This window comes from Chiroxiphia lanceolata, chromosome 5 (genome assembly GCF_009829145.1).
Source record: "Chiroxiphia lanceolata isolate bChiLan1 chromosome 5, bChiLan1.pri, whole genome shotgun sequence".
Classification (NCBI taxonomy): domain Eukaryota; kingdom Metazoa; phylum Chordata; class Aves; order Passeriformes; family Pipridae; genus Chiroxiphia; species Chiroxiphia lanceolata.
In genome coordinates, this window is record NC_045641.1 from 67,981,203 (window position 1) to 68,120,629 (window position 139,427).

At 45.6% G+C, this 139,427-nt stretch overlaps 8 protein-coding genes and 1 pseudogene across 21 annotated transcripts in view; 5 read left to right on the forward strand and 4 right to left on the reverse strand.

The window, feature by feature from the left end:
* Positions 1 to 7,877: 7,877 nt before the first annotated feature.
* Positions 7,878 to 45,959, reverse strand: BPGM (bisphosphoglycerate mutase). 3 transcript variants are annotated; one of them, XM_032687577.1, is made up of 4 exons: positions 45,786 to 45,959; positions 22,149 to 22,241; positions 19,141 to 19,797; positions 7,878 to 11,132 (listed from the first exon to the last, which is right to left on the reverse strand). In XM_032687577.1, the coding sequence occupies exons 3-4, from the start codon at positions 19,739 to 19,741 to the stop codon at positions 10,954 to 10,956; spliced, it is 780 nt and encodes a 259-aa protein (XP_032543468.1). In that variant the 5' UTR covers positions 19,742 to 19,797; positions 22,149 to 22,241; positions 45,786 to 45,959; the 3' UTR covers positions 7,878 to 10,953. The 3 variants fall into 3 exon arrangements, with proteins under 3 accessions (XP_032543468.1, XP_032543467.1, XP_032543469.1); XM_032687576.1 differs by lacking the exon at positions 45,786 to 45,959 and adding an exon at positions 23,153 to 23,285; XM_032687578.1 differs by lacking the exons at positions 22,149 to 22,241; positions 45,786 to 45,959 and adding an exon at positions 20,134 to 20,242.
* Positions 35,836 to 43,160, forward strand: LOC116786695 (aldo-keto reductase family 1 member B10-like). 2 transcript variants are annotated; one of them, XM_032687573.1, is made up of 10 exons: positions 35,836 to 36,154; positions 36,512 to 36,679; positions 37,759 to 37,875; positions 39,177 to 39,254; positions 39,917 to 40,039; positions 40,500 to 40,606; positions 40,768 to 40,849; positions 41,644 to 41,727; positions 42,203 to 42,285; positions 42,744 to 43,160. In XM_032687573.1, the coding sequence occupies exons 1-10, from the start codon at positions 36,089 to 36,091 to the stop codon at positions 42,784 to 42,786; spliced, it is 951 nt and encodes a 316-aa protein (XP_032543464.1). In that variant the 5' UTR covers positions 35,836 to 36,088; the 3' UTR covers positions 42,787 to 43,160. The 2 variants fall into 2 exon arrangements, with proteins under 2 accessions (XP_032543464.1, XP_032543465.1); XM_032687574.1 differs by lacking the exon at positions 35,836 to 36,154 and adding an exon at positions 36,362 to 36,368.
* A 45-nt stretch (positions 45,960 to 46,004) lies between the features above and the next one.
* LOC116786696 (aldo-keto reductase family 1 member B1-like) lies at positions 46,005 to 54,621 on the forward strand. Its single transcript, XM_032687575.1, has 10 exons — positions 46,005 to 46,591; positions 46,694 to 46,861; positions 47,586 to 47,702; positions 48,932 to 49,000; positions 49,242 to 49,364; positions 49,864 to 49,964; positions 50,171 to 50,252; positions 50,779 to 50,862; positions 51,628 to 51,710; positions 52,427 to 54,621. Exons 1-10 carry the CDS (start codon positions 46,529 to 46,531, stop codon positions 52,467 to 52,469), a joined length of 933 nt encoding a protein of 310 aa, XP_032543466.1. The 5' UTR covers positions 46,005 to 46,528; the 3' UTR covers positions 52,470 to 54,621.
* Positions 54,622 to 55,821: 1,200 nt separating this feature from the next.
* On the forward strand, positions 55,822 to 64,771 carry LOC116786692 (aldo-keto reductase family 1 member B10-like). 3 transcript variants are annotated; one of them, XM_032687567.1, is made up of 10 exons: positions 55,822 to 56,490; positions 58,201 to 58,368; positions 58,980 to 59,096; positions 60,336 to 60,413; positions 60,972 to 61,094; positions 62,232 to 62,338; positions 62,410 to 62,491; positions 62,967 to 63,050; positions 64,178 to 64,260; positions 64,554 to 64,770. In XM_032687567.1, the coding sequence occupies exons 1-10, from the start codon at positions 56,389 to 56,391 to the stop codon at positions 64,594 to 64,596; spliced, it is 987 nt and encodes a 328-aa protein (XP_032543458.1). In that variant the 5' UTR covers positions 55,822 to 56,388; the 3' UTR covers positions 64,597 to 64,770. The 3 variants fall into 3 exon arrangements, with proteins under 3 accessions (XP_032543458.1, XP_032543459.1, XP_032543460.1); XM_032687568.1 differs by lacking the exon at positions 64,554 to 64,770 and adding an exon at positions 63,559 to 63,676; XM_032687569.1 differs by lacking the exons at positions 55,822 to 56,490; positions 58,201 to 58,368; positions 58,980 to 59,096 and adding an exon at positions 59,482 to 59,592 and having other exon boundaries at positions 64,554 to 64,771.
* Positions 64,772 to 70,089: 5,318 nt separating this feature from the next.
* On the forward strand, positions 70,090 to 79,834 carry LOC116786694 (aldo-keto reductase family 1 member B1-like). Its single transcript, XM_032687572.1, has 10 exons — positions 70,090 to 70,230; positions 70,488 to 70,655; positions 71,170 to 71,286; positions 72,585 to 72,662; positions 72,991 to 73,113; positions 76,571 to 76,677; positions 76,826 to 76,907; positions 77,445 to 77,528; positions 78,389 to 78,471; positions 79,212 to 79,834. Exons 1-10 carry the CDS (start codon positions 70,165 to 70,167, stop codon positions 79,252 to 79,254), a joined length of 951 nt encoding a protein of 316 aa, XP_032543463.1. The 5' UTR covers positions 70,090 to 70,164; the 3' UTR covers positions 79,255 to 79,834.
* A 7,431-nt stretch (positions 79,835 to 87,265) lies between these two features.
* Positions 87,266 to 96,943, reverse strand: LOC116787401 (annotated as a pseudogene).
* Positions 96,944 to 103,012: 6,069 nt separating this feature from the next.
* LOC116787700 (ubl carboxyl-terminal hydrolase 18-like) lies at positions 103,013 to 117,193 on the reverse strand. Its single transcript, XM_032689526.1, has 11 exons — positions 117,074 to 117,193; positions 114,032 to 114,208; positions 112,562 to 112,658; positions 111,155 to 111,297; positions 108,114 to 108,193; positions 107,163 to 107,309; positions 106,241 to 106,336; positions 105,073 to 105,243; positions 104,214 to 104,345; positions 103,759 to 103,808; positions 103,013 to 103,252 (listed from the first exon to the last, which is right to left on the reverse strand). Exons 2-11 carry the CDS (start codon positions 114,198 to 114,200, stop codon positions 103,165 to 103,167), a joined length of 1,173 nt encoding a protein of 390 aa, XP_032545417.1. The 5' UTR covers positions 114,201 to 114,208; positions 117,074 to 117,193; the 3' UTR covers positions 103,013 to 103,164.
* Positions 117,194 to 131,599: 14,406 nt separating this feature from the next.
* LOC116787402 lies at positions 131,600 to 134,370 on the forward strand. Its single transcript, XM_032688967.1, has 2 exons — positions 131,600 to 131,662; positions 131,789 to 134,370. The coding sequence occupies exons 1-2, from the start codon at positions 131,600 to 131,602 to the stop codon at positions 133,649 to 133,651; spliced, it is 1,926 nt and encodes a 641-aa protein (XP_032544858.1). The 3' UTR covers positions 133,652 to 134,370.
* A 2,743-nt stretch (positions 134,371 to 137,113) lies between these two features.
* LOC116787646 (maestro heat-like repeat-containing protein family member 6) overlaps positions 137,114 to 139,427 on the reverse strand; it is an 8,990-nt gene continuing 6,676 nt past the window's right edge. For all 9 annotated transcript variants that reach the window (XM_032689436.1, XM_032689435.1, XM_032689437.1 and 6 more), the window contains 6 exons: positions 139,082 to 139,294; positions 138,795 to 138,950; positions 138,535 to 138,636; positions 138,041 to 138,143; positions 137,717 to 137,773; positions 137,114 to 137,428 (listed from right to left, as the gene is read on the reverse strand). In XM_032689436.1, coding sequence (XP_032545327.1) covers positions 137,232 to 137,428; positions 137,717 to 137,773; positions 138,041 to 138,143; positions 138,535 to 138,636; positions 138,795 to 138,950; positions 139,082 to 139,294 — 828 coding nt within the window. In that variant the 3' untranslated portion in view covers positions 137,114 to 137,231. The remainder of the gene's footprint in view (positions 137,429 to 137,716; positions 137,774 to 138,040; positions 138,144 to 138,534; positions 138,637 to 138,794; positions 138,951 to 139,081; positions 139,295 to 139,427) is intronic.

Genomic DNA, 139,427 nt, shown 5'->3' on the forward strand with positions numbered 1-139,427 from the left:
CCAGGTCCTTCCTGTGCTGGGGACCCCAGAGCTGGATGCAGTACTCCAGGTGGGGTCTCATAAGAGTACAAACACAGAAAATCAGGCAATTTTTGTGGAGTAACAGTAGTGTATTCAGGATGTACAATCCTACATTACAGTTACTGTTATATATAAGACAAAGTGCATATTTATATAAATGTATTTGCACTCACATACTATAGCCTAGAATTTTAATTTCAAAAATTTTCTAGTATTGAATCTAGAAATATTAACTCTACAAGGAAGCACAAATAGAGAGTAAGCTTGCAATGGTATTTTTTCTCTCAGGCTTGCAAACAGAGGTCATTTTAATTTTCTCTTTCCATTGTATTTTTAGGTCACCAGTGTCATTATTTAGTGGTGCTGTGCATGTGGCAACATTGCCATACATGTTTTATGAACCTTAAAGATCCAGAGTATTAGTGACCCAACGCTGAAGACTCATCTCCAGTTTGTAAGAAGTTACTTGTACAGTCATGTCACAGATTGACACAGGGCAGCTTGTGAATGTTTGTTCATTAGTGTCATCAATCCACTGTCTCCCAAAAACAAAATCACCAAAAAGACCACTGAGACACTGCTGTCAGGAAGACTTGAGCTTTCATCATTTGAAATCTTTTTTACCTGTACATACACACCAAACACAAACAGCTGCTGTAGTCTCAGCTGCATAAAGGAAGCAGTTCTGAAGGGATCAGTGGGGTCACAACTGAGCTCTTAATTATCAGATGCATTCCATTAAACTGTCTGCAAAGTACTGATTGGATGCTGACATTCATACCATGAAGTATGTTTTACAGTTACAATTGCATCAATAAAACCGTAATACACTAATTTCCTGAGTCCATTTTATTTACTTCAAGTGATTTGAGCTTGAGAAACATAGCTGGAAAAGCATAACAAAAACATATTTCTTGGTGGTTTGCCTAGGTTTGCTATGAAGCTGAAATCTAGACACTGGTCAAATGACTTTTTTATGTGTATTGGTCATAGGTCTTTCCTTTTTACTTTAATTTCCTGTTACATTTCTATTTAGAATTTGAAATTGTCTGTCCTGAGAATTTCCCTTGTGGTTGCTCCACTTCAATAAGAGAAATTCATGTGGGCATTTTCTGGAAGCTAAGTATGCGGGTCTGAACTTTTCGACAACTGTTCAGATTGCAGATTTCAACACCATAATTCTGTAAAATATTTAACACTCCAATAATAAAAGAGTCCAGTTCCCTCCGCCTTGACCCATCGCTCCAGCACAACTTGCTGGAGACTGCAGCAAATGAAAACCAAAATCTTGTAAAGCGTTTGACTTTCTAAGAAAAAATGTGAATCTGTTTCTTTCCTGAGTCACACTGTATTTACTCTAATATAATTGTTCTCACTTGTGCAATCGTGGCCTGGAACCAGGAGGAGGGTCATATGGGGCATATGAAGCTGCAGGGCATACTCAAAGCTGGCCCCATGGCCCTGGATGGGATGGAAGAGAAGCCAAAGTCATACAGGACACAAAGTTTGCTGGGTCATCATCTTTACTGACAGCAAAATCCAGCTTTGGGGCAAATGACAAAACAGAGCATAAATGTAGCCATCCATGGGTTTGTTTGCAAGCTGTGTGTATCACCTATCAAAATCAACTCTGAAATTCAGAAACTAGGTCTAATCAGGCATGGTGATGCTTCTTTGCAGATACAGGCTTCTGTAAAGTACATCATAAATCAGACTGGAATTCGCACTGGAGTCACACTGGAGCTCCCTGAGTCACTGGAGAGAAGCAAATAGTGGGAAGCCACCATTAATCTCACCTAAATGAAATGTCTAAAACAAGTCTGATGACTCACATCCTAAAAAGGATGGTTAGTCCCTCTTGTCAATAAAAGGAGCAAAGGGAGGGCCTTGCTCAAATGGGGATATTGTACTGCAGAGATGCACAAAGAGGTGAGTTAAAGCCTGTTCCATCAGTTCCCCTCAGTGAGGAAAACAGCATCATCAGGAACATGCCCTGAAGTGCTGCATCAAAAAAGGCAGAAGATCTTCCTCCAGTTCCAAATTTGTATCATGGTTGTTTAAATTGAGCTTGAAATAGTTCCTGGCCATTTGCAACAGCATTACAAAGATTTGTGAGAATGATCTTCATGACTGTTGCACAGCTGGAAACGGTCAGACTGGCCAGTTGCGGGCTGTTTTCGGACACACATTTATTTTTATGAGTGAACTCTGGAAGAGACAGCAGCTGGCACCTACAGCTTGATTCTACCAGTGCAAGGTAAATTGCCACTGAAGACTTCTGAGCTTCATCTCTACAATTTTTACATTTTAAAAAATTATTACTGCAGTTCCTGTGGTAAGTATATATGGATTTCTTCATCATGGCTGCAGGGATCTCTGACTCCAAGGGGCAGTGGGCAACACACACTTCTGCCTCAGCAGAAGTCCTCCTGGAAAGGATCACTGCACAAACAAACATTGCACCACACCAGAGTGGGCTGTCTCTGGTCTGCCCACAGGGATCTCTACTGCCAGAACTGGGGCCCACACTGCTGCAACAGGGAGACTGATTTTGATATCAAGAGGTGAGAAACATGGATGTGGATTCTGTCCACTCTTCTATCATGCTCATTACACCCCAAAGTGTTTCCTGTGCTATTCACTCATCTACAGGGGCCCATACAAAACCTCTTTTTGCTCACTGAGCAGCAGTACATCTGCAGACTGGGTGACTGTTGACATGATCATGACACATCCTCTCACAAAGCAAGCAAAGGCTACAGTGGCAATTGGGGTGCTGGGGCCACATGTGAACAGGTGAAGGGACAAGAAACTCCATTTTAAAACCAATGAATCTTTTAAGTACATTGCAAAATTAAAAAGCACAAAACTTTTGTAAACAGAAGGTGAGGCAGAAATCTCAAGCTTTCTCAGAAACCTCATTTTATTACTCAGAGCTCCATTAGGTTGATGACGAGGATAGAATTCAGGATTATTCAGGCTTTGCAACGTCTGGCCCTCTTCCTGTCTGTCCATCCAGGCTGCTGTCTTTAAGGGCCCTCCCAGGAACCTAGCAAGAAACATGTTGACAAGATACGAAGGTTGCATTTCAAAGCCTGCTCTTTATTTCTGCATCCAGGGGGAAAAAAAGAGTTTGTGGAAAGCCTGACCCTCTCCCTCTGCAGTCAGCAGGACTCACACTGTCTGCTGCCAGGAAAACAAGGATCAGGATCCCAGGCTATAATAACCAAGGTGAACACAGTGAGTGTTAAGAGTTAGATCCACTATTGTGCTTTCAGTCAGGAGTTCTGCAGTCATCAGTGGACATGTTGAACACAACGAGGGCTAAGCAACTTGTCTAGCAACTGGAACTCCCTCATCCTTTTCCCCCACTGTCCTGAAGAGCTGGACAAGATCACATATTCCCACTCTCAACATGCAGTAGGCAGCTCTTCAAGTGACCTGGTTTTACAAAAATGCTGAGTTCAGTGGAAATTACTGTGCGTAACACACTCAAAAACAGGGACGTTGGAGGCAAACCTATTAAGCACCTTTTGAACCAAGACCAAATAACCAGGCTTTATGAACCAGCCTTTTTTCTCATCTCCCTTGAAAACCAAATCAAAGTTACATAAAACTGCAAAATAGATTGCACAGTGTTTTGACAGCTCTCAGCTTATCCTTTTCAGAGTACAGGCATATGTAATATAGCACCCCTAATATTTCTGTAATGGATTTTTCCATTTGTTAGCTCAACCAATTCTTCTTCAATCCTGGCACACTACCCTTGGGCCCTGAAAGAATTAACATCAAGTAGCGCCTGTATGATGCTTTTTTTTTTAGGTATATCATTAACAAAAGACCTGATCCATGACATGGTGAACAACCACAAATCTCACCAGCAGTGGCGGAGGCACTGGTCTTTGGCAAGCCACAGCAGTAAAAGTCATTGGTTGGGTAGCACTGCTGGGCCCAAGCACAACAGAAACCCACTGCAACAACCCATCAAGTCATAGCACCCTCCTACTACCTCCAATAGATCTGCCATGGAAGTAGCTCCATCGTTGTCAGCTGCAAAAAAATGCTGTGCATGAGCAGCCACTGGTGGGAGAGAGTTTCACTGGAATAACAGAAAGAACAGAACAAGGAAATAAAAATTATTAAGAGGAACACAGGTCACAATATTTCTCTGACGTGGGTGGCTTTCTCCAGCTAAAATATAAAAATCCTCATTTTCCCCTGTGCATCACAGGAATACAGACAGGACTGTAAAACATAAAATGTGATCCAGCTGGAAATCCATACCTCAGCACAACACTTCTCAGGTTTTTTCAGATGTATCTCCCTCTTCGACCTATTCCACACTTGACCCTGTTTCCTCCTACCTATGCACCTCTTATAAGCAGCTCTGGAGCTGGCAGGGCACACCACTGAAGAAGGTGTCATGGAAGAATGCTGCATGGGAGCTGCTGGATGAGGAACTTTGTGGTTGGTTGTAGAAATTTAGGGGAGGGTCACATCAGGGGACAGCATAAAACCACAAACTTGGGAAGACGTGAGAAATACAGTAGCCAATGGGACCATTGAGAGCCAGGTGGTGACTCCTCAAACAAACATGAAGGACCATGTGAGTCTTCAGATAACTGGCATTTGTTTATTACATAGACAGCAGCTTTCTATGGAAAATGTTTTGGCACTTGCTGCTGTTCACTTATTGTTTTTTAATTTATGTCCTGTTCTGAACAAAGATGCCAGTATTTCAGGTGGATTCTGACCAAATCTTGATTAACGTTTTCCAAGCTGAGAAAACAGTCCCAAAATCCAAGCTGCTGTGGAATTTGAGTTACTAAGGTAGCAGAAGGGAAGGACACAGTAGCTAACAAGGAACGAGAGGAAAATAGGATATAGAGCACTTTGAGGGTATCTCCTCATCTGGAAAACCCTAACAGATGAGAGAGAAGAACGCACCATCCTTTGAAAAAACGTGTACAAGAGTATCTGAAGTCAGATTCCTGAAATTCAAGGCCCCTTCCAAGTTCTGGGTTGTTTTTTTTTTTTATTATTTATTTGGCATGTGCTCCTTCTCTCATGCAACACTGACTATTCTAGTGAAGCTGCTGATGCAATACAAAAGCAGGACTAATTGACAGTCTGTACAAGCAACCCTAGATGATGATTGCAATTTATTCCACACCAGAACTAAGTCATCTTCGCACCATTTGTTAAACTATAGGGTGGCATTGGCAGAGATAAAATGTGTTGTCTTTCAGAAGAGGCTGATTAAAGCTTGCTGTCCCCATATGCACACATGAGTGTAAAATTGGTCCCGTTTTCCTGCATTCACTTACCACAATGCACTTGCCCCCCCTGCTGTCCACTTGCATTTCTACAGTTGCAATTTGTGCAAGAGCGATTGCTTTGCCTTTAGGGACAGTTATGAATATTTATGCTTGCTTTCTCACTGCTATCATAGCCAGTATCACTGCCTTCCAGAGCGATCTCAGAAAAAAAAAAAAAACAAACCAATCTGTGGAGTTCAGGAACAAAGAGCCACAGATGCAACCTAGAGAACTAGCTCAGCTTTATTTACAGTACATTAGAGTTACTGGGAGCTGGATAAGTGTCTGTCAGGAAAGCAGGATTCACTAGGTGGTTAACTCCTCAGCAAAGCATCCTAAATTTAGGTTATGGGATTCACTGCACGTGCATATTCCTACTTCCCAGCACTTCTGCTAGATTATCACTGGGAACAAGGAGAAAAAAAATGTCCTTTGTTAAAAGAAACAGGCACTTCCACTAAACAGCTCTGGCAGCAGCAGGGTGCTTCATGTATATTCAGTTTTTTTGCTTGCTCCAAATGCCTAGAGATGTGGAAAGCAGCAGCAGCAGCAAAAGCAGCAGCAAAGTCCTGCCTGGCTTCTCTGAGGCCAACAGCAACCAAAATGTAAGCATGTGCTGTCACTGGACTTATGCTGCTTTTCTAGAAGAGAGAGCAAGAATTTCTTCCACCTAATTAACATGTACTAATACTTTCAAGCAAGTGCCAGACAGAAGGTGAGGAAATACATGCCATGCTGAGGGGGAGCTGAAGGAGACCCAAGACAAAACATGGCTATTGTAAATGAAGCATATGCTTGCCAGGGGTCCTGTTAGGACTGCCTTCTGAAGCCTGATAGGGTAACATTTCCATCTCCAGCTGAGCTGTGGGAGCCCAGTCCTTTCAAAACAGCCATCAGACACCTTCAGGCCTCTTCATTGCACTGGGTGGGACTTCACAGCACAGCAACATCCACAGTCTGGTATCTGCTGCCCTCCCCTGATCTGTGAGGGTAACAGGAAGAACCAGAGCAGGGAGCCTCTCCACCTTCCTTCTGTGGAGTGGGGGCACAACATGGCTGCTAAATTCTGCTAGAATAGCCCCAGGAAGGCCTGGGTATTGACTAACAAGCTCATAGGGCAGCAGGAGGGAGGAGTGCCATGTCACAGCCATTCTGCTCTCTGTGGGATGCTGAATCCCTTTTGTATTTACCCACCTCCAGAACCGTTGGCCACCATAATACAAGGAAGAGGCAGAAACACCTGTTTGGCACAGCTCTCAAAGGGAGATGCCTTCTTTCCAAATCCTTCTGCAGTTCTTCATTTGAATCACTAGGCTGTTCCTACCCAGCTCTGAAATTTCTTGAGCAGCTGAGTTGTCAACTTCCTTTCCTTCCCATGGGAATTTAAGACTGAGGAGATGGTAGCAGCAGCACAGAAGACAGACAAGGGAAGTATCATTTATTATGGACTTTGAGAACTAGCAGCTCTGAAACAGGGTGATCATAAACTCACGGAGGCAGAGTCAGATTAGTTTAATATTCAGCTGGCATTCAGACACTTTCCACAGACTTACCACAGACTAAAATTTCCATTAAAAAAAAACACAAACCAAAGTGTGAATTTTGAAAGTGTGACTAGGTAGAAACAGTCTCTCCTCAGGCTGTGTAGAGCAAGTTCAAAGCAAATTCCTTGGTACAAAAGTATGGTGGACTGAAACCAAGCCAGTCTTCGGATGGTTTTCTCCCAGCACAGGAAACAGTGGACACAACTCTGGAACAATCTGAGGTGTTACAAAGGCAGAGAAAAGTACAAAAGGTGACTGGGGGAGAGGGTGGAATACACCTTAAAACACCAATAGAATTCTGAATTGGCTGGCAGCCACATTAACTGCAAAGTGTTAAATATCAGTACACAAATGGCTCAGAAAGATCTGCTCCGTTCCCCACTCACTCTCAACACAATCACAAGACCAGGATCTGTTTCTTCAGTATGCATTCATTTTGAGCCACACTGCTTTGTCTTCCCACTTCTATCTGAATATTCAACTTTTAGGACCTTCACACTGCTTCCCATTATCCCAGCACCCAAGGCCTTCTGTGGGAAGGTCAGTAACAAAAGACAGCCCTCAGCAGGCTTGTAGTTCCTTGTGCTTGTCATTCGAGTTACAACTCTGCTTGGCACCAGAGTACTTTGGAAAGTGAAGGGGCTGACTTGGTCTCCAGAGGCCAGAGTTTGAAATGCTTCTTATTAAAATGAAAAGCAAGCATGGGGAACAGCAAGCATTTGTTTAGATTCACTGCTCCTGAACTAAATGTTCATTATTCCCAAGCAAATGTCCCCATGCTTTGGAACAGGTATGTATTCCCTCCAGCCCAATTATTTACATGCAAACATGAGGTATGTTGGCTCTAACACTATTTTAGCCCAGTTGAAGGGTGATGTGCAATCAATGACAGTTTCAGGAGTTTTGGAACCCTGAAGGTCACTTTTATTTAGTTATCAGCCCTGAAAAGGAGACAAAGGGGATGGGAGTAGAAGGAAAAAAAAGACAAGTCAAGTTGAATTCTATTTCAGGTGAATTTATTGTGCTAGAAAGAACTTGCCAGATCCTCCCTATTTACAAAGGTTTTCAAGAGGATCTAGATCTATTACTGCTATGAGCCACAAGTTAAAAATACATAAACAAACCAAATTAACCACATCCATTATGTTAACTGTAAAAACACCAGTTACCTTATAGGACTTTGAGGCATACTTAAATATGGGGAAAATGCTTCCCAACCACTCATCTCTAAAGTCACCAGCAAGACTCTCATGTCTCCCTCTCATGTAGCTTTGCCTGAAGATCAGCAATCTTTATGCCACTGTTGATGGAAGGTGGTTTCTGTTCTTCAATATACATGTTTTATGAATCAGGATTTTAATTAAAAGGCTATTCAGAAGGAAGCATTGCAAGGTGTTAAAATAATCTTAAGGAGAACAATGAAATCCCCAGTTGGTTCCATCTGATACTTTCGTGAGGTGTTATTGCTGCCAGATGTGCATGTAAAATTCTGTCATCGCTCTGGAGTCACAATCAAACTTCCCAGGGCACTGTCACTGTTCACATCTCAAGCAGCACTATAAAAACAGCATCACCTGAAAACATCACACTAGTGTTCTCTTCTTACTGTCCACGACTCTTCTGAAAGGATGTTTTGATCAATTTTACCCATTCAGCTGCAAGAAGAAGCAATAATGCTCTCCAAATTTACTTGTCTACCCTACCTTTCCATTGCTCAGAAGAGAGTATGGGTTCTCTAAGAGGAGGGGAAGAGAGAGCATATCTCCCAGTTCAGCTGGTTTCCATTTCCACATATATTCCAGCTGCACATCAAGTCCTGAAGAAGTTCTACACTGCGATACCACAATGCCAAAGGGATGTGGACATGGCCTGTACACTCATATCTGGATGCAGGCAGTTCCCACTGACAACAGGTGGCTCTGCTAGTCTTGTTTACAAGCCTACAGTAACTTTCACTTGATACTAAACTTGACACATTACATAATGTTGGGGGAAGAATTTAATCACTTGAGTGCCAGAGGCCCTTCTCAGGGCATTCACAGGTGAACATTGGCTGATGAACAATCTAAGTCTGTCACACTGACTTGTAAAGTATCAACTAAGATTCAGAGTTACTCTACACATAGAAAACTAAAAACCCATAAAGGAGTAAGTCAGTATCAAATAAAGGAGTAGAGAAGCTGCTAACAATATTTCAGAGAAAAAAAACAAACAAACAAACAAAAAACAACAAAAAAGGCCGCAAAACAAACACTGAAAAACCCTTTCTTGTACAAAGAAAGAGGAAACCTACCAGCTTTATGTTCAAAAGAGAAACATGTAACTTTGTTCCTACTGCAGGGGCTACAAAAACAAAACCAAAGAGAAGCCCAAGCATAATTCATGCAAGAGAAACTGCCCCCTAGCAAGAAGTCTTTTATGAATTTTGTGCTACACTACTCTGACCTGGCATCAGACCCGGAAAGCCTTGCTCCACGCATCAGGAAGACTGTCAGAGGCACACCACACTGCCACACTGCTTTCCTCAGAACAAAACAACATCCTCTCACAAAGTGAGTTTACAGAGCTGCTCACTGCAAAGCAGCAGCTGCCCTAGGACTGTAAAAGTTTATACCATCATCATATGAAGGAAATTCTCGTTAACAGCAGTATTTGTACCTGGGCCATGCTGAGAACACATTCAGCTCTAACAGCACACACACAAATGACACCCATGACAGTGTGTGAGGTCAGAATCAAGATGCTCAGGTGTTGTGATAGTGGGCCAGATATAAATTTTAGTAACAGTATCATATTTGCAGGTAAGATTAAGAGCAAGTCTTCAAAAGTGGAATTACCCTGATGCTTGTGTACATGAAGAGAACATCAGAGTGCCATCCATACATGCTACACTACATCCAACCACAGTGTGAACTGGTCAAAATCAGTGCCTAACAACAGCAAGGCCACACTGAGCAGGAATCAAGCTATGATTGTGAGGAGAGGTTTATTGGAGAACACTTTCAGGCTTGGCAGAATATCCTTCCCTACCAGCACAATGGCTGAATGAGCTGCACCCAGTAACACTTCTTACCTGCCTCATACATCTCTTCCAGCCCTTCAGAGAATTTGATACAGATAATGTCACAGTAATATTACTGCAGAACATATTTATCAGGATATCTTTGCAACTCAGGAAAGCTTGGGGGGGGGGGGGAGGAGTTCCTATATCCAGTTTTATTGAGTTAAATGTTACAGAAGTGTTTCAAAGGTATTCAGGTCCCTGAGAGCTCCATTATAATTTAAACACTAAGCAGGAAACCTCTGTGCTTCTTTTGTGTACTTAAGTCTGAGTTAGATGCTATTACTGCAAGCCAGCAAAATGCAGTCATGCTAGGCTTTGCAAAGGTGGTGGAGGAAAAGCAATTCCATCTAGATTCCTTTGAAAAAACAAAGTATAGTGTAACAAAAGACAACTAGGATAACTAACAGTCAGAACATCTCTACAAAATTCTCTGGATCGTGAACTGGCCATGGAAGATTCAAAATAACAAAGGCAGAGAGTTGTCCAGCTGGAAGTGTTCAGAAAGACTGAGGGAAATCCATTCACAACAAATTGTCATGGCCACTAACACAGAGGAATCACAGTTGATAACAGAGTTATCTGGTGCCACTTTGTCAGTGAGAAAGTTTTAGCACCTATAACAACCTGGACTTAACTAGTACAGTAAGCTGGTGCTTTTCTCCTTAACAGATTAGGACTGATTGTTGGTAGACAACACTAACACATCCCTTTTTTTCTGTACTGGGCCATCCTCAGTCCCAGATCTGGGGCAGACTGCTTTACAAGTTTCCATTACCTGAATCATCTCTTCATTTCTTTTTTCCAGTATTGATAACCTCACGTTGTGATCTAAAGTCCAGTTTTTGAAAAGGCAAAGGGTTAAGCTATCAACCTGAGACTCAACAATTGTCCCTCCCAATTATTTAGTGCCTGAAATTGAGACATTCACACAGTACAACCTAGCAGTCATACATACATTGTCACTTACTACCACACTTTGAACACAGCTTCATTAGTCAGTGACATTTTACTTCTCAACAGATTTTACTTTCCCTTGATCTTCCACTTTTTTGATGGCAGCTTGGATAGCTTCTTGATCACCCAGAAACTGGTGAGGGCCCAGAGGGTGCAAATTCTCATCAAGTTCAAGAAGTATGGGCACACCAGTGGGGAGAGTAACATTGATGATGTCCTCATCGGAGATGCCTGCCAAAGGAAAAACACAGAGTTACACCTACAGCTTCCTAGTCACCTATTGCCTTATTTCTGAGATTATCTGATCTTAAAACAGCCAAGGACACATTCCAGACTCCACCAACACCATCAGCTACTCAACTGTCAATTCCCAGCCTAGGCCATAGATTGGTTTGTGCTTTAGGAACAGCTAAAGGAGAGAATTCTCATGGAGGTGACGAGAGTTTCTTCATTTTTTTCAGCCTACGCATGTGAAAAAAAAAAAAAAAAAAAACAGAAAGAGACTGTTCTGGAGACTACACTGTTCCTTTAACACAGGACATGGAGGACAATAGGTTCTCCTCCACAGTTTCCCAACTCATGCATCATAAAGGATGATTAGAGTCCACATGTGCTACTCCAACATGAAACAACCTCTGTAAACAACCAATACACACAGCCTCTTTAAAAAGGCAGAACACCAAGGTTAATTTTTCTCTTCAATTTTGTACGCGAAGCTTCTCACACAAGTTGTCTTAAAAGACAGTATTTAATTCTTCTACTGTCAGGATCACTCAGATCTCATAAACAAGTTTACAGTTTCTCATAAACAAGTTTACAGCAGTGTCAACAGTACTCCTGTCAGGATTAGTACATACAGGATATTCATTTGCACTTTCAAATGAGGGAATGGGGAAGAAAAAGGAGGGAAGAAGTCAACTTTACAGCTTAGAGTATTTACCACTTCACTAAAAGAACGTGTACCTGGAGAGAAATTTCATTTTATTCAGATGTCCTTAATTAAAATATTCTGAAGGCTCTGATCTCAATGGAATGGCTGGTTATTTTTACATCAAACACACAAGTCTCCAGAGACTCCAAGTGAATTTTGAGACCAAACATCCTAATAAAGTGTTCACACAAGGTCTAAATAGTCGCATTAAGAAGCAGTGACTGCAAAGACATTCTCTCAGAAAATCGGGCAAAAGAAAGCTAGTGCCACTGGGAATGTCAATATTTCTTTTTTCCTCCCCTTTTTAGAAGTACTGAGGTCACAGCAGCAGCCTGCTGTTGTACAGCAGGACAGCTTTGAGCAACCCACACTTAGAAAATGCACCCAATCAAGCTTCTAAGGTGATGACACCATATAAACTAGACCAAGGTGCACCAAGAAAACATCCTCTTGAGCAGCTGACAAAACAGATGGTTCTCAGAATACAGGGGTGCAAATTTACCAGTGATTTTCACATTAAGCAGAAAAGCCAGCACATTAACAGGAAAACCCACACCAGTGAAGCCACTCAGCCACAGTAGGATGACAACAGGTCAGAAAAACCAGAACTAACCATGAGGTAGAAAAGACTACACAAGCATGCAACTTTTGCAGTGACCTACTCTTGCTTAGATCAGCCCAAGCACTTAGGTTAGCCCTGAGTTTCCAAGGGCATGGAGCATCAGAAACAAACCCTTTTGAGAAACTTATACTTTGTTACAATACTGAACATCAGTCCTTAAAAAAAAATTCACACTGTGACAGTTTAAGCAATCCTTGCACACAAGGGATACTCAGCTGTCGTAGGCCAAAGAATCAGACCTACAGCAAAGAACTCAAGGAGCATCTAAAATTTTAAACCAGCACAGAAATCAATGGGAAAAATACTGAGTCTGCTTACCAGGCATAAGTACAATTCTCAAAGACTTTGGTTTGCAAAACAAGCAGTCAAGCTGCCTGAGCTCTTATTTCAAGGATTCTCAAACATCAGATTTTAACAACATACATGTCCCAGACTCTCTAGGAAGTGTTCTGCCCACCTCTCAGTCTCCCAGATGAAACCACTCATATATACACAAAGGAGATGAAGTCACACAGGATAGTTAAGGCAAACCATATAATGTGGTCATGACCCATGATATTTAAAAGGTTTTTCCTCTGGAGAGGAATAAACAAAACTAGCTGTAGCTACACAGATTCAGAAATGCATTTTATTGGTTTTTACAGAACACAAAGTGACCACAAATGTCAACTAGTATTGATTTACAAAGCAAAATGGTGCAGTCTAGAATAAACATGCTGCAACAAGCAGGATGGCTTTCTCCTCAGGATTTTTCCTCCTACAGAAGTGTTGCCTCACAGCCAGAAGCATGGAAACACAAGCTGAAGTCAGAAGAAAATTCTAAAGAAACAACAGTGTCCTGTGGCTTTATCTCAGCACTGGTAGAGTATCTGTGAAGTATTTCTGTTCCTCAGGAAGGAAGAAGCTGAGCAGGATTGTCACATAAACTCTTTGGTTGCAGGGAAAGTTCATCAGAACACTTCCCCGACCCAGCAGGCCAGGAGGCCAGGGAAGGGTTTACATCTCACACTCCAGCCACTGCAACTGGATATCTGCTATCCAGCAACTGCTATCCAGTTACTTCACGTGCTGTAACTCAAACCAGCTGACCTTTTCTTGCACTTCATCTGAGCTGGCCTGTGTCACAACCTGTCGTACCTCACAGGGAAGAAGGGTGAAATCAGAGCAAGGTCTCAACTGCTGACTACAAGGTGCAATGGGAAGTAAGATCACCGAAGAATCAACACTCTTCCCTCCCCACTTTAATCCCAAAGCCTGGGTCTCAGCACTGCTAAAGGGTTGCTGGAAGCAGTCTTTACCCAAGAAGGTTTAAAACCCAGGTCCTACCTACTTACAGCCATGAGAACCCACAGGCATTACTGAAATACTTGAGATGACTTCCTCAGGACCCCAAACAAAATGCTGACTGAGCAACTACATTCCTCAAGTGGACATCTCCAATGTTCTCTCACAATCATATGTTAAACACTATCCCTTAACACCAGCTGTACAGCAGGAAGCAGTTCAGTACATGAACATTGTAATAATTTGGTACAGCAATTATTACAAAAAAGACCTTTGAAAAATCACATTCAGAATTTTTTCCCAGCTCCATTTAACTGAACTGTGGGTGATCAAACCCACAGAGACCAGGAATTTATCAGTGTAAGTTTAAGAATTCACCTTTATGTGGTGGCCCATGAAGTGCTCTGAAATATTCATAAACTGGAAAGTCCTACAGAGACAAACCCCACTGATTTTGAGCACCTGCAGCCAGCTTCTACAAAGGCCAGTTCAGCTTCTCCTTCCCTCTCACCTGCTCTTACCAAGTTCCTTCCTTCTATTCTTCTGGTTGGAGCAACACAAAAACCACAACAGCTACTGAGAATAACTACACCCCTCTTCCCCTGCATGCCAACTACACTTGAGGCCAGATGATTCATCCAATAAAACACACAAGATCATATGCATAAATTCAGCCACAATGGACTTGAGCAAGAACTGGTGCTCTGTAACTGAGATCCAAATCAGGTCATAACATCCTTCCCAGATGCTTAACGAAAATACTGAAGCTTTACCCTAGTAAGTTAAATATTCAGAGCCAATTTCTGTCCTCCCTGTACACTAAGGAGGACCTAACTTCAACAGGGAAGAGGAGGGAAGTAAGCAGTGCTAGAATCTGGCTTTTGGTCTTTACAGAATGTTAGTTTGTTGTGCAGATTTTAAGGAAAGAAAGAAAACGGAGGGCTACAACCATGGCAGCAGCATATCATCTATATTTGTTTCATCCTTATGTCTGCCAAGATTTGCTATGTCTGTATCAGGTTTGTATGGCAAGGTTTCAGTAGCAGGGGGCTCCAGTAGGGCACCAAAAAGAATTATGGGGGGTTGACCCTGGCTGGACACCAGGTACCCACAAAGCTATTCTATCACTCCCCTCCCCAGCATGATGGGAAGGGAGAAGAAATAGGAAAAAAAAACTTGTGGGTCAAGAGAAAGGCAGTTTACTAAAGCATAAGCAAAGGCCAAGCACAGAAGTGAAGAAAAACCAAGGATTTATTCCCTACTTCCCATCAGCAGGTGATGTCCAATCTATTCCCACTAATTAGGGCTTCAGCATGCACAGCAGTTGCTCCAGTGCCATTACAAATGCCCCTCTTCCTTTTTCTTAGCTGTTACTGCTGAGCACATCCTATGGTTAGGAATACCCAAAGTTCAGATTGGGTCAGTTCTCCTGGCTACATCCCCTCCCAAAAACTTGCCCAGCCCCAGCCTAGTGAGGGACAATGTTGGAGAGACAGCCTTGATGCTCTGGGAGCACTGCTCAGCAGTGGCCAAAATACAGGCCAAGTTAACTTGCAATAAGGTTCAACAAGCTCATGAGAAATAAGCAGCAGAAGCACAGCAAAGACTGGGGTGAATGACAGGGAGAGCAAAACCATCTCATTTCAACAGCACTGAACTGTTAGATCTCAAGCTGTTTTCTGTAGCTGCACTCAGACACCACAGGCACATAAGTAGTATTTCCTTAAGAAGGTCAAGCAGCAGTAATCTTGTTAAGAAGCCCTCAACACACAATCCACACCAGGTCACACCATGTGTAGCTCCAGCACGTAAACTACTAGAATACTGTGACTGCAAAAGTATCACACTTAGAGTAGTGCAAGAAAGTAAAACCCTGAGGGCACTGCTCTCCCTGCTCACAGACTGGCAAAACCAGCATGAGGCCTTCACAGTCACCACATTCTACCTGCAAGCCCAGTTCCAGAGATCTGTCCCAGCTCTGTGACAACCAGTCAAGCCCAGTGGTTGCAACATCTGCATCATCAAGAGACCAGGTAACTCCTCTCCTCTGTTTTTAGCCCTGAGCATGACAAGGCTCAGTGACCATCACACCATATCTAAGAGATGACAACCTTTCAACAGGTTGGACACTCGAGAATCAGGTCTTCCACAGGACCATGTCTTGCAGTACTTGAGACCAGTCCTCAGGGATAAATGGTTGGGAAGAAAGAAAGAAGTTGAGACAGCTCACTAATCCTTCTGCAAGTCACCTGATAAATCAGTCCATTGGACTTGGTCTCCCAATAAATACTTCAATACAAACAGGGCAAGGTGGTCAAAAGTATTACACTGATGTCTTCACAATGGGACACTGCTAAAAGGTTTCCAATCTGAAACACGAGTTATTAGATAAAGAGAAAACTATTCCTCCACCAAAGAATTGAGCAAATCAGCTGTAAATATATCCTGTGCATCTAGGGTGAGTATTTAGCATGGCAAATCCTACAGGCATTTCATACACCTTAATGATGTCCCCTCCTCTGTGCACTGAGAAAATAAGACCAAAATCCAAACCCATTGTTAGCACAATACTCTGTTCTGATGACTGCATGCAAGCAGAACTACATTTACAGCTCTTCACCAGTTTTGGAGAATCGCAGGCCTGTTCCACAACAATACCTCCTTGAAATAACAACTTCAAGGATACTCTTAAGTCTTTTAGAAAAAAAAATAAAATTCAGAGTGAAACACAGAATTGTTTCATCAGACCAAACCGAATGAAAACATTCGTATTTACTGCCATTTAATCTTGGAAGATGTAGCTTAGAAACTTAAAATTAACTCTATGACTAAGCCATTCAAGTAGTCATGTAGTCTTGAAGGATTGCTGCTTGAGGCATTTGGAGCCCAATTTTCAAAATGCCAAAAAAAAAAAAAAAGAGAGGAAAAAAAATTGTTCCAACTAAGCTAGAGAGGCCTAGAAAATGTACTGAAGTACAGGATACACTAAGTTTATCAAAAAAATTCATAAAAACAAAGTCCCTCTCACATTGGGTGCTATAAATACAGCAGATTGCAAAACTTCAAGCAGTCTTGAATCAGGTCCAACTCCAGCAAGACTCCAAAGCAACTCACAACCTTTCAGGAGGCAAAGGGAGAGCAAGTCAGCAATGCAGAGAAGGAGCTCTCAGACCTAGCTAAGGAGTTCTTAAATAAAAATTAAAAATAATAATAATTAAAAAATAAGCAGGTTGAAACAACAGGGGTCTCTGTTCATGCTACCCTTCAGGCCAGTTCTTCAGCAATCCAATCTCCACTACATAAACAGCAGGAGAGCCAGCAGGTATCTGGCAATTGCTTCTGTGGGGCAGCTGATGGACAGTCCTTAGTCAAGAGAAGATCCTCTGCCAAGGATTCCTCACATTTCCCTGTATAAGCATATGCTGGGAGGGTCAAGCACTGTAAGACAGACAAAACACAGCTTTTTTTACTTTGGCTGAGTGTGGGCAGTCCTGGAAAAGGTTGAGTTAACAACTGTCCCAAAGAAAAGTTCTGCATCATTGTTTCTCTCTGACCTTAATGCAGCAAAGAGTCCATACTAACTACAAAGGAACCTTTACCAGTCCCTGGTGTCATCAGCTTCAGCCTCAGTGCATGCCTGCACAGAATGTGGCCCAGGGGCTCTGCTGAAGCCATGGTCACCTGTCAGCACTTCACCCCCAAAGGGCCTGTCCATTATGGTTTCATGGAACTGGTTCAGTTCTTGGGGTGCAGGGGACACACTGTGGTTGCAGTTCCCCCTCCCCCTTCCTCCTTTGTGATTTTTATCATTTCACACAGTGTGGACAACCACCTCTGAGAACATCAGTGGAACCAACTGAACCAGTTTTCCTCCTCCATCCTGGACCCCAGGACTCACAGCCTTTCTAGTTCCAGAAGCCACTTGTACATCCTCATTTCTCAGGTGTCTGGTTTCTGCTAAAGCATCAGCTGTCTTCACTGTTTCAACATGGTCAAATGCAAAAGGTACTCAGCAGTCAGAGCCACAGGGGCACATAACAAAAGATTTCATAACTAAAAGAAAAAAATTGAGTGGACACAATCCAGTCTGTGCATACTTGCAACTACAACTCCAGTAGGCTGCATTAACACATATATAATCACTAAACTCAAATTAAATAAATTAATCTACTCTTCCCACAAAGAAATTAATATATTCCATCTTCCAGTTTAGGATGACCTGGAAGCCATGAGATGAAAGAGGAAGGAGGGGGGAAGAATCTAACAATGCAAAGGATGTGATTTATCTTTAAGTCAAGTCCCAGATAAATCCTTTCCAAGCCCAGCTCTGGGATCTTCAGCACAAGAAAGACATGGATCTGTTGGAGCAGGACCAGAGGTGGGCCACAAGGATGATCAGAGGCATGGAGCACATCTCCTGTGTGGAAAGGCTGAGAGACTTGGGGTTGTTAAGCTTGAAGAAGAGAAGGCTCCCAAGGGCATCTAAGAAAGATGGGTACAGACTTTTTAGCAGGGCCTGTTGCAATAGGACAAGGGGTAACAATTTTAAAATAAAAGGGGGTAGATTCAGACTAGATATAAGGAAGAAAAATTGTATGATGAGGCTCGTAAAGCACTGGAACATGTTCACCAGAGAGGTAGTAGATGTTCCATCCCTGTGGAAACATTCAAGCCCAGTTTGGACAGGGCTCTGACCAACTTGATCTAGTCAAAGATGTCCCTGCTTATTGCAAGGGGGTTGGAGCAGATGGCCTTTAACGGTACCTCCCAAAGCAAACAAAAATAAGCAACCTTACACTAAGCTACCAACTTGGCTGTTTACCAGAATGCATTTTCTATATTGGGAAAAAACACAGTATTTGCATAAGCTTTAGCAAGTGCCTACTCTCTGCAGAACTCTCTGGCATACAGCTTTTAAGTAAAAAATTATGAAGAATGAAGCCTCAAAGTGACCCAACCACAGTAATACTAAAGAACATCTTCCACAACCCAAGTCAAGCACTTTTATTCTACTGTGTTACAGCAATGCTTGTTTAATGAACAGATGATGATTTCAAACCTGACAAAACAGCTGAATAAATCCAAAAATAATTGAGCCTGAAGAGTTTTTGTCTATCTGGACCAACTGCAAAATTAGTTTGAATACAGTAGTTTTAAATGAACAATGAGAAACAAGAAGAAAGCATCTGGCCCTTTTCTTAAATACATTAACCTAACTAACTCTCCCTGCTTCCACGTGCCTCAGTTTGACTCCTGATCAACTTTTTATTTTCTCCTTGGAGATTAGAAACATTACATCCTGGCCCAGATAAGTAACATACATTACAGAACAAGATACAAAACTCCAAGCCATTGAGTAAGGAGGAGAGAGGAAGACCAAAAAAAAGAAAAAAGACCCTTACCTTCAACATGTTTCAGCAATGCCCTGCTGCTGTTACCATGAGCAGAGATCAGAATCATTTTGCCACTTTTTAGTTCTGGCACAATCTTTTCATTCCAATAGGGAAGCAGTCTATCAAGCACATCTTTTAGACTTTCAGCTTTCGGGAGGTTTTCCTGAGAGACATCACTGCATTTATAGCGGCGATCGTTGTAGATCTCTTCGTAGTAAGGGTGAGACTCAGATATGGGAGGCGGGGTGACATCGTAGCTTCTCCTCCATATTTTCACTTGCTCCTCCCCGTGATTCAGAGCCATCTCTGCTCTGTTGAGCCCGATCAGTGCACCATAGTGACGCTCGTTCAGCCGCCAGGAGCTCTGAATGGGGACCCACTCTTGGCCCATCTCTTCCAGGATCAGCCATGCAGTCTGGATGGAGCGGCTCAGCACAGAGGTGAAGACGAGGTCAAACTCAAAGCCCAGCGCTTTCAGGTGTTTGCCACAGTTCTGAGCTTCCTTTATCCCATCACTGCTCAGCTTCTGGTCCACCCAGCTGCAGAAGCGATTCTCCTTGGTCCAGGCTCCTTCCCCATGTCTTAAGAGAACAAGCCTATACTTAGACATTTTGATTGCAGCTTAGCACAGCTGGCCACTCGATCTGGCATCTAATAACGATGCATCTGGACAAAAACATGAGATAGATGCATCAAACATCCCACAGATAATGCACAATGTGTCAGCAAAAAGTAAACAACTATCAGAATCAGAACAACCAAAGAGACAAGTGTCTGCTGAGTATGTTTTTACGTTTGAGGTCTCCTGGTTTTGAATTCCTCCCACTCTCGTGTAGGAAGAGAAACACCATCCTCCACCCAACTTGTTGCAACTAGCCCACTTAACCAATTAATTAAGAGCAGATTTGTACAAGCTGTTCCAGTCTACAGGTTTCCCTCAAGTGCTTTAACAGAGCCTGACTCAGTATCACAGGCTCTCAGAGAAGCAGATCTCACTCTCACCGCTGAACTCAGAAGTAACACATGGAGCTCAAGCACACAAGGGCTTCCCAGATCCACACTGGTTCTGAGGGAATGCAGGCACAGACAGCAGCTGTGGCCCTCAGCCAGAGGAGCTGGAGAGTAGGACCACAGAACTGGAACTGGCAACATACAGACCCTTATCAGCTTTTCTCAAAGGAGATGTCACCATAATTATGCTCTGCATAATATGTTTCCTCATGACCCCATCCTGTCCTGCTAATTATTCCAGTCTCTGGTTGATTTTTCTGCAGGCAACCTCCTCCATCATTCCTCCACTCTCACACACACTCTGGGATGCAATGCACAGCTAGCAAGTCCTCAATACACTGAATCCAGCAGTGACCTCACAAATTATTCCATCCCCTTCCTGACTTTCAAATATATTATTCCTCTTCTGCCTGTGATGTACAATGCCAGTTTCTCAGGCACCAGGATTAATGTTTTTACTTTTGTAGTGGGCACAAAAGGCCTGTTTGTTGTCCTCATTAAATAAGAGCTACACATTCATAAGGTCAAACAGTACCTTTCTCTGCTCTTGCTGACCAAGCAACACTACCCCTGGATTATCTTCAATGGGAGATACATTTTGACCACTGGTCAAAAGGGTCTGCAAGGTGGTCAAAGATCTTCTAAGTAGATTATGCAATGCCAAAAAGGTCCATCTAACACAGCACTGCAACTCTGAAAGCCCCACCTGATCACTCTGACCTGAGAAACAGGCTAGATTATAATGGACAAAGCAGGGGGGAAAAATATAAAAATACAACTCTACACACTGGGAGCACCGCTGTATACTCAGATGAATATTAAGAGCTCTCAAAACCATGGGCAATGGGAGACTGAGGTCTGCACATCCAACCTTGGACTAGATATCCGTAAGAGACACACTTAAGGGATCTCCCATCATCTCAAATTAGCTGCTTCAGTTACACTCCAAGTGTCTCAAATCCAGGCCCACTGCGACCCTGAATTAGGTCAGCAGGACGGGATAGGCCCATGCACACTGGGTTTTGGGAAACATCCAGCACAATATTAGAGCTCATTGTTACCAGACTTTCAAAAAGTGTCTAGGAAAGCTGAATTCATTAACAGACTCGGTAATTTAATCTCAACTGTAACCTTAGTTGTCCTTTAATCTCACACAAGGACACTATGCAAAATCTCCCCAGCTTTAACTTCTGCCTAATGGTACATCTTCAGGATTAAAAAGCTTTTGAGGACTGAGATTTTTGCAGAATATCAGGACATATTGTCTGACACACAATAGACAGTTGATAAATACAAAGAAAAGTCTTATTTCATGCAAAGGGGAGGGGGCACAATCTGTGTATGGCACAGAACACCTCAGACAAAACCCCCTGCACGCCCCATTTTTTCCACTCACAACAATCAATTGCACGTTAAGCAAAGAAATCAGCTATTGCTAGGATTCAGGTGTCATGTCACATCACACACAACACTAAACTACACCCTTTAAGATCCCAGGTTTATAACAAAAACAAGTGTCAGATAGACCACTTTGCCTTTAGATGCAAATGCTTTCTCCAACATCCCTGAGATACGATTAAAAAATTGCAGGTGTCCAAAGCATGAACTACTACACATAAGTAGCCCCAGAGAAAACTCCATCTCTGCAGATACAATCAATTAGTCTGAACAATGAAGTATTATCTACAGGAACAGACTGCATATTTTACAAAATCAAATTAAGACCCAACCAAAAGATCAAGACTCAACATTAGAGGAGGTGCACGAGTCTGGTTGGTACTTTTGGCCAAAACAATAAAAAATTTAACGAATATTAAAAAAAACCAGTTATACAAAGACCTAATATCATCTGGGGACCATGAACTTCAGTTCAGCTACATAAAACATATCATCAAACAAATTTAGAAAGGACTGGCAATCACAAAGTTGTTTTAAATATCAGTCTGCTCATGGAAGCATTTAAGCTAGAAAGCCTTAGAGCAACACATGGAAACAATCCTACTCACCTTTCCTATGGCAAAGGAATAGCCTACAAAAATCCCACCACAGACTCGAGAGCTGCTTTATATAGAGGCCACCACAAACTCCTGTCTCATTACCTGCAGAGAAAGAACAAACACCGAGCACTCACAGAAAGGGATCACAACTGCAAATGGCTATGCCAACCATCATAGAACACACAACTCTTGCATGTGCTGGGAAAGCTACCAACCCTCTTCTCCCAAAAAGATGTGAACCTACAGTTCCTGCATTGCCAACAAGGGAAGGTTTCTTGCCTGTCAGATGCCCCGGGATACCATTTCCTCCCCCAGATTTGTTTAGACTGCAATTACCACAGCTCTAGTGTGCAGAAATCTACCGAAATCCCTGAGATAGCAAGGAGGACACAGAAAACAGACCTGGACCCAGCACAGAGGCACTGGAACAGGTTGCTCAGAGAAGCTGTGGTTGCCTCACCCCTGGAGATGTTCAAGACCAGGCTGGTTGGAGCTCTGAGCAACCTGGTCTAGTTGGAGGGGGACTGGAACAAGATGATCTTTAAGGCCCCTTCCAACGCAAACCATTCCATGACAGAACAGAGACATGAGCACAGGACAGCAGCGCACCTTACACCAGCAGAGCTTTTGGCCAGGCGCAGTTTTAAGGTTTAACTACCAGAACTTCCAGGGCTCCTGCTCCAGCCCTCTTACACGGTACACCTGCGTCCCTCGGCCTTCCCCGAGCACGGAGAGGCTCACCCAGAAGTAGGGCAGCACCTCCCGGTGCCAACACAGGCGGCCGCCAGCGCGGGGCGACGACTGGCAGACGAACACATCAACAGGCACACACGAGGCTCCTCACCCACGGCCCCCTCAGGAAGCCACTGCCCGCCCAGGGATCCAAAACACCATCCTTCCCCTCGCCGGAGCGCCGGGACAACCCCTCCGAGGGAAGCCACCCCCCCCAGCCGCCCCGCAGGGAGCCTCCCCGAGCCCAGGGCCCTTACACCTCCTCCCCCACGGCCTCTCACCGCGTTTGTCCTCGGCTCCAGAGACTTATCGGGCTAAACCCGAGCCGCCTTAAGGGGCCCACTGAAGACACGGCCACCCAACCCAGAGCGGGCCGGACCGCGCGTCTTATTGCGGCCGCGGCGTCCCCGCGGCGCGGGGGGAGCCCGATTGGCTGCTCGGGATGATGGGCAGTGCCCTCAGCCAATGAGAGCGCGCCTGTGGGCGGTGACACGCCGCGCCGGGCCCAGCGCCTCCCAGCGCTCCCAGCGCTGCCGTTCCCGCCCGGGGCTCGGCGGTGTTGCTCGGGGGTGTTGCTCGGGGGTTATCCAGCCCCTCCTGCTGCGGAAATCCCGGCTTCCCAGAGCCCGAGGTATCGCAGCAGAGATGCTGGTCCCCCCGTGAGTCTGGGCGCGCAGGCGGCGCTGGCGTGGGCTGTGCTCCAGCGCTCTGTGAAGCGGGGAACCGGGATCGCGCCAGCGCGGGCAGAACGCGGGCGGAGGCAGCCAAGCCTCTGGATTCTCTCGAAATCACCCCCGGGGCCGCCGAACTCAAGTGGGCTCCGCTCTTCTGAAGTCACGGCTGCCCCGGGCCTCCGTCCGCCTCCTCGCCCGCCGCCTTGGTGGGCACGGCGGCAGCGGCAGGGAGGGAGGGAGGGAGGCCGCCGGCTCTGTCCTTCGCCGCATCAGGGAAGAGGCGAAGGAAGGCGCTGGGCTGCCCGCAGCCGCTGGATCCTTCGTTCTCCTCTGCCGGAGCCTCCTCCGTGCCAAGGAAGGAGCGCGGCACCGGCCGCCGAACACCCCCTCGCTCATTCCCAGGAGTTGAGAGGAAACGGGGCACAGGGACGGGGATTTTCCCGGGCAGGGCTCGCTTTTTCTCCTGGCTTAAGGACTTTTTGGTTTTGGCGAGAATCGAGGATCCAAAATCTCGTTATTCATAATGAAATCAGCAGAAAGTAAAAAATAGACGTGAGTGCTCCTAAGGATCACGCTAGCGCTCTCATACCCACAGGCTGTAATCCCAGTTCAAAGTAATCAAAACCAAGTGGAGGGAGCAGCTCTGGCTAGAAACCAAGAGAAGTGCTGTGGGAAGGTTGTTTCTTTTGCTGCTTCTATTGCTACAGGTCTGGTTTTATTTTTAAAAGAAAGCAGAGCACATCTTTTATACCTAATCGGATTCACATTTTCTTCTCTAAATGCTCACCCTTGAACAGCCACAATGTAATGCTTAAAGGGCCACAAACTGAATGTACACTGAATGTGCTCTATCATCCTCTCCACGAGGGAGAGATAGAGGTGATCTTCCCTTTTTAATAAGTTAAAAGGAAAATAAAAGAGGAGGGATTCAGATTCTGATAGCAAAAAGCAACACAAAGAAATTCAGGAAAGTTCGCGGTAGAGGTATTAAAATAATGTTCTGTGAGCAGAAACGGTGTTTAATTTTGCATTTATAAGGATTAGGTCCTAAACTGTCAGTGGGAAAGAAGGACCAGCCATATGAAACCATTTCACTGGGTTCTCAGCACAGTACAGCACTTAAGTGTGGTAAGAGCAGCCAGGCTGTTGGTGAGCAGCATCCCGTGTCTCTTCAGTGGTTACTGCACTGACTTTGTTCCTTATTTATTTGGGAACTCTAGAAAGCATTCTGCATCTCAGGGGGAACATTTTCAATCCTTTTCCTGATAAAAAGAGCTATGCCTGACCTCAACACAGAACTACAAAAAAATTTGTCGTGTCTGCAGAATATTTCCACTGGATGTGAATTGTACTTATAGTTACACATAAAATCCTTTCCATCTCACTCACTAACTTTAATGTTAACAATTACTTCATTTCTGTCTACTTTGTCTGAGCCAGAACCTACATTATAAACCCAGTTCTGCCTATGTAATCAATGCAGAACTCAAGTTCACTGTACCAGAAGAGTTTGATTATAGCCACCCACTATCTCAAACTAGTTAAGAGAAATGCTCCCACCTCGTGCTGCATGATCACACACCTGCAGTCACCCTGCCTCCAGGAAAACTGGTTGACTGACTTTGCAAGGAAAAGAAGCAAAGTTCCTAGAAAGAAAAACATCTCTTCTTGAGTATAAGCACCATGTATTGGCTGTACATCAATAATTAAGAATACAATTAATAGAAAGAAACATTATATGCCCATATGCAGTCATAGTTACAATGGAGTAGACAGTAACCCATGCCACAATCCAGGACCTCCATGGCCTTTACATAGAGATTTCTTGTCTCCATTAGTCTTTGAGCAAGACCATTTCATTAGCATGGCAAAAACAGCCTAATGAATTTGATTCACATTTCAAAGTATACAAGGACAGAAGGGTCAAAGCCAAAACCCTGTGCGTGATTTCTTGCAGACAGCTAGACTCATTTGGCTATTATCTCTCAAACCAGCTGGGCTGTGTTTTTCAGGGTCTCTGTTTTGGAGCCCTTCCAGATGGTAGTGTTTAGTTGGAATGTTTATGGCAGATGCAGTTCAGGAAACTCCTTCCCTCAACACATAAACTTCTGCTGGGGCACCAGTGCAACTGCACCACCCTCAATAAAGGCCTGGAGCTGAGCAAGGCAAAAACAGAAGAAAACAAACCTGGAAAGAAGAAAGGCTGACTAATGATTGATGAAAACTATGGCAAACAGGAGCATTCTTCACTGATTATGCCCCTGGTGTCTTTTCATAGAATAATTACTTTGTTCGATGCTAGATTAAAGTATTTGCCACAGACCACTGCAGACATACCCACTGTAATTTCCAGAAAACCCTGAGCCCTTTGTTTAGAACTATTTGATATATGATCTGTCTTCATTAATAATTTCATCTTCAAAAAAAACTTAAAAAAATCAAGTCCTTGCACTCTTTAATTAAACTCTGAAACCTTCTCTCTAAAACTCCCTCCTGGGCGCTTCTTTAATGCATTAATTTATGCCTGCCTTCCTTGACTCTCCCTACTCCTTTCCACCTTCGGTTGCCACCAGCAGCATGCCCATTTTCTCTGGCCCCCATATGTGTGCCTAGGGAATCCTCCCCTTTTCCTTGCATGCAGGCCCTTTCAGGCAGTTTTCAACACTTGACTTCTTTTTTCCTGTACAAAAGATCTAGATCCTGTCTCTTCTCTGTCTGCTATCCATGATACTGTCTGAGATTCCTCTGCAACTATTCTGATGGTCCACTTTCACTCAAGGCCAAATTTGCACGGAGAAAGGTCTGGGAGCACAACACACTACTATGAAGAGTCCTTGTTTCCTCCAGAGGATTCAGAACTGGCACTTCATAAAATCACTTCAGCTAAGCCCATCTCTTCATACATCTCTACATACCAGACCTTGCTCTATAATATGAGGAAAACAAACCCTTCTCTGTCAGAGCTCAGAGAGGACATAGCAGGCATATAAATACATTGGGGCTTTCATCCTGTTTGGGTATGGAGGCAATATATAACTTCAATATCTCAGTAAATTTTCTTTACAAGAAGTACAAGTACATGTGAAGAGAAAATAAAGTACTTTATTTTTCTTCTCTAACTGCATTGCTCAGAGGGAAGGTCTGTTAAAAAAAAAAAAAAAGGAGTATGTAAGGACTTAAGCTAACCCTCCATTTGTCACCAGAATCGTAGTAAGTGCAGAAGTTTTTCTGAATCATTAAGTACCAAATAAATGACTGAGAAAGAGGAAGAAAATACATGAAAGCCTTCATTATATGCAAAACAGATGGAGGGAAGCTACTATGTGAGGCATTCTATTCCAAACCTGAAGTGGGAACTTCATTTTTTATGCAATCCCAATGCCTATGTACTGGTAATGTTATTCTGAATTAAAAAAAGGTGACTTCTGCCTGTTCAGCTGAAGTCTTAACTCAAAAAAAGTATTTTACTTCTGCACACCCCAGGCTGAGAACATACACATGGGAAAAACCTTACATTCTCTATGCCCTCAAAACCATTACATGGTCATTTTCAGATAAACACTTTACCATAACAGATGCCTAGATGATATGGAAAAGTGTGTGGAACACCATGTTCTGAAGGAGCCCTCATGGATTCAGTTCTAGTCCCCAAAAATAGCTCTAAAAGAAGTTTCACAAGGTGTCAATAACCGGGAAAACAAAATTCTCACAATCAATTCTTTTTTCCTTTTCTAGGGCAAGTGATGCAATTTGAAGATTTACAAGGTTCACTTTTAGATTTTGTGGATTTGGAGTGGCTTACACGTCAGGTTTTGGGTTGGAACATTCCACTGTTTTCTGGTCACAGTATTGTACAAATTAACTTACTGAAGCAGTACCAAAAGCAAAAAAAAAATCCTGTGATGAATCTGCCTTTTTTTTCCCTCATGATAAACAAAGTAGTCTAGACATTAGACGTCAGTAAGAAACTGTCTGGGAAGAGATAATTTAAAAAGGCCTTTGAAAAAAAGAAAGCAACAGGGTGGTGTCTAGTCCAGTCGTGATAAGTTAGTTAGAAAACAGACTGGATAGTGCAGATACTAGAGGATGGCAACAACACATAAGAATCTGGGCAAATACAACCAAAAGGGTAAAATGGAAACTCCAGTGTCATTGCAGAGAATGTTGAGAATAACAAACACACACCACACACACTCAGGTTTGCGTGTATTAATGTCTGTTAAAAATTAGTGGCTCACCTCAAAAAAAGCTGCTCTGAAGTTTTTTAGTTCTATCTACATCATAATGATCCCTGGGTTAACTGAGACCTTGTTGATGTGTGTGTGCACAGTTCTCTCTGTGTTTATGATGTTTGTTTTCTCCCAGACACTACAAATCGCAAAGATGTATCCGGTAGCGCCTGTGTTTCTGTTCATGGTATGTGGCTCTCCTGCAGCAACGCCAGTTCACAAAACAAGACAGGCTGATGTTTAGCTTGGTTTTCAGTGGAGCACAAAAATGAGTTTCCTACTGAAAAAGTTTGTCCTATGTGTCATGATTAGATAATATAAAGAGAAGGGCTGAGTCACACTGTTACATTTTACTGTAGAATTCAGCTGGGTTACTCCTGACCTTAAAAAGCAACAAAATCAGACCTCTCTCTTACAGGATTGTTTCCCAGGAAACTTTAGGAGTCAAGTTGCTAAATAAATAGCTGTGTATCACAATTTAATTCCTGCTTCCTTTCCCCGTATCCTACTTAATTTCTTTAACAAAAAAGGAGCATGAGTAGAATGACAGACAGGACTAATAAATCATGCAAGGATGGGAAGTAAGAATATCCAACTTCCCAGAGTTTTCAATTTAAATTTTCATCTCGCATCTGCTTTACTTACATGTAAAACCATTCATTTATATTATTTTGTGCCTGACTTCCACTGTTTTTTGATTCAGAATTAGTCAATTCTTCTCTACTGCCATCAGTTCACAGAAAAACCTGGAAAAGTATTTTGTTTGTAATTCAGGATCTCCTTTTTATGTTACAGAGAAAGATGCTTTTCTGTTTCCCAGAGAGACAAGGCATTTGTCATGGGAAAGTGGAAGGCTTAGGCAAAGTTTTAAAAAGCAAAGCCTTGCCAGTGAGTCTCGAGGTGCAGGAAGACTCCCTTGCTTTCTAACTGCGTTAACAGTTTAAATTTACGGGAATTATAGAGGTATTAAACCACTTTGTCTCGCAGATTTTAATGATGGCAACATGAGAATATTTATATAATATAAATAATTTATTTTATACAAAGGATCAGACAAAAAACCTTATTCAGAACTATTTACTACACAACATAAACACTAAAACAATATAAACATTAAAAATCTACTAATAGAGTATAATATACCATAAAGTAGTATAACGCACTGTAACAAAGCAATTATTGAAGCAGTTATATTCAAGCTAGCAAAAAGAAACAGTTATTAAGTAGAGATCTGATGTAACTCACCCATACCAATGCTTGTGGGGAGATCTCTTTCTCTCAGCCTGGAGGAGTAACCTTGGAGAGCGTCCCCAGCCAAGGGAGGAATCTCCACACACACACCCCAAGAAGGGTTGTGTCAGGAGAACCTGACTTCATGAGAGGGGACTGGACTTCTTATAGTATCAAGTGATTGATTGCCAGTCACACCTTTACAGGCCAGCTATCAGCTTATATGTCAAATCAGACTTCAAAAAGCAGGGTGTGTATTCAAAGCTTGATGAACCAGGATGGTTTTAGCAGAGTTAACACCAAGACAACAGTCTGGCTCCAGCAGTTGATCTTGACTGATAGCTTGATTAATAGCTTGATTGGGTCTTGGGTCTGGTCAGGGTGAGACTATCCTACCACAGCATCAACCAACATTTAACAGTTTGGATAGGTCAAGTACTTGTTTAAACATTCTGTACTGCTGTACTCTGTCGAAGTCTGCATCTGTAATATAGTGAATAAGGGACAGAGCCAAGATCAATACAATGGATCTGTGAGGGAAAAAAAAAGGGCAGTATGGTCCTGCTCTTCTTCAGGCAGCATTTGAAGAAGAAGTTATATCTGGCAACAAACTACCTGTCTTCTTTTTGGGGAAGGGTACAATACCTCTAGAAAGATATCATAAAATGAGGCCCATGCTATTGGACCAAGGTCTCTTGCCCCTCTAAATACACAAACTTTAGACATGGAGAAGCTACTTTATCTGGTCTTCTAGGCTACATCCCGTTTGCAGGGGCAGCTGGGAGCACACACTGGTCAAACTAATTTTCCTGGCTTCTGCAGCAACCCATACCTGGCCACCATCTTTTCCCAGACCCTTGGGTTACAGCCATTGTCTTGTCTGAGGACTCTCGTTACAGGAGAGGCAAGAGTCCTCAGACAAGACAATGGCTGGAAGCATCACACTAGAACAATTTGCAGCTTGTGGCCTCCTCCCTACATGTCCTGAATTACTTCTGGAAATGACTGATCCGGAGAGTGTGGGAGCCCATCTGACCAACCCCAGAGCAAACCTGGAGCATACAGTGAAATAACTGCAGATCCATGGATTAGTGAAGGACAATAAAGCGAACTTCTGAGGGAATGACTGGACCTTCTGCATCCCCACTAAATGTTCATATCGCCCATGGGTCCTGCCATGTGATGGCAGAAAGACCACATAAAGTTCTGCTCTCATATTTACAAAACCCAAGTAACTCAGTTTGCTACAACAATCTGGCTCCCCTGTTCTGTACGAGTTCAGGTTATAAAGCAATTTTTATTCAGCTGTAAGTGTACAGATTCCACAGTAGTATTTTTCATGTTGTTCCTAATCAAGATGAAGTCATTGGTTTTACTGTGTGCTTCATTTGTTCTGTTTTTCAAACATGAGGAAAATATTTTCAATACTTTCATGTATTACAAAACGAAAACTTATCATTTCCTCTACTCTTAAGACATTGGAAGTATCCCTTTTCTTGTCAAAGCTACACACATCTTACTGCTGGAACTTGAAAAGGAGCATGAAAATATTTTTCCACGAGAACAAGAGCATCCACTTGGCAAGAAAAATAGCAGTCTGTTCTCTAAAATTATGAGCTTTAGAAAACCTACATGTCTGCATATATGAGAGAGGAAAATCTTGTCCCTGTGATAACCAGGCCTACCAAGAAAACTGGATAGGAATATAGGTCTGGAATGGTCAAATTTTCCGTTTATAGATGAATTGAGTTTGGAGGCTGACCACAGTGTCCTTCCTATTTAATTTAAGTTGCTTCTCCCTTCATTACAAAGCCCATTCTTCTAACTCTTCTTACTGAGAAGGTTTGGTCTTTGTTGATGCTTCGGTACCTGCTTTTTTTACAGGGCTTGACCTAGAGAAAACCAAGCAAAGTATTTGCCAGTCCCATATTAAATCCACCTCTCCAGTCTATGATCAGAAGGTTTCTTTTCACAAGTACAAGAAAAGACTCAAAAGATACTAACATGTTTCTGCTTCTGCAGCAACCAGTCCTGGCCTGTGCAAGGAAGTTGCAGTTTAATTAAACGAGTTCAAAAACTGATGCTGTTAAATTAATGCGAAGTCTGTGGGAGGATGAATGTTATTTTGCTGGAGTACTTTCTATTGTTTTAACTCGAGTGGTAAGGAACAGATTTAAGCTAAATAAATATACAATGTACTTCAACTCATATGTGTCCAGAAAAGGCATTTGCATTTCAACATAATGAAACAGTGGAAGATTCTCATGTACACAAGAATCAGATGAAAATGTAACCTTATTATTCTTTGTGAATACTGTGAACATGCCTTGCTTTGCCTGTCTGCTGTCAACACCTCCTCCACTGCCTCCAGGGGTCTGCTCTTCACTGCCTGATAGTTCTATTAACTATCTCTTCCTATCCTGTTTACCCTCAGGTACCCACTTGTTGGCAAGTTACACTTCTCTTTATCGCCAAACCAGCCCATTTGATGTAGCTCTCAAAAACTGTAGCTTGCTGAAGTTCTGCTCAATTCAAAGGTTCCTCTTGAAGGTAATTTCAACTTGATGTTGCCCAGATTTTTCCCTTTCCTGCATTTGTAACAGTAATAGTTACTCCAGCTTTAGAACCATGCTGGCTGGGTTTTCCTCAGAAACCAAAATATATTGCTTCAGGTTTCTTGTGTGTCCAATGCTGTGGAAATGTCAGATTATGACTACTTCTGGGAAGCCCATCTTGCTCCAGAGGGTGACATACAGTGACTGAGCAAAAGTATAAAAAAGGCCATAAACCATTTTTAGTAGCTCTACTTTGTCAGCCTGGTATGATATCCCAGCACCTCTTCCATCAGCTCGAGCCCACTGGTTTACACTACGGACTGGGGAAAGCGCTTGGGAAAAGGAAAAAGGTCAGTTCTTCCTCTTCTTGCTGTTCTTGGTTCATCCCCCCGATACAGCATGGTCAGGCCGAAAATGGGTTGCAGATCCTGAGGAATTTTATCTCCTCCATTGTGCCCAAGCCACTACCACTGCTGCATCACGAGCTGCTGGGGGGAACAGAGCTGGTGATGAAGCACTGAAAAACATACAGTGTTGAAAGCCATCCCGAGGACATCAGGGACAGTATAAAAAATAGGTTAGAGAGAGTTTGGTATTAGCTGGCTGAACAAAGAGCTGGCACTGTTGGCAAACATTTTAACAAATGGCTTGTTTCCATGCTATTGAATCAATGGGAAATCTCCCGATGGAAGTAACCTCTGACCACAAATAGGTAGGTAACAACCCAACTCTGTTCAGCACATACTGCTTCCTACCAGCTGTAGATGGCCCACAATCCTCATTAATTGCTGCACTTAAAAGCAAGCTGGAGGTGCTGAGTTCATGAAAGCACCACCAGGCATAGTAAATCCAACCATTCTAAATTTTAGACAGTCTTTCCGTTTCCTCTGGGATATACAACATGTTGAAAGTAAGTGCCAGTTGACAGGAAGGAGAAAACAGGCATTTCCCCCTCTCATGTATAACAACACTTATAAGTGCCAGTTTTGGAACATTTTTGATAGAGAGTGGTGAGTTGAGGCAGGAGAAGCAGTCTGATGCATTTCAGCATTGCATTTCAGTGCAAAAGTCAGCAGGGAAAAGGAAATTCTTTTTTGTGTCTTTAATTTAAAGATCAGACAATTCAGAAAATCGCTATGTTAATGATAACTGCTAATTTCTTCTTCAAAACTCAGATTGTATCTTTTGAGTCCCTACCAGAAAATTTTCATGCCTATTTATTTATTACAAATGTAAGCCACCTTCATTTTTTTTCTTCCAATACTTTTTAGGAAAAGAGGCAGAGGAAGAGAGATTTGCACCTTCTTGTTATTACAAAATATAAGGAATGCAATATGGAATTAAATCGGATGAGATACAGTTGAAGAAAAGCAAAAGCAGTGGCCACACACAAGTTTAACTCTGCCCCCGTGTGTGCAAACATTGAAGCACAACCACCATCCATTCCCTGGATCCTGCTTTATTTTTGAGCAAAACGATGTGTAATTTGTGTTTATTATATATATGTGATTATATATGGCATCCACGATGACCATGACCACGTAGCTAACAGGAAACCTTTTCTCTTCTACACTCCCACGTCTCTCTCTGCATTATGAAACTCCTTTATGGCTGTTGAAAACAAACAATGCCGATATCATCCTGGCAGTCTGCTATATACCTCCTAGCCAGGGAAATGACAGCAACAAATTATTCTTTAAGGAACTAAGGGACATTTCCAAGTCAACATGCACAACTGTTCTTGTGGGGGACTCCAACTGGCCAGAAATTAACTGAGAGCATCACAGAGCTGGTACAACCCAGGCCAGAAGATTCCTAAAAAACCCGGATGATAACTTTATGAAACAGGTCCTAAGGGAGCTGATGCAGAAAGATCCCTCCTTGATCTGCTGCTTGTCAACAGAGTGGATCTCACAAACAAAGCAGAGATTGTGGCCACCTTGCCCACAGCGACCAAAAGGCAACTGAGTTTAAAACCTCTGTTGACAGGAGGAAAAGTGCCAGGAAATCTCAGCTCTGGACATGAAGAGAGCAGACTTCAGGCTGCTCAGGGAATTAGTAAGTAAGGTCCGCTGGGAAAATGTTTTTTGCAGGTGCTGGGGTCCATCAGTGCTGGTCACTTTTCAACCATCACCTTCTAAGGGCACAGGAGCAGGCAATTCCCAAATGCTGGAAGTCAAGCAGATGAGGCAGAAGGTCGGATTGGCTGAACAGGGACCTTCTCTTGGAAATAAGGCAAAAAAGGAAGGTGAATACCAGTGGAACCAAGGTCAAGTGACATGAAGAATACAGAGATGTTGCTTGCTGCTGTAGGGAGAAAATTTGTGTTGCTAAAGCTCAATTGGAGATGAAATTGCCAGAAATGTGGGGGACAATAAAAAGAGCTTTTTCAAATATATTAATGACTAGGCAGTATAGAAATATCCTTGGCCCGTTACAGGATGGGGATGGTCACCTCACAAAGGGGACACAGACAAGGCAGAGGGCTTTAACACTTCCTTTGCCTCTGTCTTCAGCATGGATGACAGACCAAGGGGGCCTCAGTGCCCTGAGCTGGAGGACTATGACTAAAAGAATGATCAGCTCCCAGTCAACCCTGAAATTGTGCAGGATCTGCTGCTCCAGCTGGATCCCTACAAATCTATGGAGCTTGATGGGATTCATCCAAGAATTCTCAAAGAGCTGCTGATGTCCTTGTAAAACCTCTCTCAGTGATTTTTGAGCTCTCTTGGGAATCTGGAGAGGTGCTAGCTGACTGGAAGCTGGCAAATATTGTTCTGATTTTCAAGAGGGGCAAAAAGGAGGACCCCAGAAACTACAGGCCTGCCAGTCTCACTTCAGTGCCTGGTAAAGTTATGGAGAAGATTATTCTGGTAGGGATTGAAAAACATCTGAAAGACAATGCAGTCACTGGTCACAGCCAGCATGGCTTCACGAGAGGAAAGTCCTGCTGATCAAACCTGGGAACACACCTCGCCCATCAAGGGAAGCCAGTTGATGTAATCCTTTTGGATTTCAGTAAAGCTTTCAATACTGTCTCTCACAGGATCCTTCTGGACAAAATGTCCAGCACACACCTGGATAAACACATCACACAATGGGTGTGCTCACAGGTTGAGCACAGAGGGTAACAGTGGATGAGGTAACATCAGACTGGCCACCTGTCTCTAGTGGGATTCTGCAGGGCTCCATCTTGGGCCCTGTGCTCTTCAACATCTTCATAAATGACTTGGACTTAGGAAAGGACACTAAGCAAGTTTACAGATGACACAAAACTCAGAGGAGCTGTTTACTTCCTTGAAGTCAGGGAGGCCCTGCAGAGAGACCCCGACAAATTAGAAGACTGGGCAATCACCAACCATATGAAGTTCAAAAAGGGAAAGTGTCAGATTCTGCACCTGGGATGGGGCAACCCTGGCTTTTCATACAAATTGGTGAATGAGATGCTGGAAAGCAGTGCCAGGGAAGGGACCTGGGGGAGCTGAATATGAGTCAGCAGTGCCCTGGCAGCCAGGAGGGCCAACCATGTCCTGGGAGGCATTAGGCAAAGTATCACCAGCCGGTTGACGGTGGTGATTGTGTGACCTCACCTTGAATATTGTGTGCAGAAAGATATTAAGCTATTAGGGAGCATCCAAAGGAGGGCAACAAAGATGGTGAAGGGCCTTGAGGGGAAGCCATATGAGGAGCAGCTGAGGTCACTTGGTCTGTTCAACCTGGAGGAGGCCGAAGGGAGACGTCATTGCAGTTACAACTTCCTCGTGAGAAGAAAAGAGGCAGACACTGATCACTTCTCTGTGGTGACCAATGACAGGACCTCAGGGAATGGCCTGAAGTTGTGTCAGGGGAGGTTTAGGTTAGACATTAGAAAAAGATTCTTCACCTAAAGGGTGAATGGGCACTGTAACAGGCTCCCCAGAGAAGTGGTCACAGCACCAAGCCTGACAGAGTTCAAGAAAAGTTTGGACAATACTCTCAGGCACATGGTGTAACTTGACATATTCTGTGCTTCTGTGATTCCTGTTTATTGACGCATTTCAGGACACCCCTGAGCTTTACGAATGACAAATCATGGGCCAAAGTGCCCCTGAATGAAACCATCTCTCTCACAGAATCCATGGTGGAACTGCAGCAGTGATTGGTACACGTGAGATATGCATGGACAACCCGTGGCACAGGGACAGGGCACTGCTATTCCCTGCACAAACACCAGCCAGATTGGGACACACCTGCCCTCAGCCCTTATCTTTTGATAAGGAACTTCACCAGGAGGAAAGGTCCACAGGGCACACCACTGCACGCCCCACGTAATTACCTCCTCAATTTTAAATTGATTTCAGCCTTCACATTAACCTGTGAGAGTTGTGTGTGCAGAGAAAAAGCTGCAGCCTTGTTTTCTGGATACGGGAGGAGCCAGAGCACCACTGACGCTTCACCACCGTCCCCTGCCCTGCCCAGAGACCAGTCACTGTTAAACCAGACGGGCAAGAGGCAGCTGCAGTGGGGCAACCCAAACAGTGTGAAGGATCATGGCAACCTATGTGCAGCTGAGCACCACAGCCAAGATGCCCCTCCTGGGGCTGGGCACCTGGCAGGTACCAGCTTCAGGGAAAAGCACCTGTATTTGCAGAACTCCCTGGCACAAAACTTCACTCTCCCTGGTCCAGCTCCAGAGAGCTGTCCTGGTTCTTGGGACTCTGCTCTTCCTGGCTGTTGGGCTGAATCTGAACTGGGGTGGAACTACAAAGGTTGGAGGTTGGCTTCAAGCCCTGGAGCCCATGTTTATGACTGCAAGACATAAGTGTTCTTGTAAAGAAAAAAACGTCCCACCAACCTGGGGGGCGGGGGGGAATTGCTTTCAGTAAGATGGTTTCCCTGGTGTTATTTTGCTAGAATACGGGTATTTAACATGTACTGATTTGAGATTCTTAATATCTATGCTTTCTTTTCAGTCCCCAGCTGGGCAAGTCAAAGCTGCAGTGATGGCTGCCATCGATGCCGGGTACCGCCACTTTGATTGTGCCTATGCATACCTGAATGAGAACGAAATTGGGGAAGGGATCCAGCAGAAAATCAAAGAAGGTGTTGTGAAACGAGAAGATCTCTTCGTTGTCAGTAAGGTAAGAATCTGATGCTCTTGCATCCTGGGGCAGCGGTAGGGGAATGCTTTGCCTATAGTATTTTATAGTAGAAAAGCTTAAGTATTGGGAACAAATTTTATGCTGTAGGATAAAGCAAATCATAACATCATTCAAGTCACTCCTGACACAAGCTTACTGCTTCACCCCATTCTGTGTGGAGAGTTAGGAAGGATACACTGAGACTGTACCCTGCTGTGGTCTGGCACTGTTGAGGAGAGCCAGAAGTTCTGGGGCATGGATGAGGGGAGGCCAACTGCAGACTGATTAGTGCAAAAGAAGGGAAGCAGGGAATGGTAAGAGTGGGCCAGGTAGCACCAAGCAAGGTAGAAACCTGTGATGCAGAGCTCTGAGACCACTCAGTGTAAAGGACTGATAGAGAGGCAGAACCAGTTTGCTAATGGCACCTTGCTGACTGCTAAAGTACAGCAGAGCGGATGGGCCTGGCACTGCCTGGTGCTTCTTCCAGCAGCTGGGCTCACAGTCCTGACAGAGGAGTGTCTCTGTTGTTTGAGTAAGACACGGTTCTGGGCTCCTTGTAACAGTGTTATCTGCTCAGCACATGTCTCAAGGAAGGTATGATTGGCGTGTTCTCTTTCTTATTAAGAAAATCAAGCTATGTAGGTGGATTCCAAAGTTACTTTTTACTGAGGCAAAGGTTGGTGCCAACCACTCTCGCTTGCCTTATATTTTCTTGGCTTTGCCTGCTACATTCAATGCAGGAGTTCTGCGCATGCTCAGGAATGACAGACACATGTCCTTTAAACGCCCCCTCTTGCCAAGCCAGACCCTGTGTAAAAGGGGGTAGCACATACTATGTGTGAACTAATGGAACCAGACTTTGTTATGATCCTGCTCAAACACTGTGCTGCCACTGCACACACGTTGCCTTCAGTGTCACGGGCCAGTCCAATCCCAGAGCATGCCAGATCTGAATAGCACTTACATGACTTCATTCCAGTTGACCTTCCAAAGGAAATGGAGCATTTCTATGCTGTTCAGGAGAGCACCCAAGAGCTTTAACCCAGGAGGTCACAGTGTGCCTTGGTTTTTGCCCCTAGCTGTGGTCCACGTTTCACGAGAAGCCCCTGGTGAAGGGAGCCTGCCAGAAGACTCTTGCTGACCTGAAACTGGATTACCTGGATCTCTACCTCATCCACTGGCCTTTTGGGTTCAAGGTACAGTAACAGCAATGCCCTTGGCTTTTCCTCCTGGGAGAGCTCCTCAAAACTGCCAGGAGCACTTGCAGCACCAGAAAGAGCATGTGTCTGGTATGTACCAGCACTGTGACAGTGCTGCCCATTCAGCTTTACTCTGGCCACGTGAGCCGTGCTCCTGATCTCTGCCCCTGAGACTGCGGCTTGCACAGAGTCCTCTGCCCTTTTGATAATGGAGAGGCAGACCCAGCACTAATATCAGGCCTCCCAGCTGCAAGCATAGGTTATGCCTTTTTCCCTTTTTCCCTTTCTTTTACAAATCCAAAGCATGCTCATCTGAAAACTACCCCTTGTGGGACAGAGGGCTGCGCTTTGCTGTGCGACAGAAATTCTTTTCTGTTCAGGTTACAAAATCACAGAGTGAAAGTAAATGCTTCAGGATTCCCCTTTCTCTCTTTAATCACCAAGTCCTTAATACAGCAGAGATTGAGCTGACCTTGCCTGTAGGAGACTTAGTGTTGTTTCACAGACCTTGAATTTCAAAAGATGAGGCTTTTAGATATCAAGTTTTCACAGACTACATGCACTTCAAAGATTTATGTCAGTTTATATATATATATATATACACACACACATATTCCATTAGCCTCTCCTTTCTGCTACTCCCAGATCAAAATCTCTATTCTACCTAATGCTTTTGAGCTCAACTTCATTTTATTCTCTCAATATTGTTTTAGTTAGCTTTATATGGAAAAAGCCGTCAAGTGAAACTGCATAATATTGTGGCATCTAGAAAATTCCAGTCATTCAAAATACTTTGGCCATACTATCTAGATACAGGCTGTTCTAATTTTCCTAATACAGCAACTTCAACAGTGAGCCTCCCCATGGGACATCTGTCAGCAAATGTACTCCAGCACAAACTGTGTATGTTCACAGGAACAAAGTCAATCCTCCATATGCCTTTTTAAAAACAACTAAAGAAGCCATTATTCCTAAATGTGCATAACAGAACAACACTTACAGTGAACTCATGTAAGACCCCAGAATACTGTTCTATGAGTCCCTGCGTGCTTCCCTGCATGCATTTTGTGGATGATCACTTCCAAGGGTCCAGCAGAAATACCTGTCTTTACTGGCATAGGAGGTTAAAAAATGCATGAACTAAGAATAAGAAGCAACATGAACAATTAAGTTATAATGAGAATTACTTAGGTTTTTTTCATACACTATTAGCTTTAGCTCCTTACATCCCCACTTAGTTGTTTTACACAGCTAGTGTCCCAGCAGAGATTATTTCAAGCATTTTCTCTCACTGACAGGCAGGAGAGGAGCTGTTGCCAAAAGATGACAAAGGCATGGCTATACCTAGCAACAGTGATATTCTACAGACGTGGGAGGTAAGTTCAGCCCACAGCAGAAGAGGCATGTCCTCTGTCCTCATCAGTCTTTTCCATGGTTTAATTATGTCACACAACCACTGTCGTCTCATTCAAGCAAAATTAGGTGGAAGGCAAGTAAGGCAGTACAAAGAACATTTTCATAATGGGCATGTTTCATCCTTACCTAGTTATTCCTATTCCCTGAGTCTTACTTGACCACCTGACCCACAGTGAGCTGCACAAGCTCTTCCAGTGGAGCTGCAGACCAGACTGAAAGTAGAAAAAGTTCACTGCTCGACCATAACAACTGTACAATTATTTTCACCACTGTTTTTGCATCCTTCTTGAACTGCTCAAACAAATTTAACAGAAATAAAGGTATTTTAGGTGGAGATCTTGCCTACAGTGTGGGGCACAGCCCTCCAGTGCTTGCACAGTAGTGGATTACTGAGCGTCATCATTCTTTTCCTCATGTGACTTGGTCTGAATTTCCACACACTCAGGGAATGAGAATTTGGGCTTGGGTGAGATGGCACTAATGTACCAGTACCTGCTTCTCCCTCAGAGAACTTTGCAACTCTAAACAGTTATTTAGTGCTGCTCATGACAGGAAAAAAAACCCCACATCATCATGATCTGCCTTGCATGCTGGATGTTGACTTTGCTCCTCTTTGTATCAGGCCATGGAAGAGCTGGTGGACTGTGGCCTGGTGAAAGCCATTGGAGTCTCCAACTTTAACCATGAGCAGATTGAAAGAATCTTGAACAAGCCAGGACTGAAGCACAAGCCTGCAAATAACCAGGTAAGCTGCAAAGTGACTTCAGGTGACTAGTTTTCAGGCATTATAAATACCTGATACCAATTGAATGAAGGGATGGGAAAAGGGAAAACAAAGTAGACAGCATGTACTTTAAATCCCTCTCTGTGGACACTTGGGAATACACAAGGCACTTGGATATTTCCTTTTTGGTATCACCTTGCTGAACCTCTGTTTACAAATGTTGGAGTATTTCCTTAAAAACAGTTTTTCTGGAAAAATAAAGAACCCAGAGATGAGCTTTGTGAAACGCCCATAGCAAACTCTACATGAGCACTTTGTATAAAAATAGGTATTTTCAATACTAAGGATAATACTATTATCGTGCAGGCCACGGGCAAATTAGGGGAAAAGGCAGCCTCTAGCTGGATTAGGAGATAATCTATGGAGCACAATATTTCAACAGTTCTGCCAAGTAACAGCCTCTGTGCTTTTGTGTTGGTAGATTGAATGTCATCCATACCTCACCCAGGAGAAGTTGATCAAGTACTGTCAATCCAAAGGGATTGCTGTGACCGCATACTGTCCTCTTGGCCGTCCTGACAGACCGTGGTAAGACTGCTTTGCAATATGCAAGGAAGTTGGCATGGATTATGTTTGTAACATTGAAGCTACACCTGCAGCATTAAGTATTCACCCAGATACAGATCTCTGTTGCTATGCTGGATCTTTCTATGGAGGTTTCTTGCCACTGATTTGTTTTCTCTGCGTAGGGCGAAGCCAGGGGATTCTTCCCTCCTGGATGACCCCAAGATCAAAGAGATTGCAGCCAAACACAATAAAACCCCAGCACAGGTGAGTAGGTGCCACACAGTGGCATTTAGGTGTAACACAGCCATTTAGGAAAACAGAGCTCAGGAAAGGGTAGAACCTCTTTCCATTACCCAATCCATAGTTGCCTCTTCTCCCAGGCAGCGATCAGCAAGACAAGAGGGCATGGTCTTAAGCTGTGCCAGAGGAGGTTTAGGTTAGACATCAGAAAGAATTTGAATGTGATCAGACATTGGAATGGGCTGCCCAGGGAAGTGGTGGATTCTCTGTCCCTGGAGGTTTTTAAGATGAGACTGGATGTGGCATTTAGTGCCAAGGTCTAGCAACAACAGCAGTAGTGGATAAAGGGTTGGACTTGATGATCTCGGAGGTCCCTTCCAACCCAGCTGATTCTATGATTCTATGAATTGTGGCATTCCTTTGATTTTTCCCTAACAATACAGATTTTTTATTATATGATCTGCAAGACACGCTACCACTATCTCTTTTGCCCTACAAAAGATTCTTGACCCAGCTTCAGATGTCACTTTCCCCTCTCAAGTCTTCTTGCAGAGAATGAAAGCATTGCATAGACTGCTAAAAGCCTGGCTGGGAAGAAAAGGAATTGTTCCAAAACTGGATGGGAAAGGAGGCCTTCCATGTGAGGCTTCACCGCTTCCCTTTTTGCTCTCCAGGCAGTGCTATCTGGGCTGCAGGGACAGGAATGGTTTGAAATGCAGATCTGCCAAAGTGCACAGAGCTTAGAGAAAACAGCTGTTGGAACAGGCTCTGCTTCCTCCAGAGCAGGAACCATCCTCTTTCTGATTCTGTTCTTGCAGGTTCTCCTTCGCTTCCAGATCCAGAGAAATGTGATTGTGATTCCCAAGTCTGTCACACCACAGCGCATTGTGGAGAACTTCCAGGTGAGGGGTTAGGAGTGAGCTGGGTGCTGCCCTTCAGGGACAGCACAGCTTCTCCCTGCAGAGCAAACAAAGATCCTTTCTCATCCTTGCCATGTCCTCCTTGGGCAGCAGGACTGCACTTTTTCCTTCTTTATGCTTAACTAAACTTTACTGACTGTCAAGCCAGGCCTGGTTTTGGAGAGGTTAATGAACAGCCCTTACATGATAATTCCTGTTCTGTGGCTTATGGATGAATCAGCAGGCACTGCTTGCTTGGAATCCCCACACAGTAACATGCCAGAAACAACCTATATAGAAAAAACAAGGTTCATAAAATAGTTCCTGTGTCCATAAAACAAGGTGTCCTTCTATCTGTTAATTCAGTGGTCCATGAGTGAAAATCGACCCTCCAGCATGGAGCTGCTCTCTAATCCTGTCTTTCTTCTTATTGTTTGGTTTGTCCAAAGAGGCAATTTCCATCTGTTTCTCTTTTTAGGTATTTGACTTTGAATTGACTAAAGAGGAGATGGCAACAATTCTGAGCTTTAACAGAAACTGGAGGATCTGTGAAATGGACATGTAAGTGACACTGACTGTTTTCTTCCAACTCCTAAATTTTGAATATTCTTTACAAGGAATTTTGTGTCACAGATACTAGGTAGAATGAAATTCAGTTTATTTAAAAATCACACCAACTCAAATTCCAACTGGTTTTCCCAAGAACGCTTTTTCAGGAGAGGGTTTAATATTTTCATTTTAAAAACAAAACGAGCAAACAAAAAGAAAACAATCTACATTCTCATTTTGAATTCAGTTTTCAGGAAAGTCTCTGTAACTTGAATTATAAAGAATGGATTCTGGATATTCATTTCATCTTTGTCTGTATTTAGAGAAATGAGGACATATATCTCCACATATTCTTCCTGTAATTACATGATGCAGACCTTCCCTTGGTGGCTCCTTCGTGTACCCAAGGCATCTCTATATAACATTTAAGTTATGCATTTAAATAACATTCCCTCTTTGATTTCTTTCAGGTCCAAAAATCTCAAGGAATACCCTTTCTATGCCGAATACTGAAGATGGCCTTCACTAGACCTCTGGTGTCTCACGTGCCTCTGCTCTAACTTTGAGCTATTTATCTGGTTTTCTTATTGTATCTGCCCTGGTACTGCCAGTGAAGACACAGAATGTTTATCCCATGAAATTTGGGTTTTTTGGAAGAAGAAAAGGGTATTTTCTACAGCAAAAAATGTGGGATGTAATAATCTTCTGCCTATTAGAAGACAGTATTTCTACTGAAGAGCCAAAGCAGAGGTGGAAGAGCTTGTACCACCATTCAGTGATTGCCTTCAGTCTTGCATCAGCAGCAACCAGATGGTGAAAAACCACAAAAAAAACCCCCATGGATTCACAATTTCATCAGAGGTGTCCCATATTTTAAATAAGTTTAACTGTAAAAAGCAAAAACGTAATTGGCTGAAAATCTTCCATCCAGTGAAGGAAGAAACCAAAACCCTCCCAACTCAGAGATACACAGAGAGGTGGGCTGCAGTCACCTGCACTGTGGGGACACGGATTTTCCCTGGGACAGCCACTCAGCACTCTCCCCTGCCATTCCTCAGCAATCCACACTGTCCCCTTTGTGCTGGCCACAGGCCCTGAGCCCCAGGCACAGCTCCATTTCAGCTGCCATACAACCCAGGTGTCTGTTGGCAGGGGAGGCTCAGCCCTTTGGTGCTGAGCCAAACCACTGACACCTTAGGATATTCTCCCCAAAATTTTCGCTTTCAATTCAAAAAGATACTATCCAAGACCATGTGTTTCCCAGCTTCCCAAAGGAAGCAGCCCATAAAGCCCTCAGCAACCCATAGGCAGAGGTAAGACGTCCATCCTGCAAAAAAATACACCGAGTTAGTGAATCCAGTAAGGGTACAATACTTAATATGGCATGGGAGCTAAAGAGGTAGGGAATTTCTACCACCTTTCACAACCACCCTCTTTGCCTTGGAAAGCTCCTGATCAAACACTTGCTCTAACTTTGGAGCCATCATTGTGGGCACAATCACACAAATTCATCCATATCCTCCTCGGCTAAGGGCACCACTTACTGCCTCATGCTACCCACGCTGAAGGGCTACCCTGCTTCCACTTGAAGGGTCTCTTCTCATCCCAGGGCACATACAACCAACTGAAAGGAAGGAGACATCATCAGGGTTTAGCCACATCAACTTGCTGTATCAGGCCTAGGTGCAAAGGATGTACAGGCAAGGGCTGCCTGCTTAGGGTATGTGCTCATCGTTTCATTTCTGGAGTTAAATCGTTTTAATTACACAGTTTTGTCAGCTCATCAGGTTAATAGACAAATAGGCAAATACAAGAATTATCAAATATTAAAGTCTTCAAAAAAAAACTACTGAGAAGACACAGAGGGTGATGGGACCTCAGAGGATGCTCCTGACGTGATCTGAACTCAGTGCAAAGAAGAGGCCAAGGTCTTAGAATCAGATTAAACCACAATCCTCCTGCCTTATTCCCGCCTTAACAAGCATCTGGAAGTTGAATCAATGCACACCATTTAGCAACATAAACATCCTGTTCCAATACATACTCCTTTCCCAAAGTCCCTACTATCATCTGACAACCCCAGCCACACCTTTAGGACAGAAAATCAACTGGCAGCTCCCATATATTGGCATGATTCGGGCAAGGTCTCACAGCAACAGGCAAAACTAAGCAAAATGCCAAAAATCAGCAAGGCATCTCTCAGGATGTGTCTTGGGAAAACCAAGCACCAACCTTCAAAGGAGAACATGAGCTCACAGAAGCAGCAGCATCAGAAATCTCAGAAGAAAGTGAAAGGAAGGACAAATTGCACTTCTCAGCCCTGCTCTCCACGAAATCTCTCTCTGTCATCACACACTCTACCCAGCTCCTTGCCACAGGAATGCAAGGCTTTTGAACCTGTCTCCGGAAAGATGCACTCAGAAGAATTAGAACAAACACTCCAGGGGTTCTGCTCTCCCTCAGAGGAGATCCCATCCCACTGGCCAAACAGCCAGGCTTTGCAAGCTTTCACAGGCTCACAGAGCACAGCTCTCTGAGGGCAACAGTTCACCTTGGTGCTGCTCCAGTACAAAATCTCACAGATTCTGCCAGTTCCCACATCAAGTCTTGAAAGCCACTCACCATTGATGGTTTCTGAATGTGACACTACTAACACTAATAAATTACCAGCACAGCACCACAAACTCGAGTACCTTGGGAATATGAAGGAGAGCAGGAGCAAACTGGCAGTTCAGCTGCTCTCTGGGCTCTCTTGAGAAAACACATCACAGACAAGGCAAAATGTGTCATTTCACATTTTTCAATGACTTCTCTGAACAATGAACCAGACCAAGAAACTGAGTGGACTCAGGGCAGATCTATGGAGAAGGAATCCCAAATAAGGATGAAAGATAAGCCCAAATTGTATAACTTTTACGTGATTAAACTGAAATACCACATCCTGCTGAGGAAGTTGATAGCCCTGACAGAAAACCAGAGGAAGATTAAAGAGAAAAACTAATTAGCTTGTCTGTCTCGAGTTAAATGAAGCAAAAAGACCTGGGGCACCAACTGTGGGAGAGGCACTCAGAGAAAAGTGCACCACTGCACATACTTCGAATTTATGCTTGTACATGAATCAGTTCTCCAAGTACAAGCAAATAGCAAAGGCTTCCAAGCAGCCCTGACATACCATTATGGAGCACTTGAAGGATACTGCTGATAAATATTTCTTTTTTCATTGCACTGTGAGCACCTCATCAATACAGGGTATTTTGCCTCTCCACAATTTCAAAGTCAATTTCTAATGTGAAATTGAAGTTCACTTACCATTTATTTCTACATTTGTATATTTTATTCTGAGATATGGTTTGCACCACCCTAAAGACACAGGCGCAATGTGATCCTTGTGACGCTTGCTGAAAACTCACTGCTCTTCTGCAGCTTTGAAAAGGTACTAAGAAATACCTTCCCCCAACATTTAAAATGAAGTGATTTGTACTGATTATTGCCTAAATTACTCACAAACTCACCACAAGCTGATATTGTACTTGTCCCATCTGGAGAGGGAAACAGGGTGGTCCCCGCTCTCACAAGCCATACTGAGGTATCTCTAGCCATCTCCTTTCATTAGCACGCAGCATGGCAGGTCCTTGGCACCAGCCCAGGCCACCAGTGCCGCCCCGCTCCAGGCAAAGGCTCAGCCCTTCCCCGGCCCGTGGCTCAGCCCCCAGCCACGCACCCGGCAGCGAGGGAGGAGCTCCGTGAGCGGGGAGCGTGGGACTTCTGTGTCACGTCCTACCCCAGGCCTCCTGCTTATTGACATATTTTGGGACACCCCTGTGCCGTACCGATGACAAACCGTGGGCCAAAGCGTCCTTGAACCACCTCTCTCTCAGAACCCACGGGGAGAACTGCCACAGGGTGTCGCACCGCCCCGGCACACCAGCACGAGCGAGACACGCACGGACGATCTGCGGCGCAGGGACAGGGCGCTGCAGGAGCTGATCCCTGCAGCACAAACACCAGCCGGATCGAGACCTGCCCTCAGCCCTTATCTTTGATAAGGAATTTCACCCTTTTCCAGCAGGAAAAGCCGCAGCCCCCGGACGCCCCCCCCGGGAGAAGCGCCCACCTCGCTATCCCACCATGGCCGCCGGACGGATCCCATTGGCTGCAGGCCCCGCTGCGGATTAGGCGGAGCTGCCAGCGGGGCGGGGCCGGAGCGCTGATTGGCTGCCAGGGAGCGGGGGGGCGGAGCGCTGCCGGCCCGGCCATGGCGGCGTACGTGCGGCTCGGGGCTGCCAAGGTGCCGCTGCTGGGGCTCGGCACATGGAAGGTAACCGCGGGCACCCCCGTCCCGGCGGTGCTTCGGCAGCTACCGAGGGAAAAGTACGTGAAAATCCCAAACTGAGACATGTCCTACCCTTTTTCCCGTCAGTCCCCCCCAGGTAAGGTGGAAGCTGCGGTGATGGCTGCCATCGATGCCGGGTATCGCCACTTTGACTGCGCCTACGTGTACCAGAATGAGAAGGAAGTTGGGCGTGGGATCCACCAGAAGATCAAGGAAGGTGTTGTGAAACGAGAGGACCTCTTCATCGTCAGTAAGGTATGGATCAGATGGTCATGGATTATGGACAAACTGCCTTTACCTGTGATATTTTTACAGTAGGAACTTAAAGTAGTTTAATGCTGTAGCACTGAAGAAGCTCATAGTGTAAACGAGATTATTCCTCATACTACTATCTTGTTTGACTTCATGACCACAGTGATAGAGTTTGATCCTTTCCTGTCCACTGACAGTAATTGTTAATGTTGTAGCCATTGGATAGGAAGAGTGAGTCCTTTAAGAAGAATCACTCTTACCCTAACTGGTGGCAGCTGTCTTCCCCCACTTTCTTTCAATAACACTGAAGGGAGGCAAGAGTCTGATTCCCCCCCCCCCCCCCGAATATACAGCAACTTTGAGCACCACAGACCTGTTGTGTTCTGGCACCCTGCTGAGAAGACAGAATGCTGGGGGATGGATGAGGGGAGGCCAGCTGCAGGCCAACCTGCAGGAAAAGGCAGAGTGGGCAGCACAAATTATATCTGAACTAATGGAACCAGAGGACTTTGTTATGATCCTGCTCAAATACTGTGCTGCCACTGCACACACTGCCTTCAGTGTCATGGGCCAGTCCCATCCCAGAGCACGCCGTGTCTGAAGAGCACTACGATGGCCTCATTCCATATTGCCTTCCAAAGAACATGGAACACTTCTGTGCTGTTCAGGAGAGCACCTGAGAGGTTTAACCCAGGAGGTCACAGCGTGCCTTGTTTTTTGTCTCTAGCTGTGGTGCACATTTCATGAGAAGCCTCTGGTGAAGGGAGCCTGCCAGAAGACTCTTGCTGACCTGAAACTGGATTACCTGGATCTCTACCTCATCCACTGGCCTTTTGGGTTCAAGGTAGAGTAGCAGCAATACCCATAGCTTTGTTTCTTGTGACTCTGCCTTTACAGCCTAACAATTGCTGTGACTGAGAAAGACAAGGACGTGTCTGTCATCTGTGTCAGCACTGCTCTGGTGCTCAGCTTTACTCTGACCATGTGAGTCAGGCTCTTGGTCTCTGCCCCTGAAACTGCTGTTTCCATACCCTTTCATCCTGGGAATGATGGTCTTAAAACCAGGGGCAGGTCTCCCAGCTGCAAGCATAAGACAGGCTGCTTTCCCCTTCTCTTGCAAATCAAGTGTATGTTCATGCCAGATTTGCCCTTGTAGCAAGGAGGGCTGCACTTTGCTGCCTGTCTGAAATTTTCCTCTGTATGATACAGAATCAGAGAACAAAAAATAATACTTCTGGTTTCAATTTCTCTCTTTAATCACCAAGTCCTAAATGTGGTACAGATTGAGCTGTCTTTGCTTGTTCCACTGAGACAGGAATTTAAACTGTGAAACTTCAGTGGGAGAAGTTAGGCCCCCAAGATGAGTGAAGGAGTTGATGTCTGTTTGAATATTTCTAGTTTTAGCCTTTCTGTCCTGCTGCAGTCTGATCTGTCTCTGTTCTACCTGTTGCCTTTGAGATGCTCATCTTTTTTTCGTGCTCTAATTTAGCTTTATATTAACAAAGCTGTGAAAATGAAGCTGTCTCATGGTCAGAGCAACGAACAGCTGCTAAACACAGTTCAGTTTTGGTGTCTTTTCATAACTTGTACACAAAGGCTCCTCTGATTTTCCTAGTGTTGGCAGCTTTACACTGAGCTTTGTCATGGAAGAACTGTCTTTTCAGCAAATCTGGCATCGTGTAGACCAAACTCTTCACAGTACCCAATTATGTCCCTTGATGCCCCTCTGGAAAAAGAACAAAACAGTTCTTTCTAAGTGGGAACTAAAGGACAATACCTGAAGTGAACATGTGTGAGACTGAAGTCTATAGTTCTGAGTGGGTTTTTTCCCTTGTAGGTATTTGGGTGAACCCTGACTTCCAGGGGTCCAGCAGAAAACCCTGTCCTTATGGGAACGGTCTCTAGCAAAAAATGCCACAAATTCCTTCCACTTCTCAGGAAGGAATGACTGAATATAGACAAGAATTAGTGCTCTTGCCTGCACTAGAAGTTTAAACTGTTTTGGTTGTGAATTCTCATGGTATTAAGTGAACTTCTTGACAGATTTTCAAGCATTTTCTTTGTCACTGACAGGTAGAAGAGGGGCTGTTTCCCACAGGCATGGCTATCCCCAGCAACACTGATATTCTGCAGACATGGGAGGTGAGTTCATCTGAGTGGAAAAGTCACATCATCTGTCCTCAGCAGTGGTGTTGGCTTCAGCACTTGCAGAAGAGCTCGTGCATGTATGCAGAATTAGCTAGAAAGAATTCACAAAAATACATGGGTAGCTTTTTAAAACTCTGCTTCCCATGAAGAGAAACAAGAGAAAAAAAGGTCAGGAAGAATGTAGTCAGGTCATGTCTTGTACACTGCATGCTGACTTGGCTCCACTTTATGTCAGGCCATGGAAGAACTGGTGGATGCTGGTCTGGTAAAAGCCATTGGAATATCCAACTTTAACCATGAGCAGACTGAAAGAATCTTGAACAAACCAGGACTGAAGTACAAGCCTGCAAATAACCAGGTAAGCTGCAAAGTGACTGCAGGTGAATACTTTTCAGGGATTATAAAGATCTGATTACAGTCAAATGAGGAGATGGAAAAATGAAAAGAAAGTAGACACAGCATGTACTTTAAATCCCACTCTGTGGGTATTTCTTGGTACACACAGAACTTAAACATTTCCTTTTTGTCTCACCTTGCTGAACCACTTTTTACAAATTCCAGATTATTTTCCTAGGAAGCATTCTCTCTGGAGGGATGAAGAATCCAGATATGAGCTATCATTCTGACTGTAATCATTGACTTTTATAAAGCCTCTCAGAATAAAATCCATAAAGCACATAAGTACTCAATGTAAAAGTTGGTGCTCTACAGAATTACAGACTTGTATTGTGATACAGACCACACACAGGGTAGGATGAAGGCAGCCTGTAATTAGGAAATTAGGATTTAGAAAAACCTCTGGAGCATGGGAAAACTACAGTAGTTCCACAACTCTGTCCCTGCTTCTGTGTTGGCAGATTGAGTGTCATCCATACCTTTCCCAGGAGAAGCTGATCAACTATTGCCAATCCAAAGGGATCACTGTGACAGCATACTGTCCCCTTGGCCGTCCTGATGGGTAATTTCCAAGTGGGTTAGCATGATTTAAGTCTGAAACATTCAGACTAGTTGAGTAATGGTGCAGGTGTATATATATATATATATATATATATATATATATATATATATATATAAAAATAATTTTTTTTTTAATTGATGAGGCTAGATAGAATCTTTCTAGAGTGATTTTTTGTTGTTTCTTCCCTCCCCCCCCTCCTTCTCTAGTTCTAAGCCAGAGGCACCTTCCCTTTTGGATGATCCCAAGATCAAAGAGATTGCAGCCAAGCACAACAAAACCCCAGCACAGGTGAGTAGGTGCCACACAGTGGGTACTCATTCCTGTAACACAGTCATTTAGGAAACTATGTCTGAAGAGAGGGAACAACCTCTAACAGTGTTGCCTGTGAATTGTGGTGCTGTTTGGTGGCGTTAACAAGCCACGCAGATTGTCCACTCTGTGGCCTACAATATATGCTACTATTACCTCTTTGACTCTCAGACAGGAAAAGATTCTTGACCCATCTTCAGATGTCACCTTCTGCTCTCAAGTCCTCTTGCACAGAATGAAAGCATTGCATAGACTGCTAAAAGCCTGGCTGGGAAGAAAAGGAATTGTTCCAAAACTGGATGGGAAAGGAGGCCTTCCGTATGAGGCTCCACTGCTTCCCTTTTTGCTCTCCAGGCAGTGCTATCTGGGCTGCAGGGACAGGAATGGTTTGAAATGCAGCTCTACCAAAGTGCACAGAGCTTAGAGAAAACAGCTGTTGGAACAGGCTCTGCTTCCTCCAGAGCAGGAACCATCCTCTTTCTGATTTGGTTGTCTGTTTTTGCAGGTTCTCCTTCGCTTCCAGATCCAGAGAAATGTGATTGTGATTCCCAAGTCTGTCACACCACAGCGCATTGTGGAGAACTTCCAGGTGAGGGGTTAGGAGTGAGCTGGGTGCTGCCCTTCAGGGACAGCACAGCTTCTCCCTGCAGAGCAAACAAAGATCCTTTCTCATCCTTGCCATGTCCTCCTTGGGCAGCAGGACCGGGCTCACCCTTTCTGTCTGGAAGTCAGGGCTACATTGAAAACTAAACTGAAGAAAAGACAGAGCTCTTAGAAACACTGTGCTGATAACATTATCTGTTACTTTACATGGTGTCTTCTGTGGACTTGTGGATGACACAGTGGGCAGGCTTGTAGCCTCAATCTAGTAACATTCCTCAAAATACAGAGTAAGCAACACATTAAGGGAAGAGTCCTGCTGTCAATAAACCACATAGCTCCTCTGACTGTTACGTAAGGGAGTTTTTTTCTGATATTGGACATCAGGATTTCAAACGTAACGTAGTTGGAGTTATTGAATATGGAAGTGTTGTAGCTGTTTCTTTGGTATACGACACAAAGATGCACCTTTCACAAATGGAGGATGGAGGCATTCTGCAACACTTAAGTGCTCGCCAAACACCTTGGAATAGCTGGCACATGTAACTGCAACCGTCAGTCTTTTTTGTTTGGTTCTTCCCTCTGCCAGTAGAATATCGAAAATCCAAAGATACTTCTTTTCCTTTCCCTGTTTCATGAAGCCATCAGCTGTAACCAGCACTCTTTCTGATCTGAACTTGTTCTTTGATCTTGTGAATCTTGCTTCTGATTTGATTTGTTCGAAGAGGTGGTTTCTAGCTGTTTCTCTTTTTAGGTGTTTGACTTCGAATTGACTAAAGAGGAGATGGCAACCCTGCTCAGCTTAAACAGAAACTGGAGGATCTGTGAAATGATCACGTAAGTGGCCGTTTGTCTCCTTCAAACTCTTGCATTTTCAATGATCTTCATTTTGATCTCATAGGAACCGGTGTAGCTGTTTAAATTGGGTATATTCTGAAATCTGAAATCATTTGGGGGGTGAAGGGTCTGTTATTTAACATCTTAGCAGAGTTACATTTTTTTACTTTATTGACTAAAGGATAAGTCATGCTGTGTATTCACTGTAAATCTGTTCTCCAGGAAACTCTGTGTGCCAGGAATTCCAGAATGAGGGTTCTGGTTGATAACTTTGGCTGTGTCCATATGGGATAAATGAACATTAGGCAGTTTTAAACTTAAGATAATTTTTTCTGTGAGGCATTATAAACTGATGTCAGCTCTTACATAGGTGGTTGAGGGAGGGAATGATCATCTGTTGTGCAGTACAAAGCACAACTGCTTGCAGATATGCACCTTGGAAGCCAAGAGCAAGACAAGAAGTGTTGGCTGGAAGGCCGCAGAAAGTGCTGTTTTCTGTGTAGGCAGTGTGAATTTTAACTTCGTATCTAGAAAGTAATTTGGTCTCACCACTGCTCAGGGCCTAAATAATAGAAAAAGATGAACTTGTTGGTCCTGTATGCTTCTTCTACACTAATAAGTCTCTTAAATTCATTCTGCTGCTACTCAATTCAGAGCCTCCCTTGAAGGTTTTATATTTCAGCCTTAAGTAATCCTTCCTCTTTGATTTCCTCCAGGTGCAAAAATCTCAAGGAGTACCCTTTCAATGCAGAATACTGAAGGTGGTTTTATCCTGCCCTCCTGGAGGCCTCTGGAGTGTAATGAGCTTCTACCATTCCCTGAAGTTGCCCACTAACTGCACACTGTCTCTCTCGTGCCAGCAAAGGCACAGTATATGTATTCAGTGACTTTGGGTTTTTCTGCTTTGGTGGAACAAAATAGTAAAACTGTTCTGAAGAACAAAATATGGGCTACAGTAATTCTCTGCTCATTAGATGAGTGTCTCTGCATGGCTGAAATAGTAAAGCAGAAAACAGAATAACCTAGCAACTGATTTTGTCTTCTGTCTTGCATCAACACCACTTAAGGCTGCAGGTTAAAGATATGTGAATGCAGAAGAAAGATCCATCCTGAAAGAATGAACTACATAATCACTGCCTGAAGATAAAAGACAACAATTAATTTTACTTCTAGAGCACAGTTCAAAGCTTTCTGTGAAAGAAGAATAAATGGGAGAAGTCCAGACCTACAGATGCATACCAACTCATACTGGGCTTTAATTCAGTTGTAATTTTTTACAGGCTGAAACTGGACAGAGATTAGTGTTCAATTTCATTCTTAACCAAAATAAAAATGTTTAGATTACTGCTGGTTTGGAAGTTCTACTCTAATGTGAAAATTAACAAACCAAGCAACTTGCATTAACAATGTCATTGGAGATAATTACAGAATCAACGAGGTTGCAAAAGACCTCTGAGATCATTGTGTCCAACCTTTGACCCAACACCACCTTGTCTACTAGACCATGGCACTAAGTGCCACATCCAGTCTCTGAATCCTCCAAGGACGGTAACTCTACCACCTCCCTGGGCAGCCCATTCCAATGTTTGATCACTCTCTCTGTAAAGAACTTCTTCCTAATGTCTAACCTAAACCTCCCCTGGCACAGATTAAGACCATGCCCTCTTGTCTTACTGATAGCTGCCTGGGAGAGGAGACTGACCCCCACCTGGCTACAACCTCCTTTCAGGGAGTTGCAGAGAGTGATGAGGTCTCCCCTGAGCCTCCTTTCTCCAGGCTGAACAACCCCAGCTCCCTCAGCCTCTCGTCACAGGACTTGTGCTCCAGACCCTTCACCAGCTTCATTGCCCTTTGGACATGCTCCAGCACCTCAATATCTTTCTTCAATTGATGAGCCCAGAATTGGACACAGCACTCAAGGTGTGGCCTAACCAGGGCCAAGTACGGGGGCAGAATCACTTCCCTGGTCCTGCTGGCCACACTATTCCTGACACAGGCCAGGATGCCATTGGCCTTCTTGGCCACCTGGGCACACTGCTGGCTCACGTTCAGCTTCCTGTCAATCAGAACCCCCAGGTCCCTTTCTGCCTGGCTGCTCTCCAGGCAGTCTGGAGACACTTGGCCTTGTTGAACCCCATACCGTTGGATTCAGCCCATCTATCCAGCCTGTCCAGGTCTCTCTGCAGAGCCCTTCTGCTTTCTAGCAGATTGCCACTCCCCCCCAACTTGGTGTCATCTGCAGATTTGCTAATGGTGGACTCAATCCCCTCATCCAGATTATCAGTAAAGATGTTAAACAGGACTGGGCCCAACGCTGATCCCTGGGGGACACCACTCGTGACTGGCCACCTACTGGATGCAGCCCCATTCACCACCACTCTGTGGGCCCGGCCATCAGCCAGTTCTTAACCCAGCAATAATCCCTATTCAATTTTAAATGATGTCACAAGAGCATGAAGATCTTGTCCTGATCAAAAGTTGAATAACTTGGTACAATAAGCTGTGATTGACAGAGCAGTGCTGACAAGAACAGTTGAGTAAGACAATTTACTTACAAACAAGCCTTAGTGGACTGTGGATCAACAAGCAACAGGAGACCAACACCTGAAACCGCTGGAAAACTGTACAGTGGTATCACTGTGGACTGATTTGGTTGGTATCCTGTGTTGATATCTGGCTATTAAAAACCCAGAGTAACAGAGACTGGGGAGAGAGGAGAGACAGTGTTTAGCAGGTGCCAGATGTTGCATAAAAGCAGAGGGTGCATGGTGGAACCGGAATGTGACAGTGGAGTAAGTGTTACCTTCTCTCCACAGGCTATTCTGTGCTGACTGACTGGCACAGTAACTGGGACAGGTCTCTGTTAACTGTAACTGTGTGAATGAATAAAGCTTTCTTCTGACAAAGCCTATCCCTTCTGGTGGAAGACGCAGGTGAGCCTTGCTGGGGAGTGCTGGGATAGCTAGGAAGTGTTTTGATGGCATGGCATTTCAGGTTGTCATCCACTGACAAACGTGATACTTCTTTCCCAAAGGCCCTGCCATCATCTGACAACCCCAGACACACCTTCAGGATAGAGAAACAACTGACAGATCCTGTGTCTTGGTATGATCTGGGCAAAGACTCACACCAACAGGCACAAACAACAAAGCAAAATGCAAACCTTCTGCCCAAAATCCTCTCTTAAAAAACAGAGACATCTCTCATTCAAGAAACCATTGGGGAAAATTAAGCACCACCTTCACAGGCTGCAGCAGAAGCAACACAAAAATCTGATAGATTCTTGTGGTTCCTACACTGAGACATCTGGAGTCAAAGCAGAACACCACTGGCTTGAGCATCCAGGAAATAGGAGAGCAGAGGCAATCTGGTACTTCATCTGCCCTGAAAAACCAAATCACAGGCATGACTCAACGTTTTATTTTGAAAAAAAGAATTGTGAAGTGCTTTTTGCATAAACCTTGCTAGTCCTCAGCAAAATTATGTTTTAAAATAGGGTACCTTCTGTGAAGGGCAACAATCTTTGTCAGGACAAGTCTCCACATGACTTCTGCTAATAATTAAGGTCAAGATAGAGGTCAGGCGTGGAAAACTGATCTCTGAGCCCAGCTAACACCACGTTAAGTCCACCTCCCCAACAGTATGGACTCTGTGCAGCTGCTCTGCCCCTATGATAACCTTAGTTCCAGTCCTTTGCCCACCATCGGCAATGTTTACCAGGAATGCTCACCAGACACAATACCATGACTGGCACAGAGAACTTCCCTACAGCTCTGCAGATGGACAGTGTCCACTTTTCTGAACTGAGGGAGGGACATTAGGAAGGAAAAAAGGAAGTGTGAAACCCCCTAGACTGGGATGGCAGCAGGCCTCCCATGCAAACAGCTTTCTTCTAATACTGTCATCAGCACTCCTAGTATCACAATCTTTCCATTGATTTCATCGACCTCTGAACCAAACCCCATGAGTCTGAGCATGCTCAGAGCAAATTTACAGAGAAGGAATCCAGAAAGAAAAAAAAAAAAAAAGGCAAACTCCATTATATAACTATTTTGTGATGTAACTGAAACATCACATCCTGCTAAGGACAGCTGATGCTGCTGACAAAAAAAAACAGTACAAAGCTACAAAGCAGCTGGACATCTGCTGTGGGAAAGGCACACAGAGAAAAATGCACCATTATAGTCCAAACAACGCTTGCACCTGAATAAATTCGCCAAGCAGGAGCAATCAGCAAAGTTTCTTAGGTGGCCCTAACATAACATCTTCTTCTGTTCTTCAAAAAACATTGCAAGAAACCTCTCCCAGGACTAAAAATAACATTCTTCTCCAAATTTCACTGCTTTCTAATTTACTCCTACAAAGCAGCTCACTTTCCCTCTCCTGTTACCACAAGCATCATCCCACCTTCCGAGGGGCACTGAGGGCTGAAAGCTCCGGATTCACACGGACACCACGGGAGCTCTGCAAGAGCCTGGACCACCATCGCTGCCGTGGGGACACGCTGCTCCAGCCGGTGGGCTCAGAGCCCTTCCTTGTCCCGAGGCTCACAACCCACATCCGCGGAGAGAGCAGCTCCGAGGACTCGGGGGGACGCGGCACTGACCCGCCCCAGCTCGGTGGCTGTCCCGTGTGGGCAGGTCCCGGGACGGGGCGGGCACGGCCCGGCCGTCATTAAATGCTGCTCGACGGAGCAGCATTCCCGGCTGGAGCTATGGCGACCTGCGTGCAGCTCAGCACCGGGGCCAAGATGCCCCTCATGGGGCTGGGCACATGGAAGGTAAGGGTCCCTTGCTCTCAGCGGGGCTGGGTCTGCGCCCGGTGCGATCTCCTACGCGGGGGTCCGGAGCGCTCTGAATTGGGGATGAAGCGGGGGCATCTCGGCTCAGTTCGGCTCGGCGACCCGTCCCCACCGACAGCCCGGGCCGGAGCGCAGCGCTGTCCGTGTCCTCAGCATCCCACCCGGGATACCGCCAAGGATGCCCTCTGGCTCCAGTCGTCCCTGCAGGCGGAGCCCCACGCTGCTTTTGAAGCTGTTTTCCCTAGCGTGCCCTCTGTCCTTGCCGTCCTCCTCCTGCCATGGGAGAGAGTTGACTCTTGGGTCTTCCCAGCCCAGGAGAGTCGGCTCCCTCCCTCCCTCACGCACCCGGCAACCCCCTCCCCAGGGATGCGCGGATCCCATCCTCTCCCGTCCCGGCCAGGCTCCCACGGCCCCTCTCGCTGCCGCTCCCCAGCCCTTCCCGCAGCCAAGGCTTCCGTGCCGCTGCAGTGGGGCACTCGGATTGTCTGATGCTTCAGTGCTGAGTAACTTTAATCCTGGGCGAGGTCACTGGGAATCATCTGTTAATAAGATACGGCTTTAGAAGACCATTCATGCGTTTCAAGCAAGTTCTGACAAAGCAGTTTGCACTGCTGTTACAATGACTACAAAATCAGTGATCCATCCTGAAAACAAACATTGCTAAATCTGTATGAAGAAGATATGCCAACATTTCTTTGTGCACAGCTCTTACCCCCGTCAGGATATAGAAACACATAGAAATGCACATCTCTTCTGTCTCTGAAAGAAGCAGCTTCAAATTACAGGTGGGATGTGCCCCAGCAGGAGCTGGGCTAGAGAATGGTACAGTACTCGATGGTGCTGTGGATGACTAAGGTGTAGACAACAGGTTAGCAAAGGCATATAGTGCCTTCAGAAAGCTTCATAAAAGAGTTTGGCAAAATAAACACTTGAAGAAAAGTACAAAGATCAGTGTTTACAAAGCCATAGTGCTGTCTACTCTCTTATATGGTTCCGAATCATGAGTCATCTACCCATGGGACATCTACCACCACCACCTGTGACTCCTAGAACGCTTCCATCAACGCTGTCTCTGTTCAATCCTAAATATCCACTGGTCAGATTATGTGACCAACACATCTGTCCTAGAACAAGCAGCAGTCACAAGTATTGAGGCCATGTTGCTGAGAACACAGCTGTGCTGGGCAGGGCACGTCTCCAGGATGAAGGACCAACCACAGCCTCCCTAAGATCTTGCTTTATGGTGAACTTGCCACCAGCTGCCACAAGAGAGGAGCCCCAAAGAGAAGATACAAGGACTCCCTGAAACAACATCTCAGCCTCGGCCATATTGATCTTCATCACTGGTCTACTCTGGCCTCCAATCGGGAGGTCTGGAGACACACCATCTATAACGCTGCGGATGCTTTTCAGAAAGCACACAGGATCACTCTGGAAGAGAAAAGGCAACACAGAAAGAATCGTGCCTTGCAGAATATACCACCTAAGGAGTCTTTCTGCTGTGCCTTTTGCAACCAGACTTGTCTATCTCGTATTGGCCTTTTTAGCCACCAACGTGCTTGTAATAAACGTGGGTAGACCCCTCCCCAAATCTTCATTTGCGAAGCCCAGCCATGATGATGATGATGATGAAATAACTAGGAAATAGCCTGTATGCTTTGATTTGAGATGTTAACCTTCTGTTTTCAGTCTGCAGCTGGGCAAGTCAAAGCTGCAGTGATGGCTGCCATCGATGCCAGGTACCGCCACTTTGACTGTGCCTATGTGTACCAGAATGAGAGTGAAATTGGGGAAGGGATCCAGCAGAAAATCGAGGAAGGTGTTGTGAAACGAGAAGATCTCTTCGTTGTCAGTAAGGTAAGGATATAGTGACCTAGGATCCAGGGGAAGGTCTGCTTTGTGTAGAGGGAAATTCAGAGCAGGGGGAAAGGTTGTGTGCTATAGTGTGGAGTAATTCAGAACATAGTTCAGGCCAATACTGATGAAAGCTGCTTTTTGTCACTGTGTTTTGTATAGAGTTATCTAAGATATGCTTCACATTCTCCATTTTCATGGGATTGTTCAAAGGATGTGTTAAGCTTAAATGGTCCCAGAAAGTGTCCTGATTTTCCTTGCTTCTGCTGGAAATTCTGTATTTGGCTCACCACTGAAACTGTTAATTTGAAAAGAGCTCTTTAACCCATATCTGCCTGTAATAAGTGGCTTTTGCATATCTTGACTAATGGAACAGGATCAGTTTTTAGTTTACAACCCTTTATGATCACATATGCCACCACAGCACATACTGCCCTTGGTATCAGAGGCCATTGCCCAGTCCTGCTTACAGAGCAAGCCCCATCTGAAAAGAAATATAGTGGCCTAATTCCGTATCACCTTCCAAAGGAAACAGGTTCTTGCTGGAACAGTACAGAAGGGTTCCAAGATATTTAACCCAGGAGGTCACAGTGTGCCTTGTTTTTTGCCCCTAGCTGTGGTCCACGTTTCACGAGAAGCCCCTGGTGAAGGGAGCCTGCCAGAAGACTCTTGCTGACCTGAAACTGGATTACCTGGATCTCTACCTCATCCACTGGCCTACTGGGTTGAAGGTACAGTAACAGCAATGCCCTTGGCTTTTCCTCCTGGGAGAGCTCCTCAAAACTGCCAGGAGCACTTGCAGCACCAGAAAGAGCATGTGTCTGCTGTGTACCAGCACTGTGACAGTGCTGCCCGTTCAGCTTTACTCTGGCCACGTGAGCCGTGCTCCTGATCTCTGCCCCTGAGACTGCGGCTTGCACAGAGTCCTCTGCCCTTTTGATAATGGAGAGGCAGACCCAGCACTAAGATCAGGCCTCCCAGCTGCAAGCTTGAGTTGTGCTGCTTTACTTTTGGCTAAATCATCCTTCTCTGCTTTGTGGGAAGGAAGGCTGTACTTTGCTACCTGACAGAAATTCTTTCCTCTGCATGTTACAGAATCACAGAACAAGAGACTCTTTCTGTCTTCCATTTCCTTCTTTAATCACTGAGTCCTTAATATAGTACAGATTGAGCTGACCTTTGCTGTAGGAGTCTTAAAGTTGTTCCACAGACCTTGAATTTCAAAAGGTGAGGATTTTTTTTGACATCTGTGTCAGAATTACATAAAGTACATCTCATACTTCATGTCTCAGTCCATGTCTAGCCTTGGCTTTTCCTTTCTGCTACAAAAAGGTTAAGGCCTCCATCCTGTCTGTTGCTTTTGACCATGTCAGCTGTTTGTCATACTTTGCAAGATGTCATGGTAGGTTTTATTTGAACAAAGACCTTGTGTAAAAGTGTCATGGCTTAATACTCTGACATTTGCACAACACTAGATGTGGAGCAATATGAAGATATGGGAATTTATTTCTGAGTTTGTACACCTGGGATTTTCTGATTTTCCAAGTGCCACAAATTTAAACTGAGGGTCCCCTCACGAGAGACCTGTGTGTTTACATAATACATTTTTCAGGAGATGTGGCTCACCCTAAACCTGACTTAAATGTTTCTGGGACCTTAACAGGCCCTTCAGAAAAAACAGTTCTCTCTTAAAGGCATGATAGAGGAGTACGAGAAGCTTGTTTGTTCCACTTTGTTCCACAAGTGGTGTGATTTGTTTATCTGTGTGTGTTTTAGTGAGTCACGACTTTACTTCATCCTGTCCCTCCTACTAGGAATGGTTGCTGGCAAAAGACCATAAACCTGCATGAACTATGTAGACAAATATTAGTATTTTCTCTACTAGTAGTTAAAGTTAATGTTGTCTTCAGTTGTCTTGCTATTAACTTCCCAATAATGAGTGTTTCAAGCATTTTCTCTCTCATTGACAGGCAGGAGAGGAGCTGTTCCCCAAAGATGACAAAGGCATGTCTATACCCAGCAATGCAGATTTTCTAGATACATGGGAGGTAAGATCAGTCACAGTGGGAGAAGCGTGTTTGCTGTCACTGGCAGTCTTTTCCATGCTTTCATTACCTTTAGCAGTCTCAAAGTTCTTATGCATTTATCAGACTGTATACAGTGTTGTTTTTTAAAACATCCATGCTTAGTGAAGCTGATAATCTTCAGCAGAGCTGCAGACCAGATTGCTTGACCATAACAGAAACAGAACTGTCTTTACTACCATTCTTAGACTGCTCAAATACACTTTGCTGAAATAAATTAGTTTGTGATTTTGCCCACAGCTGCAGTACAGCCCCCTGGTGCTCACTCAACACATTATTGTTTATCATTATTAAGTAACTTAGTGTGAATTTTTGCCATCTCAAGAAGGAGCCTTTGGGTTTGGGTGAGGTGGAAGACATGGCAAAAATACACCAGTGCATGCTTTCCCTCAAGAGACAAACTTTGCAACTCCAAATAGTTGTCTTTCCCTTCCCGTGAAGGGAAACAAAGACAAACCAGGAATAATGTCTTCAGGCCTTGTCTTGCATACTGGATGTTGACTTTGCTCCTCTTTGTATCAGGCCATGGAAGAGCTGGTGGACTGTGGTCTGGTAAAAGCCATTGGAGTCTCCAACTTTAACCACGAGCAGATTGAAAGAATCCTGAACAAGCCAGGACTGAAGCACAAGCCTGCAAATGTCCAGGTAAACTGCAAAGAGACTTCAGGTGACTAGTTTTTTCAGGGATTATAAGGATCTGATTACAGTTGCGTGAGGAGATGCAAGAGGGAGAAGAAAGTAGCACAATAACACCCTCTGATTACTTCTGGGTATATGTAAAGATGTTGATGTTGTAGATCTCCTGTGTCCAGATAGGGAATGAAGTTGTGGTACACAAATTACAAGAACTTCTTCAAATACAGTGCTTGTTCTCTTATTAGTGATGGCAGCCACCTCTTATTAATAGCAGATAATTGCTCAAACAATACACATTTCTTCTCATGCAGGCATGCACAGTTCACTCAGTCACCCAGCTGGAAAAGGGTGGTCAGTTTTAACTGTTGTGCAGAAGCAGTGGCTTCATGACATCTGCCCTGAAGATTTTTTTATTTATATAAAATAAAACACAAAGTGTGTATATATACATATATAAAAAAAAATACCTAGTCTTTGTCTGCACACAAAGCTACTGCCTTCTTCTGTGCTACAGAACCTGCTGTAGATACTTATCTCTCCCAGGAATATTACACAGACTCAGACACCTCTGGCAGTTCTGAATCCATTAGTTCTTGCAAGTTCACGTAGAGTACTAAATTCACTCAGTCTCCAGTACCTTTCTCTGCATGTAGTTATAGAAAAAGAGCATGCTAAAAGGGAAAAATGCATTTCTGTCCCAAACTACATTATCTATGTAACACATTCACACAGACTCACAAGAAAGGGATTTTTATGACTAGAACACATACGGAGCAGTTACAAAGCAGATGCTGCATGTCCTTCTAATCCCACTCCACATTACAGTTGAACATACAAGGTATCAGGGTTCTCAATATTTGCTCAACTACTGCTTGGAAATCCAAGAAGCATCTCAGAATGTGCCTTCTTGGGGCCAAAGAACTCAGGGATAAGCCTTATGAAATGCTTTTTCTCCCGAGCAATAACCCAGATATACAAGAAATCTCACTGTAAAAATAGGTGCTGTAGAAAACCAAGACTGAATAATACCTTGCAAAGACGAGCACATGAGGACAAATACCAACCTTTAAGTGCATTAGGAGATAATCCCTGGAGTGAGTTACAGCAGTTGTACTGCTATCAATCTCTATGCTCTTCTGTTGGTAGATCGAATGTAATCCATACCTTACCCAGGAGAAGCTGGTACACTACTGTCAATCCAAAGGGATTGCTGTGACAGCATACAGTCCCCTTGGCTCTCCTGACAGACCATGGTAAGATTGCTTTGCAAGGGAACTGGTGTGGGTTATGATTGAAGCACTAAGTACATCTTTCCCCTGTGTAGGGCTAAGCCAGAGGATCCTTCCCTCCTGGATGACCCCAAGATCAAAGACATTGCAGCCAAGCACAAGAAATCCACAGCACAGGTACACAGATTCCAGACAGTGGGTATCCATTCCTATAACACAGGACAAGGTGGCATTTCCTTCCCTGTCACTTGTGGTGTTAGGTAGCAGTGCAGGTCTGTTTACTGTGTGACCTGCAGTGCAAGTGTCCTCTGACTGTCAACAAGAAACACTTTCTTGACCCATCTTCAGATGCTGTAATGTTTCAGTCTTCATCTCAAGTCCTCTGTTACAGAGAATAAAATCTTGATAGAAGTTTGGGTGGGTAAGAAAAGACTTGTTTGTCCCTAAACTGAATAGGAAAGATGGTCTTCCATGGGGGCCTCCACCACTTCCCCTCTTTGCTCTCCACGCAGTGCTACCTGGATTGCAGGGACAGGAATGATTTGAAATTCAGCTCTGCAGAAGAGGGCATATTTTAGGGAATATGACTGTTGGAACAGGCCCTGCTTCCTTCAGAGTAAGAACCATCCTCTTTCTGATTCTGTTCTTGCAGGTTCTCCTTCGCTTCCAGATCCAGAGAAATGTGATTGTGATTCCCAAGTCTGTCACACCACAGCGCATCTTGGAGAACTTCCAGGTGAGGGATTAGGAGTGAGCTGAGTGCTGCCCTTCAGGGACAGCACAGCTTCTCTCCCTGCAGAGCAAAAAGAGATCCTTTCTCACCTGTAGGAATATTTGTGCTTTTGGAATAATTTGTAATGGGAAAGCTAGAAACTCATTTTCACTTAGGAAGCCTGCAAAGTGCCTTCAAGAGGGTTAGATGTTTTTTTTTTCCCCTTCTGCAGCCCAGAGGGGATTGCAAAGAGAGCTATGTTATCTCTCTCTCTTCTATGCCAGAGAGAGATAACCCTAACAGACATGTACAGAGGCCTTGGGAAGGCAGGGGAGAAACAGAGACGATACTAAAGGGCCTGGAGAGGGTGGGAACTTGCCTTTTCCTCCCTAGAGCCTGGTCCTTAAATAGCACTGTCAGGAATTTGTACATTTCTTGTGTTCTGGCCTTCTAAATAAACTTTTGAATTCTTTCCACTGCCCTGGCATTTCTGGGAATACCTGCATATCTTACTTTACATCACCCTTCCCAGCTTCTCCTCGGACAAGAGGACAAGTTTTTGTCTGTCTACCTACACACTCTACTGAGGGCTACATTTAAGGCTATAGTTGAAAAGCAGGAATGAACCAAGTTTGGGTAACAGTATGCTGGTAATTTTAGCAGTCACTTTACATGGTGTCTCCTGTTCTGCAGATGAATTGGCACGTGGTGCTTGATTGGCACTTGAGTGCAGTAGCACACTACAAAAGGCTTCGCATTAAGAAAGTAGTCCTGGTGTCCATAAACTGTGTTGCTCCCTTGTTAATTGACTGAAACTGGTCATTAGGGTTTCAAAATAGATAGACTGATAGATAGTCTCTAGCTGTTCCTTTGGATTAGGACAGAAAGATGCACAAGTGGCAGATGCAAGTGCTTTCTAAGTGTCCTGCAACAGCTGGCATGTGTAATTGGAACTTTGGATATATATTTTTTTATTTCCTCTGCTAATGCATTCTTACTAATACAGAGAGATGCCTTTTTCTCTTCCATGAAACAGTAATTTCAGCTAACCAGCTCCTCTCCCTTTTAGATTTGTTCTTTAATTCTGTAGATTTTGCTTACAGTCTCCGGTTTGTTCAGAGAAGTGATTTCCAGCTGTTTTCTTTTGTTAGGTGTTTGACTTCAAATTGACTAAAGAGGAGATGGCAACTATTTTCAGCTTTAACAGAAACTGGAGAGTCTATACAATGAGCACGTAAGTGGTAGCATTTAGTATTTGGTTTTTTCCAAAGCTTAAATAATGAACACTATATACACAGAGGTTTTACATTTAAATATTGCCTAGAATGTCAAGAGCCTGAATGATGAAGTAATTTGGATGCTCCAAATGTACAAAAACTACACGCTACACAGGTAAAAAAATCAGAGGAAAAAATCATTCTACAGTTATAAAGTTCGGATCCCACCTTGGTGGCTTCTCTAAGCACTACTAGAGCTTGATATATTGAAAAAAAATACGGCTAAAATGAAGTCTTTTATTCCCTTCAGGGCCAAAACTCACAAGGACTACCCATTCAATGCAGAATACTGAAGATGGTTATATCCTGCCCTCCTTCAGTGCTTGGTTTGATTTTCTTCCTATTAGTTTATCTAGCTTTTTTATTGCATCTCTCCTCCTGCAGCAATGAAGTCACAGCATATGTATTTAGTGATTATATTTTGTTTGTTCTCTTTGAAAGAAAGATACAGAAAATTGTTCTAAAATAATAAAATGTGGGCTGTAATAATTTTCTTTCAAAATGAGGAATTATTAAGGAGAAAACAGGGAGAGACTTTGAACTACACATTTATACTTTATCTTGCTTTATCTGGCTAAGGAGAATAGTCAGCAGTTGTGAGCATTGGAATAAAATCTGAGAAATGTGAACTAAAGATTCACTTCCTCAGGATGAGTGAGATAACCAGAAGTTTTATCACTCCAGAACTAACTGAGAAAAGGGTTTTTACTACCTTAAAAAAAAATCCATAAGCAGAAAACACACAGGTGCGCAGTGGGCAGTATTTTTCCACAGGTTTTTCCTGGATTTTCCCTGGGACAGCACAGCCCCTCAGCACATTCTCCAGCGGGCACCAGAGGGCAGCCAGCTCGCAGCGACCCGCCTTGTCCCCTCCCCGCCGGCCACAGCCCCGGCGGTGCTGGAAACATTTCAGCTGTCACACACAACCCCGGGGTCTGCTGGCAAGGGAGGCTCAGCCCCTCGGTGCAGAGCCCAAATTGTTGGCCTCCCCACTGGCCCTGCCAGCCTCAGGGGCCAGTTTCCCTGGCAGCATCTACTGCTGTGAGCCCAGGGTACCTAGCTCAGGGATGATGGCCCATCTAGCTCCATCCATCTCCTCTGGCAGGTCCCTTCAGCCCAGTCACCCCATCCCACTGCTGCCCTGGCCCCACAGCCCCAGGGCTGCAGCTGGGGGCCCCAAGCCCTCCCACAGTGCTGCAGCATCGGGGGTTTGCTCACCCCTATAGTCCTATGCCCACCAACCCCTTCTGCCTCTCTCCCCCTGGCACATCCCAGCCTGGTGCAGGGACACATGTCCCAGCAACCCAGTGATAGCAGAGCCGAGTACCTGAGCTGCCCACACACCTCTACATGAATGGATACCCACTGTGGAGCCTTGTCTGGCACAGGGGACACATGGAGAGTAAGTCTCAAGGAATTGATCCCCAAATCTCCTTTCTACCTGACACTCAAATGCAAGACATTAAAACAATCAAGGCTCCTTTAACAACACCAGGTGAGATGAGGAGGTATTTGATTTTGTGGCTGTGTCACCTTTCTGTTTCCTACTACTGGGCAGGTAAACGAATGCATAATCTTAGACATTGCACTTGGGTTTCAAGGGAAAACAAGCACCTTAGGACCTTCTTTCCAAAAGTTCCACTTTCAATTCCTGAAAATGCAATACAAAATCCTTTGTTTTGCAGCTTCCTAAATGAAGCAAGCTCTAAACCCCTGAGCAATCCCCAGACTGAGGTAAGAGAGCTCTACTGAGATCAAATACACATTTTTATTGAACAATAAAGGTACAATGCTTACTATGATGCAGGGAGAGCCAAGAGTTTAGACCACTGTCTTTTCAGTGCATTACTTCTCCTGCATGAGTTACCCAGTGGCCATAGTGATTTCAGGGGTTTCCTTGTTCAAGCATGAATCATCCACCAGCTGCCACCCTCTCAGAAGTAAGCCCTTTCAGCATGGACCTCCTTCAAAGAGTGCACCCATGTTTCCAGCAGTGTTCCTGAGTCACAGCACTGTGGGCTTAAATTCTGGCATGAGACAGGGTGTTTATATCAGTTTCAGTGGTAGCTGGAATTGCTCCTGGCTGGTACTGAGTAGTTCATGGTCTGCTCAGGTCACCACTGCCATCCCCTGCTACCCTCTGCAATTTATGTTCTTTACATTCTACCCTTCACTTTAATTGAAAGATATATTAAGAATTGCTTTTACCCTTATACAAACTCCACCTTTAACATCATCACAATCTTAACATGTATTCATTATAAACTCCATCCCTGCAGACCAGTAGTTAACACCTCACCCATGTGAATGTAATATACATCACAAAGCCACCCCTTCCCCAGCAGTCCTGGTCTCTTTGAAGCCTCATTTGCAGCACATGGCAAGCCCCAGTGCACAGTCCCAACACAGCAGCACATTTCTCTATCCCATGCTTCACAGCCAAACCCTCCACGGATCCCCAGCTAGTGCTTCTGGATCCTACATGTGGAGACAGCACTACACCAGGCCACTGGGGCCCAGGTGTGGAGGAAGCATGTCTATCTCTTCCCAGTCACCTTACCACTCAGCAATGGTCCCCCCCAGGTCCCTCCTTTCTTCAGGTGTTTGCATACTGTCTGCACTCAGTCCTGGACATGTGCTGGCTGTGCCACTTCCCCCAGTGTGTATTGCCAGGATCAGGATCATGGCTCCTTCCACAGTCCTCATTACTCCAGTTTTGGGCCATGGCAGGGTATCACGCACAATCTCCAACAGCTCCTGTCCCAGGCAAAACAACCTCATCTCAGGGCAATCTAAGGTAATTTATTGCCAATTAACAAAAACTTTATTTCACCAATTCAGGTACTGGGGGGGAGGGAGGGAAGAACACAGAAGAACAAATCAGTAAATGCCTTTCTCCCCCTTTCTCCAGCCTCTGTTTAAGCCAAACACCAAACCCTGTCCTCCTCTCTGCTTCCCTTGTTTTCACCATAGGTTACATCCAGGCCATCCCAATCCCTCCCTGAAAGCAAGGGTGGCTCGGAGGGTGATGCCGGGTGCTTGATGCTTCCCTTCATCACTCCTGTGTCCTAGAGCTCCTGGGTGAGTGGGCTGCTGGCCCCAGGGCTGCTGCTGCCCTGCCTGGCAGGGGTGGCCCAGCTTGCAGGCCCCTCAGCAACTTGGCCCCTTTGGGGTGAGGTGCTGCCCTCCTTCTCACCTGCCAGGGGGACTGGGGAAACACATACACAGGTGCTTCCCATCTGCTGGAGCTCAGTCACACCAGATGGCAGCACCGGTTTCATAGCCATCCAGAACTGGTTCTGACCAGCCTGGGGCAGTTCATGGTTTCCTCCTGTCCAGGTTTCCCCTGAGGGGATAAACACACCCTTCCCACACAGTAACCACCACACGTGGATGGTAGGAGCACTTGCTCATCCTTGCCTATGGTCGGGGCTTATTATTTAAGCAGGTGGGATTAAAGAACAAATACTAGTGTGAAGACAAAAAGCCTCATCAGCTCTGAGAAGATGGGAGATCCACCAAGATATGCTCCTAGATTTATTTGAGTTCACAGTAAAAAATAGGCTGAGGTCTTCTATGGTCAGGGTTGGCCAAGCCCCTCAGATCTGCCTCCTGGCACCCAGATATTGAACTGGAGCCCCCCATAGAGCAAGATAAATCTCCCATTTAAAGACTCCATTTCCCAGAGATTCAAGCTTGAAACCTACATGCTCTCACCTCCAAACCCTGGTTTAAGCTATGCCTGTACATATTGGTACCTCTGAAGCTGCAGACACTCACAGCTCTCTTTCTCCCTCAGGAGTAGAGACTGATTGCACCTTGCAACTCTGTCACCTCCCTACTTTGTGCTTTTTCTGCAGGCCACTGGGTCTCTGGTAAAAACTACCTTCACAAGGACACACCCACTTCCATTATTTTGGGTCCTGTTCTCAGATGCCAAATACTGCTGTCTCCAAAGTCACAAATTGTGGTGAAATTACAGTAACTAAATGCAAAGTCAGAAAAACAAACTGAAAACTCGTGATACTACACATCCTGTTTCAGTGCAACATCTCACACGTGCATAAACAAAAAAACTCAAAAAAACCCCCGAAAAGGCAACAAAATCCTTCCTCCCCTGCACAGTTCCTCCTTGCCAGCTCAGTGTAAAGAAACAGTTGGCCATGTTATCAAGGACACAGTAGATAAGATTTAGCAGGCTGGCTGTCACACAGTGACACGTGCAGTACTTCTTCCTCTCTCAAGGCCCTGCCACCATGTGATGGCCCCTGCCACAGTGGAAAGCTGATTTCTTACAGCTGTGAGGGGAAAGGCTCCCACTCACAAAATACAGAACTTCCACCTGAAGCATCTTGTGACAAGATGGAAGCATGTCCCTGACAAGAAACCATCAGGGAAAAAACAAAACTAAATAGTAAGAGATAAGCACCAAGTTGTGTGCCAGGTAAAAACACATCCCATTCTGCCAGGGATGGCTGATGTGCTGACACTAAACAGGAAGAACATTAAAGAGGAAAACCAATTACCTTGCTCATTCTTGGTTAAATGGAGTAAAAAATATGAAGCTGCAGAGAGGAGGGAGGGGCACCCAGAGCAAACACTCGTACCTGAAGAAACTCTACATATGAATAAGCAGCAAAGCCTTCCAGGCAAGTCTGTTTTTTTCCACTGTGCTGTGACCTCTTCAGCAGAACAGCACATGCTTGTCTGCAAAAAAGTCAAAGCCAGTTTCTGATGTGAGGTCGCTGGCCACTACCACATATGATTACAACCATGCATTTTATTCTGAAATGTCCTCAGCACGTCCCTAAAGACAGAGGGACAATATGACCATTATGCCACTCATGAAAAAGTCACTGCTCCTCGACTGCAACTGTCAAAGCACTTTAAAAAAGTATTCCAAAACTAAAAATAAAGGTTTTTTTTTATTAAACTCACTATATCATAAACTACTGGAGACAGTAGCCCGGAGGAGGCTCAGGGAAGACCTCATCACTCTCTACAACTCCCTGACAGGAGGTTGTAGCCAGGTGGGGGTTGGTCTCTTCTCCCAGGCAGCTATCAGTAAGACAAGAGGGCATGGTCTTAATCTGTGCCAGGGGAGGTTTAGGTTAGATATTAAGAGGAAGTTCTTTACAGAGAGGGTAATCGGCCATTGGAATGGGCTGCCCAGGGAAGTGGTGGATTTACCATCCCTGGAGGTTTTTAAGATGAGACTGGATGTGGTACTTAGTGCTATGGTCTGGTAACCACGGCGGTGTTGGATCAAGGGTTGGACTTGATGATCTCAGAGGTCCCTTCCAACCCAGCTGATTCTATGATTCTACACTCCTAAGCCACAGTTCGCACTGGAAGCTGCATTTGTCCCACTTGGAGCAAAGAACAGGTTCTCCCGGCTCTCACAAGCCGGACACATCCGAGTTTTCTCCTGTCATTTCGCTGTTACCAGCACACAGGGCCATAAGACGTCGATAAGGGGGACCAGCCTAGGACACCATCCCCGCGGCAGCAAAGGGCTCAGCCCTTCCTTTCCCTGAGGCACACGATCCGCCAACAGCTCTTAGGGCGACAGCTCTATATCATGCCTCCTCTATCATCCCCATCCCGGGGATGTGACTCCAAAGGACCGAGGTGCCGCGGTGCGGCGGCACGACCGCGGGAGGGTCGCTGCAGCGCTGTGCCCGCAGAGCCATCCCCCATCACCCCTCCTCCCGCTCCGCCACCGCCCAGTCCCTGCGCTCCGGGGTTCGATTCCAGCCCCGCCCCGACAAGGCCGCGCCGGGGCGGGGCGGGCCGGGCCGGCCCATATTAATCGCGTTTGAACGCGGGGGCTGGGTCGTGTTAGTGGTGTTGGTGCGGTCATGGCCGCCTCTGTGCAGCTCAATACCGGGGCCAAGATGCCCATTCTGGGGCTGGGCACATGGAAGGTACCGGGGCTCTCCTTCGCCGGCGGCGGGGGGTGCGATGGGAGGGAAAGGAGCGCGGCCGGAGCGCGGCCCGGACCTTGCGGGCGCTGTCGTGACCCCGGCCGGGCCGCCGCCAGGGCCCCCTGCTTTGCTTTATTTTAATCGGAGGTTGCTTTCTTAATTTTATCTTACTGTGAGAAAGGCTTTCGGTAATACGTTGACTATAGTTTGTTTTGTTTGTTTGTTTGTTTTTTTGCCATCGCTTTTTTTTTTTTCAGTCCGAACCGGGGAAAGTAACAACTGCGGTGATGGCTGCTATCGACGCTGGATACCGTCACTTGGACTGTGCCTTTGTGTACCAAAATGAAAACGAAGTTGGGGAAGGGATCCAGAAAAAAATCAAAGAAGGTGTTGTGAAACGAGAGGACCTCTTTGTCGTCAGTAAGGTATGGATCTGGTGATATAGGATACCAGGAGACACCTTTTTTTCCCTGAGTAACCTCTGAGTTCTTTACTTTCCTGCTCTGGGATGCAGTATTCAGAACATCCCTTAGACCGTTCCTGAGACAAGCTTCTTACTTTACCTCATCCTGTATGGAGAATTATGCAGGGTATGTGTCACAAATGTAGGTGATGCTTTCAATTTTTCCTACCGTGAAGTTATGCTGTCCTTTTTCATCCGTTATCTGACCTTATAGTAGGTGGTTTTTAATTTAAGTCTTAATGAACAAAACAAGACTACTTCAGCTGTATACCAGGACATTGTGTGCTGCCACAGCACATGTTGTCCAGTATCACAGGCCAGTCCTGCTCACAGAGCAAATCCCCTGTGAAGAGCTATAGGATGACCCAGTTTCACATCACCTTCTGGACGGGACAGGCACTCTCCTGAACAGTACAGAAGGGTTCTGAGAGATTTAACCCAGGAGGTTATAGTGTGCCTTGGCATTTTGTTTCTAGCTGTGGTCCACGTTTCATGAGAAGCCTCTGGTGAAGGGAGCCTGCCAGAAGACTCTCGCTGCTCTAAAACTGGATTACCTGGATCTCTACCTCATTCACTGGCCTCTTGGTTTTAAGGTACAGTAACAGCAATGCCCTTGGCTTTGTCTGTTGTGATTGGCAGTTTATAACAGCTATATGGCTTTATAGCCTAGTGATTGCTCCAGCTTTACAGATCATCACGTGTCTGCTGTGTGCCAGCACTGCTCTGCTGTTCAGCTTTACTGTGGCCACGTGAGCCAGGCTGTTGATCCTTACCTTATCAAGGTTTATGCTTGCCTGGCACCTGCTGCCCTTTTGATCATGGAAGAGGTAGACCTTGAAGTAGGGATGGGTTTCCCTGCTGCAAGGAGAAGTTATATCTCTCTCCTTTTGATTATTGCCTGTGTTGCCTTTTATGAGTCCAAAGTATGCTCAGCTGACAGTGGTGTGGTTCCTTCTTTGTGCTATACTTTGCTGTCTTACAGAAGTTCTTTCCTCTGCATGTTACAGAGTCACATCATAAGAGATTGTTTCTGTCTTTAATCACTAAGTCTTTTAATACAGTACAGATTAAACTAACCTTTACTATAGATGCCTTAGTGTTTCATAGACCTTGGATTTCAAAAGTTCGAACTTTTTAGTTCCTAACTCTTTTACTGACTGCATGCGAAGGAACTGCTGTTGCAGTTTGAATTTGTCCAAGGTTAGTCTTTCAGTTAGAATCTTCTTTATGCTTCTGGCATAACTGTTCTTCATGGCATCTGTATTTTTAAAATGAGTTTTGTGTGGACAGAACTATCGCAGTGAAAATATGTTGTTGCGTAATAATGTATCAGTGGAAAATAACTGTTTTGAATGAAGTTGATACTTGGCATGTGGTCCTAACTGGGACACAGGCTGCTCTAACATTCTCTGTGCCAGCAAGTTAAACACTGAGTCTTCCCATGGAAGAGACCTGTCAGCAGATCTGGTCCAGTATAAGCTGAACATATTCCAGGTCCTAAGTGGGTCCTGATTTTGCATTCCAATAAAACACTTCAATACACCCAGATACAAACTGTGTATTTTTGTAAACTGGCTATAGTCCTACTTTCTGTAGTACAAGTGGAGACTTAAGTTTTGTCGTTTTGATTTTGATGAGCCACGAGGCAGACAGTGTCCACCTCAAGTACCTGTCCTTACTGGGTTGACTGCTAGCAAAAAAAAAGCCATAATACCATGTGAAAGCAAATGAAGACTGGAGACTAGATAGTGACTGTTAGCATCTAATAAATTAGTATAATAATAAGTATTACTTGTTCTGCAGTACAAATTTGTAGTATGTTCTTCAGCTGGTGTTAACCCAGCCTCCCAATAATAAATAGTGTTTCAAGCATTTTCTCCCTCACTGACAGGCAGGAGAGGAGCTGTTCCCCACAGATGACAAAGGCATACCTATCCCCAGCAACACAGATATTCTACAGACATGGGAGGTAAGTTTAGCTGCAGCATGAGAATAATGTGTTCTGGTCTTAGCAGTCTCTACCATGTTTTCATTACCTTCAGCAGTAAACTGTCTCTTGTGTTTAGATCTATTTGTAAGGGCTCACTGGTACAATAGTGATTTGTCGAGTATAATTTCATTACTTGCAACTTCTGACTTGCTGTGAATATCCCCAATCTCAAAGAATGAGTCTTTTGAACATTGGTGACAGGGACAAGGCACAAATACAAGAGTGCTCCATAAAGCCATATCAGGAAGAATGTGTTCTTCAGGCCCTGCCTTGTGTGCTAGAGGCTGATTTTGTTTTTTTCTGTTAGGCAATGGAAGAGCTGGTGGATGCTGGTCTGGTAAAAGCCATTGGAATCTCCAACTTCAACCATGAGCAGATTGAAAGAATCTTGAACAAGCCAGGACTGAAATACAAGCCTGCAAATAACCAGGTAAGCTGCAAAGTGACAGCAAGCAAATGTTTGGATGGTGGTGGTTTTTGTTGTATGGTGGTTTCTTGGTTTTTTTTAAGAATTACTAACATCTCGTTTTGAAATAAGGTTATAGAAAGAGATAATGGAGTATACACAGCATATTCTTTCAATCCCACCCTCCAACTGCTTGTGGATGTACAAGGTGCTGGTTTTTTGTGGATTTTCTGCACTGCTGTCTGGAAATCTGACAATGAGCAGCTCCAGAATTGCTTTTTGTAGATGCTGAAGCAGAGGGAACTCAGATGAGGTCTAAACACTTCCTTGATGCAGAGTAAAACTTGGTGTGTGTATATATAGAGAATTGAATGACCTCTTCATAACTCATCTGTGGAGAGGCCAGTTCCTGTTGCTGATGACTGAGGGAATTGATCAATAACATGCTTTATAGACCCCTCACAGACTTAATGAGGGTTAGGAGGAAGGAGGAACTCTAGTTGCAAGATAGGCCACAGAGTAGAAGTGTCCAGGTACATAAGCAACACTTGAATAAAATCTTAGGAAAATTCAGACTGCAGGAGACCTTGGGAGATAATCTCCTCTAATTCACAGCTCAGAGGAGCATCAGCTGTGAGATCAGACCAGCTTGTCCAGAGCTTTATCCATCTTGAAAAACTGCTGGAATGGAGACTGCACAGCTTCCCCAGGAGATGTGCTCTGCTGCCTGACCCCGTGCCTTGGTTGTGTGGTGGAGGGAAGGAGTTTTCCTATATCTGGTGTCAACCTCTCTTGTTTCACCCTGTGTCTCATGCCTTCCTCCACGCAGCACTGAAGAGCTTGGCTTGTCTTTGGATGACCTTCTTATAGGTACTGAAAACTGCTACTAGGAGGCCTGAAGCCTTCCGTTCTCCAGGCAGAACTAGCCCAGCTCACTCAGCCTTCCCCAGGACAGCAGGTTCTCCAGCCCTTAGCTATCCTGGTTTCCTCTGCTCAATTCATGGCAGTCTGTCAGTCTTTCTTCTACTGAGGGGGGGCTGGGAATGGGGGGAAAACTGGACACAGTATTATGAAGATAGTCTGACAAGTGTGAGTAGAGACGGATGATCACTTCACACAATGTACTGTCTGTGTTCCTGCTGCCAGGGCTCCCTGCTGGCTCATGTCCAGCTTAGCCTAATATGGTCCCCAGGCTGTTTCTAGCATACTTGCTTTGCAGGCAGTCAGGCTCCAGCCTATGTTCTTGCCAGGAGGCTTTTATTTCCCAGGTGCACGGCTTTGGGCTGTTCCTTCCCAGGTGCAGGTCTTCATGTGCAGCCTTAATGAATTCCTTGAGGTTTTTATTTGTTTGTTCTTCCTGCCTGAGTGGGTCCCTCTGAAATGGCATCCCTGCCCTCGTGTGTATTGGCTGGTCATTCCCCAGTTTGGTGGTGCCTTCAAGTTTGACACGATTGTAGCATGGCACAGGTTGTTAAAGAGGACAGGTCCCAGGATAGTCTAACTAGTCTTGACCTTGATTACTGTGGTGTTTGAAGGACTGCAGTCCCAGTTATTGATACCTCATTGCTAGAACTGGGTAATTTATTGTGGCAGCTTGAACATGTGTACTGAAAAGGGGGTTTGACACCTTTTTTTCAGAAAGCTTAATAGGAGTGTTCTCTGGAAGTCTATTCAACATAAAACTGAAATGTTCTGACGAACAAAAGAAATGATTCTCTGATATGTCTTTTCATTATCGGTGCCAATGTACTTTTAGAAAACTTACTGTAAGTTTTATGATGCCTTTCAACCTCTGCCACACTTCATTGCCACTGTTGCTGTGTAATAATGACCCTGGTCTCTTGCACAGAGGTCACTGATCTTGGACCTCTCCCACTTGCAAATGTTCTCAAGCTCTGATTACTATAAGCAAGTTTAGCCCAGAGCAAGAGATCTTTGGTCTGTGTCCTTCATGATTTATTGCTTCTGGAAAAAAATGCTTGCAAGCCTGAAAGCTTGTCTGTTACTAACACTTATCAGTTGGCCTAGTAGTGATAGTGCTTCCTTGAAAACACTTTCTCTGTGCAGATATTTGACATGTAATCTACTATCTTCATGTCATTCCCATTCTTAATTTCAATGCAATTGGGATGTGTGTTGGTTTCATTTGTAGTGAGAAATTAATTTGACAAGGTAGTAATTACATTACAATGATACTAGTACTTAATTCAGTAAGGAACTCTGACTCTTAAGTACACACACAGAGAGCGTGGATTGCAACATCTTAAGATGATTGTTTAAATGGACATCATAGGCTTTTCATCCTGGTTCAAATCTAATACTAGCTCAGAAGTTTTTCAGTGTGAGTGCCAGTGAGGATGACTTTGCCTTACTTATGTCATATAAATTCTGCCTGTTGAATACTCTTGAGTAACTGTCTTTCTGGAGCTGCAGAAGCTAAATAAACCTGTCCCAAAAACTGAGCTACATGTTCTGTTTAATATTCCAGCATGTCTCAGAAGGGAAACAGGCATACAGGCTTCTGATAATAGCAAGCAGCCAGAACCACAAATAAAGTGCTTGAGGCTGTAAACTGATCCTATGTTTTGCACTCTTGTTTCACCTGCCAGCAGCACAAGTGTCTAGGGACCTCCCTCAGAGTGCAGCTGCAGGAGTCTCGAATGGCAGCGTCATCAAAATGGTTCTTGATGTTGTCTGCTGAAAGCAAAGTAGTACTCCCTGGTGTGAAAACTATCCTGAAAGTCCCTCTGTGCAAAGTATCGAATATTCATGTTCATTCACTGCCTCCTGACACATGAGTAGTTTCTGTTCCATACTGCATATCTGTGCATTCGCTTGTCAGAACACAGATCCACTGTTAAGGAGTCTGTGTTCTGTTGTGTAGTTATTCTTGTGGAAATTCATGTGAAGTACCCATGCATTTATAAAAAGTCTGTAATGGACAGTGGGTTGAAGGTCTAAAATCTGTAGCAGGTAGCCATTCTCACTATTTGCAGACTGGAGGTGTTCAGTGGTGAGTATTGACACAAAGCAAACAAAACCAAATTAAACAATACTATCATTGAAGTTAATATGGTAGCTGTAAAAAAAAAAAAAATGTTATGGCATGTTTAATTAAGGATTAAAAGAGAACTTTATACTTCCTGGTCTGTAATCCTGTTGCTGTGATTTTACTGTTCTCCTGTGTGTGCATTTTATTGAATTGTCTCATTGAAGCAATTATGTAGTTGGTCATTCCATGTGTTGGAGATGATCTGCATCAGCAAAGTTATAAGGAGTTTTTATACAGTCCTTGAACCCTTCATTGCAAGGAGAACTACAAATGGTAGAAAAGGGGTGGTGGCATAAGAAAACAAAGGCTGCATGATACTGTGTAGAGACTCTAAGGTAAAACAAAAATTAGCCTTTGATTAAAAACTAATTCCTGGAACATGTTAAAGCAGTTAAGTCACTGTCAATCTCTATACTTCTATGTTGCCAGGTTGAATGTCATCCATACCTTACCCAGGAGAAGCTGATTAAGTACTGCCAATCCAAAGGGATTTCTGTGACAGCATACAGTCCCCTTGGCTCTCCTGACAGACCATGGTAAGATTGCTTTGGAAGGAAGGTAGTGTGGATTATGCTTGAAGCACTGAGACTACATGTGCAGCATTAATGGTTTGTTCAGGTACAGATCTCTGCTAGGTTGGATCTATGGAGATTTCTTGCCATTCATCTTCTTTCCTTTGTGTAGGGCTAAACCAGAGGATCCTTCCCTTCTGGATGACCCCAAGATCAAAGAGATTGCAGCCAAGCACAACAAAACCCCAGCACAGGTGAGTAGGTGCCAGAGTACTGCTCCCTGTAGCACAGCATAAAGGACAGTTAATGACAATGTAAAGGACAGGTTGGTTTTTCTTTCCCTGTCACGTGTGGTGTTAAGTAGCAATGCAGGTGTGTTTACTGTGAGGCCTTCAGTGCACACTTGCAAAGGCACTCTGACCATCACAAGGAAGATGTTGTTGACCCATCTTCAAGGCTGTTGCTGTGCTTCAGCCTTCCCATCTCAAGTCCTGTTGCAGAGAAGTGAACACTTGAATAGCCTACTAAAAGTCTTGGTGGGAAGGAAAGAAACTGAGTATTGCTAAACTGCATGGCAGAGGAGAAAGGAGACCTATGTGGGGCTCCACCACTTCTCTATTTGCACTTCAGAAGGTGCTGCTTAGAATTCAGGTATGACTTGAAATGCAGCTCCAAGTAATGGGTTAATTCTGCTGAATTGTACTGTTTACATCAAATGACTGCTGGAACAGATTCTGCTTGCCTAGAACAAGAACCCTCCTCTCTCTGATGCAGTGATATGCCTCTTGCAGGTTCTCATTCGGTTCCACATCCAGAGAAATGTGATTGTGATTCCCAAGTCTGTCACACCGCAGCGCATTGTGGAGAACTTCCAGGTGAGGGATTAGGAGTGAGCTGGGTGCTGCCCTTCAGGGACAGCACAGCTTCTCCCTGCAGAGCAGACACAGATCCTTTCTCACCCTTCCCAACTGATACTTTAACAAGAGGACTGGGCTTTTTCTCTCCATTGTCTAATGAGGACTGAATTTAAGATTACAGTTGGAGAACAGGGCTGAACAAAGCTTTTGGAAACACTGTCCTGGTGATCTGAGCAGTCACGTTACACGATGCTTCCTGTTCTATTTCATGTGAATGAGTCATCTGACAGCTTGTTTGGGGACTGAATGCAGTAGCACACCACAAAAGACTTCTGTAGAACAAGCATTGTTAAGAAAATGGTTCATGGATACCAGGACTATGTTGCTGCTTTTGATTCAGTGATCTTGGACTGAAACCAGTATTAGGATTTTGCTTCCGAATGCTTAGTTGCATTCAGTGGAATATTGAAGTCTTGCAGCTGTTTCTCTGGAATAGGACAGAAGGATACATCTTTCACAGATGGAGGATGGAGGCATTGTGCAACACTTCAGTGCTCTCCAAACTTCTTAAAATAACTGGTGCATGTGACTGCAGCTTGATTTTTTTTTTTTTTATTTATTTATTTTTTTTTTTAATTCTTACCTCTCCCTGCCCACCTCTCTCCAGAGGAGTCTCAGAAATCCAGAGAGCTGTCTCTTTCCTTTCTCTTCATGAAACAATCACTTTTTATAACAAGCATTCTACACTGTGGACTTGTTCTTTAATATTGTGATTTTTTGTGTTGTTTGTTTGTTTTGTTTGTTTGTTCTGTTGGTTTTTTTTTTCTTACAAGCACTGATTTGTCAAAGAGGTCATTTTCATCTTTTTCTCTTATTAGGTGTTTGACTTTGAATTGACTAAAGAGGAGATGGCAACTATTCTCAGCTTTAATAGAAACTGGAGAGCCTGTGCAATGATGATGTAAGTAACAGCTTAAAGAAAAGAAACTGTCAAGTAATCACATAGTTCAGTATATGAAGTTATAGATAGTAGGCTTAATTTAAATTCACAATATACAAACTCAGTTTCCAAAGGGGTCATCCTCAAAATAACTTTCCAGAGTAAGATTTTTCAGTGTTCATTTTGTGAACCAAAACATGGTGAGCATAGACCAAACCTCATTTTCAGTTCGGTCTCCAAGAAGCTTTTAATAGCTGGAATTGCAACAGGAAGCTTCTTATTCATATTGGAGAAATGAGCATGATGCAGGCTTAAATTCTTGATTAACTTTGCTTGTGGTATTTTGTCTTTATGCCATGACCCCTAAGCATGTTACAAAACCTGTATGTTGTTCAGGAGCTGAGAAAGTGGACGAACACTCAGAAAGCAACAGGAGGATTTATGACTTGAAAGCCTAGAGCCAGATAGGAAATCTTTGTTGGAAGGCTGCAAAAAAAGGTCCTCTGTCAGTAAACAGCAAAATTCTGAGTTAGTTGTCTGCAAAGCAGCTAGGTCACATCACCTGAGGTGCTTGGAGCCCAAGCTACAGAAGGCACTCAAAATCTTTTTGTTTGCAAACACAGTTGTCACCAAGGAAAACAGAGGAACTGGCTCTGCTTTTATAGGGTTCATCTCCCCCCGTGGTGGTTCTTTGAAGTGGTTACAGCTGCATATAATGTCTTTCAGGCATGAGATAATCTTTGCTTTTTCATTTCCTCCAGGTGCAAAAATCACAAGGGCTACCCTTTCAATGCGGAATACTGAAGATGGTTTCCTGCCTTTCTCCAAGTTCTCAGATATGCTTCTACTGTTGCCTTTGATTTGTCTATGTAGCTTTTTCACTGCATCAGACACCCTTCCACACCCCTAATGTTTTTCCTTTTCTTTCCCTACAAAGATGCAGTATATGTACTCAGTGACTTTGTGCTGTTTTCTTTTTTTTGGAAGAAGGAAATGCTAAACTAGTTCTGAAGAGCACACTGTGTGGACTAGTAGATTGTCTTTGCCAAACAGCATGTCTGGAATTGGTAAGCAGAGAATATTGAGCAAGCTTGAAAAAACAATCACTTTTATTTTGGAATTCTGTGAATTAGAGCTAGTGCCTATTGTTTTCTGGGAGGACGAGGATATTGGCAGATGTTACATAATGAGATCTGCTTTTTTTCTGATTACTTTTGGGTTTGGTTTGGTTTCTTTGTAAAACTCCATGGAAGTACAAGTTGATTTTGAAGTGTACAGCAGTTTCTACATGGGGTAGCTCTTCAAAAAGTGTATAGATCCTGGTTTCTTGGTGATATAAATGCTGATTTTGCTTATAATAAAATAGTTTCATTACTGTGTGTAATGAGATGGTTATTTCAGCAATGCTCAAGTGATAGTAGTGCTGGAGTAGCTGGGTTGTATCAGCTGTCTCTAGAGATTACATGAAAGCAAGGAAAATTATCCCTCACAAAATCATCTGGTGTCAATGTTAACTCCCTGTGTATGACAGCTGTCTGCTGGTACATGTAGAACACCTGAGTGTGATGAACTTGTGACCAATGAGTCTGTTTGAGCATCTCTTTAAACAGAGCTGGTTTGGTGTGTCTGACAACTAATACACTAATGTTTAATTCAGCTTATATTTTACTGAAGTGATAGTATACTTTGGCTAGTAGAAAACTTACTCCATTGAAGACTTGAAGCCTATACAGCAACCCATGGGATTGTTTTAATAAGCAGTAGAAACCTTGCCCCCTCTGGTAGGCAGCACATAGTACAGGAAGGAATTCTGTGCTTGCACAAGGTACCATTGGCAAATATAGTGAAAATGGGTTTCTAAGAAAATCCTGTATCATGATCTTGCAAATTGGAAAATTAATGCTTTGTTCTGGGAGCACAGAAAAATACACTTATACTGGTTTGGTTTTTTTTTTTTTTTTTTTTGGTATGTGAGGTGTGTTTGTCCCTGAGAGCTCTTTATGATTTTCATAATACTTGTAGGTAGTGGCTTTAAAATTGTTTCTGTGTGAGAGCTGCTTCAAACTATTCACAAAATGTATTTGGGCCCTGGTAAAAGCAGTGACTAGTGTTGGGTGATATTCTTCCATGTTCCTGTAGGGGTTTTTTTTTGTTGGTTTTTTTTTTTTTTCCTGATATCTGAGTAGATCTGGAGTATGAATAGTTCTCTGAAGGAAGTTGTGTAGGCTTGGCAGAAAGAGGGTTCTTTCTGAAGACCCTGGATGAAGGGAGACACCAGAACTATTAGTGCATAACAAATCTAAATGGTAAATGTAAGGTAGGATTCTGATTGCATAACTGCATAGTGCACCTTAAAGTGAACTCAGACAGGTTAAAATGTAACATGAAGGGAGTTGTTCTGCAACTATTTGTGAAATAGGTGGTTTGTTTCCTGGTACTGATAAAAAGGTATTAAGGAGTCATACTAATTTAAAATTTTTCTTTCTGATAAATACTAAACCATTACATTGAGAGCATATTCTGTAATCTCAAAATGCTTCTTTTAAATCATTCCACTATCACTGAGACCAGATTGAACATTTTTGGTTGCAGTACTTTACAACAGACCAAACAGAAAAGATTGAATTAACTTAAAACATGAGGAGGAGAGAATTGGTATCTGATTCCAAGCAATATTCTCTTCCAATGCTGATTCTTCTGATATAAATTGATTATAATCACTTTAAATTCTGGGCTTTAAAGCAAATACTAAAAGCTTCAGCTCTCAAAGTGGTTTTTGTGTGTCTCTAATGTGATAAGCAAAAGCCCAAGGGCCTTTAAAAAAAACCAGAATGGCTGATGTTCTTTGCTTAGTCCAAGCTGTGAGAGAAAACTATTTGGGGCAATGTTGAATGGCTGGGAAATAACACTTTTGTGACAAGTGTGTTCTGGCAAGTTAACATTGAAGGTCAGGATTTCTAAAACAGTACCTCAGGTTCTGTTAGTTTCCTCTGTTTTCATTTCACTGTAACTTTTTATGAAAGTTTGTGCCTGAAATTTTCCATTCTCAAAGTAGGAATCTTACTGGAGATGACTTTACTGGAGAGACTGCTCTGCAGCAGAAGGGAGACTGCCTAGCACTGAGTGGAGTGGTATTGTAACAGGCTCTCTCTGTATTTCTCTGGATGACTTAGCAGAGAGGAATTTGGAAAGGGTCATTCTGGGACACAGTGCAGCACTTAACCGGCAGAGGGCTTGGATCCCGGTGAAATGTGGGAGTGGGAATAGAGGGAAAATAGAGAAGCATCTGAGTGAAGGAGAAGCAATGCACAAGCTTGAACAGAAAGCAGGCTGTTGTCAGAAAGCACGGGAAGGGAGTGATAGAAAACCCTGTCACCCATAGTGTTTTTGGATTGCTTCTTCAAGGGCAGATATAATTAAATAGAGGAAGAGGCAGACTAGGCTGTGGCCAAGTCTTCATTTATTTTAGGTTCATCTGGGAATTGCTATGGTAAAATAAATGTCTGTTGTGCCCCCATGTTGTACCACACTCTCTACCTACAAGAGCAGAGATTTCCTTTCATCTCCTAAAAGGTGAAGTGGAAAGATCAAACAGTTAGATATCCGGAGCTTAACATTCCTGCTAACTGAGCTCTTCCTGCCTAGAACTGTTCACAGCATTTGTTTTTGTATTGTGATTTGACAGATCTCTGGGTACCTGATCAAAGAAATTAAGGACAAATACAGTCTTGTAGCTCTTCCAATGAAAAGTGGCTGTGTTTTGTTTTGTGTTTTTAATTTAAGAACTTGTAGTTCAGCCCCACCTTGACAGCCTTTTCCCAGACGTTCTCAGGGCTCTGCTGCAGCAGCTGAGCTGCTGTGATACTGGAGCACACCCTGTGAAGAGGATTTCCAGTGTACAGGGAAGATTAAGAGCAGGAAACAGAAAAATTACGTTCCTGGGACTGGTAGAGTCAGTACTAGTACAAAAATTGTTTCAAGTCCACCTGCACTCATTGCTCCAAATGATATTAGATTAGCAGGCCTTTATTTTGTGTTAAAAGAAAATGGCTCTGACAGAACAGATCCATTTCCATGGTAGCAAACAATGATGGTGAACTGATTTATCAGTGAAAATGGGTAGAGAAATTTAGCCATTACCTCATTGGAGAAGGCAAGATGCTGTTTTTGGAAATTTTTGGGGATAGTAGGGGAGAATACAAGAAGTATCTAGAATTGACATCTTGCTGGTCGAAGGTAGGATAGCACAAATAATCTGACAGGCACAGTATGTTTCAGGTTGCAGTTGATGTTCCTTTGAGAGAAAATGGCCTGACTTCTGGTATTGGAGCACAGATAGCCAAGCCTGCCCGACTGGAATCACTTTTTGATACTCTGTAACTTGATGTTTGTTTCCCTCTGGGAAAGGGAGATAGGATCTCTCCTCTTGCTGAGCTCACAAGACTGACACAAGTGTGTGTCGTAGCATTTTGTGCAGAGTTGTGATATCTGGGGCACAGGAAACTACATTATTCAAAATGGGAAAATAAAATTCTGTATGTGGATTTTTTAATCTATATTCACTGTGTTGAAGATACAGTTAGAAATCTGGCGTCTTTTGCTTAATTGGGGCACAGAACAGTTGACTTGGGACAAATTATTTTCTTTTAAATCATTTAATAATCCCCTAGTTTGTCATCTATAAACTGTCAGTAATTATTTGTCATGCCTCCATCTGCCTTGTCCTTGGCCACTTAAAAGTACAGAGCCCTGCCTTATTCTGGCAGTACCTTGCTTATTTGGGCTGTGAGGGAACTCTTAAAACTCTTTAATAGGCCACTTTGCTCTTGCATTTTAACTTGTTAAAGTGCATGGTACAGGACCACTAGTACAAACATCTGCAAAACTCCATCTTTTTTCCAAATCCTTAAGAAAAAATTAAAAAAGCTGAATGTAGAATCAAGCTTTTCTGAGCAGAAATAGGCCTGATTACAAGCCAGCTGATAGTTGCTCATAAGAGCAGCTGCATTGAATCAGATTAAGTATACACACATTGTAGCATCTTGTCTCCAGCTGTGGTCAAAATAAGTTGCTGAAGATGAGTAAGTTGAGCACTACAGTAGTGTGTTCTTTAAATATTCTAACAGCAGTTTGAGATCTTTTGTGTTTAACAGCCACCAGTTAACTCTTTCCTGTTCAGTTAACTTCTGAATCTGTTTTATACCAAGGGAATGGTACTTTACTCTCACATGTTGTCAAGAATTGCCATTTGTTTTGGGCTTGTCTGCTGCTAGATTCATTTGATGCTGCTGGTTTTTACAGATAGATGCCAACTGGTCTACTTCCAGTCATGCTTTCCAAGCTGCCCCACATTTGATAAGCTTATGGCACAGCTCCCTGCACTTGTGTCAGGTCAAGGAAAGTCTTGGTTTCCTTAGTGACCACCTATATAAATTATTCCTAGGCCATTGATTATCCTGGTCGGTCTTCTGTAAATCTGTAAGATACAAAGGAAGGCTTTGTACAAGTACTACTTGTCCAGGAGTGCATGCAAAAACTTCATGAAATAGGTCTGTATTTTACTGTTTCTTTTCCTTCTCATTCTATGTGCTTTTAGATGATACTGACCTCAATATGAGAGAGCTTGGAATTCTGGTAGATGGAAACCCTGAGCAGCAATGATAAGCAAAGAGTTTTGGGTTTAACCTATTGTTCATTGCCTACATTATCCTGTTTTCCCTCTAAAACATGGACGTAACACTTTACTTTTTTTTCACCCAGTCCCTTTGGAACTTTACATGAGGCTTAATTCTACCAGAATGCATGAACTCCACAATCAAAAGCTCAAGTCACGGGACAATGTGTTTGTAATACAAAAACAAAATGCCAGGCTAAGGTGTTTTCATTTTACTGGGTTCAGTCCAGTGGCACAGATAATCTCACTGCTCGCTAGGAAGGATGTATGTCTGGGTTTGGTATAAGCACTGCTGCATAGCTGATGGAAACTGAAAATTGTTTGGGGATACTATAAACCTCTTACTATAGTTCTGACAGTAAGTCAGAACTGAGGGAAGTAGGCACAGAGGAATAGAAGCTGCTAGTCCTTCAAGGAACTTGCTCTGCTCCTAGAACTGGTCATGGTGACTTTAGCTTTATGCTGCATACATGACACTGAGACAATATTCATGTTCTTTTCTTGAGGCATATTGTTTGTAGCGTGGCATGTTCACTCTTGGCTTCAAGAGATGGCCTTGGCATTTTTAGATCTATGAAGTACTAGACCCTGCTGGTATCTGCTCCTCATTTTAGACATTCATTCTACCTGAGGATTAAGTAATGGCAAATGTGCCATGGGCCACTGAAAAATACATGGGGACAGATTTGTCACTGCCTTGAGGCTTCCTCGATAGCCTCATGCAGTTAAATTAGTTACAGCCACACAAAGGGAGTGGGTTAAATGGCCATCAGTGTACTTATTCTTGCTTATTATCACAGGGTTCTGATGGATCTGAAGATGGACACTAGAAAGTTTCCAGTACTTGTCAGTGTGGCAACACCTTTGCTGCTGGTCCCTGCCCTGACAGAACTAAGCTCTTCAGAAGACAGTTGTAGCTTGTCCCTTCTCTTCTGCTGCAGTGATCTGACCAGCAAAACACTTGTTTTTCTTTAGTCAACAGAAGAGCAGTTACACAGCAGTAAAAGAAACTCAAGTTTCTAGCCTGTCATGGCAGTTTTTATTTTCTTAATAAGTAGGTTCTATGTAAAGTCTGAACTCGCAAAAAAACATGAAAGGCTGGAAGATTTTGGAATCCACAAAACTGCATACAACAGAGGTCGTGCTTTGTAGTGTTCTCTCTACAGGTAGCAGATGCAGTTGGAGCAGTGCCCTTGTGGGACATGTACTGGGATAGGGGAAGGGGTGAAGCTGGCCCATGTGCTTCCTGAGCAGCTGATGGCAGCAGGCCTGCTGCTGTGGTAGCTGTGAGGCAGCAACACTCTGCTGGAAAAGGCACACTGTAAATAGGGCTGCAGCTCTGCTGCAGAATAGAAGGCACTTTTATTCCCCAGTAACTGACACCACCCAAATTCTTCTCCTTATACCTTCGTTGAAGTCTCTGCAGCTGAAAAAGATCTATTGTCTCTAAAACAAACGCACAATCTCTGGCTTCTAACTTGTTTTGAATTTTTTACTATTATACGGCTGCTGTGATCATCTAGTCTGACTTCCTGCCTACCACAGTCTATAAACATCCTGTAAATAGCTTCAAGTCTGATAGCTGTGATTAAATTGGAATGTTGTTAGAAAATTCCTATGAAGTAGCAAATATGTCAAGATAAGCTGCACACTACAGCCTTAAATGGGTTTTGCTCCTACTACTGCAGCTTAACAACCTGACCACAGGCTCAATGCCTAGAAGCAAATCACCTTCCATATAGTACATTTTCTAACTGCATCTAGAATGATATCCTGGAACTGATCTTTTCAGTGTAGCATGTTCAGGAGGAAAAAACCACCAGAGAATACCTGTTACAGGCACCTTGCTGTCCATAGCACTGCACTACAACTGTTTGGTGTCAATTCCTGATACATTTTTCAGAGCTGTTTCTTTAGAAGAGTTGCTGTAAGAAATCCAGTTTGATGGGAATTGCTTTGCTGTTTCTAGGGCACCTGTTATTCAAACAACTTGCAGAAGTCGAAAGTAGCTCAGAGATAGGTTATTTCCTTTATTAACTACAAAGAAAATCGGTTGGGAAAGGATATCCATGAAGTGTGTATCCTAACTGTGAACCTTAATTACACAATTGTCCTTCCTCTCTGCAGGCAGTGCTGATTCACATTGTTCTGCTGGGCTGGAAGAGCCTAAAGCATGTACAGGAGTTTTGAGTCATGTGCAAGAGTTCAAGAGCAAGAATTCTTGATTAACAGATGCCTCATTAAAACACATAGGCTGCAGCAGCACTGACTTTTTTTTGTTTTACCAGAGAAAACAGCATCCCTTGGCATCCTTTGAGTCAAAACACAAGCAAACAGTATCTAGGGAGCACAGGAGAGCAAAAATCTATGAGTGGCTTTTATGAAGCTGCCCAACTTTTGTGCTTGTTAAATGTGACAGTTGCCAAACAAAATAATTCCTGTGTCTCCTTTATCAGACTTTGGATGTGCTGGGAGACATTCACAGTCTTAACTGCAGCCACTCTACTGATAAAGGCAGTATTTATGTACTCTTGATGATACTAGAAACCAAACATACAAATCTCCTGCTAGTTTATTAGTTTTTAGCAGTTCATAAATATAAAACCTCATTAAGAGAAGGGCTCCTGAATCATAATTAAGTGATGTCTTCCAAAGAGTTTTCAGTCTGTTACAGTGAAATTACTGAACTAAGAATCTCAAGTAGCATATTGTCTTATCTCATAAAGATCTTTTGATGTTGAATGGATTGTCTTGTATTGACAACTAAAAGATGGGGTATGTTTTGACCTTCTGTCTAATAATACAACTAATAGGAGAATCTAAATTTCTGTAAACTTTGTCAGGATTTCTATTCATGACAAAGACTGCTTTTCATAAATCCCAAAGACACAGGTTTATTAAACTTTTTTATCGTTACTAAATGATAAGAGAATATACATTCTGCTGCAACTGAGACTTGTGTTACAAGAGCAGAGCAAAGATACAGATAAAGGACTGATACAACTATGGCTGATAATAGGGGAAGCAAATGCATCCAGGCTCAAAGATTACTCTTCAGAATGCCTGTGAGCTGCCTTTTCCCATCTTATACTACATATTCCACTTCTATCATGAATTAATACACCAAGTATTGCAATTTGCTTAAAACAACAATATACAGTCCCAAACCATGGAGGATCTGAAGATGGTGTCTCTTTTAATCTTCCAAAAAAAGGGATAGTCGTTGTGATTTTTGCTTCTAGAAACTAAAACTGTGAACTACAGTAAAAACACGTGTGTCTGCTGAGTGCACACAGGGCAGTGGAAGTGAATGCTTGGTAACCTTCACATGTATCAGTGACCTGGTTCTCAAAGGATAAAGTATCTTTTGCTTAGCTGAACTTGCCAAACTTCCCTGAGATACTAAAGAGCTCTCTTGTGAACTCCCAAGCCTACAGTGTACTGTTAGGTAAGTGGGTAACCCAGGAAAACAGAATAAATTGCACATCTTGGTAAGTCTGTATCTGACCATTCTGTTATCTAGACACTGCCTTAATAACATTGGCATGAGTACATAGGCACAGCTCTTCACTTCAAAAACACAACTCTCATTCTTAAAATGGAGTTTATTTACACTGGCTATCCCTTATGTAAAGGAGCCAAAGAAAACAGAAAAAAAATATTGCCCCTTATTTATTTTGGAATTTCCAGCTGATTTTGATTTTCAGATAGCGGTTTGGTATGCATCCAGTACAAGATGCCTTAACACACAATGTGCCTGCAGAAATTCCAGTGTTACCAACCTGTACAGGATGGGCAATGCTCTAATAAACCCAACTGCTGGATTCTAGCAGATATGGATGTGAGGAGGTAAAGTTTCCAGTGGGGCTATCAAATACTACCTGTTTAGAGGATATCCAATGATAATCCAATCTTGCTAAAGCCTGGAGGAGGAAGAGATACTTGTTTAATGCACAGATGTGGTATCTTGAAAGCAAGGACAATTTCCATCTCCTCTTTGGTCAGTTCAAAGTCAAACACCTGAATAAAGCTCCCAAACAGTTGGGTTACTTCAGTTTGCAAAGAGAGAAGTAAGATCATTTGCAGAAAAAATATCGAAACCAGGTTGAAGCCCTAGGAAATGTGCAATAGGCACATTTGTGGAGAGCAATGAATAAATGTCATAAAATTACAGTGCTGGTGGGGTCTAATTGCATCATCTCACTATGTTCTAATGAAGAAGACTTGGCTCCTTTTAAAGTAATTTTTTTGCATTCATAAGGAAGTAACCTACTTGGTTAGGTTACTGACAGACAAAAGGTTTTGCCAGTTCTGACTAGGAAGGGGATACTCTGTGCCACTGGCAGAGTAGGGTTTTTTCATGTATAAAGCTTTAACACCATTAATGATTCTGTAAGGTACCTTTTACCTTAAAATTTTCTTCAATGTGCTCGTGTTGACAGCTTTGGGAATTATATACATGTTTCTTTAAATCTGAAGCTAGATAAGCATGTGTCAGAACAGATAGGGAATTACACACGAGAAGTGCTGCCTGTGTTCTGAAAGCCAAAAAACCATATGTGCCTGTGTGGCTACATGGAACAGCTCTACTGGTTATCAGAGATGGCTCACACAGGAGAAGCACTATAATAAACCTTTCCTAATTATTACATGAGCTCGTTAAATCCTTATCAGTCTCTGAAGCTGCGGTGACAACATAGGAGTGCATTGAGCAAGAGTTCAGGATTGGCAGGGATGTTGTGTGGAGAAGTGGCCAGTGTACCCATTAAAGCCCCCAGAGCCATTGGTAATCTTCTGTTCATTGTTAAAATTAATGCAGAGAGAATATTTTTTTAAAGCATTAAAATGTGTACGAGACACAGCTGGAGCTCAGCTTTCCATAATACCTGTGTAAAGTTACTTTAGCCCAAATGGGAAAGCTACATGTCACCAGGGAAAATACTGTGACCAGTATTAGCCTGAGCTGGGGTTTTGTTGTGCTTGAGTGTGATTTCCTTGATTTGAGGATCATCAAAAAGGGAAATATGTTCAGGTTTGGACCTGTGACAATAAAAAGCAGACTTCAGCAGTCAGATGCCCACTGTCTTCTCCCTCAAGCACTATAGCGTAAGAATATTATTGAAATGATAAAATAGCATCATCTTGCACACTTTAATTTACCATCTTTTTGTTCCTTCAGTCCCTGCCTTCATTCTTTTCCTTTTAGAACTAGTGCACACATGAGAAGAGATTTGTAGTTCCTAATAAAACAGGTCATTTTAGTCCAGCCTGGGAATTTCTTTGATCTCGATCCCCAAAACTTTGTCCTGTCCTTCACAAGTACAGCTGCTCTGCTAAACACTCTGTCCCAGGTTAGAGAAAGCCATGAAGACTGGAGTAAAAGCAAAATTTCTTCAGGTCATCTATTGAAAATCCCTTTGTCTCAGCAGGACTGCAAAGGTATTATTTTTGTAAGCATCTGCTGTTTTGGTTTTTTGATGGTTTTGTTGTGGGTTTTTTTTTTAGTTCAGAAGTTCTCTTATATGTTTAATAAGCCCACCCAAGCTCAATTAAGAATTCTCTCCACTGTTTTCATCAACCAGTTGATCCTTCTAAATATGAAACTGCAGTAACAGCAGTTGGTGATGGAATATCACAGTAAGTGCGAGAGAAGTTTCAGTGTGTGAGATTTATAATTGAGTAGTAAATCTTTTTCTAATTTACATTAGTTTTACTCTGTGAGGGTTCATCCACATCCTAAGAATGGTTTAAGTGCATTGACTCCAATCTACCTCTAAGAAAGAAATCTCACAAAACATTCACAACCACGGCCAGTGGGGGGCTCCAAGGGGACAAAATGCAGTGACAGAGATCCCTTTGGATTGGCAAAACTTAATCAGCTCTTCCTGAGGAAGATGGGTGACTCTCAATCTACCAAAAAAAAAAAAAAAAAAAGGTTAAGTTTCACCTCTCAGAAGCAGAAGGTACTTCAAGGTTTAGCATCACTATAGTGACATACCAAGCCCCACACTGGCTTTGAAAAGGTGGTTCTTTTTGCTGCTATGGGGTTTTTAAGGGAGTTAGCCAGGGTTTCAGATCGGTTCCCCTTCTTCCCAGCCCTGCCTCCAACAAGGCCCATTTTTACACATTAGTTTCTCTTTCTAGCTGCCCACCTCATTTTTCGTGACCTCTCACAGGCCCTGTATCAATGGGCTCCAAGGTCCAGTTGTGCACATCCAGCTGAAGCACCCAACTCTCATGTCATCCCATCCCTGGACCTGTCTGTTCACGCAGCCTTTTTCCTTAGGAGCTGTAGGAGAGGAGAAAGGTAAGCCCTGCCATGTTCTCCATTGCAGAGCTCAGTGCTTGCAGCGAGAAGAAAGGCAAAAGTTGCACTGTCACCCCAGGGTTGCCACAGGCTTGTGTGACAGTGGCTTCCTGCACAAGGACAGGCACAGGATGTTCTGTGCTTCTTGTTACTTTATGATTTAGCCAAACACAGGTATATTCCCACACAGGTATGGAAAAGCACAGCCTTAACAGAGAAGATATTTTTTACTACCAGAGTTATTCCATCAACAGTGCAGCACTCCAGACAGGTATGATGTCAGTACTGAGGAGCTGGAGAACAATTTACCTGATTATTTACAGGTTTGTGTCTTAGGCCTGGTTTTCTCAGGAGCCAGTCTTTCTGTTTGCAGTTGAAGTTGGAGACTTCAATAGCCTTCACTATTTCCACATCCACCAGCTCTTCCTTAGCCTAGAAACACTACAGAATCAGACTGCCTATTTTTTTTTTAATGTGGAAAAAATGCCTGCACAAGGACTTCAGTGGTAAAAATTATCATGACTGGGGTCCTCTTGTGCTGTGCCATTAGTGCAGTACATGAGCAGTGGGGCTCTGGTCAGGCTCAAGCTCTCATGTCTTGTGTCATCATACAGATAAACAGCAGCATTATTTAAGATTAACAACTACTACACTATTAATATTTCAGTAGAATATGACTATTTTGAAATATTATCCCCAGGCAGACCTTCTTCTTATAGGTAAAGGAGATTCTTTTAGGATAATTCCTCAGCTAACAAAATAATTATCCCATAATTAAAAGCTCATCATTTGGAACAGTGCAGCTTGACAAGGAGCTGTTCTGGGATAGCTAGAGCAGAATGGATACCTGACCATCAACACTCATTAATTTCCCAAGGGAGATGTACCATTCAGCACTGGCATTATAGTATAAGCAGCACTGTGTTCCCCCACCACTGCCTATTTTCTTTCACACTAATGAACAATAAAACAGCCAGACAACCCTAATTAGATTGGCACCTCCAGCAGAACAGAAACGGGAGAAAATACTACCAGCCTTCAAGGGCAGAAAATATCCCTCTTCCAAAGCAGAAATCATTTTTATTTGAAGTTTCTGTCATAAGTAAGAGCCTGAAATGCCCGATTTTCTCCTTCAAATGAGCAATAAAAATGTGCCTTACTGCTCATCTGACAGAAGGAAAAAGCATCAGTAAATTCTTCTGGCTCTGGTTGATGGCAAGTTGAATATGAGTCAGCAGTGCCCTGGCAGCCAGGAGGGCCAACTGTGTGCTGGGGGCATCAGGCAAAGCATCACCAGCCAGTCCAGGGAGATGATTGTCCCCTTCTGCTCTGCACTGGGGTGACCTCACCTTGAATATTGTGTGCAGAAAGATATTAGGGAGCATCCAAAGGAGGGGAACGAAGATGGTGAAGGGCCTTGAGGGGAAGCCGTGTGAGGAGCGGCTGAGATTGCTTGGTCTGTTCAGCTGGAGAAGAGGAGACTGAGGGGGAGACCTCATTGCAGTTACAACTTCCTCATGAGAAAGACAGGAGGGGCAGACACTGATCTCTTCTCTGTGGTGACCAGTGACAGGACCTCAGGGAATGGCCTGAAGTTGTGTCAGGGGAGGTTTAGGTTAGACATTAGAAAAAGGTTCTTCAGCCAGAGGGTTGATACTGGTAGGACACTGGAACAGGCTCCCCAGAGAGGCGGTCACAGCACCAAGCCTGACAGGTTCAAGAAGAGTTTGGACAATACTGTAGGGTACATGGTGTGACTCTTGGGGATGGTCCTGTGCAGGGCCAGGAGTTGGACTCAGTGATCCTTGTGGGTCACTTCCAGCTCAGCATGTGCTGTGATTCTTCTTTTGACCAACCCTGAGATTAGCCCAGGTGGTTAGAGCCTGGTGCTAATAACGCCAAGGTTGAGGGTTTGACCTCTATATAGGCCATTCATTTAAGAGTTAAACTCAGTGATCCTTGTGGGTCCCTTCTAATGCAGAATATCCTGTGATTCTGTACCTGACTGTGCTAGCACGTGGTGAGGGTGGAGGGGAAAGGAAGCTCAAACCATCAGCCAAGCAGGAATTTGAGCTTGCACCCAAGCCCTGCCTCCCACACAGCCTGTGCTTTTGCCTGTGTTGCACAGAGAGCTTTAGCAAAGGACTGTGGCCAAGTTCCACTGCTTTCTAGAGCAGGAATTTTGGGTTCTCTGGGCACATTGGCACAGGCATGTTGGCTTTTCTGGGGCCTGGACAGCTCAGGTGCAACTAGAGATGAGCATGGCTACAACTAAAGCCACCAAAAACTGCTCAGAGAGTGAAATGGGGACATGTCGCTGAAGTGACAGCATGTCAGCTCAAGGCACTACAGGGTACACACACTGTCAAAGATTTCCTCTTGCCATGCCCAGCCAGCCAGTTTGGTAAGCAGTAGACATAAAAATACGTAAATTTTGGCAAGGTGGCACAAAAAAGGAGGCTAAGAGAAATCAGCAATCTGAAATACTTTATATTGGAAATTCTCTCAGAACAGTTCCCAAAGTGGAAAGTTTAAAGTTTTCAGGCTGTCATTGCAAACTAGCAAGAATTTTTCAGCCTGTCGGTGAACGTACCTCCCACATATCCAGAAAATCTGTATTGCTGGGAATGATCGTGCCATTTCCATCTGCAGGAAACGGTTCCTCTCCTGCCTATCATCACAAAACTGAGTTTAAGATAGGCAGAATTGTAAGTAGTTAAGGAAATCACTTAGAAATTGAGCAAGTGAGTGGAGCTTGAGACACGCTGGATATCCTGACATGTTTGTGTTGGGGTGAGATGTGGCCAAAATCCTTAATCTGTACCAACAGAGTAATCTTCAAGAAAATCTGCCTTTTGAGAATCTGTCCTGCAGGCAGAGGAAGGGTAGACAGTTTTGTGTGCCTCAGTCAGGTTGGGGGAAGGCCAGAGATGTGACACAATAGGGAAACAAGGATGTATTTAAGCTGGGGGTACAGAGAGGAGAGAAAAATAGGAACTAAATAATTCACAACTGTTTGATCTGGATAAGCAAATGACAGCTAAATCTCACACTTTAAAATTAATGTGATCCGGATGGTAATTTGATGCATGACATGGAAATGCTGAGCAGGGTAAAATAAGATGATTTTTGTACTACAAGACCTAGTTTAAGCACCCTTTCTCCTGGTCACTCAGTGTAGAGGTTTATCATTATGTCCTAATGAGGTTTAATGACACTCCTCGTTAGAAAGGACTAAAGGCATGTCTGATTCCAAAGGCAAAAGGGGCAGAGCTCTGACAGATGGCTCCCAGGAGTTTAAGTCACAATACCTTGAATCCCATGGGCCAGTGCATCAGGTAGAGATCCAAATAATCCAGCTGGAGGGCAGCAAGTGTTTTCTGGCATGCCTCCTTCACCAAGGATCTCTTATGGAAGGTGGACAACAGCTGTGGGGGTAATGCAAAGCCTGGGAACTGCTCTCCTGCCCTCACAATGGATGAGCATCCCTGGCAGGGAAACATGCAGCACAGTCACAGAGAGAGTATGGCACTCCCTCGTCTTGAGGGAGTGCCACTTTTGTGCACTTTATTTTATTTCAGTACTGTCAACTAAATAAAATGAGAATGGGATACTCTAACATTCCAACAATTATTGCAACAATTAAAACAAAGAAAAAAAGTGAACCTGGTGAAAATCAATCTGCCAGGTTCCAGCAGATAGAAGTTACTTTATTTTTCCTACCATTGTTGTTGGGGGGAAAAAACAAAACAAAGCATAACATACAGGAGTTAACAGGCTGAGGCCAACAGCACAGCAGGAGTGACCACGAATACAATAGCTCTGTTTCCTATCTTGGAGGCAACCGAGAGCACGGCCTCAGTTCCTGTCTCCATGGCTGACAATGGACATGGACTATAAAAAAAAATCACTCTCAAATCAAGCCTTTTGTTTTTCAAGGGCTGACCTGTTCCTTCCCCCCAACCACAAATTGCTTTGCCATGAGAGAGAGGAGTTAATTCCCAGAGCATCTTCATCCCCTGACACTTTGCAGGTTGGAACCCTGTGTCTCCTTCTGAGAGCTGGCTTCATGTGAGACACATTATCCAAGGACATACCTTACTGACAATAAAGAAGTCTTCTTGCCTCACAACCCCCTCCTCAATTTTTTCTCACAGTGCATCCCCACTCTGACTCCCGTTCTGGTACATGTGGGCACAATCCAAGTGGCAGCACCCAACATCAATGGCAAACTTCACTGCAACTCTCGCTGTTCCTTGGAGAGACTGAAACCAGAAGTCAGTAATTTGGTAAATAGCAGATTAAGAAGTTTGCTCTTCTCCAAATCTGGAGACTTTAAACCCTCAACTGATGAGGTGTTCCAGTCTGGATCTTGCTTTCATTAGTTTTCTGAATTAAGATGGCGAAGGGAGTCACTGACCAGTTGCCTGAGCTGATCTGCCCTTTTCCAAGGATCGAGCGCTCACTTTCAGGCACTAGGCTGTCTTGAAATAAGTTCTTATTCTCCCCAAAATTAATGGCAATTTTAGTGGTGACATGAGGAAACGAATCACCTCTGGAATGTGTGCTGGCCCTGCACACAAACAATCCGCCTCTTGTTGGCACAGGACAGGGAGGTGAGAGGATGCAAAACACTACAGACAGTGCCACCTCCTGGGTAAAATACACAACCATGCTACTTAATAACAAAGTAAATCACTTCAGATTCTTGGCTTGGAGATACCAAAGAGTTGTTTGATGGCTGAATCCAGAAAATGGCACTCCAAACGGAACCATGATTCAAAATCATGACCACCTCCTACATTTAAACTTCATTACAACCCCACCTTTTTTTTTTTTTTTTTTATGATTTCACTTCTCCGAGTTTTTCCAATCAAAGGATGTTTGGTTGGTTCACTTAAATGAACAACAACAAAAAAATCCACATAGAAAATGCAGCAATTTTTCCCCCCCAGGGCTACACACAACCAAACAGCCAGTTTAAAGTTTTACAAGTCTTCCTTTTTGCAGCCCCTTTCCCCATCCCACCCCTTCCTACCTGTGAATGCTGCAGCTCCCAGGGTGGCATGGGGAAGCAGGCTAATGGTGGCCAAATGCTAGGCTTTATGTAGCTTGGGAAAACTGTCATGCAGGAGTGATCAGCATCGCTTTTGGGTGGAAGAGTTGGTGGAGAGCAAAGGAAACAACCTACTCTGTGGTTACGTAAAACACTGTAACATGAGATTTTTTCAGAAAAAAATAATCCTTTTTTTTCATTTTACATGGTATTCACTGAACAGGGCTTCAAGTCAGAGCAGCAGGGTAAAGGAGAGGCTCAGTTACAGCACGAAAATACTGAAGTTGCTGTGAGAACCTTGAAATTAAATAGTTTTGAAGAAGTAGTCACTGGGGGTTTGGGCCAGGTTTTCATTGTATTAACACAAGAGATTGATTGTGGTGGCAGAGATCACGTGTCCAAAATATTCCTTCTGTTTAGTCCTAACCGGTTGCTATTAACAGCTTAATGTGTTCCTTCAGAGAGCTCATCCATCACAGCATTGGTGCCCTAAGAGGCCCCCCACAAGGCACACTTTGGTTTTTAAAGCCTTCTTTAGCTACCAGTGTCCTTTGTCACGAGAAAAATCAAGACTGAAAGGGTTAAACAAATTCAATCATGTTTGTTTATATAAGTTATGTGCTGCTTACCAGCAGCTGACCCAAAAAATACAGAAAGAATAAGATGCTTTTTTGCTGACTAGAAAGCGTTTCATGGAGTTGGCAAATTGTAATTCAACATATTTTGTTTCCAGTCTCAGGGGAAAAATCTGCTTTTTTTTCTTAAGAAGATCAGTTTCTTAAAATTTTCAGCGCATTTCCAGACTACTTTTACATTCAGTATATCCTTAAACCTACTCTCTTCCTGAAAGTCCATTAGGTAACATTGCAGGAAAGTAGTTTGGGCAGTTCTTTACCTGCAAAAGTGCTGTGTACTCATCCACTGCCATGAAAATAACTTGTTCACAGGCTCTAAGGAGTTAATGTAAATCCCCATTTCCAAATCCACTCATTGCTACTTAAGTTCCAAGATCTACATACACTCATTAAAGATGACACCTACATGACATGATATTAAAACTCAGTGCCAAAAGCAAACAAACAAACAAACAAACAAACAAAAAAACCAAGCTGGGCAGAAATTTTTACTTTTATAGTATGTAATTTTTTTTCCCCATAGCTAAGAAAAATCTCCTTCTGCCTGTTCTCCACTATCACTCATAAGATTTCCTGAGGGGCAGGGATAAATACCTGCACTAAGTGAAATAATTCAAAAGGCAAAAAACACCACACAAAGGATTTGCTGCATTTTCCTGACCCGAAGAGGAGATTGCTGAAAAAGTCTGCTGTGATTCTCAGCAGTCTCCTGCTGTCACCTGCCTGACCAGAGGCACAAGGATGAGGAGAGGTCCCCAGCTCCAGCAGATCCCCAGGATGGGCATCCTTGCATGGGTGGGCAGCTCCAGGTAAGTGGCCATGTACAATCTCCCAGCACCGCAGGTAGGGAGAGGCTCCTTGCAAGACCTTTTAAATTGACCTTGCCCCTCCCTCCTGCCTGCTGACTGGCTCCAGACAAGGAAAATATAGGCAGAAGTGCTGTGATAAGCAAGAGGAGTCAGGGATTTTGATTTCTCTCACCCTTCAGAGAACTTAAAAACTGATTGCGACCTCCTCACGTGAATTTATTGAGTGAACTCATCACGGTAATTACTCAGATTGCATTGGCTGAGCTTGCAGCTTTTTGTATACCACAGTCTCTGCTTGTTTGCAAGAAGAGTGGCAGCTGAGGAGTTTGTACTTGCCCCAAGAACATTTCTTATCTCACCTGTCATGAACACATCACCAGAAGAAACCCCAAAGATATTTGCCTCAGGACAGACCTATTCACAGGAGGGATCATTGTTAAAAACATTCCCAATATTGCTTCATCCTCTAGGCATCAGGCACCCATATTTTATATATATGTATGTATGTATGTATGTATGCATAGATGTATGAGTGGTCTCTCTATTCATGTACTATTGTACACACAATAAGAAAGAAACAAAGCTTTGCCTTTTGAATAGCCATCATGTAAGTTCTGTGGGACTCTTCAAAATCAAAATTACAAAATCTGCAAGACTAATGATCATTAATGTGGCACACTGTGTTACACTTGTGTATCCTGGAGCAGCCACTGTGGCATTTTCTGTATTTAGCCGCTTTTTGGAAGCCAAACAGTTTAGGGTGTTTCGTCACTTGACACCACTTCACTGTTACTTTATAACACTTTCTGAATGCATGCTGTCCTACCTTAGATTTTTTTACAGTTCACAACTATAAAACCTCTTCTACTTAAACTGAAAAACCCAGTTTTATAAGGCTTAGTAGGAACAGCAGTGTATTCTGGGAAATCCAAAACTCTTTACACAGAGTGGGTTTGACCCCAGCTTGGATGCCCCTGGGTCCTGCAGAAGGAGCTGGCATGGTACCTGGTTTCAGAGCCCTGCCCAGAATTTTGCAGGAGTTCATTTTAAAAATATGGATGATAGGATAGGATATGATATTGTTTATCCAGCCATTAATGGACTTTTCCTTCCCTGTCCTGTCTTTACCTGTTTTCAGACAAAACCAGCCCTGGGGTAAGAACATGTTTCAATCAGCAGCACCCCAAATGCCTAGTGACCCACGGCAGGTCACTTAGTCCAGGCACTTTTTGCTGTGTGCAGACCCTGCATGCAGAATATGCTCAACCTGAAAGCAGAAACCTGTTGGTTTGAAGCTAACACACATAAAAGTCAACAAAACCTAAGAGGCCACGAGGCTGGGCGTGAGCACATTCAGCACCCCCATGGCAGAGACCCAAGAGCCCCAGGGTCCACCCTGCTGCTCCCTACAACAGGTCCCCAGAGGTACCAAACTCTTGTCCTCCAGCATCAAATTTCCTTTAGGGTTTCATACCTTTGCACGTTGAGCAGTTTTTCACTTGTTTCCTCAAGTCATTGCTTGTGTCTGCCTCAACCAGTAGCCTGGCCTCCCTATACCTCAGACCTCTTCATTTCCCCATCCTACAGCTTGGCAGTTGGAGCCAGAACTGGCCAAGGGTTTGGACTGAGGTGGGCAGATCACTGCAGCTTTAGGACAAGCCAAAGGAGAACTCTTTTAATTTTATTTCTGAGGTCAAAAAAGTCAGGCCTGTCTGCCTAAATTCTGCAAGGAAAGCAAGGTTTAACCAGCAGCTGTACTGTTCAGGGCTGCTACGTGGAGATTTTATTCACTTAGGTGGATTTTCTCCTTATCTGTGAGAAAAATGGATTACGTAGAGGAGAGGCATGATGACCATGACTCTATGAATCATCCATTTGATGTCCTGGTCACAGAGGCTGCTGACATACCTGTACAAGGTGGTCTGCAACCAAGGTCAGGAAGAAATTCCCTTCAGCTCAGTGCAGAAACTGATGTAGGTTAACAACAGGCTGCCCTTCCAGCTGTCGTGTCTGTGTCTTTTAGTGGTGCTTAGCCACCGCCCTAATGGGAGGGACTTTCTCGACCTCAGCTCTGCCCATCACAAAGGCACACATGGAGAGCATTATCCCATTCCCTGCTCTGGCAGTCCCTCACACAGCAAAGCATTTTCATATGTAATCAAACTGCATCCCGTGGGCTGCCAAATTTTCAGTCATGAGTCTATTTAAGAAAACAGTAGCACAGAGCACTTCTTAAGCCTTCGTGAAGGTCTTCATTCACATTGTCTTTAAGTAAGCCCTCATTCAGTTTTTCACTGCACTTACAACTTTTTTTCTTTAAATCAGGTAGATTTAGCTCAGCAGCATTTCTCTTCCAGTGTTTTTACTTTATATAGATTAGAAATTTTTGTTACCTATGAAGCTCTCTAAAGGGTTGGTGATTTTTGGGCACTTTTCCACAGACGGGTGCAAAGAGTGTTAAGCCTCCCAACCTGAAGCTGGTAAAATATGAGGCAGCCACATGAGAAGTAGCAGAGACAGAGCTAAACAGCTCTCCTGTAAAAACAAATTGCTCCATAAAATACCTTTGAAAGGTTGTTAGAGGTTTCTGTTTGCGCTTGTTAGGCAAAGTGCTGCTTTCTGCTCACAGCTTCAAGCCTAAGCTGTGCTAGAGAAGAAATACTGTATGGATGTTACTGGCAAAGATGATTTGGGCTTGTCATCACCAAAATGTCCCTGGGAGAGGTATGGCCTCTGTCAAGGCAGGACCAGAAACTTGGCTCTAAGGAGAGGAGACCAGTAAGACAAAAGTGCCCAAAAGGCAGTGATATAGGAAATGCTGGGGCCAGCAAAGGGCCAGCACTCTCTGGATATCAGAAGAGTAAAAACTAAAGCTGTCCCCAGATGAAAAACAGGTAGAAACTGCCACTGAGAGAATCTGCTTATCAGATCTGTTATCTGTTCTCTGTTGGAAGAAGTTGCCTTTGACAGCTGTTCAGTGCAGGAATATCATCACAAGATTTGCTATTGGGGTCTATCAGACACAACAGATTGTTGTGATCCACAAAATTATCTGTAAAGGTATTATCAATTAAAATTACTAGTAATGCCAAGTCCTAATACACTTTCCACTGTAGTTTAGAGTAACTACAGTTTTATCAACCCATGTTTTTTAATCTGTATTAGGATGTGCTTTTTTGGACGTATTTTATAAATGTAGATCTCATGTGCAGCTTTTTTGTGTAGATACCAGTGAAAACTAGTTGATAAATGACCCTCATAAACTAAAATTATACTGGAAGTAAAGTATCAAAAATTATTTTTCTACTTTTACTTTCACATATAATTTTTGGTATTTACAAGATATTGACATTTTATAAATTAGACGTGTGAGGTGTATAATTGTTACATAGATTTACATTTTTTCTGGTTTTCTCTGTGTTTCCTGAAGGTGAGGAATATCCGAATCTGAGGAAGTGTCTGTCAGAGGTGAAGCAGAGAATGTGTAATTTGCTACTGCTCCTTCTCTCAAGCCATGGTAATCCTAAACCAAACAAAAAATGGAAATAAGGAGTTACCAGGACCTATAAAATAATCTCTCCACACAGATACTCTTGGCTTTATCTGGGTTTTCAAAGCCCTTGCTATCCGTGCCGGGCTTCATTTGCACAGTGACTCAAACACAGGGCTAATAATACTGTTAATACTACTAATAATAATAATCTTGACTCCTTTGTGGTGGCTCTGTGGTGATTTTTTTCTGGCAGAAATGCAGGAGCTGTATCTTGCAGCCACCCCAAGGCAAGGACTCCACATTACCACTGGTCTCCATGTTATGCCTGTACAGTACTGAATCCCAGGCACTTTGCTGAAAGGGGGTTTCCTTAGATGTAAGTAAACTCCTAGGGCAGTTTATCCAGTATGTGGCTGAGCTTTGCTGTGGACACAGAGGCAGCCAAGGTGACTTTTTGCAAAAGCAGCTCAGGTCAGGCAGAGTTTTTGAAACTGAGTTTTTAAACTGCCATGCACTTTGCACACCCTCCCGCTCCTCCCATGGCCCATCTGCATCTGGAAGCAATATAAGCTTGACAGCAGATCTGAAAACATGACAGCAAATCTAAAACCAAACCCATTGTGTCTCCAGCACAAGGGTGAAGTCTCCAGGTTTAGCTGCTTTTCCTTGGTTCTTGGAGCTAAATATTAGCAGCAGCTCTACCCCAAATACTTAATCTGAGCATTCACCTCTGGTCATGTGGCCTGTGGCCTCCCACCTGCATTTACGGTGTTTAGGAACAACAGACCAAGAATAAACCACAAGACCCATTTTCTAGGGAGTTTATCACATAGTATTTTATTCAAAAAACACTTACTACTTTTCATTGAGAGTAATATTTTTTCACTGACTGGAAAGATTCTTAATGTATCTCAGCAATTGCTTCCTTGATGGGTAACATTCCTGGAAGGTTATGACACATTTAAGGCATTTTTCATAAGCATTAAGTTTTAAAATTTCAACTTATGTCTGATTAGAAATGTCTTGTCAGTCTCTTAACCCATTAATTTCCCAGTTTCTGGAAGTGCACTATTTTTCCGCTCCTTCACTTCAGCAAAGTGCTGGACAAAGCAAACAGGAACTTGGTTTTCTTACTCATCCATTGCAAGGCGCTTTAGAAAGATTGCAACACATCCTTGAATGTGAATAGGCTGAAAATTCCTCATCCTGGTGACAAACAACACACCGGGATATTTTAACTAAGAAGGAGCAGTATAAATACAGGAGAGTTGAGCAGAATAACGGACCTTGCTGTACAGCAAAATAAATACCTGCTACACTATGAAAGTGTAATTTCATAGCTGTGCTCCAAAATGTCTCAATTTACCTTCCACATACCGACAGAAAATGGACATGATTTCTGAACTTCATCATCATTATCAAAATATAATTAAGTTATACACAGCTGCTATTAAATCTACATTAGTAATTTTAAAATGTGCTCAGTCTCGCAAAAATAGCACCTTTGTAAAGATACAGTCAAAGTGCTGGAATCCTCGATCCCTTCACAGGATCGAGGTACAACAAGACTTAATGCCACCAGGGCATTAAAAGCATCACAATCAAATTTTTTGACTTTCCTCACAATAGACCCTTGTGATGAGCCTTCAGAACACTCTTCTTCACGCTGTCACATGTGACCAACCTTCCTTTCCAGCTCTCTTTACATTTTCCCTCTGTGTGGTCTTGCCATGGGAGTACAGGTCGAACCAACAGCACAGAGTAACAGGACTCAACAGGAGATTTAAAAATTACCCACTTTCTTTATACAGTTGTTCTCTCTAGAACATTTTCTGCTTGAGGGACATTCCCACTTCAAGGGCAGAAAGGGAAAGGCAAGGGCAAGACAATTCCAGCTGGCAACCAGGTGAAGAATACTTAAGGAAAATCCCAAAAGTTCAAGCACAGCAAAGCATCTTACTTCCCCTATCACAGTGTATGCCCTGCATCATGCAAAATCACTAATTAGCTTCAGAATCTCTGTTACTCTGAATATTTTCCTCTCTACAGGAAAGAAAACGCATATAAACACCTAATAAGTGTGTTAAAACAATAATCACCTGCACAAATATATATGAATTCATCTTGTAAATCAGACCTGCTACAATAGCTCCTGATTTAAAACACCCCGTTGTGCTGACGCCAACTTTCAATACATCTCAGCCCCTGTAGTGATTCATTTTCCGGGAGGTTTTAAGGAGTAAGAGTCACTGGCACATGGCATAAAGGTTCTGATCCTTCCTGCAGCTGTTTCTGGTGACTTCTGAGGTCTCCTGCCCAGCTTGCCAGCATCTCACATGGTGCTAAAAGGGCAAAGTCTCAAGCTCTTACTGGTCAGGTATGGCTATCAGTGCTCCCCAGTCATACCACACAACTCTCTGGAATATCACACAGGTTTTCAGGCCAAACACTTCCCCCTGTATGGGAATTTAGGCATCAGCATTAAGGAAACTGCTAAATCAGCAGACACAAGGACTAACTCACTATCTTTTAAAGATGAAATGAATATGTAGAATCACATGAACATAAAAAATACATGAAAGAAAAAGTTTTAGTTACAACAGTTCTTAGATCCTTCTTCTAGCTGAGTGTTTTTCATAAATAAATGTGAACGTAGAGGTTGCTGAGTGCAAAAAGGTTTTCTTATGGAACATTTGTGCATATCCACTCTTGCACAGAGGTGCTGAGCTCCATGGACAACTCACAGCTTTCCCAGACACTCTGATAGTCCTGGATAGGGCTGCTGAGGATGTTTTTTCATGTAAATCAAGAGATAGGCCGTTTCTCCCCTGTAGAGGTAAAGAAAAAGCAAAATGCGATGTATATGTTTGAAGATCTTGGTTGCAATTAACCTCCCAGGTTTGCTCCTGCCCAGCTTTTTGTGGTTTGGATCAACTAAGCTGACCCTTTCCAGTGTTCCTGAGAGAGCATATAAAGCTGACTCCCTGTCAGTACTTTAGCTTATAGGAGGGATTATCTCCCTCTTAGAATTATCCCACTCTCATAAGCTATTTTCTTATGATGCATCAAAACAAAAGCATGCAAAAATCCTGATTGACGTATCTAACTGCAACCAGCCTCATTTGTGACTACTCAGTAACCCTAGAGGCTCCCAGTATAGTCATATGCAGTCCCATCAGAGTAACCAGAATACAAGGATGCCTCTTCTACTCTCCTGCATCCCCACTACATCCCAGGCAATATGCAATTCAAATCATTTATCTTCCCTCTCTTTGCTACTCTCATTCCAAAATCCAGAGCAGCATTAGGTAAAAACAGAGATATGTTTTCATACCAGTGGAGGTTGGAATGTCCATAGGTGCATTTAACATCATCCCATGATACCTAGAGAAGAAAAACACACAAGAGGAGGCTGGTAAAAACTCTTAGGAGATGGACACGTTGTGATACCAATGCACCAGTTCTCATAAGAGTGGTGTAAGTGGTACTTCCAGGAACTAAGCACCTTTTAATAAATTGGTTTATTGCTTTACGAGGAAAAGTTCCTCTTCTAACACAGTAGAGTACATAAAGTAGGGGTATACATCAAATGGCTGCTTTTGCAAGTCGCAAAGCAGAAACTGAGGCCTTGTTTGGTGCAGAAGCAAGAGCCTGTAGCAGAGGTGCACAAAGCTCTGCAGCTTCAGCTTCTTTTCCTGGTTCTCTTTAATTAGCAGTCAGTCAGACTGAGCAAGATCTGGAGGAGAGGTGGGGAAAGTACAAAAAAAAACCATGGATTGATCTCCTCACCTGGCAAACCTGAGAATCATTAAAGCAATACCATTTACACTCTGTGAGGCTTTGAATGTAGGCACAGTAATGTCCACAACTAGATGATCCTGAATGAGCAACAACAGCAAAAAGGCTATACTGCCAGGTGGCCTGCAAAGAGACACAAAGAGTAACTTTTAGTGTAGTAATTCTAATTTGCCACTGACTGAAGAGAAGCAGCATCCAGGACAGCAAGGATGTGGATTTTGTAAGGAGAAAGGAAGAAGAGCAGATTAGCCTTGAGGATCCTGCCTTTTTTGCTCTCACCCTCATAGTTTTGCCTGCCAGCTATGGGCTGGCAGCCTCCCTGGAGATCACAGGAATGTGAAAAAGGTAGAAGAATAGCAAAGGAGTTACACTACAGACAACACCACACAGGTGACTTTTGCTATTGCCACATTTCCCTCTTTTATTTCACAGTGAGGGGGACAGAGCCACAGTGGGGCAGAACACTCTCACCAGCTTGGTAAAGCTGTTGTTTCCTTGCTAAGCTCAACTCTGTGGTCAACAACACTGCATGGGAAATACCAGGAATGGAGTTCCCCTGCCTAGGACTGGTGAGATATGTAAAGCCTGGCTTTTGTCCTAATGGCAGGAAATTCCAGTTATTGTGCTTTTGGTGATTGAGTACAGAATGCTGAATAATGACTGAACCAGTTAAAACTATGGGATGTGAGGCAACACCAGACACAGGTGAAAGATGTCTGAGACATAGAGTTTTAAGACAGGTACTTTGAAATCAGGCAAGTACTGGTGTGATCTCTTAAAATTTTATAAGACTTGAGCAGAGAGGAGAAGAAAATCTTCTCTTTTTTAGACAGCCTTAGGAGTATCTCACCTTTTCATTGTCATCTGCTTGGCACTGATTTTCTGTCAAGACTCCATTGAAATCAAGGTCCCGTGGGAATGGGAGATAGTGACTAAGCTTGTGCGTGTAGGATGATTTTTCAAAGCAGAAGCGCTTTAGGTGTATGGTCAGAGTCTGTGGCAGATAGACGAGCTTCATGCTCTGTAAAACAATAAATAATGTGATTGAAAACTAAGGAATAAACCTGGGGAGGTAGGCTGGAAACAGCCATTGGCATCCAGTGCATATAGCGTGGAGAACAGCCAGTGCTACAAGTGAATGGCTGCCAACTGCACCACACAGCAGATGCCAAACCTTTGTAGCCCATTTGCACACAAGACACATAACGGAGCTGTGATAACCAAGTTTCTCAGCTTCAGTGTGATCAGCACCCAGCCTTGGGTGTGTCAAGGGCTGCTTCATTTCTCATCTGCTTTCCTAACCCTAGTTTGGTAGCACTAGGTAGGGTGAGGAGAGGCAAGCCAACTTCTTTGTGACGTGACCACTGGAGCTCCGTGAAGGATGTCAAGCTGACAGCTCATTTCTTCCAGCACTGCCTGTTGCTGCCATGGCTGCCACTAAGACATATGGATTCATTGTGGCCTCAGAGGCAGCCCAACAGTGAAAATGTTGTGGGAAGTTCCCTCCAAGCCTTGCGCTAAGGCATTCTCCCTCACACTGCTCTCTTTAACGCACTTCCCTCTTCATGAAACAGCTAATTCATCATCTGGCACAGACTGATACTCTGAAAAATGGAGAGCCCAGTGGAGAGCAGGGAAGAAAGGAAATCATCCTACAATATCCTACTTTTAGGTGTATGCACAGTTTAAGTAACATATTTTTGTGCACCTCTGCAGCTACGCAGCAGTGTAAAGGCCCACAGTGCTCACACAGAATAAACCAACAGAAGCTCCTCTTCTTGGTGACTTAGAGTAAAACTCATGAAATCCTTTGGAGCAAGAGCTACGTCTACAGCAGGGAACTTCCTAACAGGAGGAAAGATGCATGTGGTTTATACCTTGCTGATACTTCTGTGCTGACAAATCTGAGTTGTTGATCTCCTCTTAAACTGATATGGTTGAGTCCTTTCCGCACCCTTCCCAGTCCTAAAGGAATTTCTCTGTGTGAGAGACTTTTGGGAAAATAATTCTCTGATTACCTTCAAAAAAGGTGTTTTCATTCCACATTGTTGACAGAAACACATGTTTTGACCAGTCAGCTCTTCTGGATGGAAAAAGTGCTGTAAACAGTCCTCCTATGAAGACAGAGGAGATTTCTTTCAACTGAATTCCTTCAAGCTGGGTTTCTATTTCTACTTTATTTCACAGAATACAAACAAATAACAAAACTACAGAAGGCATATTTTATTCAAAGGACAAAAGACTGCCTAGCAGCCTAAAAAAAGGGTACCCCATTTTTTCTAGCTGCTATTATGATTGCATTAGTTGGGAAAAAAAATGGAGATACCACATTTTTCGCAAAGAAGATGTTGATGCACACGTGTCTTTTATACCTACTTCAAAGCTTTAAAGGTTTTCAAAGAGTAATGATGAAAAAGTATAAAGTGGTCAGGTGGTCCAAGGGTGAACTGGCACCTCAAAAATCCACTATATTTGTGGCAGCACCTACACAGTCACCAGCACTGCTCTGTCTGCAGCACTGATTCAACAGTGAAAGACCACTGCACTGGGCAAACACAGTGTGTCTGGCCAGGGATTCCAAGTTATCTAGGACACCTCACTGTGGTACCTAAGGACTCACAGGTACACATCACTGCGTAGTTTGAGTCTTTGAGTCTATTACAGAGTATTTAGCCAACATTCTTTTTAGAAAGGTGATTCAAGGGCTTTATTTTCCAGCCCCTAAATCAAACAAATTTTTTGAGACCTCTAAAACTCTTCCAAACAAATAAGAAATGTGAAGGAGGAAAGACCACTCCCTGGTGGTCCCAAACGCTCTACAGAAATCTTGCAGTGATTCTAGATGCGACACAGGAGACACCAGTGCTGCAAGGAGATGGCTCCCACAGTGAACAGAGGGGAATCTTTCTCCTAAGGGAACAGTGCTGCCACTAAACTTACCAGAGTCTTCAGCCTGTGAGAATTGGAATCCAACACCGGCAGTGGAAGGGTTAACATGCAGCTGTTGTTCTTTATTTCAAAAGAGCAACTCTGACAGGCCAGATGCTCCTGTATGCAGATAGTGTACAAATCACTCAGCTCTTCAACCTGAGGGACAAAAAAAGGCCAAAACAAGGTTTATGGAGATGACAGATGATATATGCCTTATGGGTGGAAAAGTTATTTCAAGCCAGGTTACTGCTTTAGTGTTCAAACCAAATTCTAACACTGACTTATGTGAACAGGCCAATTCCCATAATTCAAAGGAGGACAACTCCTTCCCCTCATCTCCTATCAGAGGGGAAAGACACAGCCTATAACAAGATCAGAACAGTTAAATGTCTGCTTTGATGCAGAATTGTATTGTTTTGTTTGAAACTGCAAAAGAAGCCTGTCTTCTGTATGAAGAAAACTATGACTGAGTCAAGGAAGAATCACTTTTCCCAGTCTGCTAGAAGAAACTGTCATATATATAACGTACTAACAGTGACTAACTAGAATGAAATGCATGTGGCTGACTTCAAAAAATGGAAAAGCTGTGTCAAGGCATGCCAATAAATGCTTACAGAAATTTGGGGGGAAAAAAACAAATGAAAGAAAACTAAATTTGGTATTGCAAAAAGATCAATTTTTTACTTATTAATCAACTCCCCCGTTAGAGCTGAGACTCTGGCATGCCCTAAGAGTAGGAAGAACAAAAATTAACTGTAATTCAAAATGTTGTAGGTTATGAGATCAAGACTTCCTCTCCCATTTGAAAGATGTGAGGAAAGACCCAAACAGGGGATGGCTAATTTTAAGAATTTAACTTAAGACAATTGTCAGTGAACGGGATCCTTCTCCAAGGAGCAGAGGAAACAACACATGATAAGGGCCAAAGGACCTGGTGTTCATTTCAGTTGCCATCCTTACCAGCTCTAGCTTTTTCATCTGCTTCTTTATCAAGTTCCAGAGACGCAGAAACAGCTGAGCAGCATCATGCTGCACAAACACTGGACAAACAGAAAACACAACCCAAATAAGTACTGTGAACACCACCAAGCACAAGACTTCCCACAGATGGCAAAGGGAGAGTTACTGTCCCCCATTAGATCCAGTTTCTTGTCCCTTGCCACTCCCTGCCAGGGACAGAACTTAGACTGGACAAGAGCTGCAATCTCTCCATGTGACCTGAGCAGGCAGTGGGAAAAGATAAGAGGGCTTGCACCACCCAGTGCTAAAGTTGTGTAACATGACACCAGGTGCAGGGCCAAGAGTACACCAAATACCTACCAGAAAACAGGGCTCAGATGTCTCACTGATTTGAGAGCTGTATTTCATAGCATCATAGAATTGTTTGGGTTGGAAGAGACTTAAAGGACATCTCTTTCCAACCCCCCTGCCATGGACAGGGACACCTTCCACTGGAACTGGTTGCTCAGAGCATTTTCCAACCTGGCCTTGAACACTTCCAGGCATGGAGTATCCACAACTTCTCTGGGCAAACTGTTCCAGTGTCTCACTACCTCAGAGTAAAGAGATTCTTCCTAATATCAAATCTAAACCCAACTTCTCTCAGTTTAAAGCAATCACCCCTTGTCCTATCACTACATGTCCTTGGAAAAAGTTCCTTTTGAATCCTGCTTAGAAACAATACAGGGAAGATTCTGTTCTCTTTTTCACCTTTATTACACCACAGATCTTTTTCCCCTCGTGAAGGCTATAATTCTCCTGAGTGCTGAGATAAAATTATGTCTCACACACCGAATAGTATAAACCCCTTGATCCCTATCCAGGCAAAAAGCACATGGTTTCAGCACAGGAAGCCAAGTATGACGAAGTGACATTATGCTTTGTCTTTCCACTCTGACTAAATTGGCATATTAGGAAACCTAAGGTGGTGGGATACAGCTCAATGCAGAGCTTGCTTAGAATGCCTCAGCAGGGAATTGCTTCAAGATTAAACTTAGGGGGAAGGAAAAGAATCTACATCCTTGAATGTGAAGAACTGATTTTATCAGCCAGTGATGAACTCAAGAGTTAGGAACTGAGCAAAAATTACATGTAGTATAGCAAAATCATAGTATTTCTGGACTACCTTTTTGCTTGATCATAGGTGGAACAAATTTTGCAGAATAATCCAACAACCTGATATGGAAGTGCTTTCAACTTCCCAGTAATGTAAGTCTGTGGGTACTGACTTCAGTTGTGTTCTAGTAAGATTACAGACATCTCTGATTAAACAAAGCTCAGAACATACACCTTTCCTCATGTCTAATAGCACATTCATGATCCAGGAAAAGAACCAGTTTCTCAGATGTTGGAGTTTAGGAACCACACCTGAATTTTAAAGAAGAAGGAAAAGGTGGGAAATAGTCAGTTTTACAAATTCCCTTTGGGCATCTCTCTTTGACAGGGAGAAGGCAGACAGCAAAGCCATTCAGAGTAAGGGGGGAAATGATGCAAACAGAAATATTGAGTTTATCTTGCACTCCTCCTTAAGAAAGATGGCTGGCTACCACCTACCCTTTCAGTGCTGTCCTGTTTGGGCAGGAGAGTTGGGCTGATTCCAATGGGATGAGGTTCAACAAGGCCAAGTGCCGGGTCCTGCACTTTGGCCACAACAACCCCCTGCAGGGCTACAGGCTGGGACAGAGTGGCTGGAGAGCAGCCAGGCAGAGAGGGACATGGGAGTTTGGATTGACAGGAAGCTGAACAGGAGCCAGCAGTGTGCCCAGGTGGCCAAGAAGGCCAATGGCATCTTCGCCTGGATCAGGAACAGTGTGGCAGCAGGACCAGGGAAGTGATTCTTCCCCTGTACTCAGCACTGGTGAGGCCACACCTCAAGTGCTGTGTCCAGTTCTGGGCCCCTCAGTTCAGGAAGGACATGGAGGGGCTGGAGCAGGTCCAGAGAAGAGCAACAAGGCTGGGGAAGGGACTCAAGCACAAGTGCTGTGAGGAGAGGCTGAGGGAGCTGGGGCTGTTCAGCCTGGAGAAGAGGAGGCTCAGGGGAGACCTCATCACTCTCTACAACTACATGAAAGGAGGTTGTAGCCAGGTGGGGGTTGGTCTCTTCTCCCCGGCAACCAGCAGTAGGACAAGAGGGCATGGTCTTAAGCTGTGCCAGGGGAGGTTTAGGTTGGATATTAGGAAGAAATTCTTTACAGAGAGGGTAATCAGGCATTGGAATGGGCTACCCCAGGAAGTGGTGGATTCTCCATCCCTGGAGGTTTTTAAGATGAGATTAGATGTGGCACTTAAGTGCCATGGTCTGGTAACCACAGTGGTAGTGGATCAAGGGTTGGACTTGATGATCTCGGAGGTCCCTTCCAACCCAGCTGATTCTATGATCATACAATAAAGATCAGGACAGTCAGATACACCCTGTGTATTTGTACACATAGACAGACTCCCAGAATCCTACTGTCACCAGTCACCCATGCATTCAACAATCTCTCTCTACTTTGGGACTTTGACCAGTTGGGAGATTAAGACAGCAAATTCTTCTCTGCCCTTATAAAAAGGAACAGGAAGTATGTAGTTTCTATCCTTGGGGATCCATGTGAACTTATCTTTTCCACACTATCGCTTTCTTCTAACAAGTAACAGCAGCTATTTCACTATTATGATGCCAGTACAGTAAGACAAATCAAGCTCTAAGCTGTCTTCTCAGCCCTGCACAGCCCTTTCCCCTTGGTCAGTATCTGTAGCTGAGTCTTCCAGCAGTCTGATAGACTGCTCTCCCTTTGCACATCAACAAGGACATACAGCAGGGGCTTTTTTCCCCCTCTTCACGAGCAATACACAGCATCGCACTCGCAAGGGGAAAGCAGCTATAAAAGAGCACTACATCACCATGTACCTAACTCCTGACATTTCTGAATGCAGATGCTGGAGTCTGCACTGCTTGTTAGTGCTGGGTAATCAACACCCCGGTTTGCAGGCAGAGGTGGGCATGAGGCACTGCTGCTTACATTCCACTCTGTGCGCTGAAAGGCAGCAAGCGAGCTCTGTGGGGCGAACAGCTTTGCACTTGCCACGCTGCATCTCCTCCAGCAGCAGGAGCATTTGGTACGGGACATTGCTCCTCCTCTGCGCACACGGTGGCACTGTGATCCTACAAAGGGAAGAAGCAACACGGATGGTCATCAAGGTACAATGGAGAAATATCAGACATCACACCTGAAGGAGCAGAGGTAAGTAGCCCAGCTAGCAACTCAAGAGGAACCAGAATGGGTATATTTTCAGCAAAAGAAGGAAAAAGAGGAAGCAGTCACCTGCACTAGCTCACCCTACAGCGCAGGCTGACAGTTTCAAAGTGAAAGGCCACAATGTTAAGTTGGCCTGTTCCTGAGTAAGGGACAAGCCAAGCAGGACCTCAAGTGCTTTCTGGGCTCTAGAAATAACATTAGTTACAGCCAGTTTCAGAGCTGTTCTTCCCTCCCACTGATTCATGTCCTCATGCTCAACATACCCTCAAAATTTCATGGGCACATAAATCATAATGCTTGTATTTCAACCATATGCCAGCTGAAAAGCTCTTTATCCTCCCTAAATTTATTGCAGTCTACAGGTTTTTCTAGGTCTTTCTTCAAATAACCATGATAACCTACTGTCTACATTATTTAGCTTTGCCCATTCATGACACTTCTCATCTCTGCACATCTGTAACATCTTCTTTCTCCTCTGCACAGTAGTGAATGTCTAAGAAATGTAGAGAAAGAATTGAATAGAAATGATCCACTTAGATAATTAAAGCTGCAGTGAACTGAGTAAATTGAAAACAAATTAAACCAGTTATTATTGTAGTTGGTAGGGAGACAGAAGCCCAAATCCTCCTCACAAACAACCAGGGAGAACAATCAAGCAAGACAAAGTAAAGCTATGTATTCTTGATCTGCAACAACATTATTAGTCTCCTCTATGAGGTGCTAACCAGGGCAATCAGGAGCCAGAGGCTGGGGATTACCAAATGTTTATGTTTACATGCTTAAAGTTACAAAATTAATAGTGGATATGGTTAGGCACAACACATCCTTTTTTAAAATGGCCTATGAGTAAACCTGGAATAAAATCATATCCTCTTTTGGAAAAGAGAGATACAAGTCATAAAGACTCAGTTCAGGACTGCAGCTTACTGGTGTGCAAGGGGCACACAAATCAGAGATGACTAACAAGTCAGAATACTGCAACTTCTACTTTTGCAGGCTCTAGACTATGTATGACAGACACAACAAGGCAGAGACCTTGCTGAGGGAGTTGAAAGCACCTTTGATAGCACCTCAGTGATCTAATCCTTCAAATGTACATGCCATATAAAAAAGAGGGGGAGGTAATAAAGCAACAATGGAAGTATATCTGGTAGTTCAAACAAGTGGTACCTTCGAAGTATCCCTGTGAAGTGTATATTCATGAGGAACACTTGGAGCAGAGAGTTCAGACAGCAGCTCTGTCCAAGGTTATACAGTCCAATAGCTCCTGTAGGAATAGAAAAAGAGGAAGTGAGGCCTGGAGATAGGTACAAGAAAAGAAAGTGAAAATTATTTGAAAGTGGCAAACTCCTCTTGCCATTCAGCTGTATAGGCCGAGCATCTTGGTCAGACCCGAAAAAGTGTTCAATCTATTTTTCTGTTGCTCGAGTAGATAACTTTTGGTTTTGTTTGGTGATTGACAGGAAAAACCCAAGTAAGCCTGGATAATGATACTCGGATTTCTCCCAGTTCCTCTATTTTAAGTCCTCTGAAACCACCTGAAACACCTAAACAGAAAATAAAACCACAGGAGGCAAAGGCTGCCTGTACAAGGACTTTTATTTAGTCTTTTACACAGCCAAGCAGAAAAATGAAGATCTCCATGTGGGACGAGATCCTAGCTGTCCGTCACACAGGATTCAAGTTTCCCCTTCAGCCTGTCTCTGGAATGCTTTTTTTTCAATTTTGAAGAAAGGAACTAGACTGAGAGAAGAAGCAAGTCACAGCTGCTCCTGCATCTAAAAAGGTGGCATGTTCTGTGCCCCACTGTGTAGGATCATGACCAAAGCAAGCACACAAAGGGCTAACGAAGCAGTGGACGTTTCCAGAATGGAAGAGAATGTGGCAGAAGGTGGGAGGAATTGTCTACAAGGTGCATGGAGCCAAAGGTCGCGTGACCCAGAACAAGAAGATGATTGAAGAAAATAAGAAAGCGTGTTGAAAGCTGATAGCTGCAAAGATGGACATTAGTTGTTTAACAGGTAGAAATATGCACACTGTAATTTTATAGGGCCAAGTATTGCTTGTTGATAGGTTGAAGATGCTTAGCTAACAGACCAGAAACGAAACTAGTTCCTCTATAAATAGAGGTTTGAAATAAATAATAAATGATTCTCTTGCTGACCAGCGAGGGTGTCCGTGCCTCGGTCGCTACACCCCACTGGAGTATAAGAAACCCTGGTCAGAAATTAGAAATTTTGCTTCTGAAGTCATCACCAAAGAGAGAGAGGACATGGAATGGAAACCCATAACACCTCTGAAATACATACAGTCGGTGGTAAGGGTGGGCCTAGTTCATGGTTTAGGAAATCCAGAATCAATGCTGGCTCTGTCTGGAAAGAGACAGAGCCACCATCTAGATCTTTTGGGCTGCAATGGCCAATTTGAGGACTTAAAATGGGAAAAAGCTATGAGATCCTCATGCAATCCATTCCCCTAAAACCCAAAATGGTTATTTGGCAGGACAAAATGGGAATCATCTGCATATTCCTCAGTGAAGAAGTAAGGAATAGGAGAAAATGAAGCCCGAGGACAGAATACAGAACAGCAGCCACTAGAAACAGAAAATATTAGAGCTAAGAACAGACAAAATATTATTACCATTTTTTAAGTCTGCCACACCAAAGACTGATGTCAGCCTCCGTTCTTTGGCCTTCAGCTCTTTGGCTTCATCTTTATTACTTTGTACTTCAGCTTCTGCCTCCATGGTCTCACTTAGTGCCAGCTCTGGTTTCTTGCCTCTTTCTTGATGTCCACTGTTTTGCCCCATCTACAATATTGTAAAAAGACAGAAGGATGGCAGAGAGACACAGCAAGATCAGAAAGAGTGGGAGCATCCAAAACCACTGGATTTGTCTGTGATATTTTCATTATGAAAAAGGTGAAATCACAGAATGGTTTGGGTTAGGAGGGACCTTAATCTAGTCCCAACCCTCCTGCTACAGGCAGGGATGCCACCCACTAGATCAAGGTTGCTCAGGACCCCATCCAGCCTGGTCTGGAATATCAATAAAATAAGTAAGATTACTGCAACAGCATTTGGTGTATTTGAATAACATGGGTATTGTAGCTGTGCAAGGTAACAGAGCTTAATGGTAATTGCTCATCCTGTCTTCCTCTCGAGGCTGTATAAATAAATGAACCTTCAGTTCCACAGAAACAGCTCCATCTACCTAGAGAACTCCAGATATCCCTGTTCAAGGAGATTTCGTAAATAAGATGATCAAAATTATCCCAATGGCAGATGTTGCAAAACTCCTACGTTTAGTAAAAGCAACATTTTATCACCCAAAGTACCCCAGGTATTCAAAAGCGCAAATTTCGCCTTTTTTTAGCCTTTTGACCTGATAAGCATGTTTGGTTTCTGTGCTGGGCTCCCTGCACTGCTTTTAAGTGCCTTATTCACAGCTCTGCTGTGGCATTTCGGACTGCAATTTTGAAAGACATTTAAGAACTGAAATATCAGTTTCTTTTTCTGTTCCTTCAAGTGATCACAGGCAATTGCACAAGGGAACCATTATAATACCTTGACTGTGGACAGACCATTACTCTGAGACATTCTCCTGTGACTCAGCTACTGACTACTAAACCAAAGTAAAAATACACGAGCAAAACAATATGATAAATGTTCAAATGCAATTATACAAAATTGAAACTTTTTATAAGCCCACCTCCAACACAAGGAACAGAATTAGAAAAAAGTGGGTATGCTTAGGGAAGCATTCACAGGTGAGGGGGGGGGGACTCACAAAACAAATGCTCAGATATTGTTATTTTAAAAATATTAAACAGTACATAAAATGGACCTAAGGCCAGGTGCTGAAAGAATGAAGAAAAGCTACCAAGGAAGGGAAATAAGCAAAATATCCTGATTCCACCTTTCACAGAAAGAAAATCTTTGCTTTAAAAGCATGTTTTCAGATTAACTGTGCCTAATAATTGTAAATATCAAAGCTTCTGAAGATTGAAGCAGAAAAACTAGAAATGGATTTTTTTCCCAATTATTACCTTTAAGCTTAAGTATAATTATTTCCAACTGTACTTTTGAAGATTACTTTTGAACTCTGTCATACACTCAGATTCACTAAAAATTGTCGAATTTGCTGAGAAGTTTATTTGGGGAAAAAAACCCAACTCTGACAAAGATAGATTCAAGAATATTACTTTTTATATACCCAAAATCCAGTGATTAGAACAGCTATGGAGGAAAAGAGAAATTTTATTTGATTTCTTCCTTGGCAAAACAGAGTCTGAACACACACTGCCTCTTTCCCTGGAATTGATTTAATAGTGCATTCAGGTTTCTGAAAGCCCAGCTGGTGTGGGAGCCCATCTGGGCCTGTACCATGAGAACCACTGGGTTTAGCTGGTTGGCCTTAGTCAAAAGGTGAGGGATGCTCACAGCCAGTGGGGATGTCAAAGAAGACAGAAAGGAAAGGGACAGGCAGTGCAGAGGTAGCAAAAAAATAGCTGGGGATGTAGCAGGGATGAGGCAAACCAGTGAGACATTACTTTTGTCAGGATAAGATTAAGGGTAGGATTAATGAGTAAACTCAGGGCTTTGGGTGACTTGAGAAATAGGTAGAAAAATACTAGGGCATGGGGGATACAGAGAGAGGAGGACTTGGGTTTCTGGTTCAGTGAAACTCCCCCAGGCACCTCTAGCAAGAGCTCGGGTACTGGAGCAGGGACACGAATACAGTTTCCCAACCCTGGCATGCAACTGCCTCACTTTGTCTGGCTGTCAGCAATAAAGCATTCCTAAGATTTGCACTTGACCGTCTTTCTGCTGCACAAGTGTATAAAAAAACTGGTGAGTGAGCTGAGGAACTGAGGAGCAGGCTCCCCTCCTGCCCCCAATTTCTCCTCTCTCACCAGAGGAGCAGGGTTACTTCTCAGCTTTTTTTTTGCAGGTCAGGGGTAGGACTCAGTACCTTCAAGTTTGTGGCTTGGCCGCACCAAGAAACTCCACTAGCACTGGGAATCCTGTAATCACCTAACCCTCTCACTTGCTCTCCCTCAGCCAAGCCCATCATCCTCCCTCTCATCCTGGACTGCTCCACAGTCCATCTGCCCTCCCAACACACTGGCTTCTCACAACAAACCCCCAGTGGTGCCTTCACGCCCTGTGCCTCAAAGTGCCCCTCTGCCTGAGGAGTAGCCCCCTCTCTGCCCCTGGTCACCCCTTCCCCACCATCGTCGTCTCCTTTCCCCTCATGGGCATCTTGGGGCACAGATGGTGCTGGGGGGGGCGGTGGGCTGCAGGTGGGAAGGCCAGGTTGGATGAGGCTCTGAGCAACGTGGTCTAATGGAAGTTGTCCCTGCCCATGGGAAGGGGGTTGGAACTAGGTATCTTCAAGGTCCCCTTCCAACCCAAACCATTCTATGATATTATGACTCTATGATGCCCCGAGGTGCTCCTCGAAGGGCTCCAGCAGGGACTCAATGTTATGACCCATCCTCAAGGGGAAGTACCTAAGGGCGCATCACCTCCAAACTTCTCCGGGATGCGACTGAAAGGAGACTTCCCACCGTGTTGTCGAACCATTCTCCCTTATTTCCCTCTCTTTTTATTACCTTCCCTCCCGGCACACTGCACCTCTGCCTCGACCTATCTCACAGACCAGCAGAAAGGCTTCTTACCAATTACCGCAGGACCCAGCAGCGCTTCGAGCCTCGGCTGGACCTCACGTTCACCTGCTAACAAAGGGGGGGGAAAACGAGCCTGCCCGCACCGGAGCGGCGCGGAGGAGCCGCTCACCCAGGGGATACAGGAGGGCTGCGGGATCCGGGAGGGCAGCGGGAGCCGGCAGGGCTGCGGGATCCGGGAGGGCAGCGGGAGCCGGCAGGGCAGCGGGGCGGAGCGGGGCCGTCCCGCCGCTCGGGCTGCGTCAGGCGGAGGCAGCGCCCGCCCCGCAGTTTTCATTTCCCGCTCGGCCGGGAGAGAGGACAGAAAGTGAAACTCAGCGCCGCCCTGGGCCGCTTCCCGGCGCGGAAAGGCAGCCGAAGGATCAGGGACCTCCCCCAGCTCAGCGGCCGCTCGTGGGGAAGTGCTGAGGGTGGCACAGCACTGGAACAGTGATGCCAGTACTGCCTAGGGATGCCGGTACTAAATAAATACTTGAGAAAAGCAGCACTGCTTGGTTGTGCATTAAGGTTGAAGTATTTTTCCTGCTTTTCGAAAGCTGCTCAGGATGAGGAGAAATTGCTGAAATTCCCTCTGAATCCCCTAGCTGCTCTCTGTTGTCCAGTCTCATGAAATGTAAGTAAAAGCAACTGCAGACGCTAAAAACGGAAATCTTTCACCCAGTCTGTTCAGAAAAACACATTTGTAAAAAATTCAACAACACTGATATAAAGCAGAAGCAAGCAACAGCAGTAAAGCCATTTGAAACCACTACAAGGACAATTTTAAAAAGTCGTAAAGATAGAGTAAGTACAAAAATACGTGCAATTCTGTAGTTCACTCAGCAACTTTTGTGACACGTTCAGTTTCATGAGAAACAAACCTGATGGAACTATTGCTCAAGAAACAAAAGCAGCATAATAACCTACTTGCATGACAGTCTGATTTGATGCTTGGCATCACAGTTCTCAGTAAACCCATAGACTACACATGTGGCACTTATGTTGAAAAAATGACGCAGCTAAAGCTGCTAATATTTGCATTAGGTTATCCTGTCTGCAACTTGCCTCTCAGAGTTCATAACTTCATATTCAGTGCATGATCAATGACACTCTTTTTCCGTTTCATTTTCATCCATGAAAAATACAATGTTCTGAAAACCTCTCATTTTTTAAGGCCAGTGCCAAGTTTGATTCTACATTTTCTCTAAGAAACGGTAAGAACAAATATAGAACTTGAGCACACTTCAAAAAAAGTAGTAGTGTATTTGACCTGTATTAAAGACTGTATCTGACAGAAGACACAAGTAGCAGGCAGCCATCCATTAGTAAAGAAATTATTCAGCATTAACATCGCCATAGTATTAATGAATTCTTAATGAGATAATGCTACTTACAACTGATTTTCCATGAACGAAGTTTTCATGGCATTATACAGTGGACAGGCATATAATTTAAGGAGCAGCTGAGGATAATAAAGAGATGAAGCCTTCTATTTACGCACCAGCCAGGAAAAAAATGGCATGATCTCTGCAGTGGCAAGACACAACTGTCACACTGTGTTACCACAATGCACTTCCTGTGTGAGGAATTACAAATGTCACATATTTAATGTGCTTTAGATGTGATTACAGCACCCAAGTTCTACCAAAACAGTATAAAGTTTTCCAGTATTTTCATTACAGGTTTCTATTTCCAAGTATGTTTGGAAGTGTTTTTAAAAAATCCAGTTTGCCAAATTGATACCTGCTACAGAAAATAAGAGTGAAAAATTTCTTGTCAGGTATCAGTGTGAGACTTAGGGAGATTTCTGAAACTATTCATTAGATATTGCTTACAGGACAATCAGTAGGTCATTTTCCACATTAAAAAGAACCACATTTCTTTTAAAAAAATGTATTCTAAATAGGGAATCTCGAATTCACTTCTGGAAAGAAAATTTATTTTTTTTTTCTTCTTGTATAGGGCTTATTCTTGAACTAAAAATATTTTTTAATATCCAGGTGTAATCTTAGTTCAATAGGTGAAATAAAACTCCAAACTAATGTCTGAAAAGTGGCATTATATACAGAGGTCTCTCAGCCAACTTGTCCTTTATATATTAAATCCTGTAATTACATAATCTTATGATAAATCACAGTAAATTTGAAGGACATTATTTTAATCAATGAAGACCATAATTTTAATCAAATAAAAGATCTAGTTTATTTTTTGACTGAAGCTTGCATAATAAAGAAAATAAATAGGTTATTTTCTATGGCCCTGAACACTTGCAGTTTCTGTTTGTGTTTATGAGGTAATTGAAACATTTTAGCTGTTGTTTAACATCTAAGCTTCTGTGAGTATACATCAAGACATCACTTATTATCATTTTAAGTAGATTTTTGTGCTCTTTTTTCTTATATGTGTAAGCTTCTGTGAGTATACATCAAGACATCACTTATTATCATTTTAAGTAGATTTTTGTGCTCTTTTTTCTTATATGTGTAAGCAGAAAATATAAAACCTGATTTAAATTAATCACCCTACTGTAAATTCAATATAGTGCATAAGTAAAACAAGTAACTTCAAACACTGTGGTAGATTCAGATTACAACTCAAATGAGAAGCAGAAACCTTTCATGTCCAAAACAGTCAATCTAATGATCAAATTACAAGAATTTTTTTTTAAATAATTCATAATAGAGACAAGTTTTTCTATAGTTCATGTTGAATTTTCTACTTGCATTCCTTCATACGGCGGCCACCAGAATGAAGCAGGGTGAACCGTACACGTATTGGTTGCACTGGTTTCATGTTTGTCTCCAAGTATAAAGTAATACTCTTAATATATAAAAGATTTTCTGTTCCACAAAAAAAAAAATCCCCCACACAAACCAACAAAAGAAGTGGAACTCAAGCACGAGGAAATTATTTTCAGAGTGACAGCCAGCTCAGTATGTCCCGATGCACTGCTATCCAAAACACGGTGTGAAACCATTAATGTCTCCCTAAGCTTCAGTGAAACCTCAGAAAGAAGTCATAAACTCCATTTGAGATATTCTATGGGTGTGGCCCTGCTGGTATGACATTTTTAATGATCCTAATTAACCTCTTGTTTAGTTGTTTTAATTAATCATAGATTGCATGTAAGGTCTTAAATCACTTTAAGCCAGCACACACCAAAAGTAAACATACTTCCAAACATTTCAGAAGGCCACCTCTGACCTCCAAAAGTGACTACATTTAGCAGTTGCTCCGAAACAAAAGGTGCCAGGTAAAAATAGTAGTTGCTGTCCCTTTCTTTCCCTGAGCACTCTGTCAGAAAGGTCTTGCTGGCCTCTGCTGGGCAGACGATCACTTGCAGTACCAACAGTAGGACTAGGTGTTTCCTTTCCATTGGAAGTACTGTCATTCACTACCAGGGACTACTCTTGCAGTCTGCATCTAAACTGAAAAGTTTACGGCTCCAGTTTGCACAGAGAAATGTGCAGGAGAAAAGCCGTTTTGGACTCCTGCTCTGCACCTTCCACCTCAGCTCTAACTACAATCACACATGAACGCTGAAAAGTGAGACTGAAAGAGTGTGATGGTCCTCACAGCTGAGAAGGAAGATGGAGAGCGCTTGCAGTGGGACTGCAGACTACAGACTGTAAAGGAAAGGACTGTCACTCAATTGTGGTGCAAATACAAGGTTCCGAACAGAAGGGGCCATGTGAGAGCAAACTTTTTGTCCCAAACATTTCTCTCTGAGGGGCTTATGGAGCATCAGGACCTTCTCAGTCTTGCCAAGTATGAAATGTCCATGTGCTTCTCACACAGAAAAATGTGTTAGGAGAGAAACAGTGTAGCAAACTGCTTCTGTGGAAACATGCTGGGGCCTTGTACTTTCTTTCTCAGCTCTTCAGTGTACTCCATTCTGTCACTCTTGCAGCCTAAATCTGAACCAAAAACTATCTGGCTACCTCCCACATAGATGAATGTTCCACGTAAAAGACTTGCTCAGACCTTGATACAAGATTGGAAACTCCATGATCAAGTGGCAGTTCCTTTCCCCTTGCAGCCTATGAACTACAGTCACTCCATGGAGCTCTGCACTTTCTTACTCAACTATATCTGCCGTGAAGCACTTTCAGTCTTGCAGAGTCTGATACACTTCTAGCACAGAACATAGTTGCTGAATCTCCCCTTCTCCTTGCAGCCTTCCATGTAAACACCACGCACCAGGGCTTTGCACCTTCCTTCTCAGCTGTATGAACTGTCACATTTTTTCACCTGTCAGATCTGAGGTTCAACCCTTAACATGTTCTTATGCTCCTATTAAAAAAAAGTACCAGAACAAAAACATAGGGTTGCCATTAACCTTCCCCTGCTGCTGATAAACTGCACCAAACATATGTACCGCTGCTCTGCACTTATCTTCTCGTACCACCACACTCTTGCAGTCTGAATCCAAACTGGAAGTTTTCCAGCTACAGCTCACACAGATGAATGTGACAGGATAAACAAACATGCTCTGACCTTGCACTTTATGTTTGAAAACTCTTATACGCATCCCTATCGAGTCGCTTTCCACTTGCAGCCAGTAAACTGTGGTCACACTGTGGTTCTCTGCACTTTGCTGCTAAGCTATATGTACAAGCACATACCTTCAGTTATGCAGAGAAAAATGGGCTGATGTAACTACCAATAAAAACGTGTGGCATAACAGAAGAAGTAGCCAGGTAATTTTTTGCCATGGCAGCATTTCTGTAACAAAAAACTCAGTGCAGCTACGCAGCTTCCTTCTTATCTTTTCACTCTCGCAGAGTTTAACTTAAAACCTTAAAACATCCCTCAGCTGCTCCAATACGAATGGCCAAAGAACAAAATCCCAGAGCTGCAAAAACTGCTGCAATGCACGTTTCTCCTCAACAATGACCTCACATTAAATCACACAGGGTCTAAAGCTAAATGGAAGTGTTTACATGTAGCGCTTGAATACGAAAATGTAACAGCACAGAAAGTTTTGCTAACCTTCCCCCTTAGAATTAATGACTTGAAATTCAGACCGCATTAGAGTGGTCCAAAGAAATGTACTGGGAAAAAACCTGCTCATCCCTCACCCCTTCTATTCAGAACCTGGTACTCCCACCAGAAGTGACAGTCCTCTTCCACAGAGAACTTGTAAACTACAGTCCCACTGCAAGTTCTCTGCAGCTTCCATCTCAGCTGCAAGTACCATCACAAACTTCCCAGGCTCACTGAGACCAAAATGTTTATCCCCCTCACACTCGTCTGTGCAAGCCCTACAGCAAGCCTCCTTAGGCATTGGGAGACGGCAAGTGCGTGATGGTAGTTAGAGGTGAGACAGAATATTCTGAGCAGGAGTATGAACAAGAATTCTCCCAGTACATTTCTCCCTGCAAACTGAAGATGAACACTTCCTGGCTAAAGGTACAGTACAACAGAGACAGAATAAGAAAGTTCAAAGAGATGAGAAAGAAAAGTACAAGGCACCGACCTCCTTTCAAATAACCAGTCTGCGATACTGTTTCTGTCCTTACACATATTTCGGTGCAAGCAGCCTGCTCCATACTGTGCATCAAGAAAAATGTGCTGGGACAAAAAGCTTGCTCAGCTGTTACCCCTTGTCTTCAGAACCTTCTACTCACACCACAAGCATGTGACACTCCCCTTTCCCAGAGAGGTTTTAAACTGATGCCCCACTGCAAGTGCTCTCCATCTTCCTTCCCAGCTGCAAGCACTATCACACACTTCCCAGGCTCACTAAGGCAAAAGTGTTTATACCCCTGTCGCTCTTCTGTGCCAGAGGAATACCAAGCCTCCTTGGGAGTTGGATGGCCAATTTCTGTGCAGGGATCCTGTAAGCAAATGACTGCCATTCCACCCAGGAAAGAGAACCCTTACTCTCCGTATCTCAAGTGCAGTTGGTGGGCCACTCTTGGCCCTCCATGGACACATAGAGCTTTCTGTGCAGGCAGCTTTTGTGTGTGGAAGGAATCTTCATCCATATTGAATTTTGGGAGTCAGACTGCCAATTTCTGTGCAGGGCTCCTGTAAGCAAATGACTGCCGTTCCACCCAGGAAAGAAAGGCCTGACCCTCTGTCTCTAACCTGCAGTGTGTGGGCCACTCGTGGCACTCCACGGACACATAGAGCTTCCTGTGCTGGCACCTTTTGTCTGGCAGGAATCTTCATCCATATTAAATTCCGGGAGTCGAACTGCCAATTTCTGCACAGGGCTCCTGCAAGTGAACAACTGAATTTCCACCCAGGAAAGAAAGCCTTGACCTTCTGTATCTCATGGGCTGTGTGGGGGCCACTCTTGCCACTCCATGGACAAATAGAGCTTCCTGTCCTGACACCTTTTGTCTGGGAGGAATCTTCGTCCATATGGAATTTTGGGACTCAGGCTGGCAGTTGCAGCACAAACCTGAAAAAAACAAACAAGAGCCCTTATCCCCAGCAAAGAAAGCCTGGAACCTTTGACTTTCTGGTGGGCCAGCCTGGGCACTCCATGGACAGCAAGAGCTTTCTGTGCCAGCACCTTTTGTCTGGGAGGAATCTTGGTCTGTATGGAATTTTGGGAGTTGGACTGGCAGTTTGAGCACAGGGCTGAAAAACCCCAACAACAGCCCTTCTACCCAGCAAAGAAAGCATGGAACCTTTGGCTTTCTCGTGGGTGGGTCAGACTGGGCACTCCATAGTCAGCAAGAGCTTTCTGGTGTACCAATTTGTTAGCAATGAGAGGGACGTCTCTAATGGACGACCATTTCAAAACTACTTGAACTAGTTGCCAGTAAGGCTGTAGCCCTGTCCCAGAAAGCCATCAAATTTGTCAGGTGTGATTTCCCCTTTGGTCCTGCTTTTAGCTAGGGTAGAGTTCATTTCTTCTCAACAGTTGCTCCGGTGCTGTCGTTTGGATTTGGAATGAGAATGGTGTCGATAACACACTGATATTTGGGTGTTTTCCTCAGTTGTGTTTCTCCTAAGGAAGTCAATGAGCTCCAGAGGCAGAGGAGCACCGTGTGCCTCTGGCTGCCGAGGCACCAGAGGGGGCAAGGATGGAAGAGTCTCTTGCCTTGTGCCAGCAGGCGAGAGCAGGAGGGGCAGGGAGCCAGGCAGCTGCCCCGCAGCGCCCCAGAGGCTGCGACCACGCTGGGCTGGGCACCCTGCAGCGCGTGGCAGGGGTGAGCCTGAGCAGGGTTGCGGTTGGGAGATGCCGCATTCTTCTCTTGGTATTGGCTCAGAGCAAGTCAAGTGTGCCTGTGTGGGGAATGGAGAGGTGGAATGTCAGGAAGCTGAAAGGATGCCCTGCCCCAGTGCAGCCCCTTGGAGCCTCCTGGGGAGGCTCTTGGAGCTGCTGCCTAGAGCAGCTGGAAGTCCGAAGCAGCCCGGGAGCACTGCCCCACAGCACAGCCCCCGCAGCCCCTAAGCCAGTCTGAGAATGGCTGGCACCCTGGAAGCGCTGCCTGAGGGGCGACAGTGGCCACAGGAGGCCAGAGCAAAGAAAAGCAGCACCAGGCGGCCCTTTGGTGCTGGTGGCTCTGCCCTCTGGGGCTTCTTGTTAGGTGAACCTCCCCTGGATCTAGGAGTGAGAGCTAGGATGTTCTACCCTCTGGTTACTTTGTTTCCATCCATGCTGCTAGAGCTGTCCCAAGGGGAAGAAAACACAGAGCCAAGCTGGAGCACTGGGCAGGAGGGGAGCTGAGTTTCCTTCCAGCTCCAGGCATGGGCAGAGCCCTGGCACCTTCCAGAGTGCAGCCCCACAGTGCACGACCCAGCTCTCCCCATCAGAAGCCCTCCCATCAGGGCAAAGGCTCCCACTCTGCCCGACTTTTCCTGCTGGACCTCCAGGCCATCACCAAGGCCTCTGGAAGCTGGCAGTGGGCAGTGGGCAGGGGCAGCAGTGGAGGCAGTGCTGCCAGTGGCCCAGAGCCAGGATGGGACCTGATCCCAGTGGCTCTGGGACATCTCCAGCCTCCTAGAGCTGTGCCAAGGGCAAGAAATCCCAGAGCAAGCGGTGTGCCACGGGGAAGAAGCAAGGAGAAAGAGCTGTCTCAGGAAAGCCGGAAAGCCAGCCAAGGGTCCGCTGTCTGGGTTGGGCCCTTGTAGCCGGCCGGCGGTGTTGCTGAAGCCCCGCACTGGGGTCCTACCAGGAGGGGCCCAGTTCCCCCAGCAGTGTGGGCAGAGCCGCTGAGCTGCACAGCACGTGTCCTGCCCCAGCAAGTCCCCAGGACCCCCCTGTTGTCCCAAAGCGAGGTCTTTCCTGCTGGATGCAAGAGGCCGATCCACATACACGGTCGAGAGCTTTGATTTATTGAAACTTCTGCCCAGAAGGGCGTGCTGGTTGTCAAGGCCGAAAGCTTAGCAAGGCAATTCTAGCCCCAAGTGGCTTCTCTCTCTGAGCCTGGGACATGCCGCGGCCACGGCTGGCTGCCCGGGGTGGTGGCACCGCCAGCTGCGGGATGCAGACAGGGCTGAACTCTGGGGAGGCCGCGGGCAGCGGGGCCGTGCGGGAGCTGTTGGCTGGGGCCGGCTGGAGCGCCTGTGAGGGGAAAACAGGGGAACCTTGTGCCGGGCACAGCCGGTTGCAAGTAGTTGCAGCCAGCTGCAGCCAGTTGTGTGCCCCCTGCGCTGCCGTCCTCAGAGTGCCGGGAAATGGCCCATTGTGACAGCGGTGGCGCATTGCCGGGCCCTTTGTGATGCGGGGCCTCCTTGGGCCCGCAGGCCATTGTGACAGTGCGCGGCCCCGCCCTGAGCGGCAGGCTATTTAGGGAGGGCAGAGCCCTGCAGTACCCTCTTTCTCCCAGGAGAGCATCTGTCTCAGGAGGCAGCATCTCTCTCGGGGGCCTCAGCGGCGGAGGAAGTAGCCGAAGCGAAAGTTTTGGAAGATGAAGAAGTTCATCAACTTGCAGCAGTGCAAGTGGAAGCACAAGGTGCAGAGGAAGCACAAGGTGAAGGATGGGGGAGTAGTAAGCTGCCTTGGCACCAGGGCTGGGCTTGCGGGCACGCAGAGGCCTGATGTGCCATGGCAACCGCCTCCGTCCCACACCGCCTTCTCCTTCTCCTCCTCACTGCAGGTGGACAACTGGCAGACGCAGGCAGCAGCGCAGGAAGAGGAGAAGAGCGCCTCTTGTGCTGCTGCCGTGGCTGAGCAGGTGAGAGCAGCAGGGGCAGAGAGCCAGGCAGCTGCCCCACGCAGCCCCAGAGGCCGCGGCGGCGCTGTGCTGGGCACCCTGCAGCGCGTGGCACGCGCCGCCCGCAGCAGGCTCGCAGTTCTGATCAGGCCACGTGGCCAGAAGCCGGAGCCACAGAGGGAGGTGGAACAAGGTAGGGAGGCAGCCAGAGCAGGAACATCCGCAGCAGCAGGGTCAGAGAGGCAGGACTCTGCCCTGCAAAGCCCCTGCTGTCCCCCCAGCCCCTTCCCAAGCCATCTGGAAGCCCTCAGTGGGCAGTGGGCCGGAGCAGCAGCGGGGGCAGCGCTGCCAGTGGCTGAGAGGGAGGACGAGGCCTGCTGCGAGGACGAGAGCCTCTGGGATATCTCCAGCCTCCTCCAGCTGTCAACAGGGGATGAAAACACAGAGGAAAGCTGGAGTAGTGGGCAGGAATGTAGTTCAGTGTCCCTGCCACGCCAGGCCTGGGCAGAGCCCGGGAGCTCTCAAGCAGGTGCAACCACAGGCCATGGCCCAGGGCTCAGTCTTACAGGCTCTTACACCAGGGCAAAGACCCCCACCCCGGACGGCTTTCCAGACCGCTGCGCCCTCAGCCCCTTGCCAAGTGACCTGGAAGCTCTCAGTGGCCAGTGGGCAGGGACAGCAGCCGAGGCCGTCGTGCCAGTGGCACCGACCGAGGATGGGGCCCGCTGCGAGGAGCTCTCAGACGTCTGCAGCCTCCTAGAGCTGCCCCGAGAAGAACGCAGCGGAGACCAAAGGTGCAGGAGGAGAGAAAAGAGGCTCCCCGTGCCCATGCCACGGGAGGCATGGTCAGAGCCCTGGGGCCTTCAAGCGCTCACACCCAGAGCCCATGCCCCAGTTCGTGGCAGCAGCAGCCCTTACATCAGGCCACAGGCCCCGAGCCCGGACGCCTGCCCCCCCAGCCCCTCGCCAAGCCAGCTGTCAGCTCCCAGTGGGCAGCGGGCAGGGCTCCCGGACGTCTCCGGGGAGTCCCGAGGGCAAGAAAAGGCAGACCCACCGCTGTCCCAGCAAGAAGACAGCCACGACGAGGAGCTGTCAGAGAAGAAGGGGGACGGCGTCAAAATATACACCATCTGGGTCAAGCCCTCCCTCATCCCGGTGCTGCTGGAGCCTCAGCCTGCCGGTCAGGAAGGGCCCAAATGTCCCTGCGTCATCTGCGCAGAGGCGGCCCAAGAGGCAGTCGGGGCCACGCGCGGCACATCTCCTGCCCCGGCGGGTCCCAGGCACAGCCGGCCAACAGTTGCTGCCCCGCAGCGCCCCACAGGCTGCTGCCCCGCCGTGCTGGACACGCTGCAGCGCATGGCACGTGCCACCCTGAGCCGGATCGCAGCTGTGATCCGCCCACGGGGGCAGCAGCCGGGGGAACAGCGGCACCCGGCTCAAGGCATGGATTCAGCCATGCTGGCAACAGCCCCAGCAGCAGGGCCAGAGAGCCAGGCAGCTGCCCTGCACAGCCCCTGCCGCCCCCCCAGCCCCTGGCCCAGCCAGCTGGAACCTCGCAGGGGGCAGGGGGCAGGGGCAGCAGCAGAGACGGTCCTGCCCCTGCCACAGAGCCAGGAGGGGGCCTGCTCGGAGGATGAGAGTCTCTGGGACATCTCCAGCCTCTTAGAGCGCTGCCAAGGCCCAGAAAACACACCCCAAAGCTGGAGCAGTGGCAGAGCAAGTAGCTCTGGCTCCCTCCCATCTGAGGCATGGTCGGAGCCCTGGCACTCTTCATCGGCCACCTCCACCTCCACCTCCACGGACTGAGCTGCTGGGGGCAGTCTGGCACGTGGCCTTACCACCTGCAGCTGCACTTGAAGGAAGAAGGCCTTTTTCCAACTAGACAAAGCCCAAAGACCTTCAGGGAACTGCAGGCCGTCAGGGGGCCGCTTGCTGAGAGGACGACTTGCTGGCGTGGGACAGACAGTCTTTGGAGCGTTGGCAAGTCAAGCCCTCACCTCCAGCTCTCTCAGCACGGCGGCCCTCTCTCTTCAGGGAGGCACTCCGGGCTCTGCGCAGGGCGTTCCGCTGGCCCTGCCTGGCGGGAGGGGATGGCGGCTCCCAGGCTGTGGCGGTGACCGGACTGACATCCACCTGATGGCCGGTCACCAGTGGCGTGGCCCAGGGCTCCGTGGTGGGGCCAGTCCTGCTGGTCTCTTGCCTTGGATTGCCCTTTGCCCCGTCATCCAGGACTTCACCTGACTGCCACCATTTTTCCAAAACCATGGGCAGTGGACTAGCCACTTCGTCTGCCAGCTCCCTCAGGACCTGGGGATGAACCTCAGCGGGTCCCTTGTGCGCATTCAGGTGCCTTAGACGCTTTCCAACCTGATCCTCTGCTGCGGGGGACTTAGGCTCTTCTTCTGCCAGTCCCTGCCTTTGCCTTTCTCCACTTGGGCGGCGTGGCTGGAGCACTTGCTGTCCAAGGCTGAAGCACAGAAGACATCGACAGCCTCAGCCTTCTCTTTGTGCCGGACAGCCACGGCTGCCAGTTCCTTCTGGAGAGGGCCCACCTTATCCCTAGGCGGTCTTTAGAAAGATAGCCTTAGAAGCCCTTCCTGTTCTCCTGGAGAGCTCTGGCCAGACTCAAGTCGAGCTGGGCCTTAGCTTTCCCACCCTCGTCCCCAGCTTCCCTACCCTTGTCCCCATCCTCCCAGGCCACCTGTCCTTGTTTCCATTCCCTCAAATAGGAGAAGAAGTCCCGTTAAGTTCTGTAGCTTCACGTAGGGGTAGGCAAGAATTAGTTCACTTAAGTTCCATAGGATAAAGTAGGGCTAGGTCTTACTAGTGCTCTCCGCTTGAATTTCAAAGGACAAGCTAAAGGCCATCTCATGCTTTCTATTCCCATTTCACGACAAAAATTACCAGCGGTGCTTTAGCATGGGCGCTGACCTAGGAGAGCCTAGTGTTTAAGGTAGACTTGGGGAAGTTTAAAATAAAGATTGGTTTTGACGGAAAAGGATCAGGAAGCTTGCGTTTTGAAAGAGAATCATCTTTCGGGGTTGGGCTAGGGCTTGTTCCTTAGGCAGCTGAGCGGTGTCCCTTGGCGCGGGTGGGTGCAATAGAGCTGTCCTGGAGGCTGAAGGCAGCAGAGGGACTGTCTGTAAGCAGAGCTGGGGAACAACCAGCGAGCGGGTCTGTCCTTCTTGGAAGCACAAGTTTGCTTTTCAGGATCTCCTGAGGTTGGTGTGTTGCTGCCCTCCATTTGAGAAGGAGGACTTGTTGGAAGACGTGTCTTGCAGGGCTGGGCCGCTGCTAAATGACAACCGAATATGGAGATGCCTTTCTTGAAATCAAACTACTGCTTTGACCAAGAAGCAGCGCTCCTTGAATTGGGGGGAAAAGAACCTCCTGAAGAGCCAAGCCTTTCAGTTGCCGGGGCCAGCGTGCGTTGGGTGGGGCGAAGGAGAAGGGCGCTGCCTGGGGCGGGAGGGATGCGTGGACGAGAGGGGGAAGTCCTGCCGCGGGCTGGGGCAGGGTGGCCATGCGGGGCTGGGCCTGTGAGTTGGGGGGATCCCGGCCGGCGGTGCCGGAGGGGGCTGACTGGAAGGGGCGGCAGGCTCTTGGGCCACCTCCCTGCTCTGAAGCCGCTGGCCAAGCCCCCGTTGCCTGCTGCGCGCAGACGTCGTCGTCGTCCTCAGATGGGAGGCAGCGTGTGCTGGAGAGAGGGCGAGGAGGAACGCAGAGGAGAGGGCCGGGCGCCTGCTGCTTTGAAAGTCAGGAGAAAGCTCATTGGAGTTCTTCTCCCAACAAACCAAAGTGATGCCCTTTCCCTCAGTGTCAGGACGCTGAAAGGATGCCCTGCCCCAGTGCAGCCCCTTGGAGCCTCCTGGGGAGGCTCTTGGAGCTGCTGCCTAGAGCAGCTGGAAGTCCGAAGCAGCCCGGGAGCACTGCCCCACAGCACAGCCCCCGCAGTCCCTAAGCCAGTCTGAGAATGGCTGGCACCCTGGAAGCGCTGCCTGAGGGGCGACAGTGGCCACAGGAGGCCAGAGCAAAGAAAAGCAGCACCAGGCGGCCCTTTGGTGCTGGTGGCTCTGCCCTCTGGGGCTTCTTGTTAGGTGAACCTCCCCTGGATCTAGGAGTGAGAGCTAGGATGTTCTACCCTCTGGTTACTTTGTTTCCATCTCCATGCTGCTAGAGCTGTCCCAAGGGGAAGAAAACACAGAGCCAAGCTGGAGCACTGGGCAGGAGGGGAGCTGAGTTTCCTTCCAGCTCCAGGCATGGGCAGAGCCCTGGCACCTTCCAGAGTGCAGCCCCACAGTGCACGACCCAGCTCTCCCCATCAGAAGCCCTCCCATCAGGGCAAAGGCTCCCACTCTGCCCGACTTTTCCTGCTGGACCTCCAGGCCATCACCAAGGCCTCTGGAAGCTGGCAGTGGGCAGTGGGCAGGGGCAGCAGTGGAGGCAGTGCTGCCAGTGGCCCAGAGCCAGGATGGGACCTGATCCCAGTGGCTCTGGGACATCTCCAGCCTCCTAGAGCTGTGCCAAGGGCAAGAAATCCCAGAGCAAGCGGTGTGCCACGGGGAAGAAGCAAGGAGAAAGAGCTGTCTCAGGAAAGCCGGAAAGCCAGCCAAGGGCCCGCTGTCTGGGTTGGGCCCTTGTAGCCGGCCGGCGGTGTTGCTGAAGCCCCGCACTGGGGTCCTACCAGGAGGGGCCCAGTTCCCCCAGCAGTGTGGGCAGAGCCGCTGAGCTGCACAGCACGTGTCCTGCCCCAGCAAGTCCCCAGGACCCCCCTGTTGTCCCAAAGCGGGGTCTTTCCTGCTGGATGCAAGAGGCCGATCCACATACACGGTCGAGAGCTTAGATTTATTGAAACTTCTGCCCAGAAGGGCGTGCTGGTTGTCAAGGCCGAAAGCTTAGCAAGGCAATTCTAGCCCCAAGTGGCTTCTCTCTCTGAGCCTGGGACATGCCGCGGCCACGGCTGGCTGCCCGGGGTGGTGGCACCGCCAGCTGCGGGATGCAGACAGGGCTGAACTCTGGGGAGGCCGCGGGCAGCGGGGCCGTGCGGGAGCTGTTGGCTGGGGCCGGCTGGAGCGCCTGTGAGGGGAAAACAGGGGAGCCTTGTGCCGGGCACAGCCGGTTGCAAGTAGTTGCAGCCAGCTGCAGCCAGTTGTGTGCCCCCTGCGCTGCCGTCCTCGGGGTGCCGGGAAATGGCCCATTGTGACAGCGGTGGCGCATTGCCGGGCCCTTTGTGATGCGGGGCCTCCTTGGGCCCGCAGGCCATTGTGACAGTGCGCGGCCCCGCCCTGAGCGGCAGGCTATTTAGGGAGGGCAGAGCCCTGCAGTACCCTCTTTCTCCCAGGAGAGCATCTGTCTCAGGAGGCAGCATCTCTCTCGGGGGCCTCAGCGGCGGAGGAAGTAGCCGAAGCGAAAGTTTTGGAAGATGAAGAAGTTCATCAACTCGCAGCAGTGCAAGTGGAAGCACAAGGTGCAGAGGAAGCACAAGGTGAAGGATGGGGGAGTAGTAAGCTGCCTTGGCACCAGGGCTGGGCTTGCGGGCACGCAGAGGCCTGATGTGCCATGGCAACCGCCTCCGTCCCACACCGCCTTCTCCTTCTCCTCCTCACTGCAGGTGGACAACTGGCAGACGCAGGCAGCAGCGCAGGAAGAGGAGAAGAGCGCCTCTTGTGCTGCTGCCGTGGCTGAGCAGGTGAGAGCAGCAGGGGCAGAGAGCCAGGCAGCTGCCCCACGCAGCCCCAGAGGCCGCGGCGGCGCTGTGCTGGGCACCCTGCAGCGCGTGGCACGCGCCGCCCGCAGCAGGCTCGCGGTTCTGATCAGGCCACGTGGCCAGAAGCCGGAGCCACAGAGGGAGGTGGAACAAGGTAGGGAGGCAGCCAGAGCAGGAACATCCGCAGCAGCAGGGTCAGAGAGGCAGGACTCTGCCCTGCAAAGCCCCTGCTGTCCCCCCAGCCCCTTCCCAAGCCATCTGGAAGCCCTCAGTGGGCAGTGGGCCGGAGCAGCAGCGGGGGCAGCGCTGCCAGTGGCTGAGAGGGAGGACGAGGCCTGCTGCGAGGACGAGAGCCTCTGGGATATCTCCAGCCTCCTCCAGCTGTCAACAGGGGATGAAAACACAGAGGAAAGCTGGAGTAGTGGGCAGGAATGTAGTTCAGTGTCCCTGCCACGCCAGGCCTGGGCAGAGCCCGGGAGCTCTCAAGCAGGTGCAACCACAGGCCATGGCCCAGGGCTCAGTCTTACAGGCTCTTACACCAGGGCAAAGACCCCCACCCCGGACGGCTTTCCAGACCGCTGCGCCCTCAGCCCCTTGCCAAGTGACCTGGAAGCTCTCAGTGGCCAGTGGGCAGGGACAGCAGCCGAGGCCGTCGTGCCAGTGGCACCGACCGAGGATGGGGCCCGCTGCGAGGAGCTCTCAGACGTCTGCAGCCTCCTAGAGCTGCCCCGAGAAGAACGCAGCGGAGACCAAAGGTGCAGGAGGAGAGAAAAGAGGCTCCCCGTGCCCATGCCACGGGAGGCATGGTCAGAGCCCTGGGGCCTTCAAGCGCTCACACCCAGAGCCCATGCCCCAGTTCGTGGCAGCAGCAGCCCTTACATCAGGCCACAGGCCCCGAGCCCGGACGCCTGCCCCCCCAGCCCCTCGCCAAGCCAGCTGTCAGCTCCCAGTGGGCAGCGGGCAGGGCTCCCGGACGTCTCCGGGGAGTCCCGAGGGCAAGAAAAGGCAGACCCACCGCTGTCCCAGCAAGAAGACAGCCACGACGAGGAGCTGTCAGAGAAGAAGGGGGACGGCGTCAAAATATACACCATCTGGGTCAAGCCCTCCCTCATCCCGGTGCTGCTGGAGCCTCAGCCTGCCGGTCAGGAAGGGCCCAAATGTCCCTGCGTCATCTGCGCAGAGGCGGCCCAAGAGGCAGTCGGGGCCACGCGCGGCACATCTCCTGCCCCGGCGGGTCCCAGGCACAGCCGGCCAACAGTTGCTGCCCCGCAGCGCCCCACAGGCTGCTGCCCCGCCGTGCTGGACACGCTGCAGCGCATGGCACGTGCCACCCTGAGCCGGATCGCAGCTGTGATCCGCCCACGGGGGCAGCAGCCGGGGGAACAGCGGCACCCGGCTCAAGGCATGGATTCAGCCATGCTGGCAACAGCCCCAGCAGCAGGGCCAGAGAGCCAGGCAGCTGCCCTGCACAGCCCCTGCCGCCCCCCCAGCCCCTGGCCCAGCCAGCTGGAACCTCGCAGGGGGCAGGGGGCAGGGGCAGCAGCAGAGACGGTCCTGCCCCTGCCACAGAGCCAGGAGGGGGCCTGCTCGGAGGATGAGAGTCTCTGGGACATCTCCAGCCTCTTAGAGCGCTGCCAAGGCCCAGAAAACACACCCCAAAGCTGGAGCAGTGGCAGAGCAAGTAGCTCTGGCTCCCTCCCATCTGAGGCATGGTCGGAGCCCTGGCACTCTTCATCGGCCACCTCCACCTCCACCTCCACGGACTGAGCTGCTGGGGGCAGTCTGGCACGTGGCCTTACCACCTGCAGCTGCACTTGAAGGAAGAAGGCCTTTTTCCAACTAGACAAAGCCCAAAGACCTTCAGGGAACTGCAGGCCGTCAGGGGGCCGCTTGCTGAGAGGACGACTTGCTGGCGTGGGACAGACAGTCTTTGGAGCGTTGGCAAGTCAAGCCCTCACCTCCAGCTCTCTCAGCACGGCGGCCCTCTCTCTTCAGGGAGGCACTCCGGGCTCTGCGCAGGGCGTTCCGCTGGCCCTGCCTGGCGGGAGGGGATGGCGGCTCCCAGGCTGTGGCGGTGACCGGACTGACATCCACCTGATGGCCGGTCACCAGTGGCGTGGCCCAGGGCTCTGTGGTGGGGCCAGTCCTGCTGGTCTCTTGCCTTGGATTGCCCTTTGCCCAGTCATCCAGGACTTCACCTGACTGCCACCATTTTTCCAAAACCATGGGCAGTGGACTAGCCACTTCGTCTGCCAGCTCCCTCAGGACCTGGGGATGAACCTCAGCGGGTCCCTTGTGCGCATTCAGGTGCCTTACACGCTCTCCAACCTGATCCTCTGCTGCAGGGGACTTAGGCTCTTCTTCTGCCAGTCCCTGCCTTTGCCTTTCTCCACTTGGGCGGCGTGGCTGGAGCACTTGCTGTCCAAGGCTGAAGCACAGAAGACATCGACAGCCTCAGCCTTCTCTTTGTGCCGGACAGCCACGGCTGCCAGTTCCTTCTGGAGAGGGTCCACTTTATCTTTAGAAAGATAGCCTTAGAAGCCCTTCCTGTTCTCCCGGAGAGCTCTGGCCAGACTCAAGTAGAGCTTGGCCTTGGCTTTCCCACCCTCGTCCCCAGCTTCCCTACCCTTGTCCCCATCCTCCCAGGCCACCTGTCCTTGTTTCCATTCCCTCAAATAGGAGAAGAAGTCCCGTTAAGTTCTGTAGCTTCACGTAGGGGTAGGCAAGAATTAGTTCACTTAAGTTCCATAGGATAAAGTAGGGCTAGGTCTTACTAGTGCTCTCCGCTTGAATTTCAAAGGACAAGCTAAAGGTCATCTCATGCTTTCTATTCCCATTTCACGACAAAAATTACCAGCGGTGCTTTAGCATGGGCGCTGACCTAGGAGAGCCTAGTGTTTAAGGTAGACTTGGGGAAGTTTAAAATAAAGATTGGTTTCGACAGAAAAGAGTCAGAAAGTTTGTTTTCAGTGCAGGGCTAAAAAAAAGCATACAACAGCCCTTATCCCCAGGAAAGAAAGTCTGCAGCCTTTGGCTTTCAGGTGCAGTTGCTGGGCCAGCTTGGACACTCCATGGGCAGCGACAGCTTTCTGTCCTAGTACCTTTGGTCTGGCAGCAATCTTCGGCCATATGGAATTGTAGCAACCAAACAGCCTAACCCTAACCCAATCCCAAACCATATCCCTAACCCTAACCATAAACCTAACCATAACCCAAACCCTAAACTATAAATAACCCTTAGCCTAAGCCTAACAATAAACCCTAACCGTTACCCTAATCCTAACCCTAACTCTAACCGTAACCCTAAGTAACCCTAAAACAAACTGTAACTCTAAACCTAACACTACCCCTAACTGTAACCCTGACCCTAATTGTAACTAACTCTAAACTTCACCCTAAACTTAGCCCTAATTCAAACGCCTAACCCTAATGATTGCCCTTCCACCCAGGAAAGAAAGCCCTGACCCTCCATCTCTCGTGTGCATTTGGTGCGCCACGCTCGGCACTGCGTGGACAGAAAGAGCTTTCTAGGCAGGCACCTTTGGTTTGGGAGGAATCTTCGTCCATATGCAATTTTGGGAGTGGGACTGGCAGTTCAGCGCAGGGCTGAAAAAAGCAAACAACAGCCCCTATCCTCAGCAAAGAAAGCCTACAACTTTTGACTCTCTGGTGCAGTTGCTAGGTCAGCCTGGGCACTCCATGGGCAGCAAGAGCTTTGTGTCCTGGTACCTTTTGTCTAGGAGGAATCTTCATCCGTATGCAATTTTGGGTGTCAGATCGGTCATTTCAGCACAGGATTCCTGAAATTCAACAACACTGCTTTATCACAGGTAAGAAAGCACTTACCGTTGTGGTTTGTGGTGCAGTTGGTGAGTCAGCCTTGGCACTCCATGGGCAGCAAGGGCTTTCTGTCCTGGTACCTTTTATCTGGGAGGTATCCTCATCCATATTCAATTTTTGGAACTGGACTGCCTATTTCAGCTCTATGATTCCTGCAAGCAAACATCAGTCTTTTTTTCCTAGAAAGAAAACCCTTACCTTTGTGGTTTCTAGTGCAGTGAGTAGGCTAGCCTGGGCACTCCATGGGCAGTAAGCGCTCTATGTCCTAGCATCTGAGCAGACCAGCTCAGCTCAGCTGCCCTTGAAGGCCTTCTGAGATGACCAAGAGAGGAGCTGAGGTTCTTTGTCAGAGATTTATACTGCATGGAGAAGCTCCTCCCCGCTCAGCCCAGCTCAGCCCAGCTGCTCTGCAAGCTTTAATCATCTGATCATTGGATGGAGCTGAGGGCATTTGTGGGAGATTTAAACTGCTGGGAGAAAGTGCTCCCAGCTAAGCCCAGATGCCTTGCAAGGTATAATCAGCTCACCAGGGGATGGAGTCCTGGTTGTTTCTGGGTCATAGAAACTGGTCCAGGGAGTGCAAGCGACCTCAAATGTGGCCAACAGGAGCAGGCAAACAGGAGGGTGGCTTGTTAGGGAGGGTGTGGCAGGGCAGTTTGGGAGGCAGGTTGCCCAGGCAGGGTGAGTAGGAACAGCACAGCCACCCTCCCAGCTCTCTCTGGTGGCCTGTGAGGTAGGTCTGTGGCTGTCTGTGTTTTTGTGGAGTCGCAGTGCCAATTTCAACACAGGGCTCCAAAAACTGAATGGCGGCAGTTCCACACCGGAAAGAAAGCCCTTACCCTACATCTCTTGTGTGGTTGGTGGGACACTCTTGGTACTCTATGGGCAGCAAGAGCTTTCTGTCCTGGCACCTTTGGTCTGGGAGGAATCTTTGTCCAGGTTCAGTTTTTGGAGTCAGACTGACAATTACAGTGCAGGGCTGAAAAAAGGGAACAACAGCCCTTTCCCCTCAGGGTCTCCCCCAGTCCTGCCCACCTGCCCAGCCTCAGCACAGCCCTGAAGGAGCTCCATAGGAGTCACCTCCGGAGGCACCTCCCAGCCCTCAGCAGTCCAGACAGCAACACATGGGCAGGCCACAGACGCTGCTTCCTGGCTGAGACAGAGCTTGTGGCCACCTCCAAGGACCAGGTTCCCAATGATCCCCACAGCTCCAGGCTCTGCCCATCCACTCTGTGTTGAGGTTCCAGCAGAACCCACCAAGCCCAAGGGGCTTTGGGGCACTTTCTCTTCCCCAATGCACACCTGGGCAAGTATTGCTGAGCACAAGGAGCCCTCTCCCCCTCTTTCCAGAGGCCCTGTGGACACCAGGCATCTAAAAAAGCTCCTGGGTTTCTGTGTATGACATTATTTATTTAATATTCCTATGTTAGGGTAAAAAGAAAGGCTTGTGGAGAAGAGGCATCTTCCCCACAGGCTCAGGTGTCTCCAACAGACAGAGCTGCCAGGATCAACTCTCCACACAGCTACAGCAGACACAGCCCCACAGAGAAGGCAGGCTGTTCCATGCCCTGCAGAGCTGGTCTTGGAGCTGCTGGAACCTGGAGGGGGGAGCTTTAGCTCTCTGTACAGCTCTAACAAAGTTGATGTTTTCAAGTGCCAGGTTTGAGACAGCGGGGCTCCTGTCATCTCTCACGGCTTGAAGGGCTGGAACAGAGAGGAACAGAGACAAGGTCAGAGCCCACATTGGTGGGGATCTGAGGAGCCCCTCCTGCCAGGGCCATCCCACCGAGCTCTTACCATTGCCAGGAGGGAGCAGGGCCCAGCGGGATCAGCCAGAAGGCGTTGGCCATTTTTACCCCCCATGCCCCTGAAATCTGTCTCTGCTCTGCCCACGCTGCCCCTCGTCCGTGCAGGGAGCAGAGCCCTCCGCAGCCAGGGCAGGATTGCAGCTCCCTGCCCAGAGTCTGTGCTCCTCTGCCAGCCCCCACTCACCGTCGATGATGAGCTGTAGCTCTTTGTGCTGTCCCTTCAGGTACCCCCCGGCGATCCCTGGGAACACAGATGGTGTCAGGGCCCCAGCGGTATAGCTCCCCCCAGCTGTGCTGCCAGCCCAGCCACACGCCCTCCTGCCCCAGGAGGGCTGAGCCCGGGGCCTTCCTGCTCAGGACACCCCAAGGCTGGGCTGCTAGAGGGCAGCAGCAGCCACCAGGGCACTCGGGGCTCCACAGCACATCCCTGGGCCGCATCCTGCTGCCGCTGCAGCAGCCGGGGCTGGGGCTGAGCTGCAGCAGGGGGGACCATGGGCTTGTGGCTCACCCATGAACTTGATGGCTGCCTCTCGCAGGGGCTGCTGTGGGCTCTGCAGGTACGGCAGGGCCTGGTGCACGTATTTGGCCACTTGGCTCTGGTCCCTTTTCAGCTGGAGAGAGTGGCAGGGCACAGAGGGAAGGGTTGGCTGGGGCTCTGCCTGTTGGCTGGACGCTGCCTGTGCCCACCACTGGCCTCCCCTGCCCACACAGCCCTGAGGCCCAGCCAGCAGCCACTGGGGCTGGGCTTTGGAGGGAGCAGAGGGCTGGCTGCTCCCCAGGAGCCACGGGGCTGCCCTGCCCCACAGCCCAGCTGGGCCGGGGCTCCAACGACACCCTGGCTCGGGGGCAGAGCAGCCTGCAGAGGAGCCCACACACCCCAGGGAAGGCAGCAGCATGTGGGGTGCAGGCTGCTGTCCCACAGGTGGGTGCAGCAGTGGGCAGGGGCACAATGCCAGCCCCACACTCTGGGCATTGGGGACTGGAGCTTGGGGCCGTCCTTACCAGGCACTCGCCAAACTTCCAAGGCTCCTCAGTGTTCACCAGGCGCCCAAGATCCCTCCTCTTTAGGAACCTGGTCACAGCCAGCAGTGCTTTCTGAGAGGCCTGCAAAGCAACAGAGACCAGGAGATGGCACTGCAGCCCAGGGCACAGGACCCATGTCCCTGGACCAAGGCCAGGAGGAGGCTGGAGCCCAGGAGGTGCCAGGGCAAGAGGCAGCCCAGCCCCCTCCCACGGGGACACCAGACCTCACAAGTCCTCACCTTTTTCACGACCAGGTTCTCATCATACCGGTGAAAGTAGAGCGGGAGCAGGCTCAGGCACACGTGTGGCTTCAGGGGCCTCTTTCCCACTCTCTCCATCAGTTTCATCAAAAGAGTGAAGATGACAATGGAGCCCTCCCGCACACTGCTGTCATACTGGTGGAAAGAAAGAGGAAAAGACCTCAGCACCAGCTTCTCCAGGCTCCACTGGGCACAGGCCTCAAAATCCACAGGGACCATTTTCCCAGCAGTACACAGAGCCCAGGGAGGGGGGCACAGAGCCTTACGTGGTCAAACAGTGGCCGGAGTGCCTCAGCCAACTGCAGGCCAGTGGGGGTGGATATTAGGGGGTCTTCGCTGTGGACTCTCTTCTGGAGCTGTGTCCAGAGACTGCTCCAGAGCACGTTGTCAAGCAAAGAGAGGGTCATCCAAACCACATCTCTGTCTGCATCCCCCAGTAGCTGCACAAGGCTTTCATTCAGTCTCCAGATGCTCTTGGCCTGTGAGGAACACAATGCTGTGCTGTGAAGCCATGAATGGCTGCATCACCAACCCTGCTCCAGCGGGGTAGCCCCACGTGCTGCCGCAGGGCCCAGAGGCCAAAGGCCTGTCCCGAAGGACTTGGGCAGCTGA

What these genes read in the sequence shown, in the direction of transcription:
- BPGM (XM_032687577.1), bottom strand. Translation starts at nt 19,741, where the DNA reads ATGTCTAAGTATAGGCTTGTTCTCTTAAGACATGGGGAAGGAGCCTGG. An exon ending in ATTGCTGAAACATGTTGAAG is followed by an intron (nt 11,133 to 19,140) that starts GTAAGGGTCTTT and finishes TTCCTTTGGCAG; the next exon opens with GCATCTCCGATGAGGACATC.
- LOC116786695 (XM_032687573.1), top strand. Translation starts at nt 36,089, where the DNA reads ATGGCAACCTATGTGCAGCTGAGCACCACAGCCAAGATGCCCCTCCTG. An exon ending in TGGGGCTGGGCACCTGGCAG is followed by an intron (nt 36,155 to 36,511) that starts GTACCAGCTTCA and finishes CTTTCTTTTCAG; the next exon opens with TCCCCAGCTGGGCAAGTCAA. An exon ending in AGGATCTGTGAAATGGACAT is followed by an intron (nt 42,286 to 42,743) that starts GTAAGTGACACT and finishes GATTTCTTTCAG; the next exon opens with GTCCAAAAATCTCAAGGAAT.
- LOC116786696 (XM_032687575.1), top strand. Translation starts at nt 46,529, where the DNA reads ATGGCGGCGTACGTGCGGCTCGGGGCTGCCAAGGTGCCGCTGCTGGGG. An exon ending in ACAAGCCTGCAAATAACCAG is followed by an intron (nt 49,365 to 49,863) that starts GTAAGCTGCAAA and finishes CTGTGTTGGCAG; the next exon opens with ATTGAGTGTCATCCATACCT. An exon ending in CCCCTTGGCCGTCCTGATGG is followed by an intron (nt 49,965 to 50,170) that starts GTAATTTCCAAG and finishes CTCCTTCTCTAG; the next exon opens with TTCTAAGCCAGAGGCACCTT.
- LOC116786692 (XM_032687567.1), top strand. Translation starts at nt 56,389, where the DNA reads ATGCTGCTCGACGGAGCAGCATTCCCGGCTGGAGCTATGGCGACCTGC. An exon ending in ACTGGCCTACTGGGTTGAAG is followed by an intron (nt 59,097 to 60,335) that starts GTACAGTAACAG and finishes TCTCATTGACAG; the next exon opens with GCAGGAGAGGAGCTGTTCCC. An exon ending in AGAGTCTATACAATGAGCAC is followed by an intron (nt 64,261 to 64,553) that starts GTAAGTGGTAGC and finishes TATTCCCTTCAG; the next exon opens with GGCCAAAACTCACAAGGACT.
- LOC116786694 (XM_032687572.1), top strand. Translation starts at nt 70,165, where the DNA reads ATGGCCGCCTCTGTGCAGCTCAATACCGGGGCCAAGATGCCCATTCTG. An exon ending in ACAAGCCTGCAAATAACCAG is followed by an intron (nt 73,114 to 76,570) that starts GTAAGCTGCAAA and finishes CTATGTTGCCAG; the next exon opens with GTTGAATGTCATCCATACCT. An exon ending in GGCTCTCCTGACAGACCATG is followed by an intron (nt 76,678 to 76,825) that starts GTAAGATTGCTT and finishes TCCTTTGTGTAG; the next exon opens with GGCTAAACCAGAGGATCCTT.
- LOC116787700 (XM_032689526.1), bottom strand. Translation starts at nt 114,200, where the DNA reads ATGGGGCAAAACAGTGGACATCAAGAAAGAGGCAAGAAACCAGAGCTG. An exon ending in CTCACAGGCTGAAGACTCTG is followed by an intron (nt 106,337 to 107,162) that starts GTAAGTTTAGTG and finishes CTGTCTTCATAG; the next exon opens with GAGGACTGTTTACAGCACTT. An exon ending in TGAAAACACCTTTTTTGAAG is followed by an intron (nt 105,244 to 106,240) that starts GTAATCAGAGAA and finishes ATTGTTTTACAG; the next exon opens with AGCATGAAGCTCGTCTATCT.
- LOC116787402 (XM_032688967.1), top strand. Translation starts at nt 131,600, where the DNA reads ATGAAGAAGTTCATCAACTCGCAGCAGTGCAAGTGGAAGCACAAGGTG. An exon ending in AGGTGCAGAGGAAGCACAAG is followed by an intron (nt 131,663 to 131,788) that starts GTGAAGGATGGG and finishes TCCTCACTGCAG; the next exon opens with GTGGACAACTGGCAGACGCA.